The 113,967-nt window shown below is 34.8% G+C and overlaps 18 protein-coding genes, 1 long non-coding RNA gene and 2 other non-coding genes across 30 annotated transcripts in view; 17 read left to right on the forward strand and 4 right to left on the reverse strand.

The window, feature by feature from the left end:
- Positions 1-1,237: 1,237 nt before the first annotated feature.
- LOC133693551 (1,4-alpha-glucan-branching enzyme 1, chloroplastic/amyloplastic-like) lies at positions 1,238-7,556 on the forward strand. 2 transcript variants are annotated; one of them, XM_062114783.1, is made up of 14 exons: positions 1,241-1,503; positions 1,754-1,876; positions 2,197-2,404; positions 2,769-2,838; positions 2,927-3,196; positions 3,416-4,322; positions 4,483-4,599; positions 4,884-4,946; positions 5,319-5,426; positions 5,838-5,939; positions 6,118-6,185; positions 6,361-6,442; positions 6,741-6,857; positions 7,097-7,556. In XM_062114783.1, the coding sequence occupies exons 1-14, from the start codon at positions 1,432-1,434 to the stop codon at positions 7,328-7,330; spliced, it is 2,541 nt and encodes an 846-aa protein (XP_061970767.1). In that variant the 5' UTR covers positions 1,241-1,431; the 3' UTR covers positions 7,331-7,556. The 2 variants fall into 2 exon arrangements, with proteins under 2 accessions (XP_061970768.1, XP_061970767.1); XM_062114784.1 differs by lacking the exon at positions 1,754-1,876 and having other exon boundaries at positions 1,238-1,503.
- A 541-nt stretch (positions 7,557-8,097) lies between these two features.
- On the forward strand, positions 8,098-10,686 carry LOC133693215 (dolichol-phosphate mannosyltransferase subunit 1-like). The gene is made up of 8 exons (XM_062114389.1): positions 8,098-8,381; positions 8,509-8,608; positions 8,719-8,752; positions 8,830-8,906; positions 9,246-9,271; positions 9,374-9,538; positions 9,622-9,736; positions 10,329-10,686. The coding sequence occupies exons 1-8, from the start codon at positions 8,287-8,289 to the stop codon at positions 10,431-10,433; spliced, it is 717 nt and encodes a 238-aa protein (XP_061970373.1). The 5' UTR covers positions 8,098-8,286; the 3' UTR covers positions 10,434-10,686.
- Positions 10,687-11,018: 332 nt separating this feature from the next.
- LOC133693214 (uncharacterized) lies at positions 11,019-12,279 on the reverse strand. Its single transcript, XM_062114388.1, has 3 exons — positions 12,128-12,279; positions 11,904-12,038; positions 11,019-11,819 (listed from the first exon to the last, which is right to left on the reverse strand). Exons 1-3 carry the CDS (start codon positions 12,246-12,248, stop codon positions 11,302-11,304), a joined length of 774 nt encoding a protein of 257 aa, XP_061970372.1. The 5' UTR covers positions 12,249-12,279; the 3' UTR covers positions 11,019-11,301.
- Positions 12,145-13,650, forward strand: LOC133693216 (uncharacterized). The gene is made up of 3 exons (XR_009842098.1): positions 12,145-12,269; positions 12,434-12,559; positions 12,670-13,650. It is a non-coding gene; the product is annotated as an uncharacterized LOC133693216 (long non-coding RNA).
- A 1,163-nt stretch (positions 13,651-14,813) lies between these two features.
- Positions 14,814-17,511, forward strand: LOC133693635 (butanoate--CoA ligase AAE1-like). The gene is made up of 2 exons (XM_062114881.1): positions 14,814-15,158; positions 15,953-17,511. Exons 1-2 carry the CDS (start codon positions 14,961-14,963, stop codon positions 17,411-17,413), a joined length of 1,659 nt encoding a protein of 552 aa, XP_061970865.1. The 5' UTR covers positions 14,814-14,960; the 3' UTR covers positions 17,414-17,511.
- Positions 17,512-18,851: 1,340 nt separating this feature from the next.
- Positions 18,852-21,689, forward strand: LOC133694208 (probable flavin-containing monooxygenase 1). 3 transcript variants are annotated; one of them, XM_062115672.1, is made up of 5 exons: positions 18,852-19,058; positions 19,148-19,607; positions 19,929-20,166; positions 20,551-21,145; positions 21,231-21,689. In XM_062115672.1, the coding sequence occupies exons 2-5, from the start codon at positions 19,164-19,166 to the stop codon at positions 21,586-21,588; spliced, it is 1,635 nt and encodes a 544-aa protein (XP_061971656.1). In that variant the 5' UTR covers positions 18,852-19,058; positions 19,148-19,163; the 3' UTR covers positions 21,589-21,689. The 3 variants fall into 3 exon arrangements, with proteins under 3 accessions (XP_061971656.1, XP_061971655.1, XP_061971657.1); XM_062115673.1 differs by having other exon boundaries at positions 18,857-19,607; positions 20,551-20,717; positions 20,796-21,145; XM_062115671.1 differs by having other exon boundaries at positions 18,853-19,607.
- A 2,090-nt stretch (positions 21,690-23,779) lies between these two features.
- Positions 23,780-25,744, forward strand: LOC133694198 (BAHD acyltransferase At5g47980-like). Its single transcript, XM_062115658.1, has 5 exons — positions 23,780-24,155; positions 24,226-24,424; positions 24,539-24,637; positions 25,346-25,518; positions 25,641-25,744. Exons 1-5 carry the CDS (start codon positions 23,780-23,782, stop codon positions 25,742-25,744), a joined length of 951 nt encoding a protein of 316 aa, XP_061971642.1.
- A 1,921-nt stretch (positions 25,745-27,665) lies between these two features.
- LOC133693386 (metallocarboxypeptidase A-like protein ARB_03789) lies at positions 27,666-31,544 on the forward strand. 2 transcript variants are annotated; one of them, XM_062114590.1, is made up of 11 exons: positions 27,666-27,934; positions 28,014-28,071; positions 28,180-28,290; positions 28,494-28,631; positions 28,784-28,853; positions 28,929-28,984; positions 29,225-29,350; positions 29,478-29,617; positions 30,779-30,851; positions 30,941-31,015; positions 31,144-31,544. In XM_062114590.1, exons 1-11 carry the CDS (start codon positions 27,831-27,833, stop codon positions 31,459-31,461), a joined length of 1,269 nt encoding a protein of 422 aa, XP_061970574.1. In that variant the 5' UTR covers positions 27,666-27,830; the 3' UTR covers positions 31,462-31,544. The 2 variants fall into 2 exon arrangements, with proteins under 2 accessions (XP_061970574.1, XP_061970575.1); XM_062114591.1 differs by having other exon boundaries at positions 27,873-27,934; positions 28,014-28,090.
- Positions 31,545-31,764: 220 nt separating this feature from the next.
- LOC133693143 (pentatricopeptide repeat-containing protein At5g42310, chloroplastic-like) lies at positions 31,765-35,920 on the reverse strand. 3 transcript variants are annotated; one of them, XM_062114284.1, is made up of 5 exons: positions 34,093-35,920; positions 33,367-33,519; positions 33,213-33,284; positions 32,205-32,345; positions 31,765-32,094 (listed from the first exon to the last, which is right to left on the reverse strand). In XM_062114284.1, exons 1-4 carry the CDS (start codon positions 35,863-35,865, stop codon positions 32,310-32,312), a joined length of 2,034 nt encoding a protein of 677 aa, XP_061970268.1. In that variant the 5' UTR covers positions 35,866-35,920; the 3' UTR covers positions 31,765-32,094; positions 32,205-32,309. The 3 variants fall into 3 exon arrangements, with proteins under 3 accessions (XP_061970268.1, XP_061970266.1, XP_061970267.1); XM_062114282.1 differs by having other exon boundaries at positions 32,205-32,391; XM_062114283.1 differs by lacking the exon at positions 32,205-32,345.
- Positions 35,921-39,936: 4,016 nt separating this feature from the next.
- On the forward strand, positions 39,937-45,606 carry LOC133695312 (uncharacterized). The gene is made up of 21 exons (XM_062117234.1): positions 39,937-40,137; positions 40,233-40,309; positions 40,405-40,482; positions 40,589-40,720; positions 40,818-40,868; positions 40,962-41,108; positions 41,227-41,349; positions 41,460-41,537; positions 41,996-42,088; positions 42,187-42,309; positions 42,567-42,650; positions 42,893-42,991; positions 43,112-43,312; positions 43,392-43,467; positions 43,572-43,675; positions 43,758-44,017; positions 44,131-44,217; positions 44,309-44,539; positions 44,732-44,810; positions 44,925-44,988; positions 45,147-45,606. The coding sequence occupies exons 1-21, from the start codon at positions 40,047-40,049 to the stop codon at positions 45,263-45,265; spliced, it is 2,397 nt and encodes a 798-aa protein (XP_061973218.1). The 5' UTR covers positions 39,937-40,046; the 3' UTR covers positions 45,266-45,606.
- A 3,069-nt stretch (positions 45,607-48,675) lies between these two features.
- LOC133693468 (uncharacterized) lies at positions 48,676-51,455 on the reverse strand. 2 transcript variants are annotated; one of them, XM_062114685.1, is made up of 7 exons: positions 51,036-51,455; positions 50,841-50,933; positions 50,642-50,722; positions 50,395-50,529; positions 50,023-50,241; positions 49,670-49,762; positions 48,676-49,089 (listed from the first exon to the last, which is right to left on the reverse strand). In XM_062114685.1, exons 1-7 carry the CDS (start codon positions 51,282-51,284, stop codon positions 48,928-48,930), a joined length of 1,032 nt encoding a protein of 343 aa, XP_061970669.1. In that variant the 5' UTR covers positions 51,285-51,455; the 3' UTR covers positions 48,676-48,927. The 2 variants fall into 2 exon arrangements, with proteins under 2 accessions (XP_061970669.1, XP_061970670.1); XM_062114686.1 differs by having other exon boundaries at positions 50,841-50,930; positions 51,036-51,454.
- Positions 51,456-52,269: 814 nt separating this feature from the next.
- On the forward strand, positions 52,270-52,349 carry TRNAL-UAG (transfer RNA leucine (anticodon UAG)). The gene has a single exon. It is a non-coding gene; the product is annotated as a tRNA-Leu (tRNA).
- Positions 52,350-53,149: 800 nt separating this feature from the next.
- Positions 53,150-53,229, forward strand: TRNAL-UAG (transfer RNA leucine (anticodon UAG)). Its single transcript has one exon. It is a non-coding gene; the product is annotated as a tRNA-Leu (tRNA).
- A 2,268-nt stretch (positions 53,230-55,497) lies between these two features.
- Positions 55,498-61,164, forward strand: LOC133694736 (O-fucosyltransferase 16-like). The gene is made up of 10 exons (XM_062116416.1): positions 55,498-55,835; positions 55,944-56,012; positions 56,110-56,197; positions 56,473-56,549; positions 57,486-57,574; positions 57,688-57,871; positions 58,393-58,574; positions 59,281-59,383; positions 59,593-59,924; positions 60,012-61,164. Exons 1-10 carry the CDS (start codon positions 55,677-55,679, stop codon positions 60,451-60,453), a joined length of 1,725 nt encoding a protein of 574 aa, XP_061972400.1. The 5' UTR covers positions 55,498-55,676; the 3' UTR covers positions 60,454-61,164.
- A 758-nt stretch (positions 61,165-61,922) lies between these two features.
- LOC133693436 (WD repeat-containing protein DWA2-like) lies at positions 61,923-66,020 on the forward strand. The gene is made up of 13 exons (XM_062114659.1): positions 61,923-62,060; positions 62,150-62,233; positions 62,317-62,449; positions 62,623-62,734; positions 62,897-62,996; positions 63,244-63,371; positions 63,711-63,780; positions 64,140-64,228; positions 64,383-64,428; positions 64,899-64,972; positions 65,064-65,137; positions 65,213-65,271; positions 65,619-66,020. Exons 1-13 carry the CDS (start codon positions 62,016-62,018, stop codon positions 65,658-65,660), a joined length of 1,056 nt encoding a protein of 351 aa, XP_061970643.1. The 5' UTR covers positions 61,923-62,015; the 3' UTR covers positions 65,661-66,020.
- Positions 66,021-69,739: 3,719 nt separating this feature from the next.
- On the forward strand, positions 69,740-74,057 carry LOC133694980 (protein EARLY STARVATION 1, chloroplastic). Its single transcript, XM_062116698.1, has 11 exons — positions 69,740-70,297; positions 70,395-70,486; positions 70,575-70,768; positions 71,387-71,426; positions 71,539-71,620; positions 71,744-71,821; positions 71,901-72,026; positions 72,576-72,697; positions 73,226-73,265; positions 73,345-73,419; positions 73,498-74,057. The coding sequence occupies exons 1-11, from the start codon at positions 70,005-70,007 to the stop codon at positions 73,664-73,666; spliced, it is 1,311 nt and encodes a 436-aa protein (XP_061972682.1). The 5' UTR covers positions 69,740-70,004; the 3' UTR covers positions 73,667-74,057.
- A 3,498-nt stretch (positions 74,058-77,555) lies between these two features.
- On the forward strand, positions 77,556-80,698 carry LOC133695457 (uncharacterized). The gene is made up of 2 exons (XM_062117465.1): positions 77,556-78,429; positions 79,726-80,698. The coding sequence occupies exons 1-2, from the start codon at positions 77,860-77,862 to the stop codon at positions 80,500-80,502; spliced, it is 1,347 nt and encodes a 448-aa protein (XP_061973449.1). The 5' UTR covers positions 77,556-77,859; the 3' UTR covers positions 80,503-80,698.
- Positions 80,699-87,833: 7,135 nt separating this feature from the next.
- LOC133695210 (uncharacterized) lies at positions 87,834-89,039 on the forward strand. Its single transcript, XM_062117099.1, has one exon. It carries the CDS (start codon positions 87,964-87,966, stop codon positions 88,870-88,872), a length of 909 nt encoding a protein of 302 aa, XP_061973083.1. The 5' UTR covers positions 87,834-87,963; the 3' UTR covers positions 88,873-89,039.
- A 5,562-nt stretch (positions 89,040-94,601) lies between these two features.
- LOC133693799 (protein ALTERED PHOSPHATE STARVATION RESPONSE 1-like) lies at positions 94,602-98,146 on the forward strand. The gene is made up of 4 exons (XM_062115120.1): positions 94,602-95,659; positions 95,775-95,938; positions 96,389-96,612; positions 96,813-98,146. The coding sequence occupies exons 1-4, from the start codon at positions 94,810-94,812 to the stop codon at positions 97,525-97,527; spliced, it is 1,953 nt and encodes a 650-aa protein (XP_061971104.1). The 5' UTR covers positions 94,602-94,809; the 3' UTR covers positions 97,528-98,146.
- Positions 98,147-105,203: 7,057 nt separating this feature from the next.
- On the forward strand, positions 105,204-110,927 carry LOC133694574 (serine/threonine-protein kinase BSK1-like). 3 transcript variants are annotated; one of them, XM_062116135.1, is made up of 10 exons: positions 105,204-105,831; positions 105,921-106,056; positions 106,773-106,906; positions 107,091-107,196; positions 108,226-108,311; positions 109,036-109,224; positions 109,604-109,768; positions 109,853-109,966; positions 110,123-110,203; positions 110,364-110,503. In XM_062116135.1, the coding sequence occupies exons 1-9, from the start codon at positions 105,436-105,438 to the stop codon at positions 110,159-110,161; spliced, it is 1,365 nt and encodes a 454-aa protein (XP_061972119.1). In that variant the 5' UTR covers positions 105,204-105,435; the 3' UTR covers positions 110,162-110,203; positions 110,364-110,503. The 3 variants fall into 3 exon arrangements, with proteins under 3 accessions (XP_061972119.1, XP_061972118.1, XP_061972117.1); XM_062116134.1 differs by having other exon boundaries at positions 110,123-110,157; positions 110,364-110,501; XM_062116133.1 differs by lacking the exon at positions 110,123-110,203 and having other exon boundaries at positions 105,229-105,831; positions 110,364-110,927.
- Positions 110,928-111,093: 166 nt separating this feature from the next.
- LOC133694573 (ATP-dependent zinc metalloprotease FTSH, chloroplastic-like) overlaps positions 111,094-113,967 on the reverse strand; it is a 3,190-nt gene continuing 316 nt past the window's right edge. Inside the window, exons 1-5 of the mRNA XM_062116132.1 lie at positions 112,904-113,967; positions 112,231-112,477; positions 111,949-112,132; positions 111,565-111,736; positions 111,094-111,434 (exon numbers count right to left, since the gene is read on the reverse strand). The exon at positions 112,904-113,967 is cut by the window's right edge and continues 316 nt beyond it. Coding sequence (XP_061972116.1) covers positions 111,213-111,434; positions 111,565-111,736; positions 111,949-112,132; positions 112,231-112,477; positions 112,904-113,967 — 1,889 coding nt within the window. The 3' untranslated portion in view covers positions 111,094-111,212. The remainder of the gene's footprint in view (positions 111,435-111,564; positions 111,737-111,948; positions 112,133-112,230; positions 112,478-112,903) is intronic.

Here is a 113,967-nt window from a genome sequence, read left to right on the forward strand (position 1 = left end):
CATGTTTTACTACTTCTTCAAAATACATGGGGTCAGTACGTAGATGCAAAGAATACCAAATTAATCATATCATCTTCTTTAGACAAGCCTTCACCGCTCTTGTAATCATTCATCTAGACTGGTCTTCTAATCCTTTCTTCATATCCTTCTTCACTGGAGCTAGACGAGCTCTCTTCATTCACATTATTTGAAGAATCAGTCCTCGCTTCTTTAATATCACTTTCTCCTTTACTGTCTTCTTCGTTGACACAATTTAAAACAATATCCTCTTCATTGTCATCCCACTCAATATCAGCTACAACTAACTTCTTATAACTCTTATCCTAGTCCCAACTCTTATTTTTCTTCTTCAAATCTTACATCTCAACTCACGACAATCGTCTTTGAGACTAAATCATAAAGCTAGTAGGTTTTGGACTTTGCATTAACCCCCAACAATATACAGCTAAAGCTTTTATCTTCTAACTTGATTCTTTTGGCAAACAAAATAATGTTATTTTAAATGAAAATCTTAAAAAAATAAATATTTTTTTAATATGAAAACTAAAAAAATATCTTTAAAGTTGATTAGATAATTTTTTAGGTGCCTTATGTAAATGTGTAAATGTGATGTAAACCGCGTTTAATGAAAAATTAACTTTTTTTTGTTTTAATTTAATTATTTTTATGTTTTTATACTGTTTTGATGTGTTGATGTAAAAAAAAAATTAAAAATTAAAAAATATTATTTTAATGTATTTTTAAATGAAAAATACTTTGAAAAACAACCGTTATCACACTTTCTAGCACATCCTCTCGTCAGAATTTAAACTATATTTTTTAAATTTAATTTTTTATTATTTTAATATAAAAAATATTATTTTAATATATTTTTAAATAAAAATATTTTAAAAAACAATACCCCACTCACTTTTAAACATATCCCGATTATGAATTGATTTGTGGAGTTATTCGATTTTAATCAATCCATCATCTAAAATGGTTAAAAAAACCAGGCACAAACAAGATTTTGAATTGATAGGTGACCGACATGATGTGATAACTGTACTTTATAAATTATGATATAATCGACTGCCGTCCGATCGAACTTCTTTTGTGGCAACTCCTGATTCGTGATATTTTTCACGGCGAGTGAGCTTTCACGTGGGAGTATATGCTTTGCTCTCTGTTGTTCGTTTCTTTGTTAAAAAGCAAATTCAAAATCCAAATCATGGGATAAGGGGGTACACCATAGTTTATAATCAGCGTGGGTCCACCTAATCAACGGTTGGAAATCTTCCTAATCTGGGTCACCATGCATACGTGTCGGTGGAGATGCTATGATTACAATCGTTTGTTTTTCTCACTGAATTTAAAGCTCCTCTCTCTTTGTTTCCTTTGCTTGGAGGGAGAAAGAAGAAATGAAGCAGAGAAACTGAGTTTGGAGCAAAGATGTTAGGTTCTTCTTCAGGTCTATTGCCAGCACCTCCTTTGTTGCCTTCTGTGGCTAAGAATTCCAAATGGGTATGCGTTTCTTTTTGTATTCTGAGGTTTTTTTAGCATTTTTTACTTGTTTTTGTACGTGCGAGTGACTGGACTGCTGCTTGTTGGAATCTTTTATGGTGTCTTGATTGGTTTTTTTCTGGGTTTTTTGGAAATTGAACAGTATTTGATTTGAAAAATCATCCCTTTTTGTTATGTTTTCAAGCTGTGTAAAGATGGTGTTTTTTCTAGTGATTTATGCATAGTAATATATTTCCTGTTTCTTTGACAGGCTATAAGGTATAAAAGATGCACTGCAAAAGAGAAGCCAGTTAGACTGCCTTCTGGGGGGTCTAAGAAATTGCTTTGTCACAGCAGATTTTGTTTTCCATTAAGAATCTCAAATAATGATAGGGTATGTTTGGAAATTTGAGCATTGACATTGAATTGAATGCCTGTAAGCTTCTAATGTTTTCGTATGAGCTGGTTTCTGATAGGAACAAATCTATATAATTTTTGAAAATGTTCAGAAACGAAACAATTTTTTTGGAGAATTGGTGGCTCTTTCTCTTAATGAAAGAGTAGATAATATGGTACAAAAATCTTTCTTAGGCTGTAAAACAGGAGAATTTAGTTCGGCCACCACTTGTTTCCAAGATGGTTTCCTTTTAACTCTAATTTATGAGTGCAATATTCTTAAATGTCTTGACATAATGCATTTTTTTTCATTGAAAGGTTCGCCATGGTTTTGCTATATCAGCGGTTTTGACAGATGACCCAACCATGACAACCGTTGGGGATGGCATGGAAAATATCGGTCTTGTAAGCATTGATCCTGGGTTGGAATCATTTAAAGATCACTTCAGATATAGAATGAAAAGATATGTAGATCAGAAAAAGCTCATTGAAAGATACGAAGGAGGTCTTGAGGAATTTGCACTTGGTAATTTTCAGTATCATTCCTTCTGATTTCATTTTCAACATATACATAAACCTCTCTGAACTGTTGGACAATGTGTATTTGCACATCGTGCATGTGAGGTGCAGAACATTTAACTGATACCTGAAGTTTTCCTTTTAAATGTGACAATTTTGTGATCATTTTCATTAAATAACTTTTGCACGTGATTTTTACTTAGAAGTCAAGATCAAAATGTTGAATGGAAATTTGATAAACCTATTAATCTGTTGGTTGGATCCTAGATTTATGTTCTTTTGTCTTTCTATGTTTAGCAGATTTGTTATCTTTTTCCATTTGATTACTGGTCTCTTTATCAGTGCTGAACTCTTCTGATTGCATCATGTAGGATATCAGAAATTTGGATTTAATAGAGATGAAGGAGGCATTGTCTACCGTGAGTGGGCCCCTGCAGCTCAGTGAGTGTTTTTGTTCTTTTGTGAATTTGAACTACAACTTTGTTAGTCATTGTTTGTGTAATTGGAAGCTATCTTTTGCATGGTGCAGGGAAGCACAGATTATCGGGGACTTCAATGGATGGGATGGCTCCAACCACAGGATGGAAAAGAATGAATTTGGTGTTTGGAGTATTAAAATACCTGATTCTGGTGGAAATCCAGCAATTCCTCACAATTCAAGGGTCAAGTTCCGATTCATGCAAGGTAATGGAGTTTGGGTTGATCGAATACCTGCTTGGATTAAATATGCCACTGTGGACCCTGCAAGTTTTGGAGCACCATATGATGGTGTGTACTGGGACCCACCAACTTCAGAAAGGTACCAATTACTCAGTGTTTGGCATACCCTATTATAGTTGTATGCTTAATCTATTAGATGCTTTAATCCAAATTATGGTCTGTTAGATTTTCCAAGAATCATACAATTGTAGATCACCTTGATACCATCATTGAGGTCTAGACTTGTCAGAACAAGGAATCCTCTTGGTTACTCTCTTGAATTTTCCTTCATTGAGCTATTTCTTCTATGAACATGCAGGTATGAATTTAAGTTCCCGCAGCCTCCCAAACCCAATGCCCCACGCATATATGAGGCTCATGTTGGAATGAGTAGCTCAGAACCCCGTGTTAATTCCTACAGAGAATTTGCTGATAATGTTTTGCCTCGTATACGAGCAAATAACTACAACACAGTACAACTAATGGCAGTAATTGAGCATTCCTATTATGCATCATTTGGTTACCATGTTACAAACTTTTTTGCTGTTAGCAGCAGATCTGGAAATCCTGAAGACCTCAAGTATTTAATTGATAAAGCCCATAGCTTGGGTCTACGTGTCCTGATGGATGTTGTCCACAGTCATGCAAGTAACAATGTCACTGATGGTCTCAATGGTTTTGACATTGGCCAAGGTGCTCAAGAGTCCTATTTTCACACTGGAGATCGAGGCTACCATAATTTATGGGACAGTAGACTCTTTAATTATGCTAATTGGGAAGTTCTTCGCTTCCTGTTATCCAACTTGAGATGGTGGCTTGAGGAGTTCAAATTTGATGGGTTTCGATTTGATGGAGTAACTTCCATGTTGTACCATCACCATGGAATCAACATGGCATTCACGGGAGATTATAATGAGTACTTCAGTGAGGCAACGGATGTTGATGCTGTTGTTTACTTAATGCTGGCTAATTATCTGATACATAATATCTTGCCAGATGCAACAGTGATTGCTGAAGATGTTTCTGGTATGCCTGGACTTGGTTGTCCAGTCTCTGAGGGGGGAGTTGGATTTGACTACCGCCTGGCAATGGCCATCCCTGACAAATGGATTGATTACTTGAAAAACAAGAGTGATCTAGAGTGGTCAATGAATGAAATCTCCCGGAGCTTAACTAATAGGAGATATACTGAGAAATGTGTTGCTTATGCCGAGAGCCATGACCAGGTATGATGTCTTGAACTTTCCAGTTTGTCTTCTTCTGTAATTAGACTTATTGTAGTCAGATACTTTAAGTTATATTTGTTACCCTGCATGATATCTTTCTCATTCTTGTCCACTTTTACCTTCATGTCCTTCTCAAGAAAATGGTGTCTTCATTCTGCAGTCCATTGTAGGTGACAAGACTATTGCCTTCATCCTGATGGATAAAGAAATGTATTCTGGCATGTCTTGTTTGACAGAGGCTCCACCTGCTGTTGATCGAGGGATTGCTCTTCATAAGGTATGATAATATGTCAGATCACTCTCCTCAGTTCATGCTCCAACAGTAACTTCTCTTTCTTTCTCTAAATGTGCTTTTGTCTGCCCATCCCTGTGACCTTAAACTCATTTAGGCTCAGCTCTTTGATTATCCAAGTCAAAAACATTATATGGCTATGCTTGAGACGCTGTTTCTTGTTTTTGGCCCAGAAAACCACTGGTATAAAAATTTGTAAATTGGATCCAGCTCAATGATTAATATTATTATGTTTTCTTTGTTCTCATTATTGTAATTATATTTTGCAGATGATACATTTTATAACTATGGCACTAGGTGGCGAGGGATATCTTAATTTTATGGGAAATGAAGTAAGCACACAAGCTCATTCTGTATTCCTGGGGCTACTGAATTGCCAGACCTAGATATCTTCTTGTATAATAAACACGGATCATGTTATTAACATTTTAAATTCTTCAACAAACAGAGTCTTTTAGATTATGTAAGGTTGAGCTGTATGTTCCTTTGACATTGCTTTAAAGTGAATGTGATTAAAGGCTTTACCAACAAGAGCGCGTGCCCCAAATAAGATATACTAATTTGCTAACATTTTAAATTCCTATATCTTTTCTTCTCTTATCTAACAATGGATTGGAGAAACTCTTTCCTTCTCTTTTGCTTAAAAATCAGGTATTCTATTTGTGTCTAATCCTTGTGTTAATTGCTACCAATGCTTCTTATAGTTTGGGCATCCTGAGTGGATTGACTTCCCCAGAGAAGGCAATGGATGGAGTTACGAAATGTGTAGACGCCAATGGAATCTTGCGGACATGGAACACTTAAGATACAAGGTTTGAGATCTCATTTTCATCAATTTTACTACCTCTTTATTAAGGTGTCCCGAGTCTTCTAATTATGGCTTTCCAGATATCAAAAACAAAATGTTGACCTTGATACTTGAAATGTCTAAATACCTCTGGAACTTAATTTTTTTATTTATTTTTAAGTGTAAAAGTAATTCATAGACTGAGGAACATCCATATCTTTCTTGGACAAAAGCCACTACCGACAAACTTTTTCAAGAAGCATACGAGGTTACTAGATAACTGCATGAGATAAGAGAGGAGAAATGTGATAAGCTGGATGCACATAGCATGTCTCAGCTGATCTTATTATTGTCTGTCTCATTGGTTGTATGTAATCTTTTACTGTTTTCAATGTGTATTTACATCATTTTCTTTTGTGCCCCCACACTGGTTCAGTTCATGAATGCATTTGACAGAGCTATGAATTTGCTTGATGAAAAATATTCATTCCTAGCATCTACGAAGCAGATTGTGAGCAGTACAAATGAAGAAGATAAGGTACAGCTATCCTGTCTAATAGATCTGTTTTGTGTCTTATTTAAGAGGTGCATTAACCAAGTTGAATCAGGGAGATAAGAGTTCAAAGGTGTTGCAAGGATGGTTTTTTCCAAGTCTTTTATATATAACCTGTTTCATCATTTCATTCATGAAATTGATTACCTGTTACACATTACAGGTTATTGTCTTTGAGCGTGGAGATCTGGTTTTTGTGTTCAATTTTCATCCGGAGAAAACATATGATGGGTACGTGTTTCAATTAGCAGAAGAGTTGTTTTCACATGTGTAGACTGTGGGTGTAGTTCCGTACAGAATGATTGGCAGCAGACTGCATGTAATGCGAAGTTGAAAACAGTTCCAAGATTCTGATGGTAAATTATTCAGATGTTTTAACTCTCTGAGTTGTACTCTGTATGTACAGGTATAAGGTTGGGTGTGACTTGCCCGGGAAGTATAGAGTTGCACTGGACAGTGATGCCTTGGAATTTGGTGGACATGGAAGAGTAAGAAAACACGTGCATGATTATTTAGAATTGACAACCAAATGGGAAAAGTAGAAGTGAATACTCAAAACATCATTTTTCACTCTATCTTTAAAACATTGACTTATGGTTACACGACTGATCTTTGTATCCTGTTAGTAGTGGGAAAGACCATCCTTTTTTGAAGGGTGTAGACGAGGAAAAAATTGTAAAGATAGGGAAATTGGGTCTTTGTAGGAACTAGGAACGGACTTAACACGGTATCCTCTTCATTAGTTGATTTGATATCTTCGTGATGTTCTGTTAATTAATCTGTCAGGTGGGCCATGATGCAGACCATTTCACATCTCCTGAAGGGATACCAGGAGTACCTGAAACAAATTTCAACAATCGTCCCAACTCCTTCAAAGTACTCTCGCCAGCCCGCACATGTGTGGTGAGTTCTATTTCATTCTACTTTAGATTTACATATATGAGGTTATTATGTCTATCTGTGTTCCTTACTAGTCTCATCTGGAAAAGGGTACAAACTTGAGCAACTATAGTCATACAAGTGATCTACTTGAGCTTGACTCGAGTTGTTCTTGAACAAGTTGATACATTCTTCAGGGTTTTTGTGCTTAAAGATGAAATCTAAGAGCAGTTTTTTCTTGTTTAAACCACCCTCCTCTAAAGGTTTACTATAGAGTCGAAGAAAGTGAAGAGAGCCATGATGATGATGATGAGATGGGCTTGAATGAGATATTAGCTGCTGATGTTATACCAGAGCAAGAGGATGTTGAAGAAGCTGCCAGTCAGGCTAAGGTCGGAAAACCACACTTGGTGGATGGTGATGGTGATGGTAGTGGACTTAGCAAGACAGTAGACTTTGAAGTTGAAGATATGGGGGATGATGCATCGGATGATTAAGAATCTTCATCCAACATCGGATTACACCTCTTAATTTTCACCATAAGAATAACTAGGTTTATATGAGGCTTCCTCGATCATTCTGAAGAGATTTGTATGGCTCTTGTACAGTTGTACAAGTATGCTGCTGTAAATAAATAAGATTGCTCTTAACTACACTGGAGGCAATAAACCTGTGAAATATTCACATGTGTGTGTGTATACATCAAATAAATCATTGTAGTAATATCCCGAGTAAAATCGCATGATGTGATTGCTACAAGCACTCGTGCAATTGTTGCTTGTTATCACACCTCTAGTTAAAATCCGTAAAAAATTAACATATTTACTTTAAATCGTCTGACTCGGTTAAGGTCTTAAATCATAAATCATTGAATTAACCTGGTTAAGATCTTAAGTCATTGAATTATAAGTCATTGAATTATCATATTTACTCTAATAGTCCAGTGTTGTTTTAGATAAAAGAATTTTTTTTTAAAAAAAATGAAAACAATTTTGTTTTAGACAATTTTATTTTAAAAAAATTGATTAAATTTCACTTATGTTTCACTTGATCCATGTCACGTCACAAAATAACCTACGTCAAGTCATTTGGGTTGGGTTTAATTAAATCAATATTTAAATTAAAATAAAATAAAAACTTGGCATGACTTTGCCAAATAACTGAATAAGTTAATAGGTTATTAGGCTAATCTAGTATAATAATTATGTTTCTGAATTCCTGACAACCTTCTTTGATGGGTCTAGCCCACCGAAGATCGACCCACGACTATGCTCAAAAGTGCCTCTACTTCAGCCCAGCTTGAAGCAACCAGACCACGAACCCAGAGCTTTCCTCCGTCCCTCGATCATCACAAAGTTCACAACCTTGGACTCTTACCGGAAGACTCTTTCCCTCGTACTTTAATATTTCCTTCAAAATTTCTGAAAAATTAGGGTTCACGATCGAAACAAAAATGGAGAAGAACAACAGATACAGTATAATAGTCCCAACGTACAACGAGCGTCTCAACATTGCACTCATCGTTTATCTCATCTTTAAACATCTCCAGTAATTCCACTACCCAATCTCTCTCTCTCTCTGATTCATTGCTTTTATTCGCGAACTGTTTGCTTCGAATTTTAACCCTAGAAATGATTCAATTATTGTGTATATTGTGTTTTCATGATTGATTTAGGGATGTTGAGTTCGAAATTATCGTTGTGGATGATGGGAGTCCTGATGGTACTCAAGAAGTTGTAAAACAGTTACAGAAAGTATATGGCGAAGATCGCATTGTAAGTGTATCATAACAATAAAAAGTGTCCCTTTTAGACTTTTTCAATGCGGCATATTAATTCTCATTTTTGGGTTTAATTATCTCTCTTTGATTTTGATGATGATGCAGTTGTTAAGACCTAGAGCGAAGAAGCTTGGATTAGGTAAATAGCATTGTCTTTATGATTCATGATAGAAAGAAATGAAAATAATGGTTCTTGATGTCTGTTTATATTGTTAGGCACGGCTTACATTCATGGGTTGAAGCATGCGTCTGGGAATTTTGTTGTCATAATGGATGCTGATCTATCTCACCATGTAAGTATTACTTAACGGCTGTTACTTTTAGATGGGTGTTTACTATTTAATTCTGACTAGTAACTTTTGAGTAACTGAAGCTTCTTGGTGATAGTCTATGTTTACGGGCATCTCCTGTTAGATATTTTTTTTCAGGAACTTATGCATGTTTGTGTGTATCTTACTTGAAAACCCCCTCCCTCCGTAGAGGAATGGAATAAAAAAATTCAAACAAAAAAGATAATATTGGCCATACCAGCTTTAGCTGTTTGTTTAGATTTTTATGCATCATGGTTGGAATTGGAAGTGAGTATAGTAGCTTGTTCTGTTAACCTGATCCACGTGCTTTATATTTTGCAGCCAAAGTACTTGCCAAGCTTTATCAAGTAAGAAACCTTTTCCAACGTACACTTGTATGCTCTTGCATTAGACCTTGGGTGCTGATGTCCTAAAGTTTTCTGGCATTTCCTCCCTTGATATGCCATTAGGAAGCAGTTGGAAACTGGTGCGAGCATAGTTACTGGAACTCGGTATGTTAAAGGTGGAGGTGTACATGGGTGGAATCTGATGCGCAAGCTAACTAGTAGGGGAGCTAATGTTCTTGCTCAAACACTTCTGTGGCCTGGTGTATCTGATTTGACAGGATCTTTCAGGTATATGAATTTGTTTATGGTTTTCATTCATTCAGTGTGTGATACTTGGTGAATTTAGAACTGAGATTTCTTCATTGTTGAAGGCTTTATAAGAAATCAGTGCTTGAAGATATCATCAGTTCTGTGGTTAGCAAGGGATATGTCTTTCAAATGGAGATGATTGTTCGGGCGTCCAGAAAAGGCTACCATATTGAAGAGGTAGTGTTATATTTCACATTATTGTGGTTTATCATTAAAATCAACATACACTACCTGTAATCAACACGCGCACGCACATTTCAATTTATACAATATTGTGACTGCTCTCACCAGCTTGATTGTCTTGAGTTTCGAGATACACATTTCATGCGTGCATGGGAACACATCTTGATTTATGTTCTTGTCTTCTTGGTTGTGGCGTGAACAACTACATAGATCAGGAGATGCCGATGCTTACACTGTTCCATAAATGTTTCAATGCCCTGTTCATATAGCGTGTATATTCTCGTCATTATGCCTGTTGGACAATAGTATTTGTTGAACAGTAAAATTCCAATTGAATTCTGAATAGTTAGGACATGGCTAGATAAACTCTAGATATTGCTGAAAGTGGTAGGGTTAACAACCTCTTTTTATTGTATTGCATATTTGCTCTGTTAACTGTTTTCCCCCTTTATACTCATCATACATTGGTTCTATTTCATGTATCATTTTGCTGTTTGTTTTCTGTTTTGAAATTTTTAACTGCAGACTACTGAAATTGAGCAGTGATCCTCAGCCTTGGTTGATTTTGGTTATGAATTTGTCACAGGTTCCAATTACCTTCGTTGATAGAGTATTTGGGAGTTCGAAGCTAGGAGGTTCTGAAATTGTTGAATATTTGAAAGGCCTTGCATATCTTCTGGTTACAACATGAGAAGCAACGCTGTTTTTATCAACACGATCAGTTTTGTAACACCTTGCGCGTGCACACTTGCACACGATCCTTCTTAATTTTGCAAAGATTTGTTGGCTTGTTTCCTCATACAGAAATAGGTTTTGGATTCAAAGTAGAATTGTTATCACATTAGCTCTTGTTTTTTGGGAGTTGTTTGATTTAAATATACACACATATGCTAACTTTTTTGTCAATATTCAAGGGAAGAAATTGCCAGTATTTAACAGATTTATTGCAAGAATCTCCTTTTTTTCTTTTTCGATTTATGTATGTTCCTCCGTGGTTGCTAAAATCTCGACCAGCTACTGTATTTATTCCCAAAATCCATGTCATGGTCGTGGGTATTGAGGCTCATGCTACTGTGAATTGTGATAGGAAAAATGAATTGCAAAACAACCATGCACCTCAAGTTGTCACTATCTTATGGTACAACTTTCGGTAGATGCTTTACCCACTTTATTATTAGAGAATTTGCTTCTCCTACATCCACAAATTAATTAATCTTCTTCAAAATGGAAAAAAGTCTGTCTCTGTGATTCTCTTGGACCATTTTGAAAAGGAGAGTTGATGAAGTTTGTGATATTTGCATTATACCATTATTTGGTTAACAAGGACTGCAATTTCTAAACAAATTCATTCCCCCAACCAAGTTTCTGGAGAAAAATACTGCCAGCTGATAGTAATCCTATCATCTCATGCATCAGAATTATTTACCAGAAACAAACAAACATTTCCTTGAAACAATGATACTTCATAAATAAATGAAGATCCAGTTTCCCTTACAAAGAAAATCCCCAGAGAAAATTCAAAAATCAATAAAACCATCTTCAAAACCCAATTCTGACATTCAGATTTTCCTAACCTTGCGAGCAGCAACTTTCCTTTCACCTGCAAGCACAGATTTCTCAAAGCTGTAAACAGGCAAAGGAGGTTTCTTGTTCTCCTTATTCATGCTCCTCAACAGGTACCTTGGAGTCTCATTTCTCTCCACAAGGCAAGCATCAGATACAGATTTCCTTGCGCTCTCAAGCTTCCTTGTATACCTCCTTTTCGACGACTCAACAGTAACTCCAAGATTATAAGGAGTCTTCACATCATCTCCTGTGTCTCCTTTCTTTCTCTTCAGCCTGTCATTTCTCCTAGCAGAATACTCCTCATAAAACCTCCCCCTCTCAAACAAAGGACTAGAATTTGCACTCAAACTTTTACCGACCCCACCATTAGTTGACTCCCCATTTCCAAATTCCTCGCGAACCATCTTCGCTAGAGCACGCAATTCGCAGGATATTGAATGGTATTCGGGGCGGAGATCAGAATCTTCCGTGTCCAATTTTCGGTTTGGTTTCTGGGACTTAGTCAAAGAACCTGATACAACAAAAACGTTGGTTAAAAACCTTCTTTATCCAAGAAACAAAAACCATAAACAACAACAACGAATGATAAGCTCACCAGGAGGAGTTTGCAAAGTGGTGGATTCGGATCGAAGAACACGGCGAGGACGGATCCTGATGGGGGATTTAGCAAGTGGAGGCTTGCGATCGGCTCTCATCCTTGACATTTTGAGAAAGGTTTCTTCAAAGAAAACTGTGTATAAAGAAAGAGAGTTAAAGATGATGATGGTGTTCTTGTGATGACAGGAAATTAAAGACTGAAGAGAGATGGAGATGATTTGCCTTTTGATTTGAATTGTTTAAAGTAGAGGCTCCACTTTTTGTCTGATTCCTTCTCTCTGTGTTTGTAGGGTTCTGTGGACTCCGTGTTTGAATTCATATAGAGGAGCGGCTCAACGGTCATATTCTTGATCTGACGGTTAAGGTATGACAATGATTTCTTTCCTTAAAATGCTCGGATTTTACTTTTATTGCACCAGTTGCTGTCCCTGCATTGGATCATTATTTATTTTGATGTCACTCGTCAATTGGGTTTTGGGCCCACTATTTTGATATAATGAAATTGGGCTTCCTTATTTTATGGTCCAGACAGAGAGAAAAGGAAAAGGCTACGTCCTGGATCCATGGGCTTCCCATATGTTGGGGACACCATGCAGTTTCTTATTCCAAGCAAGTCACCAGGCATCCCAAATTTTATCAGGAGAGAATGAGAAAGTTAGCAGAAAAACAGTCCTCTTGTTTTTTTTACCCCCACGTTGACTAGTCTTAATTTCTACTCTGATGGTTGATTTTTGGCCTTCATTCTCTCTTTTTTGTGATTGCAGATATGGTTCCCTATTTCGAACCAGCCTGGTGGGTCGGCCAGTGATTGTATCATCAGATCCTGATTTCATCTATTTCCTTCTTCAACAAGAAGGAAAGTTGGTTGAGAGATGGTATATGGGTTCCTTTGCCAAGCTTCTTCTCATCAAGAAGCTGCATCAATCATTTCAAAACATGTCTCCATACACAAATAGCTCAGGAACTTAGTCTTGGCCTATTTTGGCCCTAGCCCCCCAAAGATAAGCTGCGGCCATAGTTAGAAACTGCTATAAGCCAAGCATTGCAGGATTGGTCGGATCGACCGACCATCGAAGTGAAAAGTGCCAGTTCAACTTTAAATCATTGGAGCTTAATGTATTATTACGTTTTGAATTACAAAGTTCTAATTCTAGATAGATGGAGTGAAGCATCATGGGCACGCGCTGTTTCGATGCCTCACTACAAGACTTGTAGTAATAAACATAAATTTAGCAGTACCATCTCTGTCTCACATCAACTTCTTGCAAGGACTCATGTCAATGACCTTGAATAGTCCTGGTAATGCAATTTCATAGATGTTTAAAAAGGTAATTATTTTAGAAAACGTTTGCTCATCTTACAGGCTTCATTCGAGTCACTTGCTGTTTATGATTATGTGCAGAACCAAGAGAGGGCAATAAAACTAATAACTGCCTTGCTAGAAGAGAGACTGCGTAATCCAGAGATTCGCAAAGGAGATTTTCTTGAAAAACTCCACGTGAAGGTATTGTAGCGGTATTCAAGAGCATTTGCAATTACGGCACCATGCATGCCTTCAAGTTTACACAAAAGACATCTAGAACATGGCTGGATGATGAAGAACCCAGACAATATGTATGGTAACATGACATCTAGATCATGACTATGGCCCAGTCACTGTCCTCTGGACTGGACTGTAAGGCCACCTCCTGAGCTCATTGGCTCCTGTAAAGATTTCCCAGCTGAATGAAATACTATCTGTTCAATTCGATGTTCAAAAACAAAAAAAAGCAGACAAGGTGTATGACCCCTCCATATCTTGTTCACTAATATTCTTTCTTCTACAAAACTGATTAAGAAATACAAAACTTGATACAATGTTCGTAGGCTCAGGTTGTAGGTTAATCCAAGCTTTAATTTCTTTCAAACAAAAAGAAAAAAAAATGAAATGATGACTACTTAGTGTAAGAAAGACTGTTTAAAGTAATAATCAACACGAACCCATTATACATCTAGTCCATCAAAACACGTGAGCAACACGTTACAAGTCATGTCTAGCATTAGATATTAGACCTGATTTCAGAGATCGAATGTATCTTGACTACTTCAGTCCAGCTCTGAAGATAGTAGAGACCAGCTACCTTGATCCCTTCCACTCATATTGTGACACGTCAAAAGCTACAATATGAATACGTATGCGATTACGTAGCCTACCCAATCTAATCACAATAGCAATTGCTACTTCGAAGCACACAATTTGGACACAACATGCAAGCAGACATACATGCCGATCGAGCGGTCCTACTCAAGAGAATGAGAAGCAAATAGACAGGCTAGGTTAATTAGAGAGATGGAGAAGCAAGAAAGAACTGGTGGTGGCCATCCTGCTCAAGGTCACTTGAACCCAATGATGCAACTCATTATCTAACGAAGAGCTTCCCTGACAGAAGTTCTGAAGGCTGATATTGGACACTCGAAAGATAAAACAATTGAATAGAACTCAACTTTTGAGTAAGAGCCCGTTAAACTTGATCCTCCACTAGCAAGTGAATTTCTTCTCTCTTTTTTTTTATTAATTATTTTTTTATGAATAAAAAAAATAATCCTTTCCACGCAATAGATGTGTTAAATAAATTAAATTAATGCACAAGAATGTGCAGTGGTGGTGCACGAAAATTTGACAAGAGATAGAAAAAAATAATAATGATACCTTATATTGTTAGTGAATGTTACTATCATGGTAGATTTTATGATTAACATTCAAGAAAATAAATTTTAAAAAATCTACAAATTATAATTTTTTAAAATAAAATTTTAGGAGATAATTTTTAATGAAACCCGTATAAAACTATATTATATGTTAATTAAGTAAATAAATTTAAAATTATAGCTATAACAAAATCTTCTTGTTTTTTTCCAGTGGCAACGTTGTTTGTGTCGAAGCAGCAGTAAAAGAAGTGCTAGTTAGTGCGTTGCCCGCCACGAGTTATAATTAAGGTGGAAAGGCTCGGTCTGATTCTGATAATAAAAGAAACACCAAAAACCAAGGGAGAAAGTGATAATTTTGGAGTAAGAAATGGAGGGCATGGTCAAGTGCTCAGCTAACTACGTCCCTTTGACTCCAATCAGCTTTCTTGAACGCTCAGCCATTGTTTACAGGGACAGAGTCTCTGTTGCCTATGGTGACATCAAGTACACGTGGAAGGAGACCCATGAGAGGTGCGTCAGACTCGCTTCTGCTCTTGCCCATCTCGGAATTTCCCCTGGTGATGTGGTAACTACTAGCTGCTCCTCTGTTTCTATCTTCTTTAATTTTTCTCTCGTTTTAAAGCGTTTTTGTTCTGATTTGCCGACAATTTTTGGATTTGTATCTCAAAATATTGGAAAATTTTTAATTTATTTCTTTTTGAAATGGAAATTCGAGGCATGAAATTGGCTTCTGGTTGAATTTTATGTTTAATTTAATCTGAATTAATTGTTAAACTTGATAGAATTTGTCTCTTTTGCCATTTGTGATTCACCATGATTTTTGTTTGGATGTATATATTTGGCCCAGAACTTGAATAAATCGCGGCTGCTTGTCAATGTCTACCACCTTACAGAATGCCAGAGATCATGATTGATAAGGGAAGAAAGGGATAATTTTTTTGTTTCAACATCTAATTCGGTGAATGCTAAATGAAGAATTTTAGACATGCATAGCTTACACTGCTCTTTAATGGACCACATAGGATTCCCTTTCTGGGTTCACTTTGATACAAGTTGCCATGATGTATCCAGGATTTGTTTCACCAGATGGTTGCTAGTGTTTGGTCTAAAACCCAATAGAACAATTCAACATTTGATACTTAAATTATGGGAATTTCAAGAGACTTGGGATATTGTCTTGAAATAAATATACCCTCTTCGATGGTAAAAAAGTGGTGCGTTTCTGCAAAAGAAATTACATTACTTGTTCTTGTATGTTTCTTCTTAATCTATTCAAGGTTATTAGTTTCTTTAATCTCTGCACATTAATGAAAATAATGTAAATATCTGCCAAACATTAATGTCTAGAAATCTGAGCAGGTTGCTGCATTGGCCCCAAATATTCCAGCAATGTATGAGCTACATTTCGGTGTTCCGATGTCTGGGGCAGTTTTGTGTACACTTAATGTGCGCCATGATTCTTCAATGTTGTCTGTCTTGCTGAAACACTCAGAGGCTAAACTTATTTTTGTAGACTACCAATGTCTCCCAATTGCTCAAGGAGCACTCGAGATTCTCTCAGAGAGAAAAACCAAGCTGCCACTTCTTGTCTTAATCCCAGAGTGTGGTCAGCCGGCTGCCATTTCCTCCCCTAGAATTTTGGAATATGAGAGTCTTTTGGAAAAGGGAAAATTGGACTTTGAAGTTAGACGGCCACGAGATGAATGGGATCCCATTTCGCTTAATTATACTTCAGGCACTACATCAAGTCCAAAAGGTGTTATTTATAGCCATAGAGGAGCTTATCTTAATTCTCTTGCTGCTGCTCTTCTAAATGACATGAGTGCAATGCCTGTATATCTATGGTGCGTCCCCATGTTTCATTGCAATGGTTGGTGTCTTACTTGGGCTGTGGCTGCACAGGGTGGTACGAATGTTTGCCAGAGATATGTCACTGCAAGAGACATATTTGAAAATATTGCTCAGCACAAGGTTACTCACATGAGTGGTGCACCAACAGTTCTGAACATGATAATAAATGCATCAGCTAGTGAAAAAAGGCCTCTTCCAGGAAAAGTGGCGGTCATGACAGGAGGTGCACCCCCACCATCTCATGTGCTATTCAAGATGGAAGAATTAGGATTTCATGTGACTCACTCATATGGTTTGACAGAAACCTATGGTCCTGGCACAGTTTGCACATGGAAACCTGAATGGGCTTCCCTAACTCCAGAAGCTCAAGCAAAGATCAAGTCCCGTCAAGGGGTGCAACATCTTGGGTTGGAGGAACTTGATATAAAAGATCCTGTTACCATGAAGAGTGTACCAGCAGATGCAAAAACCATGGGTGAGGTTATGTTTAGAGGCAATACTGTGATGAATGGATATTTGAAAAATTTGGAAGCAACAAAAGATGCATTCAGTGGTGGATGGTTTAGGAGTGGAGATTTAGGGGTGAAACATCCTGATGGTTATATAGAGCTAAAGGATCGATCAAAGGACATTATAATCTCCGGGGGCGAAAACATCAGCTCAATTGAGGTGGAGTCTGCACTTTTTAGTCACCCTGCAGTTCTGGAAGCAGCTATAGTAGGAAGACCTGATGATTACTGGGGAGAAACACCTTGTGCATTTGTGAAGTTGAAGGAAGGATGCAATGCCAACGCAGAAGAACTTATCAAATTTTGTAGAGATCACTTGCCCCACTACATGACACCTCGAACTGTTGTGTTTCAGGAATTGCCAAAGACTTCAACTGGGAAGGTGCAAAAATATGTCCTGAAGGAGAAGGCAAAGGCCATGGGAAGCATTTCAAAGGGAAACACTACTAGTAAACTGTAAATCAACATTGAATTGAAAGATAAAACCGATTCGTGTTCGTATATTTAAAAATATTGAATATGGTTGTCAATCTAAATAAAATTTCTCTGCTTCCAATACGAACAGTTAATGCAATATGTATTTTATTTTATTAATAACAGACCAGATGTGCAAGCACAGCAAGAACATGAAGGGAAAACTTTCCTCCCTGAGCATGATGCCTCGAGTGTAGTTTGGGCTTGTGGACCAATCCAGTGATAAGAGCTTGCTTGGAACAGGTAAATCGCTGAAGCCCATGATAGTACTGAGGTGCCATTGCTGGGACCATCAAAAAGAAAGAAGCAACGTGGACATGGAAGGCTGGCTTTGGTTGATAAGATGATAAATGGGTTTGCTTTACTGCTTTATCATGTGAGGTTTGGATGCAAAAGAAGATCGTGTGCCAGTGATGCGTGGAAGATGTTTTTATAAAAAGGTTTTACTTGGTTTTTAATGATTTTGTCATCATCTTATAAAATATCAAACGCTTCAACCATAATCTAAAAGCATTACAGATGAGGTCCGGATTTTTCCCCATGAGATTGTGGATGAAGGCTTATATAATAATTGGATAATCTTCGGTAATCTTATTAATTTTTCCTAGCCAAAATATTTGGTGTGTGAATCCCTAAAAAATATCTTATTTTATAATTTTAAGAAATTTTAAATACTTAAATAAGTATTGTTTGAGAAAATATACAGTTATATTTTAAAAAAGAATTCTAAGAATGAATATGCAACAAAAAGTTAAAAAAATTGGAACCCTTCTTAAAAAAATTTCATGATCACTTTTATAACCAAATGACTTGTCTCTTTTTGGAGGAAAATAATCAAAGTGTAATTAAAGTATCTTAACTTAAAGTAAATAAATTTTGACTCGTAAAATATTTTTAATTTATAGTCTAATAATGATGTTCAAGATTCTTAAAGTAAAAAAACCCATGAGCTCGACGTTTAACTGAAACTAGAAATATTAGGTTTGATTGTTTATCATATCTATGTATGTTTGAACTCAACACTTAATTAAGTTAGGCAATTTATCGGACTCATATATATATATATATATAGGAGACTAAATCAAAAAATAATAAGTCTGACAACTTGTTAAATTTATACATGCATGGTTTTAGTATTCAGCTAAACCCAAAAATATTTAATTATCTTTATATTTTTTATTATTTTTTAGAAAAATATTCGAGGTAAAAATAAAATAGGCGGATCTTTCACTTGTCAAACAAAGTAAAAAAAAAATCTCGTTAATATAACAATCCGAATATAGATGAATCTATGGTCGGAAATGTAAAAACCGGTATTGAATTTGAAATTATCGTAACTATTAAGAACCATGGAAAAAAGGTTGACAGATAGTTGTTTCCAGCAGCCTGTCTCGTGTCGCCTTTTCTCTTGTATTAAATCATCCACGAGGTTCTCTTTAATATCGTACATAAAAGGTTGCTGTTTCAAGGAGAAGAGGAAAAGGGAAAAGAAACTCCAAATTGCTGATCCATGATTACAAGAGTCGTGCTTTAATGATCAATTCAAGTTGAGTTAAATCAATAAATTTCAGGTGCTTAGCTCCTTCAATCAAGTCAAATTAAACAATTCACCAGAAAGGAAAAGAGGACAGGTGCTTACCACGTCATAGCATTTAGTTAGCAGTTTGCATGGGAAATGATGAATTTCAGGGTCCATTATAATAGTGATTCCTGCCTGCAGAAGTTGGGACCAAAAAATGGAGAAGAAGATTGCCATCATCGGTGCCGGAATCAGTGGCTTACTTGCATGCAAACACATACTGGAGAAGGGTTTTAGCCCTATTGTGTTTGAAGCAAGGAGTGGCATAGGTGGAGTCTGGTCTCAAACCATAGAGTCTACAAAGCTACAAATACCTAAAAAAATGTACCAGTTTTCAGATTTTGCTTGGCCACCTTCAGTTACAGAGACTTTCCCTGATGACGAACAAGTACTGGAGTACATTAAAGCCTATGCTGTTCACTTTAACATCCTTCCTAGGATCAGATTTAACTGCAAAGTGACTTGCATAGACTATGTAGTACCAGGTAATGAGGATTTCCCATCTTGGGATTTGTGGGGTGGCACTGGTTGGCCTTTTTCTCCTACTGGAAGATGGATTGTCACTGTACAGGATGCCAGGGAGCCCACTGCACCAGTTGAGGTAATCAAGATCTTTTTGCTTATTTCATTCTAAGCCACTGATTTACTGTTTATGATTTGCTCCCTTCAAGTGTTACTGTGTTATTTAGTACTCTTTATTTAGTTTCTTTTCATGTTTAATTAAGTCCAAGATTGGCATAATTTGGATCTGGATTATTCAGTTCAACAACTTAAGCACATCAGAGCACAAAGATGGAATCCAGAGTAAATCTTTACTGCAAATTTAGGGACAAGATTAAACCATTAGAGATCTTAAATTGGTGGAGAAAATTGTTGGGATGTCTGGACTAAGCAATCTTTTTGTATGATCTTCTTATTCCAGGTTTACCAACTGGATTTTGTGATCCTTTGCATTGGAAAGTACAGTGACCTGCCTAACATACCAGATTTTCCCTTGAACAGTGGGCCTGAAGTGTTTAACGGGAAGGTCTTACACTCTATGGATTATGCTGCAATGGCTAATGATTGTGCTGCTGAGTTGGTTACAAACAAACGGGTTACTATTATCGGCTTTCAGAAATCAGCAGTGGACATAGCAACAGAAGTTGCAGACAGAAATGGTAAGTGGCATTTCCTATCTCGGGAAACTTTTGATGGATTGAGACATGTTTTGAGACTTTTCCGTCTCTGCCGAAAATTTCTTATTATCAGTCAAGGTTTGTGAAGTCTTCAATTAATAGGTATGGCAATTGATGAGCATGGTATAATGTATATAGCAACGGATTGTCAAGTTGTACTATATTAGGCTGTTGGTTAGGTTTTTTGAAAAATGACAGCAAATAGATTACAAGGGAAATAAGTGATCTCTTTTCTTTCTTCTTCTTGATCATGACTGAATCGAAATCTTAACCCCTTTCTTCATTCAGATGCTGTCACTGACTCGGTTCAAGTGTTTCACATCATGAGATTCTTACTGAATTGTATATTTTGTTCTGATTTATTAGGTGTAGATCACCCATGCACACTGATATTCAGAACTGTCCATTGGATAGTTCCTGACTACTTTATCGCACTCACCTTCAAAAGCTTAAATCGCTTCACGGAGTTTATGGTTCACAAGCCTGATCAAGGATTTTTCATTTGGCTCTTAGTCATTTTGCTTTCACCTCTGGTAACCACTCATAGTGCCTCCTGTGATAGTTACATGCAGCCTGTCATCCAATTGACGCCCTATAATGTGTGGTTTCAGCTGTGGATATTTTCAAAATTAGTGGAGGCCTATCTCAAGAGGAAGCAACCATTGAAGAAATACAATATGGTCCCTGAACATGGCTTCCTCAAACAGATATCTTCATGCATGTTCACAGTGTTGCCGGCCAATTTTTATGACAAGGTCGAAGAAGGAAGCCTCGTCCTGAAGAAGTCGCGGAGTTTCAACTTCTGCAAAAATGGTTTGGTTATAGATAGCGAGGAGACCCCTATAGCAACAGATATTGTTATCTTTGCAACCGGATACAAAAGTGATGAAAAGCTCAAGAACATTTTCAAATCAAGCTACTTTCAGAAATGCATCACTGAGTCACTAGCTCCCTTCTACAGGTACTGGTGATCCACTTGCTCTTTTGGTGTTTGCAAAGTCCTCAATCCTACTGATTTATGACATTGATTTTTTTTAATCTTTCAGGGAATGCATACATCCCCAGATCCCACAACTGGCAATACTTGGATACGCGGATAGTCCTGCATTCTTGTATGCAACAGAGATGAAAAGCAAGTGGCTAGCCCATTTTCTTGCTGGAAAATTTAAGTTACCAACCATAGGAGAGATGGAAGCTGATATGAAAAAATGGGAAAAATGCATGAAGTATTATGCGAATGAGAGCTACAAAAGATCATGCATTAGCGTGTTGCTGCAAATCTATTGCAATGATCAGATCTGTAAGGACATGGGGTTTAATCCAAGAAGGAAAAAGTGGCTTCTAGCTGAGCTATTTGCTCCTTATTGTCCTGATGATTACAAATACCTATGTTGGCAGATGTAGATTATTGAAACATCAAAGTTAGTGTACTTTTGACAGACTGAAACAACAAAGAGGGTTTAAAACCTGAGAAATTATAAGAACTCTTCAATGTTTTCCCTGAATTCAATCCAAGTTTCCTTGTTAGCAAACAGCCAAGGTTACTCAAACTGAACTTATTATCCACCCCTTATGAAAACGAAACAATATTGTCAAATCCAATAATTGAAAAGCTTTCTTGTCCTTGTAATTTTGTTACTTAACAATCTAGAACGCTGCAATGGCATCTTTATGAATTCAAACAAGAGTATCAGATGCTTTTGTTCTCAACAGGTTATTAAAAATTAGAAACAGAGTTTTCGAGTGATCTAAGAATACATGTCAAAAGTTTAAGGCAGTGCTTATTCTGAGGTGAACCTCGTATTGTAAACTAATCAACCAGAATATTTGCTTACTTGATCTTTGGACAAGAAAGGCTGCATTTGTCATAAAACCTTGTAAAAGACCAAAAGCAAAAGCTTAATAGTTTGAAGGTGACAGTCTCAGAATATTAAATAGTAAAAAAGCTTTCAAGAGTCTTGGAGCAGTGGTGGTTCGGAAAGGATAGATTGTTAAACAACCATCTTAACTCAATAATTTAAATTGTTAGATAAGGTCACAGGATGTAATTTATATTGAAACTTGCACAGGCTTACAATATCACGTGCTTAATTTTTATCAAATAAATAAAGATGGTAAGATTCGAATTCGTGACCGCTTGGTCATCAAGGTTTTGATACCATGTTAAAAAACCATCTCAATCCAATAACTTAAACTGTTAAGTAAAGTTCCAAGATATAATTTATATTATTCACATTGTAATCCACGCTTCATTAATTAAAGAAAAATATGGTGTTGAGTTTTAAACAGTAAGCTCCATCATGCTTGTAAATTTTTTATCAGCAATAGATTAAAAACCTTCAAGTGGTAAGATTTATAGGGATCAGATTTTTAAGTATGCTTATGCCGTTAATAGTTTGTAGCTATTTTTTTTGTCATATCTGCTTACAAAATTTGACTTGCAGGCATTGTAAGGGTTGGAAAGAGTCAATGGCATGAGAAGTATCTTAGACATATCAACTCTTTGTGATGTAGCGGATTCGAAGAGTCATAGTAGTTCTGGATGGATCTTTTACCCGCGGATCGTGAAGAAAACCTAATAGACTCATGGATTAGTAAGATAAAGTTATGGGAAAAAAAAAGCATGAACTTTACATAAAAAAGCTATAATTTTTTATTTAATTGTTGAATTATACTCAAATTTTGCTAGATAATTCTACAGGTTGTGTTCCATAGAAGGTTTGATTGGCTGTAACCACTGAGTACTAGAAGACCTTCAAATTAGGCTTGAAAGGTGTTGTTTGACCAATTTTGAATTTTTCCTTCTTTTTTCAAATTTTCAATTAATTTCGAATTGTCTGTTGTGTTTTCGTTTTGATTTAGGATTTTGATTTTTTTCCCTTGTAAAGGTCTGTCGATTTCTGGCTGTTTTAAACCTCTTAGAGAAAGATAATTATTGAGTGCGAATCAGGTCCTTGTGTAAAAACCTTTTTTGACAACAATTTTGTCTTTCTTTGCTGGTTGTGTTCTTACATTTTGTTTTCCGCCTACATCACTTTGCCACTTCTTTTCGTGTTTTGTTTGGATTTATGTATACTCTCTGAGGTATAAAAACATGTTGATGCTACGCTAGATCCCTCAGCCAAGTTGAAAGGAAGCTAAAAACAAGGAAAATGGAAGTTCAAATCATCTCCAAACAAAATGTAAAGCCATCTTCTCCAACACCTTCACCCCTAAGAAATTTCAAGCTGTTCCTTTTGGACCAGCTTGTTACTGCTCCATATGCACCAATTCTCTTGTTCTATCCTATGAATAAAGCTATCTTGATGTCCCCAAAAGACTAGAGTTGTTAAAAAATCTCTATCAGAGACCTTAACTCACTTCTATCCACTTGCTGGAAAGATCAAAGATGAGCTTTCCATTGATTGCAACGATGAAGGACCTATTATGTGGAGACACAAGTAAACTGTCATCTCAGTGAATTCCTTAGGCAGCCTGACCTCCTGTTAGCTATCAGTTCTTTCCCTGTGAGCTCCTTCCGACGGAATCAACAGCAGTCACATACGTTGCTAATTTTCAAGTAAATGTCTTCGAATGTGGTGGTATTGTTATTGGCATGTGCATATCTCATCGGGTCGTAGATGGTGCTGCATTGAGCACCTTTCTCAAGGCATGGTCTGCCACAGCCAAAGGTAGCAAGGAAGCAATTATATATCCTGAATTCATTGCCAGTTCTCTCTTCCCTGCAAATGATCTGTGGCTTAGAGACTCGGCGATTGTTATGTTTGGTTCATTGCTCAAAAAGGGCCAGTGCATGACCAAGAGATTTGTGTTTGACGCCTCAGCAATTTCCAACCTCAAGGCCCAAGCAGCAAGCTTAGGAGTGAAATGCCCCACTCGCGTCGAGGTGGTCTCTTCTTTCCTATGGAAGTGCCTTATGGCTGCCTCAGAAGAATGGCGAGGATCCCAAAGGCCTTCTTTACTAACACACTGTGAATCTACGAAGAAAAATAGAACCGAAGTTGTCGGATAATTCCATGGGAAATTTTCTGTGGTTAGCAGCTGCAAAATACACGAACAAGTCCAAGCCTGGATTAAAAGACTTGGTTGGTGAGGTGAGGAAAGCAATATCAAAAATTGATTCTGATTTTGTTGAGCATATTAAAGGTGATAAAGGCAATGCTCTAATGGATGAAACACTCAAAGGTATAGGTGCATTTGTCTCCGGGGATGGAGTAGACTACCTTGGTTTTTCCAGTTGGTGTAAATTTTGATTCTATGACATTGATTTTGGATGGGGCAAGCCTGTTTGGGTCAGCAGTTTCGGTTTGTCGTGTTCACCTACCATGAACCTTGTCTTTTTGGTTGACACAAGGTGTGATGGCATAGAAGCTTTTGTGACCTTGGATGAAAAGGACATGACTATTTTAGAAGGCAATCCAGAGCTCCTCAAATCTGCATCTTTGAACCCAAAGTCCTTTGGACATCGATAAATCAGTGCCGTGTACTTGAGAGTTGAGTTACTGGCACTGATGCAGGCAACAATTTTTCCTAAGCAGTGACACAGTTGTTGCTAGCATTCTTACTGCAGTTTGATACGCGACATGATTGCTCAGAAATAAATCATCTTAAGCTGTGTTCAAGGCCCTTATGTCCTCTATCACTGCAGGTTTTGAAATGTAAACTCGTAGAAGAAGGCTCTTGTAATTTCTCCACCACTTTTTTCCTGCTTTCCTGGCTTCTGTTAGCATTACTTCTGCATCATGAGCCAATTTATGACAATAATTATTCGAGTTTGATACGCGACATTTCTCAACCATCTCTGTTTTTTCTGTTTCAAGATAGGAATCAAATGTTACATTAAAGTTGGTAGGGTTGCTTCAGCAAGGATAGATTAAAGAAATCGCTTGACGTTGATGTTTCAACAGAAATCACCGTAGTATGTTTGTCCACTTTTTTCCCTGCCGGATTAAAGAAACTTCTTGGAGCTAAGATTATAGGAATCAACTTGTATAGAATATTAAATTAACACGAGCTATCAATTTTCTTTCCTTCCAGTTTTGATAGATTAATTTTCATCTCCCCTTCTTTATTAGTCGAATAACTAGATGGATTATAGGCATGCACTTGCAGATCTATTTTTATATTGCTTAGAATTAGAAGTCATAAGTTTCAAACACAGGAGGCGCAGGGAGGTCACTTTCATGGACGGCCGTGAGGCCATGCGAGCCGGAGTTATAATATTTTATCGGCTGAACTATCAACGACGAATAAGGCTATGCTTTCTTGGGAAATTTCGTTTAGACCATGTTAGCATCATAGCGACCAAATTTACACCAACTGGAAAGACTCAAGGTAGTTTGCTCCATCCTTGAACCCAAATGAAGCTATTTCCTTTGAGGGACTTGGACATCACAGAATCGCCTTCATCGCCTTTTAGCTGTTTAACAAAGTCAGCATCAATTTTTGAAATTCAGGCTTGGACTTGGCCACATATTGTGCAGCTGCTGCCCAGAAGATGCTTCCCATGCAATTCTCTGACAAGGGTGGTGTCCTTTGTTTCAGCAAATTCACTACATGAGAATTGAAGGCCTTTGTGATCCACGTAATTCTTCAGAGCTAGCCATTTTACACCTCCACAGGAAAGCTGAAACTACCTAACGCCAGTGGGGTAATTCACTCCTGAGCAGGCTACTTGGACCTTAAGGTTGGCAATATATTGCTGAGGCATCAAACACAAATCTTGTGGTGATATTGCACCGGTCCCTTTTGTACATATAACCCCACATATGGTTGCTTCGTTTCTGCCAGCTCGGGCCGTTGCAGTCAGAAAAGAGCTCAGTACAGCATCTCAAGTAGAGCGTGTCTCTATTCTCAATCCCAAGCACAAGTTTTTAAGCCTTTCTGGTTGCTAGATCCTTGGTTGTCCACTTGGTTTCAGAGACGTATTGAAAAAAAGTTTGGTTTACTGGGTTGTTGAATTAACCCGTGCATTATCAAATTAATCCGTGAAACATCAGATCAACTTGAATTAATAGTTTTTATTAAAATAATTTTTTAAAAAAATATTCTTAGTGTTAATCTAATTGAATTTGATAAATCAAGTAATTCACTATAAGCTTAACCTTATTTTTTAATGGGCTTGTGATTCCTTCAGGGAAACATGAGGTGATTAGGGTGAATTTTGTTTTTTAAAGTATTTTTTAATTAAAAATATATTAAAATAATTTTATTTTTATTTTAAAAAATTATTTTTCATATCAATGCATTAAAACAATTCAAAAATAACTAAAAACATTAAAAAAAATATTCGCAAACACTCATAAGATGCCATCAGCCCAGATGTTTTATATATTTAAAGGGTATTTGGGATTATGGTGTAAAATATTTTTTAAAATAGATTTTCATTTGAAAATACAACAAAATAAGTTTTTCTTATATTTGTTTTTTTTTTATTTTTAACATCAACACTTCAAAACTATCATAAAACATTAAAAAAAAAGCATTAATTTAGGTTCCATTTGGCATTATGCTTCAACCATGCTTTTGGAAATTTTTTTTTCTTTTTATTCAGATTATTTTTTTATGTGTGTTTTTTATCGTTTTAATGTGCTGATATCAAAAATAAATATTATTTTGATATATTTTTAAGTAAAAATTACTTTGAAAAATAACATATATGACAACTCTTAAACAAGACTTAATGTTCTTTCAAATCAAAAATGCTTTTGAAAATCAACTAAACGCATAAGGTTAAGACCTTTAATTTTTATTTTTTTTAATCCCTTACTATTTTTTGTTTGATTTATTCTCTATTAATAAATAAGTATTTGAGAGTATAGTAATTTTTGTTTTTGTAATATTTTTAAAAGTACTTTCATTTTTAAAAAAATATTAAATTTATATTTTTAGTGTTTTTTAATAATTTTAGTGTACTAATATAAAAAAAATAAAAAAATCTAACAAACAATTACTTTGATATATTTTTAAACAAAAAATATTTTAAAAAATATTATACATCATAATAACAAACACACGGAACCTTTTATAACTAAATTCATGTCATTATTTGCTATAAAATTACACTATCAAATATTTTTTTAATTGAATTTAACGATGAAGCTTTTCTTTTTAAAATTAAAATGGACATGAAAAAGGTGATTGCCTTCATAATCACTATAAAGGTCATTTGTTTTGATCTTATAACATTGACGTCAAGGATAAAACATAAGTTATCTTAACAAGTAAAATTAATTAAAGGGTAGATGACATTCGAACCCAAATTGATGAACGAATCTCTCTCTCTCTCTTCGAAGTACTTTTCGAGAGCACAAATAACAATTTTTTATACAATTAACAGATTATGAGAATCGTATTTTGCCATTTTGGAGATGATATTTAAGATAAAAATAATAAAGCACCAAACTAAGCAAATTTGAGAAAATAGGGACCAAATTCATCATTTACATGGTGTGAATGCGGCCGTTGAACGTGGAAATCTAGATTAGACACTGACAAAGTCTCACACACCCTGTCTCTCTCCCTCTCTCTCCATCACCATCATCATCTCTCTCTCTCTCTCGGCCTGCAAGCAAGAAGAGAAATGAAATGAAACACGAAGCAACACATAAATCAAGAGGAAACAAAGACTCCTCTCTCTGCAACTCATGGCTTCTCTCCTCCCCTTCTTCATTTTCGCTTCTCTTTCACTCGTTAATGCTAAATCTAATTCCACTTTCACTCCCATCAATCGCGATCTCTACCACTCTAGGTAATTAATAATAAATCAAAATTATCTCTCTGTTGAACGAAATAGTGCCTGATTTCTATTTTCATTGTTTTTGTTACAGCGCTGATTTGTTGGAGCAAATAAAGGCATTGGTACACCGTCACCCAGACAAACTTACCGTACGTTTTCCTTTTTATGGTAATAAAAAGTTTGTGTTTTTTTGTGTTTTTTTAATGTTGTTTTTAAGGTTGTGATGATGGGTTGCTATTCTTTTTTTAATTTAATAGGTGGAGACAATTAAAACAGGAAACAGGGGTTATAAAGCGGAGATTAGTGTAGTTACTTATTGCAGAAGTAGAAAAGAAGCTGATGACAGGACGAAGTTTCGGATTCTTCTTGTAAGTTTTCGCCTTTTTTTCCGAATTGTTTATGTATTGCTGGAAGAACCCATCAAGTAGTTTGATTTAAGGAATTGTTGGTTTTTTGGATTAGGTTTAAGGAATTCGATTTGGTGTGTAGCGGATTAGTTTATTGAAGATTGGTATTTTGGTGTGATTGGTAATTGCTGGTTTTGTTGACAGATGATTCCCTTGTCTTCCAGAGTTTCGGGCAACATGGGAGGGAGCTAATTACAACAGAACTTGCATTCCGGATCTTGTCGATTTTAAGTGAGGAACAGTTTCTACCCGATGTAGATGCTGCTTCTTTGAATAATATCCTAGACAAGCTCGTCATAAAGGTAGTTTAAATATGTCGCGGCTACTAATTTTCCTTATAGCTGAATCGTGTCTCTATCGAGGATAATTACAACCTTAGAAGCCAGAGATATATGTTCATTTGTGGTATCTACGAGCTGATGTTTCGGAATGCTAATTTTCAATGGCATGGCAGGTGGTGCCAATGGAAAATGTGAATGGACGGAAACTTGTTGAAGGAGGAGATCTTTGTGAGAGGAGGAATGGTAATGCTGTTGATTTTTAAGGTTTAAAATGACTGTTCGGAGAGTTAGAAGTGATTAAGTTTATTTTTTTGGCAGGTAGAGGAGTTGATCTCAACCGGAATTGGAGTGTTGATTGGGGCAAAAAGGAGAAGGTGTGTTCTGCATATTAAATTTAATACCATCTGAATACTGCTTTACAAAACAACATCATGAGCACATCAAGTGAATTGAAATCTTTGTACAGTGGACTATAAATGGGCCTTTAGAATAACCAGTAAAGTTCTTCCCTTGTATGTATAACTGAAGGATTTGATTGTCATAATTCAGTTCGATAGTGTGCTACAATGTGATGTGGTTTCCTTGCCTCATATTTAGTGCTTCTCCAATTACAGGACTATGATCCATATGAAGAAAATCCTGGGACTGGTCCTTTTAGTGAGCCTGAAACTCAAATAATGCGGAAACTCGCCTTAACATTCGATCCTCACATATGGGTTAATGTGCATTCGGGAATGGAGGTGAGTGGTCCAAAGAAACACTTTTTTTTTTCCATTCCTTTTCATTGCCTACTTTGGTTCGTTATAACGTGCTTCTATTCCTTTTCACTTAGGGTTGCATGATTTCTTATTTGTTTTTGTTTTTCAGGCATTATTCATGCCTTACGACCACAGGAATACAACCCCTGATGGTGCACCATCAGAACAGATGAGGTCATTGCTTAGTAAACTGAACAATGTTCATTGCCACAAGCGTTGTATGATTGGTTCAGGAGGAGGCTCTGTTGGGTTTGTATTACTTAAAACTGAGAACCTGTCCATTCAAAATCTCTTACTTTCCATTTTTTCTAGAGAGACAACCACTATTGTAGTGTCTTAATAGTGGTTACTGATGAGTGTCCATTAGCTTACAATACAATTAGTTCCTATTTTTGCAAAGCATGCTGTCATACGGACCTTACCACTTAATCACAGTGCATTGCTGCATGCAAGTGACACACATGGACATAGTGATGGCTTTGTGATATTTCCCCTCTTGGTGGCTTTGTGATATGGCCATTTTTTTTTCCCTATAGGCCTTCTGTTGGGACATCATGTGACTTTAGTAAATATGGCCATGCCTGCATTGTCCAAACTTCTGATTTGTAGCTGGTTCATATGTATCGTTCTAGACTTCTGGACACAGCGTATAGCAAGGATAAAAGCTAGGGTTCCTCAATCCCTAAAGTCTTAATGCCCTAAACTATAGAGAAAAAAGCTGGGGTTCTCAGTAGAGAAAATTGTAGAGAAAACTCAAGGTTTGTTTCATTAATCTTCGATAAAAATGATTATATGCTAGTAAAAAATCCTCAACAAAAATGGAAAAATAATAAAAAAGTTCTAATCCAACTAGAAAAAAAAAATCTTAAATCAACTATAAAAATATAAATCTCAAACAGTAACTTCTAGGTCTTATTTGAAGACCTTCCTAACATCTAATGATAATGAGATTTTAACCCTAGACCTTTAAATTTTTCTACTAAAATTTCAGCTCAATCTGGTTATGGTTGTTTTTATCAAGCTGCATGTTTGACGTGTTCGGGCTTCTTTGTAGGCTTGGCTGTATTTATCTGGTCTATAAATATATTCGCAACATGTTCCACGTCACTTCAGTCTAAAACATCTGGATACTTCGGCTGTTATAGCCTAGTGTCTTCACGGCCTGCAGGGCCTTTGGAGTTGCCTTGCAGCTCTTGCGAGCATGCAATTCCTTTTGCATAGTTCCAAGGATTTCCATGCCCTGGTTCCACTTATTATCATCTTGAAGGAAATATGATTTGCCATACAATTTTAAAAATTAGATGGTCGCGTGCCACTTTGCAATTTTACAAATTTGACATGTTTTTGTTTAATGCTTTAATATAGGTATTTTACAAATTTGACATGTTTTTGTTTAATGCTTTAATATAGGTATCTTGCACATGGGACAGCAACAGATTTCATGTACGAAGTTGTAAAAGTGCCTATGGCCTTCACCTTTGAGGTTTGTGAAATATGAACTCCTTCCATAAAAATGCTTAAAAATTAGAAGCCAGTCTCTCTTTAACTTTTGTTTCATGCTATAACTGGCAGATTTACGGAGATACCGCAGCTTCATCAAAGGACTGCTTTAAAATGTTCAATCCTGTTGATTTTACTACCTTCCATGTAAGCTGGATTGCTATTCTTTATTTTCTTTTTAGTCTCATGTTTCATCAATGTTTAACCAAAGTAGCATCTGTTTGGTGATGGAAAGAATCTAAACTTAACTATCAAAATTTTCTTTTTGTGTACAGAGAGTTCTCAATGACTGGTCCTCTTCTTTCTTCACAATTTTTAAGCTGGGACCGCACCAGCTAGATGGAAACAGTTCAAAGGAGATGGCATCCAGTTTGGACAAGTTTGTATCGATTGATGAGTATCTTGACGGGTACTTGGTGGAGAGGAGAAATAGATATGGTAAAAAGATGGAGGTGCTAGATGTTGGGATGCAGGAGATAAGGACGTATTTTAGGCTTTTCTTATTATCATCAGTTTTGTTATTGTTCATGTTCTGTTCTAGAATTGCAAGGAGCAAGTCCAGTAGACCTATTGTTTCAGCCTTACCCGCCTGACATTGTATTGTGTACTCTACATTCTTTAGAAAAAGATGTATTAAGTATTTCCTATAATCTAAAATTAGTGTAATTAAGCTTCATCTAGAACTTTTTTTCTTCTTCCATGATCTAATATTGGTTTCTCTCAATGAATTGCCTATTATCTGCTCTCTAATGCCACCATTGAACTTGAATCTGATGAAGATTATAAGCTTTGCACAAACCAACAAGCAAAGGGAAGGCTAATAAAGAAAACTGTTATCATATGAGAAAATAACAAATGCTTATTACCATAATTCATCGGGAAGGAAATTTCAGAGCTTTTGTTTGGTTGAAATTTCCCGTCACAGACAGGAGGGTGGTATTTAATCATTGAATCATGAACAGTATTTTTATTTCTGTTGGGATACAAGAACGATATATGCAGTTATAGAAAATAACCCTGGCAACAATTACGTATCTCATTACCATGGCGTGCGGTGAGAAAAATATTAACAGTTAAACAAATGGGAGGAGGGAGGGAGGAGGTTTCCTCAAATCCTGTGTTTTTTATCTCAACTATATGACACTTTATGGATGCAGACAGCCATTAGCTCCTGAAGCAGAACCCCTTTGCAAGTCTTGTGAGGATGTGCATGTATGAAGTATTTCCTGCAAAACCGTAATAGTCCAGAGAATGAGAATGACTTCATGCTATGGAGGATAAGATATATGCTAATTATCGTATAATGACAACAGTGTAAGGGAATGCAGGCACAAACCTCAAACAAGAAAATCAAATTTGAATATAATAATGATCTCATATTTCGGTATGGGTGGATAGCTTGGGCTTCTCATCTACAATTCTAGTGTTTGCTTCATGTATTTCAGAGCAGAGCGTAACATTGCTCTAGCTTTCCTATCTGGAGTGCAACCAGACAAAATCATTTCTTCATACACAAATGGAACCTGAAACACAGAGGATTGTAGACGTGGAAACCAATTATCTAAGCACAAAGTTATAGAACAAGGGTGATTGATAGGCATGTATTCAGACATTGTAACTATATAGCTAGGGCATTTAAGATATTTGTTAGACATGAACAACAATCTCATCTAGCACATACCCAAATTTGATCTTTATGTGACTTCCTATAATGCAAGTCCAAAATTAGTGGATGCACTATAAAGTTAAAGTGAACCACAATTCTAGTTGCTAATCCAAGTCCAAAGGCTCTGAAGTCTGAACTTCCAGCTCAGATACAGATATGCAGTATAAGCAAAAAACAAGCAGACAAAGCTGCAGGGTGACACACACCATACAATGTTTATGCAGTTTAAGGTTAAAAGGTAGTTATAAACTATACATCAGTTATTTGATATAATGTTTCATTTCTAGGTAGAAGTGATGAGAAATTATGCATCCATTTGATTAGATTATTTTAAGGCAGGTAACTCAATGATTGATAGTAACAACTGAAACATCTAAATTTTGATACATGGATCACTGCAAACAATTTATCAGCCCATGATATATGCAGCGTTCAGCTTTATCATGTCAGCAATACCTTAAGAAAAGGATATGAAGAAAAGGAGATCGACAGTACGCGGTGGATGTACAATGGGCACAAAATGCAAAGGTTGCAGTATCAATGTCCAAACACATCACAAGAAAGAAAGAAAGAAAGGCAGCGCATCAAAATTTCCAAACACGTGCATATGAAAAGGAGACACGGGTATCTGGGATTATGGGCATGACTTGTCTGCGAGCAATATAACAAATATTATACCTTATCGAACTTCTCAACACGAATCAGAGCTTTCATAAGTGTTGTATAAGTAACCACATCTGGCTTCAAGTCCTGCAGTTATTGAACCATGGACATTTATAAAAGGGCAAGACAACCAATGGATATTCACGGACAATTACCAACTAATGCTTACATTTTCCTTCATGTACTGCAGCACTGTAAAGGCTTCAGCATCCCTCCTATCCTCACCAAATGCATTGATCAACGAATTGAGAGCTAGGAGACTAGGCTTTAGACCATCAACCCTCATTGCCCTAAATGCACTTACAGCTTGCTCAGACAAACCCTGTAGGAAAATGAAATGCTAGATCATTAAAAGGTCAGACTAGTGGACCCTATGTATATTACAGAGTTCCAATTTGCACAAAAAGGGTAGAGAATGCATTCATTTCTGATTTGCACATACCAAGATCTGAGCTTGTACTTCTGAGGATTAAAAGTTCCCCCAGAGAACCAAAAAGGTGCATTTATTAAACACATGACAGTGTCATCTTATTACACATCAAAATGACAAGCATCAGTGATCTCAATTGCATAGCAAATGTGATGATAGAGGTTTAATGGTAATTATCTAAAATATTAGTCATGTTCTCCTATGTCCCACCTACACGGAAAGCACGAATGATAGGTCAGACATTTAAGCACATGATCATGGATATGTAGTTTCTTGCAAGATAATATTTTCATGCAAAAGTTTATTTTTATACCCACAATGAAAATAGTCCAGGTGGCCAAGACTACGCCTATGATCCACTATAATCTGATTATCAGTAACCATATGAATAAAGCGTTTAGCAAGATCACACAATAAAGCAATCATATAAAGGAGTTGGTGGTAGTGACAAGGCTGTTAACATACCCTTTGTGCATAGGCATTTATCAACGCGTTGTACATAGTAGAGGAAGGTTTTAATCCTGCAGCCTTCATGTCATCCAAGCACTCAATTGCATCATTAAACCTCCCTGATTTCCCATAAATATCAATGAGGGTAGTATACGTCACAGAATTGGGCACTAAACCCTGACTTCGCATATGTGCCAACAAATTCTTCACATCATCCCATCTCTCCTGGTCCCCAAATGAATTAATCATAATGTTAAATGTAGTATTACAAGGTGAGTACCCTCCTTCCATCATTTCCTCAAACAACTCCTCCGCTCTATCATGCTTCCCTGCCCTGCAATGACAATCTATTAGGGTATTCCATGTAACTGTATCAGGTTCTATCCCCTCTGATAACATCCTATCAAAGGTAGCCATAGCATGATCAAGACAATTAAACTTGCCAAAGGTATCAATCATAACATTATAAAATACCCTATCAGGGCGCACCCCACTGTTCTCCATTTCCCTCAAAACTTGAAAAGATTTCTGCCACTCCCCTTTATCCCGGTAACTTGATAAAATCCGACTAAAAACATATGCATTAGGCTGCACATTACTTGCTTCCATTTCCTTCAACACGATCCTCGCACTCTCCCATCTCCCCGCATTCCCATATGCGTCAATCAAAAAACTATAAGTCTGTTCATTCGGCGAAACACCACTCCTCTCCATCTCCGAAACAACAAACTCCGCATCTTTCAACAAACCTGCTTTCACATACCCTCTAAGAAGTGCATTATACGCCCTAGTCCTCGGTTTCAATCCATTATCTCTCATTTCCTCGAAAATCGCCTCCGCTTCCACTGTCCTACCACAATTCCCTAAAGCCCAAATAACAGCCACGAGCGTTGCAGTTTTCACACTCAATCCACTACCTTGAACCACACCTAAGAACTCCAACGCTTTACTCAAATCACCAGCTTTCGCAAACCCAACAATTATATCATTTGATAACTGCACATCAAGTTCAAGCTTATCACACTCAATTTCCCTATAAAGCTTTTGCAAAATCGCAGAATCAACTCTATTTTTCCTCATTAACGACCTAATTATCAAACTATAATTAACAAAATCCGACGGATAACCATCCTGCCTCATTCTAGTTATCAAATTAAGCGCCTTTTCAAGATCATTATTCCGTGCACAGGCGCTAATCAAGGCATTATAAGTTAATGGGGTCAAATTTTGCCTCTGGGAGAGCAAAAACGCCTCGTATAGTTTCTCTGACTGACCAAGCGCGTGAATCAAGATAGAGTACAGCAACTCGTAAGAGAAACAGAGGTTATGCTTTTGTAGCCATAAAACGACAGCGTAAGCGAGACCAATAGAGGAAGAGGAAGTACAGAGAGATTTTAATAGAGAGTGCCAGAGTGGACCAGGGACTACTCGGTATGACTCGGCCAGTTGGAACTCGGTGAGGTCCAGTGAAGTGGGAGAGGATGAGGCTGAGTCAGAGTCAGTGGAAGTGGTGATTTTTTTGGAGAGGTAGTCGAGGAGAGGAGTGAAGTCATAACGGCGGCTTTGGAGAGGGAGAACGTCGTCGTCACTAGAGCCTTCGATATCGTTTTGTGAAGCATAGTGTAGTCGTTTTGAGTAAGAGAGAGAGGAGTCGGTGAAATTTGTGGTGGTCGAAGTGGCGGAGAGTGGTGGTTGGAAGATAAGGTGGTGGTGGTGGTGGTGGACGATTGGAGAAGTTATATAAACTGAAGGGAATCGATTTGGGAGAGGTGGAGGAAACAAAAGCATCTTACTTGGAGATAGATGGAAACTGGGAGAGAGCGAGGGAGGGGTGAAGAGTAGAGGTGGCCTAACGGGAAGCAAGAAATGTTTTATCGGGTATAGATTTTTTAAAGAGTACATTAATGTATGGTCCCTCAAAGTTTGTAAATGTATTGAATCAACCCCTGTGTTTTAATTTTGGATATGCAACCCTCGTGCTTTCGGATTTTATACTTTTTAAATTCGATATTATAATATAATTACTTATGGAATAATTTACTTACATTTTTCAACCTCATACCAAACATCACATCCCACGTAATTGGATAAAGGGACCATAAGGTTGAGCTACAGGGATTGATTTGAAAAACAAATTAAAATTAAGGGATCACGATAAATTTGTGCTGAATTAATGGGATGTAGATTTGGTCACGGTCGTATTTTATGTTTTATGAGTTTAGCGCGTGCTAATAAGGCAACAACATATTTACTACAGTGGCCATTGATTACTATGTTCAAAATAAAAAATAAAGACATTAAAAATAAAGGGGAAAATATATAAAAAGAAATGGATATTGAATTATGTTTGGTAGTGGTACATTTTATAAAACAATGATTATTTTTGTAATTTATTTAGTTATGATGGATAAAATATGGTAAAATATATAAAAAAAAAATATTTTATCTTTAATATGTATTATTGTCAAGGTTGCATGTTTTTTAAAAAATAATTGGATATATTTTTTTTTACTCCAGGTTGTATTGGGTGTTGAAATTAATAATGTTATAGTAATTATAGTTATAAAATTAAGACTGACTTGATGGACTGCTCCTTCCAACCCGTTTCCCAAACCTTGTACCGCGTAAGCTTCTTGATCGAGTTTTAAAACCATGATAATAATAATTTTTATTTATACCTTGACTCACGTTGGCTCGTGCTTACCCAACTTGTGATACAGGCCTTGTTTCGGTTAACCCTCGGGTTGAATTCTAAAACTATAATAATAATAATTTTTATCTTTATATTGACTTTGGTCAACCCAGGTTGACTCTCGTAACCCGAGACTTGGATATTGCCCGGGTTGACCCTCTAATCAAAATTTTAAACTATGATAATAACTACTTTTATTTGTCTTAACCCTCCTTGCACGTGATCATAGTCTCACCCCGGGTTAACCACTGAGTTGATTTTTAAAACTACAATAATAATCATTTTTGTTATTACTTTGACGTGGGTCAATGATCAACTCCACTCGTGATCTAAGCTTTGCCCCGATTGACTCTTTAATCAAATTTTTAAACTATGATGATAACCACTTAAATTCCCGCACATATTTAAGTTAAACTAAGTCAACTCGACTTGTGACTCGAGTTTTGCCTTAAATCGACCCTCGAGTTCGATTTTAAAACTGTTAAAATACTTATTTTTATCATTACATTTCTTGGTTGAACAATTTTAAAATTAAAAGTTTTTTATGATTATAATTTAAGAATAAAAAATAAAAAATATTATATATAAAAACATGGTTTTTTTGTATCTCGTGTCTTGAAAGTACATAAATTTACTTTAAAATTATTCTAGAAAAATATTTATTTTTAGGTACTTGTTTCTATCTTTTCAACTAAGTTTATTTTTATTTTTATTGAACCTATCCTTTCTATCCAAAATAATAATCAAATACGACATAAAGTTTATGTGATGTGTTTTATTTAAGAGATGTATCGTAAAATATATATTTTTCACGAGGCGGGGTGCTTCTGTAAACGAACAAAGCTTAAGAGTTTAATTGATATAGTGTTTATGATTGTTTTTTATTTAAAAAATATTTTTTATATTTTTAAATTTATTACTACATCAACACATTAAAATGATTAAAAAAATTAAAATAAAAGATTATTTACAAAAAAAAACACTTTTAAAATAAAAAACAAACAATATCTAAGTAAACATGTGCAGCCATTGAATTTATAGATTCATTGGTAAAAATTGCTTGACGTGTGCTGCATGTACACTTGATACTTTTTTATTTAATTTACCATGCAAGTCCAGCCCGGCTCCTATCTGATATATATAACGAGATTTAAATTTAATATCAAGATTTGAAACATATTCTAAGTTTTAGTTTTGGGACTTCTACTAAAAAATAACCTAAAAGGAATTAATAATTTTATTTTAAAAAATCTTACCAATATGGATCCTTTTCTTGATTGTGTTTGGGGTATATTTGCAATGGAATCCTTTATTCTAGTATAAAAGGGCATGCAAAGCTCGTCTATGAAGAAATATTCAGACTACAAGGAAAATATTATTATTGTATTAAGAATAAAATAAGCAAACATAAAAAATTAAGAAGTTTGTGCTTTTATACATAGTCATGAACAGTAATAAAAAAAAAGATGGGAGATAAAATAATTCCTTCAATTTATTTAGCTTGTTAAAAAACAAATAAAGATCTCAATACTTATCCTAGTTACAAACTTTTTATGTTTTAAAAATATTTTTAAAAAAATTTAAATTTTATTTATTTATTTAAAATTAATATTTTTTAGTATTTTTATATTATTTTGATGCGTTGATATTAAAAATATTTTTTTAAAAAAAATATTTATTTAAAAAAAATATTTTAATGCATTTATAAATAAAAAATATTTTGAAAAACTATTACTACCCTGCCATCATCTTTTTCTTTTTAATTACAGTAATAGTTGGATAAAAAAATCAGGTAGGGATAACTAATAAAAAAATTAAAATAATAAATATTAAATTAATTTAAACTTACAGGCAAACATTAAGAATTACAACAACTGTATTGACCTGTATAATTGTTAAATGAGTTCACCTTATTTTTAATATTATTTTTGTTGCAAGGGTTTACGCTTAGGAATTAAACTTTCACTAATTAACATTAAAGTGAAAGGTCAAATCACTGCTGTAACTTCCATAAAATATTATTAATTTTTTTTAATTTTACTTTTCAACAACCCAACCTTTTTTATTTTATCTAGTTTTTCTTTTTAATTTTATCACTCATTCATAATTCTTTTCATTCCAATTTTATAAATTATTTTTTTTATTTTAATATTTAATATTAAATACATTGAAAGTAAAATTTTATAATTTTTCTTAATATTTTTTTTACAGAACTATCCCATTCTCATAATCTAAATAAACTAGAGTAGTTTTTTTATAAATAATATATTTTGTTAATTTTATCATTTAAGATTTAATTATTTAAAAATTAATATTTATAATTTATTTTAATTTATTTTTTTTAAAATTGTTATGGTCTCATGATCTTGATAATATATTTGTCTTGATAATATATTTGATAATATATTTGACAAGCTAATCTAAATTGATTTAATATATAACTTTTTAATATTTGAAAAAAATTATCATATAATATATTACAGTATTAATATTTTTTAAAAATATCATCCAATATACATTATATTTTAAATTTACTATTAAAAATAATTATTAAAAAATATATTTGGAACACTTAATTTTTGTTTTTACATTAATTTTTTTTTACCTGAATATGCCACTGGTCCAGTAATTAATATATTTTTTGTAAGATTTTATCCTCGTACACCCTATATATACCCCGTTACAGTAAAATAATCAAGATAAATCTCCAAAAAGTCTAAGCAAAAAAAGTAAAATCTCCTAAGATTTTAGAAAAATTATCAAAATACTCTACATTTAATATACGCACGGCACATCATCAAACCTTTACAACACACATTTTTTCTCAAAAACATCCATGGACCCACCTATAAGAAAAATAAAATCCTCCAACTACATAGATTATCTTAATTCTACCTTCAAAAAAGTTATAACATTAATTTGGTCCTTTAGGTTTCAAAAAATATTCAATTATATATTTTATTTATATTTGATTAAAAATTTCATCTAAATTATACTTTTTTCTCAAGGAAAAACAGCTCAACATTTTACGTGAAGAAATTATACCAAAAGTCTCCAATTCAGGAATAAAGGATAAAATTGATAAACAAATTCCATCCATCTTATTTATTTATTTTTTCTTAAAAAAGAACCGCACACACGGCACCGTTTTCCCCAACTTCAACGAAACAAAAGAGCACCTCCCTGATTCTGCAAAACCCTAGAGCCAGAGACTGAAATAGCGGCAAGGGGTTTTTCTTCTCCTCTCTCGCAAAAAGTTCAAATCTTCTCAGTAGCCATGGGAGGATCCAGAGCTCAGCTAAACAAACCTCACAAGTCTCGCTTCTCCACTAAATCTTCCCGTAACCTTCACAAAACTTCCCTTAAAGGTTCTTCGCTCTCAATCTCTCTTACCTTTCTCTGTGATCTTTACTGTTTTTGTCGGATTCTAAAACGATCTCGTTTTGTGTTTTTGGTGTGTTAGACAAGAGTAGAATCGCAAAATCGGAGCGCAATGTCGCCAAGGGAGCACGAGCTGCTCGGCTTCAGCGTAACAAGATGGTAATTATATATATATATATATATATTAAAATCCCTTTAATTTATGAAAATTATTATTATTATTATTATTTGTTAATTTAATTTTGTGTTTGCAGTTGCGAGAGCAGAAAAAGGCGGCACTTTTGAAAGAAAAAAGAGCTTCGAGTTCTTCCACGAGCGCTCCCCTTGTAATTGTGAGTATCTTCTTCAGTGAGCTTCTTGGTTCGATTTTAATTATGTTTCTTGGGTTTATGGATGATAAGAAATTCTGGGTTTCTTTTTATTTTTCGATCTGGCCAGCTTCTTTTTGGCCTTTCTGCATCTGTAAATGTAGAGTCGCTTGCTGAAGATCTTTTGAGAGTGCTATCCAATGATGGTGCTGGAGATGTTTCTTCAACAGTTGCTTCCTCTGAATACAAAATGAGGATCACAGTAGGTTCCAATGAGACATTCAATTTTCCTTGTGAACTAAGTTTAATGATACTCTTTTCACATTCTGAGATAAATGGTTGATGTTTTCTGCTTATAGGTATTGAAAGCGCCTCATGGGAATTTGTTGTCCTGTATGGAAATGGCCAAGGTATGAATATTTCGGCAACTATGTGTTTTTTCTCCACAGGTTTTGTAGGTTTGCGATTTTTTTTTAATTGGTTGGAAACTGTCTGAATTGTAGGTTGCTGATCTAATTGCTTTTGTGGCTTCCACTAACTCATTATATGAAGAAAATGCCTCTGATTTCGGATATATTGATTCATTTGGAAGTCAATGCTTGTCTGTGTTCAGGCAACTTGGCCTGCCTAACACTGTTGTATTCCTTCGTGTAAGATCTTAGTTTACATGTTTTTCTTTCTGTGTGTATGACAACATTATTAAGGAACGATTAGGCTGGACTGTTGCTTAATCTGAAGTGGAATTTTCTTTTCTTTTCTTCGTCTTAGGATCTACCTAGTGATCTGAAAGGGAAAAATGAACTAAAGAAGATGTCTATTTCTAACCTTGCTGGTGAGTTTCCTGAAGATTGTAAGTTCTATCCAGCAGATACAAAAGATGAGTTGCACAAGGTAATAGATGAGTACTATTAACTCTTGTCACACTGTACTCTACACGTGGTTTTGATTATTTCTGGAAAGGTAACAGTGTTTCATATGCCTTCATTTTATGTTGATTGCAGTTTCTTTGGCTATTTAAGGAGCAAAGGCTCACAGTTCCTCACTGGAGAAACCAAAGGCCTTACCTGATGTCTCAAAAGGTGCCTTTTCTATTTCCTCTCTCTGTGTGATTAGTTTCTAGGAAATTTCTAGATAGCAATGCCACCAAAGGGAAACAGTAGGACCTAGCAAATCATTTTACCAACCAGTCGGGATTGGTACCTGAATCCTTTCCTCCATCCCACTCTATCTAAGCCTTGTTCTCTACCACAAGGGGAAAAAATAAGGAAAGATTACAAGAACATTTTGCTATGTCCATTGTGGAGCTTTAATCTTAAGAAAAAATAAAGAAATAGAGAATACGAAGGAATATATGAGGAAATGATCATTTTCTTTTCTTTTTTCTGATTCTTAAGACTTGAACAAGCACTTGAATGGCTGGTAGCTAGTTCCCTTTACACCCCCGCATTCTATTTCCACACGAGTCTCCACTTTACTGCCTTTTATGCTACACCTTGTTACTGGTTGTTTTCATACTTCATTTACGGATGCATTATAGGTGGATGTGGTAGCAGATGATTTGAACTCAGGAAAATGCACCCTTCTTCTTACTGGTTATCTACATGCTCACAGCCTCTCAGTTAACCAGCTGGTAAGAAATTCAGCCTTTTACCTGCTTCTGGAGAATTGTTGTTGGCTTTCCTTCTCGTAGGCTGATCTGATGGTTTATCTTATTTTCTTCAACATCAGGTTCATGTTTCTGGTGCGGGGGATTTCCAGCTACAGAAAATTGAAATTCTGAAGGATCCAAATCCGTTGAAGTTAAGGAAAGAATCGGATGCAATGGATTCAGATGATGTGATTGATGTGGAGGTATTGGCTTTTACATTCAAATGGAGGATAAATAATGAAATTGACCAAGACTTAGCTTAATTCCATTCTTCTATCTCTTCACCCTCTCCTCCTGGAAATCACTGTGCATTGGAGGCATCACTATTTAGAATAGATGTATTTGAGAAATGACACAATTTTTATATTCGCAACCTGTGTTTTATGCTCCCTAACATATCTATTTTGACCGCTTTGCCTATGCAATTAAGTTTTCCATCTGTTTTTCTTTATCATTCCAGGTAGTTCGTTCATTGGATCCTGATTCCATGACACAGGAGCCATTGGTTGTTGAAAATGTTCTGGATCCTCTTGCAGGTGAACAGGTAACTAGAACAAGCATCATAATATTTTTCTGTTAACCATTTATTACAAATTTTAGCGAGAATTGGTTTGAAAATGGTTAGTGTATAATTGTGGAACTATGATTTCACATCTGGCCTGTTATTGTTTGTGTTTGAAGTTTTATCAACATTCTATAGCACACCATTTTTAATACCGCAGGATTCTGAGGAAATAATTGTTTTTCTGTAAAAGACTTGCTATTTATGATGATCTTCCCTTTCAGACCTGGCCAACAGAAGCTGAAATGGATGAGGCTGATAGAAATCAGAAACAAAAGAGGTTAAAGAAGAGGATTCTTCCTCGAGGTACTTCAGAATACCAGGTCTGTGCACGTCTTTATCGATTTCCAAAACCCCTCTGCTCACTGTATCTTGTTCTGTAGAAATTGAGTTGAGGTTTCGGTCCTTGTTTGATAGTATCAAATTCCCTGAATTGCTTGCAGGCTGCTTGGATCTTGGATGAAACAGATGATGAGGGTTCAGCTAGTGGCAGTGATACTGATGATGGGATGGTATTGGATGAAACTGAAGGTTATTTTCATGGTCCCAAGGAAACAAATAACTCAGATGTTGATGATGATGATCAAGCTTCTCTGGATGATAGGGACGCCGATGAAGAAACTGACACAGATTCAGTGATGATGGTGATTCTCAAACTGTGACAGATAGTTTGATTAGTTACTTATATGTAATCAGAGATTAAACTCTTTTCTTGTCATGCAGGAAGATGATAACTTGACTAAGGAACAGATAGAGGAAGAGATTAAAAAAATCAAAGCAGCGCATGCAGAAGATGAGGGTACCTCCCATTTCCCTGACCCTACAATGATGAGCATTTTTTTTTCAAGTACTGAAAAGATTTGTTTCATTGCTGATGTTTTTTTTTCCCCTTTTGTGTTTCAGAATATCCAGATGAAGTGGATACTCCATTGGACAATCCTGCTAGAAAACGTTTCACCAAATATAGAGGTCTCAAGTCATTCAGGACCTCTTCATGGGACCCAAAGGTAATATGATCATGAAATTGTGATTGCATATTGGTTGTCTCAGACTTTGGGAACACCACTGAAGTAATTTTCTAAATTTCAGGAGTCTCTACCTCCAGAATATGCCAGAATTTTTGCATTTGATAAATTTGCAAAAACACAAAAACATGTCTTTGCAAAATTCTTAGATATGGAGCAAGAGAACAGGTATGACTGTGTACCAGCGGGCCAATATGCAAGGCTACATATTAAGGAAGTACCTACTCCTGTTGCTTCCAAGTTATGTTTGCTTGCAAAGACAGTGCCAATAATAGCATCTGGCCTTTTTCAGCATGAATCCAAGATGTCTGTTCTTCATTTTAGGTATGTTCAATGAAGCATTTTGCTGTTTTGTTGCTGTTTACAGTTTTCAGTTCATCAGTAATCATCTACATTACTTTAATCTCTCACAATATGACCTATTCAATGTTTTTCAGTATCAAGAAGCATGATACCTATGATGCTCCTATCAAAGCCAAAGAAGAACTAGTATTTCATGTTGGTTTTCGGCAATTTGTTGCTAGGTAATGTTATTAGCCACAAGTGTTGCAATTTTACGATCTGTGTGTCTAGATGCATGCCTTATGCAATTTGACCCTGTTCTTTACTTCTCAGGCCTATATTTTCCACTGATGATATGAATTCTGACAAGCACAAGATGGAGAGGTTCCTTCATGCAGGGCGTTTTTCTGTCGCATCAATTTATGCTCCTATTTCATTTCCTCCTCTTCCATTGATAGTCTTGAAGAGTGCAGAAGGAAGTGCTGCCCCCGCTATTGCAGCTGTTGGTTCTTTGAGAAGCATTGACCCAGATAGGATAATCCTGAAGAAGATTGTATTAACTGGGTATGAATTTATTGAGCTTGAGCTTGAGTCTGCGATGATCGTTAGAAACATCTTCCATCTCCCTGTTCTCATCCTTGCTTTTGTTACTCTTAAGTGCAGAATGAATAATGGCTAATGTTTTGTGTGAACCTTTCCCCATCACCCAAATAGATATTCTCTGCTTATTGAAATTCCTTTACATTCTTGATGCAGTTACCCTCAACGAGTATCGAAGTTGAAAGCCTCTGTAAGATACATGTTCCATAGCCCAGAAGATGTAAGATGGTTTAAGGTGAGAGAATATCTATAGCAGATACTTTTCTTCTTATTATTACTTTTGGATGGTTGAATTGTGAAAGATTTGTTCTCCATTAACCATAATAAAAAATCATGCTGGTGTTTGCAGCCTGTGGAAGTGTATACGAAATGCGGTCGCCATGGTCGAATTAAGGAACCTGTTGGCACACATGGTAATTTTTTTTTTTGTCTATCTACCTAAACTTTTAAGGGATTGGATTCCATTATCATCCCATGCAGGATTCCATTATGGTGCATCAGATGATTTAAATGATGTGTGTATGTGGTATCTTTTTGTTGTTTGGTGGTAACTATTGTAATTTATGCTCAGGGGCTATGAAATGCACTTTTAATGGAGTCCTTCAGCAGCACGACACTGTTTGCATGAGCTTGTACAAACGTGCATATCCCAAGTGGCCAGAACACAGGTTCCCGATTCTTGATACTTGATCATGCAGTGGCCTATGCATTGTTTCTACAAGAAACAATGACAGCCATGGTTGTTTGTGGGAATGAAGCTCTGGTTCAGATTGTCGATTCATTTTCTTGATTTCTGGGAAGCTACAAGCAGTTGAGTCCTCATGGATTCACTGCACCTTCCCCTTTGTATTTGCCAAAACCTTGATCTATTATTGTATTTTTTTTTTCAAGTGACAGTGGAAAGCACATTTTTGCCCATATATAGGTGCTAGGTAGCCAGGATGAAAAGAAGTTAGGGAGGAGAATATAGGAAAAACAAGCTTGTCTTCACTTAATTTATTAATTTATGCAAGAGTTCACCATTTCAGTCATTTGAGCATGTGATCATGTTTATTACAGAAGGATGCTTGAGGCACGGAGACAAAACGTAAAACAAATTATTTTACTAGTATATTGGCACGCCCTTGTAGCTGGTGAGTAATATTTTTTATAAAAAAAATATTAAAAGTATTAAAAATATTTTAAATCTTTTGAGTCCAATAATAAATATTTCGATATAGTGGCATGCTTGCAATGCAAAATCTAAATTTATTGGGTTTGAATCCAAAACTCTTGGTTCTCGCTATCATGATAGATGTACACCTAGATTTGACAACCTTGACAGACTCGTGTCTGATAGCCATGTCAAGTTTAAATGACACAAATTTAATAGTTATATCTAATTATTTTTTATTATTTATAAAAAAATATTTATACCATCTTTAAACTATTCTAAATAAAAATTTTAATTATTTTTTTATTTTTTATAAAAAAATATTTATACCATCTTTAAACTATTCTAAATAAAAATTTTAATTATTTTTTATAAAAAAACATTTAAATTATTCTTGAATTGCCCTAAATAGAAATTCAAGTTTACAAATTATTTATAAATAATAAAAATATAGCCTAATGTTTTAGATCTAAAAATTCAAATTATATCTTTCTATTGAAATAATTTATTTTTTATGTTTATAAATTTGTTATTGTTTCAATAGGAATTATATCTTCTCCTTTTTTTTCCTTTTTTTTTATGAATTTATATTTTTTATATTTTTTAACCAAACTCATTGCAAAAAAAAATGTTTGTTTAATGGGTGGTTGTTCGTGATTTTATATATATTTTTAACAATACTAGACTATGTGTTTAGTTTCATTATATAGTTTATGTAATTTAAAAAAAAAAACTTTTTCTCATGTTTGTATGAACCCTTCATGTAGATTTATGTTGCACATAAAGTTTTTATAAAGATAAGATCCAAGTAGCTTATGCCTGGCAACCTGCCAGACCAAAGATTTTTGGGTATGATATGATCGTCAAACTCAAGGCTTTTGGGTCTAGCATGATTGTTAGTTCCAAACGTTTAGGTCATATAAGGCCTAGGCATTAACTTAAAAAAATATAGTTAAAGAAAAAGAAAGAGAAAAAGAAAAGATAGAATTTCTATTGGAGGAATAACAAACTCATAAACATTAAAAAAAAAATTATTTCAATGGGAAGATATGATTTGAATTTTTAGATCTAAAATGTTAAATTAGATTTTTATAATGATTTATTGTTTAAAAATTATTTATCGTTTATAAATAATTTTTATACTCGCATTATTTGGGTTTGACAAACATGTTTAACCCAAATTTACTTGAATAATCATAATAATAACAATAACAATAATGAACAACAACAACAACACCACCACCACTAATAATAATAATAATCATACTGAACCATCTAGGTGGTGGCCTAGTGGTAAGAGCTTGGGACTAAGGGGTTTATTCCCTCTTAAGTCTCAGGTTCAAACCCTGTGGCTGCTCATATGATGGCCACTGAAGGCTTACATGGTCGTTAACTTCAGGGCTCGTGGGATTAGTCGAGGTGCGCGCAAGCTGGCCCGGACACCCACGATAATAAAAAAAAATAAAAATAAAAATAAAATAATAATCATACTAGCACCAGGGCTTGTAGCCCAGCGGCAGAGGCAAGGTTTCCTTGCCTCTGTCACTTGGGTTCGAGCCCTAGCGTGCACGCCTGTCACCCCCGTGGTGTCTTACATGCCTACTGGGCTTACAGGGTGTTCAGTGGGTCCGGGGATTAGTTGTGGTGCATGTAAGCTGGTCCGGACACCCCGGGTTACCAAAATAATAATAATAATCATACTAATAATAATAATAATAATAATAATAATAATAATAATACAAATAACAACAACAACAACAATAATAAGAACAACAACCATGTCAAACCTAAGTGTCTTGGGTTTAACAACTATGCCTGATCCAAGTTTAGTTGGGTCTGCCAACATACCAAACCCACAGTAGTTAGGCCTGGTAGACCTAGGTGCCTTGGGTTTGGTAGCTATACCACATCCACGCGCCTGAGTCTGGCATCAAACATGGTTGTCAGATTAAAGGTGTTTGAGTCTGGTAACTCATGCCAGACCCAATCAAACAACAAACAAAGAAAGGACAACGATGCACTTTAGTTGTTATGAGAGAGAAAAGAAAGAAAAAATGCAAACAATTGATCACTAGCGGCAATCTAACCATTATATGTTTATACACGCCGCTCAATATGGAAAAGGGCATGGCTGCGCATTTAGTGATACGCTGGTTGGTCAGATTTGGTCACTGGTAAATATCTCATACGTCTTTTTAATGACTCAAGCACCGCCTACTCGCTGGGATGTGTGGAACACATTCAGGCAACTTTTTGATTAAAATATACTACGTGAAAAATACCAAAACACCTCCATAGTCCTCTTAATTACATAAAATACCATGGAAAAATACCAAAATAGCCCTAAAGGCAAAGTTTCTTTTTTTTCTTTTTGTCTTTTTTAAGGCTAAAACCATTATTTGCTTGTATTTGAAAATTTAAAAAACCAGAATATCCTTGTAAAAAAAACAAAAAAAACATTTATTCACTCATAAAAAAATAAAAAATAAAAAATAAAACTATTATTAAAATTCACAATGAAAAGTTAATTTTTCCATTCCTTTCCTTTTAGCTTTTGTTATAATTACCGGACATCTCTATCCTTTAATGTCAACTATTGAGATTGTCTTTTTTATACTCAGTATTTATGTCTATTTTATTTTAATGTCAACTATTGAGAGAGATTTTTAAGATTTAATATTATAGATTATTTTTTAAATTATTTTTTATTTAAAATATATCAAAATAATATATTTATTTATTTTTTTAAATTTTATTTTTAATATTAACATATGAAAAAAAATAATTAAAAACAAAAAAAAATATTTCAAAATTTTGTGAAACAGTAGCTGATTCACCGCCCAAACACGCCCTTATAGTGATTTTGAAAATATGGAGAATGATCTTATTTAACTTGCTTAAAAATGACTGCTTCTAAAAAGCGTCTTTGTGACTGTAAACCCAACTATTTTAATCATAAATCAGGACACATTTAACTCAAAATCTGTTTGGTAACAAGTATTTGATCAGAAGATCGTCAATAAGTTCAGAATGCCATGGGAAACAGTCGTGTTGTTGCAAAAATTCAGTGTTGCATTGAGAGCTTGCTTCAAGATATCAACTCAACCGCAATATCTGCCACATGGGCAATCAAGTATGAAGATCAACCACTATCCTCCTGCCTGGTTAATACAGGTCATTAGCACACCCAGGCAACTGATTAAACATTTTCTCCAGGAGGTAACTCTGCAAGCTTTGGAGGTACCCCGAGTACTCGCTCCATGTCAAAACGGACTTCAATGTTACGAACGCTATACCCAACCACCATTAGCCAATAAAGCAGCTTGGCAAGCTCTGGTGCACTAGTCTCTGTTACAGATGTCTGCAACCAGAATTGAAGTAAGAAAAATTGCTACAGAAAATCCAACTGATTATTGAAGAAATTCAATAACACTGCATAATTGTTTACTATTATCAGCATCTTGAAAGGTTCAATACACCACTCTTGCTGAAAAGATATACAACTATGGTTGTGGATTCAAAAATGGTATGTTCAATTCTTGATGTCAAAGAAAACAAGAACCAGGGGAAAAAAAGCAACTATCACAGATTCAATGGGGTAAGATCTCTAAAAAGAATGGCTTTCTTGGTTCACAGAAATGAAAATAAGGTTATCCCTTTTCTTCATGGAAAACGGGAAATGTTGCAGATTGACAAGTTTTCCAATAAAAACTATTGGATGCAACTTATTAATCTCACATTAACCATTTATTTTCTGCAGGTTGAAGGAATGCTTAACTGTTCATTCCAAATTGACAAGTTCATCATGATTCATTGGATAGAATCTCGATCCACTCTACTTACCTAAACAATCTTTTTTTGAAAACCAAGTATGTTTTTTACTAATGTGAATTAGATCCAAGGCAGTAAGTCAAGAAATCTGGTTTGGTTCTTAGGCAAACCTTCATCTGGTCGGGACCTGAAACAGCCAGAAGGCGCTTGATGAACGTGTTCATTGCAAGAACAACATCCTCTCCAGCACTACTTGTCAAATCCTGCAAAATCATAAACATCCAATTTGAAGTTAAAATCTGGAACTAGAGTCAACATTACATACAGCATAGCAATCTGAAAGTGGGAAACAAGGAGGTTGCTGGAGTATGTTTGCTATACACATCAATTCTTTGTCATTCAGATTTAAGAAGAAAATAAAATTCCAAATGAACATAGCAGAAACCTCACAGTAACTGTTAACTGCATTAATCAACAGAGGCACCCCCAGCCAAGATACAGAAAAGAGCAAGAACTGAAATACCTTCAGATTTTGGGGCTCAAGAGACTTGAGATATTCCAATAATTCATTTTGTCCATTTGCAGTTTTTCTACCAACTTGACTATTTAGTTCCTCTATTTCCGCTTCAAGTAACTCGATGTATTTTTTAGCATCAATTCTTTCAGCACCAGAAACATTATTCCACCTAATAACTTCACCAGACACATTCTTCTGTGTACCAGGTGCATAATCTGGCTCATCCTGAACAGTCACAACATCCACTTATATACTGTAAAAATAATGATAAAACAAAGATAAAGTTAAATATGCTTTAAGATGAAGATAATATCAAAGTTTAGACCCATTAAACCTCTTGCCACTAGTTACATCTTTAGAATTGAACAAACCATTTACCTTCTTTTCTTCTTGTGCATCAGGAAGTGCAACCTGCTCCAAACTTTGTTGCAACTCCAGCCGGTGTTGTGCATTCTTGAACATATAGCCCGTCATCATAACACTATACATGAGCTGCGCAAGATTTTCAGCTACCTGAAACCAAAAAACCCAAACTAATCTTTCTCGACAACAAATTGCCTACAGTTTTCAATACTAAACCATGCATTTACAAATGAGCAAATCCACTCAAACTCAGTATACTTACAGTTGTAATTGTTACAGCGAAAAACTGTGGAGGTAGCGTCCCAATCATATTAGTCACTGTCTGTCGCATCGCATCAACTACCTAAACGAAAAAATGAGAAGCGCGCTTCAGTTCATATCCATATTTCCTCCAAGTATAATGCTAGACAGAGTGAAGCAATGCAGAAATTATGGCAGAATTAACTAAAAGAAAGCAAAACCTGCGGTGGTGCTCGCTTTACAAAAAGCTCCATAAACTCAGGCTGCACATTTTTGACATATTCCAATAGAATTTCCCTCCTGTTCTTTGGCTGCTGATTTCAAAAAAGAAAACCCAAAATCCCAATTCAATCAATCTATACTATAAACTAAAAGAAATCACAAGAAAATTCAGTGGAAAGAGATGAAAATATTACCACACTGCCATTAGGGGGCTTGGCATCACCAGATTTATTATTAGAAGAAGAGTCGTCCTTGGAAGAATCGTAAGCTTTAACTCTAAAGCCTAACCTCCCTTTATTACAGTACTTCTCCTTGTTTCTTCGAAAACTAACTGAAGAACATAGTCGAGGTCGAGTCGAGACAAGAACTGTTGAACTGTTAGAAGAAGAAGAGGAAGACAATTTAGATACAAAGAAAGAGCCCTTTGCTGTCAAAGAATCCATGGCCAGCTCGGTCACTGAAACTCGGTAGCTTGTTTGCTTAAATGGGCTGCGCCTAACGTGTTTTTCACAGCTTTGACATTGACGGAGGGGGTGTGTAAAAGAGTGGACGAGGACGGTTTTCTTTCTGGTGCGGGAACTCTCAGAGATGAGGGTTTGTTTTGTGGGGAGAAGGGAAGAGAGGTTGCACTCTGGAAATATAGGATGGTTTGTAGGGGATTTGGGTGGTGGAGGATCGGATGGTTAATGTTGTTTCGAGTGTTTTGTCTGTTCTGTTTTGAGCCGTTGATTCGAGTACGTTGTGACTCGAAAAGGTTGCGCGAGCAGGTGGATCAACAGATCTGGGCCCTTGTTGTGGACTAGTTAATAAAACCGAAAGCCCATAATCCCATGTTTGTTTATTTATTTCTGAGAAAACCAATGTTTATCTAATTACATTTTTTTAAAGATAAATTACTTATTTAAGAGAGATTTTTTTTGTAATAAATAGTGATTTAGCCTAGCCACAAGATCCAATTTGATAGATTAATCTAGTAACATGCTAGTTTAGGAATTAATTTAAATTTGATAATTGAAAATATCTATTTTTTAAAAACCAAAAAAATGTGTTATTTTCTTATTTAAAAAACTTAGAATCACACCATTTCATGAATTTTAAAGAAATAAAAATATTGACATGATGTAGTTCTTAAACTCAATAATCACAGCTCAAATTTTATATTCATGATTCAGAGAGTATAGTTATTTTTACTTTAAATTAAAAAAATGTATTAAATTGTTATAAAAATATTATATTTATACTAGCAGTTTGTGTCTTCCGTCTAGCCCAATAAAATGTAACTTCGATAGTTACTTTGATTTATATATAGACACCCAAAGCAATCTGTTTTTATACATGAGACTTTGCCTTTATACGAGTTTATTTCCTGCAAGCAAATGACTTGAAAAACATGTATTATAGTAATTTAGCACATAACCAACAGTTCAAGACAGTTTGGCCGAGTGGTCTAAGGCGCCAGATTTAGGCTCTGGTCCGAAAGGGCGTGGGTTCAAATCCCACAGCTGTCAGTTTTCTTTTTTCATTTTTTTAGCTTAATCTGCGCTGCATATCTCATTAAGCGTGACAAGTTTCAGTTTGGGCCTTTCGATTCATTAAGCAAATAAGTTCTTAGCATCTTTGACAGTCCAAAAAACTTAATGATCAAAGAATATATAAAGATGAAACTAATACAAAAATCGCAAAGGGATGTATGCATTTTGTTTTTTTTTGGTTACTGTAAAGGGAATACATTGAAAACACATGTAGAGTAGAGTAACGAAATATACTTAACCCTTTATTTATTTCTTCCTAGCCTTTGCATGATGCTGGAGATCCCTTGCTTTTGTCCCTTTGGCTGTTTGGGAATTCATTTGAAATCACGTTTATTTATGTTTTTATTAAAAATTAAACAAAAAATACTTTAAACCACAACCATTAACACAATTTTAAATAGACTCTCAAATGCAAGCCACAACATTCCCATGTAGAAAATTCCTTCTCTTTGTTTTTTTCTTTGCCATGTTGTAAAAATAATCTTTTTTAAAAGCATATAAGTACAACATACTAATAGAATTAGTAATCAATCTTATACCATATCATTAAAAAAAAATAGTTTATTTTTTTATTATTAAAATAACATTATTTTAAGATTTATAAAAAAATTTAGTTTAGGTTGATTTGTGAGTTAATCCACTTGACCGGGCTGGGCTTGGACTGACTATGGTTTGAGTTTAATAACCATATTTTCAAGTGTTCTGCGATCGGATGTAATGGCTACAAACTAATAATAACTAATATCATAATAATTTAACAAACGCTTAACAATCGAGACAGTTTGGCCGAGTGGTCTAAGGCGCCAGATTTAGGCTCTGGTCCGAAAGGGCGTGGGTTCAAATCCCACAGCTGTCAGTTTTCTTTTTATTTTTGGGCCTTGTGGGTTGTCAATAGTAAGACCTTTGGAGCCTTGGGGCAGTCCAGGCCTAGGGGCAAATGTACGTACGGGTGTTGGACCAGGAAAGCTGAGGTGGCAAGCATTGCCGGTTTTCCACCCTTGTACCGGCTGTATACAAAATATCTCCACGAGTTTTTTTGTTTCTTTTTTCAAGTACCACAGTAAATAAAGAAGAAGAAAGTAACATGATTCAAAACTTATTTAGGAATTTAACATAATTTGACGAGTGGCATATCATATTTTAAACCCGCAAGTTACATTCATTCAACATTTGCAAAAAAGCAATGAAAAGAAAAGGAGGAGGTGGCATCACGATGATGAAAGAAAGAACAAGTGTAGCGGCGCGGGCAACAATAGTGAAAGGAAAGAAAAAATAAGAAAAGAAAAAGAAAAATGGAGGGCAAGGTTTTAATTCAATTAAAGTCTCAAAATATTATGAAACTGTTTAGGAACCATAAATCGCATTCTTACAAAATTTAAATTTTTTTTTATTAAAATTTAATATGATTTGTATGTTTTGGATCATTTTGATGTGTTAATGTCAAACATAATTTTTTAAAAATAAAAAAACATCATTAGCATGTATTTCAGCATAAAAGGTTATTTGAAAAGCAACCGCTACCCCACCGCCAAACATATTTTATATATAACTTGTTAAATTTGTATTATTTTTCTAAATAGTTTTAATTTTCATGCTGTGTTTTTTATTAATGTGCTAATTAAATAAAAAAAACCCATATATTCAAGTGTTACATCTCAAGTGTTAAGGGTCCCATCTCTGGCACTACATTTTTATCCTTGAATAAAGCAAACAACCCTGAACCAGCACGAGGTAGATCCAGCCAAAACTTACCATACACGGACAGGATCTGGCTTAAAGTGAAGGGTAAAATAAGGATTTTAAAAATATTTTATTATGAATATCCAATAAATAAAGTCTGTCCTAGACAATTTTTACTTCGTAATTGAAGCATTTAAATAAAAACAATCTACATTTTATAGAATATCTGATTTTATTTTTTAAGCCGGTAAAGATCTTGATTCGTTGTCAAAGTAATCATTGGCTTGGGCCAGCTCAGACATGTACAGTAATCCAATAAAATCCTCAACAGGTCTCGTGCAAGAGACCTGTCGTCGTCCATCTAATTCTAGTTCTACACCAGCAACTGTGCAGACAGGCAGGAACCACATTCTTGTTCTTGCCAACTGGACACGAACAACAAAAACTCCACTCTGGCATCAACGTGGATCACACTCATCACGAGATCCAGAAACTAATTAGCCCTTGCCCAGTTACGTTATTACCTCAAAATACTCCCCAGCCCATTCAGTCTTTAACATATTTTTAGTCTCATTCAATACAACTATTATATATTCATATAAAACTTACATAATTTCTCCTTTTCCATCAAAAATAAATAAATTGACGAATTAATCATAATCCACGTTATAGAAGAGGTTATATATATATAAAAAACTAAACATCTTATGTTTATTTCTTTTTTTCATAAAAAAATCATGAATTTATTAAAAATCATTGAGTCATAACTCATGTAATTCAAGAGATTATATATATAAAAAATAAACACCCTATGCTTTTCATGTAAATTTTTTGGTTTATCACATGATGCAAAGTGAATATCTTGAAAAATTTAATAATTTTTATATTAAAAAAATCATATAACTTTTTGAATAATTATGTCCACTCAAGCTATACAAGGAATACAATTTAGGGCTCTGATCAAGAAAAACAAAAGATAAAGACCTCAAAATTTTATAAGATTTGCCCCGAAATATCTCTTTCTCCTTCGCTTAATATCTTTTATATAACATTTGATTATTATGTTGTGATATAAAAAAAATAAAAACAATTGCCATATACATTTTCTAATTCTCTCTGTATTTTAATTCGTGCTTTGTAAGGTTCAAAATTTATTATAAAATGGTTTATTAAGTAAATTTATTTTTATTTTTTTATTTCTCACATTACATTTAGCTAATATCAAGGGAGAAAGACATGAAGATTACAACAGTAAAAATATATTTAGTTGAAAAGATAAAAATAAAAAAAATGAAATAAATTTATCAATAATTAGTTTCAAAACCAATTTATATACCCTCAAATAATATATATATTTTATCTTTTATATCTCAAAACACCATCAAACGCAACCTTAGACGATGCTGCTCTTCCATCAAATTCGTTCTCTCCTGAAACCGAACGACACATCATGCAAAGCACTCAATCCTCCCTGTCCCTATCCAATAAAAAACTAATTTCCTGTTATAAACTCTTTCAGGAAATGCTGGAGTCTTGGCTAACAGATCCACTTTTGCCTTTCCTTTCCTTTTCTCTCTCTACACGCCATTTTCTCAGAGAGGGAAAAAAATCACCACCGTCAAAATGGCATTTCACCGGCGGCGCAACCACTACTACAAACGTTTCCGGTCTGTTCTGCCTCTAATATCCGCTGTTTCCGGAGTTCTTCTCATTCTCTTTGGTCTTCTCACATTTCTCGCTCCTGCACCGATTGATACTAATAATCCCCATCATAAGAACTTGGTATTGTATCGTACCGTACACTGCATTCCTCTCTACGTATACCTACACGTATTAATATACGATTCTGAACTTTTCTCACTTGTTTCTCTGTTTTTCTTCTGTACTCAGATGTACACTGCAAATGATGTTGTTGAAGATACGATTGGAAAGCCTGGAGAACCTGTTCTTCACATACCGGTTAGGGTTTTATATATATATATATAAATGGATTTTAATTATTTGATTTTAATTGGAATTTTCTTTTTGCTTAATTTGATTTTGTTTTGAGTATTAGATAAAAGGGAGGAAGGATCGTGATGTTTGGAGCTCGAGAAACTCGAAATATTTCTATGGATGCAGTAATGCTAGCAACAAGTTTCCGAGTAAGCTTATCTTCTCAAGTTTCTAGACTTTTTTGGTCGTTTCTTAAGCAGAGAAAGTTCTTTCCCGGTCCCTTTAAATATTTGTGCTTGTAGTCATAAAAAGCAGTTTAAGTTACTAGAATTGGATGAGTTGTTGCTTCATTTGAGGGTTTTGTGATCGGTGTTTTTTTTTTTTTTTTTTTTTGGTTATTGAAATTTGTAAAACGTGGCTTCTTTTAAGAGTTTTGTTTTTGTTTTTAATTTTTTCAATATGAGTTTTTTGGATCATGTTGTAGATGCTGATGCGATTACACATCCCAATCGGTACTTGCTGATTGCTACCAGTGGAGGCTTAAATCAGCAAAGGACTGGGGTGAGTTGATTATTTTGAGATTTTTGTTCCTCTGTTCCAAGGGTTCAGTTTATAGTTTGATCATGTAACTGAGCTTGCTTGAATGTTTGCAGCCTTTTGCTTACCGGGTATATGATGCCATAATCCCCACTAGTTTTAACGTTATGCCTTCCACCATTTTATTTGAGGCGCATGCTGGTTTATTTCATTGATTTAGTACTTGTTGGACCTCTTGAGAAAAAAGAGAAGCAAAATGGTGGCCTCATAGAGGGGAGAGTCTTTCAATTATACAAACAAATCCCAACACAAGATAGGAGTACATGTGCTTTAAAACCTACAAACTTAGAGCATTCTGTCACTCATGGGTATACTAGACTAACAATGCACTCCTCTTAATATTTTTGCGTACTAATCATGTACCAAAGACAAGCTCCTTTTTGTCCACACCTTAATCACTCATGAGTGCACTACACTAAACGTACATTCACTTCGAGGCTGTGTTTTGCACCAAGTATGCTAGATCCTCTTATAGCTGTTGTCTTTGAGTTACCAACTTCGAATGCGTAGGGTGTTTTTAGAAGGTTAGCAATAGATGGAACCAAAAAATGTGGCAGAAGACGGTAAAATCCCAGAGGAAAAAAGACTTGAGGGATGTGAGAAATTGGGAGAGTTGTAGAGGGAGATCAGTGAACTTTAAACAGTGGCTATTACTAGATTGACATTCCTTGAAAGGCCTTTTTACAAATATGTTTGTGTATGTTCGTGTATTAATATAGCATTAGGGAAACAGTCTGAGTTGCTTAGTCTCTGTAAGGCATTTATTTTCATTTACGCTAACTGCAATATCAGGATTGAGTGATACTCTTACGTGGATGTTTGTTTTCTCAACTGACTTGCAGGTCATATTTTGATTAATATTTGCTGTTAGCATTGATGTTTCACCAAACACGTTTGCAGATTACAGATGCTGTTGTTGCTGCTCGTATTTTGAATGCTACTCTTGTTGTTCCGAAGCTAGATCAGAAGTCTTTTTGGAAAGATTCAAGGTTTGTTATTGAATGAGCATAACTGAAACCTTTAATTGGGATCTTCTTGCAATTATCAGTTGGGACTTGTGTTGTGATATAAGATAACTGTTATTTTACTTTCTCTAATGCAGTGATTTTTCAGAGATTTTTGATGTTGATTGGTATATTTCTTCTCTGGCAAATGATGTCAAAATCATTAAATCTCTCCCAAGAAGGAGAGGGAAAACTTGGATTCCGCGTAATATGCGTGTTCCAAGGAAGTGTAGTGAGAGATGTTATCAAAATCGTGTATTACCTGTTCTTTTAAAAAGGCATGTAAGTTCTCTCGTTTCTCTGCAACCTTCTGATTGATTGCTTTTTGTATAGTACGATTTCTAGCCATGCAAAATTAAGTTGCAAGAGTTCTGTTTGTTTCCTTATATCTCTGGCCTTGCAACCATACTGATAGTTTGCGAAATTAGTCATGTTTAATCAGTAATAACATCCTAATTGCTGGCCTTTAGATCCGTTAGGTTCAGGATAAAAATTGTCTGTTAGGTCATATGAATCATTATCCAAGTTAAGGGGACATGCTCATGTGGTGACTTTAATTGTGTGGACATTGTAGAGGAAATTCAATAGCACAACATCTGACAAACTTTTCCTTGATCAAACTGTAAAGGCAATAATTTTGTTTGTTTTAAGTAGTATACTTGTGAGACTCCTTATGGATCTATAATATTTTTGGTGCTATGTTGATTAGGATATGTACCTTTATTTAATGCACTTTCTTTCTGTGGTGAATTTTCTGCTCATTTTAAGAATGACTTGACTTCCTGGACTTAATTTTGTGTCAGGCAATTCAGCTCACAAAGTTTGATTATAGACTCGCAAATAAGTTGGATACACAATTGCAAAAGTTGAGATGTAGAGTCAATTACCATGCTTTAAAGTTTACGGATCCTATTCTTCGAATGGGTGAGAAATTGGTCCATCGAATGCGGATGAAAAGCAAGCATTTCATTGCCTTGCACCTGAGGTAGTCTAATTCATTTTCTGATAAAACTGGCTATTTTTCTTATTAGAAAAATACTAAACCTGGTATTTGAAGTGTTTCCCCTATTGCCCTGATCAGTGGAGCCAATGGACCCTCGTATAAGATCCATGTGGGCCCCACTAATCTGATCAATGGTGATGGCTGGGAAACTATCTTAATTGTACAGTTTAGCATCAGTCTTCTGGTTGTCACTATATTATTTAATTGAAGCATGCATATCCATTTAACACGATAATATGAACTTGTTTCTTTAGTTTTCCTGGATTTATGGATTAAACCTGTAGCATGCATATTTTGAGCTCATGGTTGAAGCTATTCAGCTTAAGCTCTTAATCAAGTCATTCACACTGTCACACCCTTGCTTGATAGGGCGTACAGATTGCTTTGTGAGACTTAAATACATAAAATCATGTCTAACTTGTTTACTCTTGTTAAATAGTAAATAAGAACATGACTGTTTCAGGGCATTGATTAAATTTTAATGATTGGGCGAGTGGCCTAAGGTCAAGTGTGTTGCTGACCATGCCATGGAAATTCAATTTCTGGATTGGAGGTTATGCATGCATAATGGGAAGCCTATTTTCATTGGATTTTCAATTTCCAATCGATGACTTCTAAATGCAGGAATTATAATTTAAGGACAAGCATAGTAAGTTTTTCTGAAGCAGCCAAATGTTTCTTGCTATAGGTTTGAACCTGATATGCTGGCATTCTCTGGATGCTATTATGGTGGAGGTGACAAGGAAAGGAAGGAACTTGGTGCAATAAGGAAGAGGTGGAAAACTTTACATGTAGGGCTCAAGTGATGTACTCTTCTGTGATTGAAGTTATTTATTTCTGAAGCATTTGGAAGTCCTTCTAAGACTGTCACTATAATGAGCACAAAATTTGATTTAGTGCTGAATCTAAGTGATTTTCACTTCCCTGTGAATTCGTTTGGTTTTATCATGCATGTTTGTACTCCAGATCTGGAGCATCTAATGTGTTTATACATTTGCAGGCAAGTAACCCTGATAAGGAAAGGAGGCATGGAAAATGCCCGCTAACTCCAAAAGAAGTTGGCCTTATGTTGAGGGCACTGGGTTATGGAAGTGATGTTCATATTTACGTGGCATCTGGAGAAGTGTATGATGGGGAAGATACATTGGCACCCTTAAAAGCACTCTTCCCAAACTTCTATACAAAAGAGACTTTAGCCAGCAAGGAGGAGCTGGAACCATTTTCTTCATTTTCTTCAAGAATGGCTGCACTTGACTTCATTGTTTGTGATGAAAGTGATGTGTTTGTTACCAACAACAATGGTAATATGGCTAAAATATTAGCTGGACGAAGGTAGTTAACCTTTCCTTCTCTTTTCTCTATTCTTTTTTGACCTTTTCTCTGTCATTGGGGACTAATTTAGATGTTCTCAAATTGCAGGAGATATTTTGGACACAAACCTACCATTCGTCCAAATGCTAAAAAACTGTATAGATTGTTCTTGAATCAAACTACCATGTCATGGGAAGCATTTGCCTCTAAAATGCGTACTTTCCAGAGGGGCTTCATGGGGGAGCCAAAAGAAGTCAGGCCAGGCAGGGGAGAGTTCCATGAGAACCCACACACCTGCATTTGTGAAGATTCTGAAGCCAGGGCAAAGAAAAACTCAGGACCTAGAAAATATGGGAAGGGGTATGACGCACTGGGAGATGATATACCAAGTGACTATCAGAATGTTGATGATGAGCCAGAATTGCCTGATCCTGATGATGATGGAGACCAAGATGGTCCTCAAGAGAAAGGTCAGTTCAATGAAACCGGTATGGATTATGATGAATTGACCAATGAAGAACCCGAGTTGGAAGAAATTCTTTCAGACTAGACAGAGTTACCTTGGGTTCTCTACCATGCTTAACAATTCTTCTGTTGAATGTTTAAAAGATGATGCTGCCTATACCCGACCTGCTGTATATAAAACTTCCAGGATAGAGCCCCCCCACAGTGCCCCCTCTGAAAACAATGCCCCGATATCAAGATACAAGATACGACGCAGCTTTTTTATTGAGTTATTTACGACTGAGGTGTTGTGAGCATCATATCCAGAAGTTGTGATCCTTGAGTTGCACATTGGATCTTTCATGAGTCTTTAGAGTTCAGCCTCAACGCAGTGAAATTCAGGAAATGGGTCTGAAGACAGAGTCGGAGTTGAGTCTTTTAAATCTGAAGTTCTGCTATATTGATGGTTAACGCCCCACTGATTGTTCAACAGTTGATGAGAGATTGTAAAATAGTCCTCTTCCTGAGGGGGAAACAAAAAAAAAATAAAAAAGGAAAAAAAAAATAGTTTGTCACAGACGAAGAACTGTATTCTTTCTCTTTCTGCCCCTTTGGTAATTTTTCTTCAAGGCCGGCCATTTTAGTGTTCTACAAGTGAGATCACTGAACGCAAAGCTGATAGGTCACGCCCATGTACATTGCTTTGGGTTTTTTTTAATCTTTTGCGTAACATATTTTCTTTGGACTTCAGTCATTGCTGGTGGTTGGAGAGTGTTGTAAAAACTAGAAATATTGAAGATTTTGGTAGTTAAGTTAATTGATGAAATTGCCATCTGGGAAAGCAGTCCCACTAGAAATATACAAAGGCACGCATGTACACAACTCTGTTCTTGGATACTGATTCTTCACAGGTCATCGAATGCATGGCCAAGACGTCTTCAGTTACAATATCATCGAATGCGTTCTTCCTCTTCCAAATATTCTCTGACTTGTCTCTTTCGTTTGAAGGGGATACAAAGATCCTTAACCAAAGCCGTAGTTGATAGTTTCCACGTCTGGAGAGGGGAGATTGGATTATATTTTCCTGGAGTTTTAATCTCTCTTTCACAAATCATAAAAACATTTGTCAATCCAAAACTAGGTTTTGATTGGGTTGTACTTTAAATTAATATTTTTTATTAAAAATACTTTGTTTTTTATATTTTCTTTTAAAAAAATCATAGTACGATGAATTGATCCCGTTGATTTAAAAGGTAATTTTAAATTAGATTAAAGTAGAAAATAGTAATTTAAGGAGCATGAAATTTGAACAATTCCTTTTATTACTCTCTCGTTCACATAAATAAAAAATAAATAAAGTATGACATACATGTTTATCATACCTAGTTTTACTTTTATATGATTTGTTTTCAACTTCTAATATGAATTGAAGAGCAAGGATACCTTGTGATTTGGAGCGAGCAGGCTAGCCTTTATCACCTTCATTTGGGCTTTTCCAATCGAAACATCACAAATGGGCCTTGAATTATCAAGATACCAATATTTTCTTCTTAATGGGCCAGCATTAACATTGAGAGAAAAATAGAAGAAAAACTAACAGATTCCACACAATACCTTTGCTTCGATCTTGGCTTCATCATCTTCAAGTAAAGCGAGAAGGAAAAAAAAATGCAAGGAGGATCATCAGGCATTGGCTATGGACTCAAATATCAGGTCAAAATTAGAAACCCTAATTCCTTCTCTTCCACAAAATCTCTTCAATTTTAACCCTAATTTCGCTCCATAAATTCAATGTCCTCCAGGCAAGGTGCATATCAGATGTAAAAGCAGACACGGATCACACCAGCTTCATCACTGGAACTCTCAGTCTCAGAGAAGAAAACGAGGTCTAATCTCTTGTGCGCTACATTTTGATTGTTTTGTTGACTATTTTATTGGATCTAATGAGTGACATTTTAATGTGGAATAGGTGCATTTGCTGAGGTTATCTTCAGGTGGAACTGAATTGATATGTGAAGGGTTGTTTTCGCATCCTAATGAGATCTGGGATCTCTCTTCTTGTCCTTTTGATCAACGCATTTTCTCCACTGTTTTCTCTACTGGTAAATCACTCGCTGCGATCTGCTTGCATTTGTTTGATTATGGAATTCTTAATGAGTTATTTGTTTATCATGAGGTAACAATCCGGCACCGGGCGCCTTAAATTTTGCAATTAGAGAATTAGTATGTGAGCTGAGTTAGTGTGATTGATGGGATTCTGTCTGTGTGATTGAAGGTGAGTCATTTGGAGCCGCGGTGTGGCAGATTCCTGAATTATATGGCCAGTTAAATTCTCCGCAACTGGAAAGGATTGCGTCTCTTGATGGACATGTTGGGAAGGTTAATTGGTGAGTTTGTAGTGTTAATTTATCTATCTCTTGTTTGTTTGATTTTGTGTGTGTGTGTGTATTTTATGGTGTCGATTTTTTGTGTTTTGTTCTTGAATTTTGGATATTTGGATCCTTACATGGTTGCCTTTGTCTTACTTGCCATATGTGGGTACCCAACAGCATTCTCTGGTGGCCATCTGGAAGAAATGATAAGTTGATAAGCATTGATGAGGAAAATCTTTTCTTATGGAGTTTAGATTGTTCGAGAAAAGCAGCCCAGGTAGAAGTTGTACTGGATATCTAGCATAGTTATGTTTCTGGTGTTTGTGTTTATGATGAGATATACATAGTCACACAATTATTTCCATGTAAAAATGATGGAAATTGGTGTTTTGGAAGATACGATTTTGTTGTTGTATGGTGACTGTGGATAAGATAAACTAGTGAAGTGGAAATGTGCAAATCTGTTACAATTCACGCTTGATTTCTTGTACTGATACTTATTCATATATTACTGAAAAATCCAGGTGCAATCGAAGGAGTCAGCAGGTATGCTTCATTACTTATCTGGTGGAGCCTGGGATCCACATGATGTGAATGCTGTTGCAGCAACTTGTGAATCCTCTGTCCAGTTTTGGGATTTACGGACAATGAAGTATGATAGTTCTGCACATCTTTTCCTATTTCTTTTAAAAATCTATTCATTATAACTAGCATTCCAAGTCTTGAACTGGAGAGTTTACCTCGTTAACTTTTATTAGACTTTAACACAGATGAATGAGTTTTAAGATTTTGTTTTATTTATTTGAATAATAGGTTGTTGCCTTCTAGTTTAGCTTTATGCACAGATCTCTACATCGGTTGTTGAGAATCTGACTTCTTTTTTTTTTTACAAAATTTTAATTGTTTTTTCTGGAACCGTGAATTGCCTGGTGTCTTGCCATTAGACGATGCATTTCGATCATGGTTAACAATATGATTTATGTGTTTACAGGAAAACAAGTTCTATTGAGTGTGGCCATGTGCGCAATGTCGACTATGACACCAGGAAGATGCATATACTGGTAAGTGTTACCCTGTAACTCTGTTTACCTCTAGAAGTGCATCACTGCTTCAATATCTAATCATGTGTCTGTAGTAATGAGGAAATGCTTTTTGGAGCGGTTGAGGGTGTCAAAAGTGTAAACACTATTGCATTGTCCTTTTGAGATTCGTTTAAATATGGAGAAAACTACCAAGGAGGGCATCAGGGAAAGGACCTGATTGAAATTGGCTTCAAATGCAAAGAATAATGTTCTGTTTCAAATTGACACTCCATGAACTTCAATTTCTGTCAAAATGTTCTTGTTAAATAATGCTGTTCTTTGGCAATGATACTGCTGACTATTGAGATCTATCGGCATTAATGAATTAATCATTACAGGTTACTGCAGAGGATGAATCTGGGATACGCATATGGGATCTTAGAATGCCAAAGGTTCCTATAAATGAGCTCCGTGGACATTCACATTGGTAATCCATTTCTTCCATGTCACAGTTCTGATGAACTATTCTGGTCATCTTATTGCATGTGCATCATATGTTCTTATTTAATCAAGTTTGATGTTTTGTATTTGCTCCTCCTCCAGTGTAATAATATTCTCTCACTGTTTCCAAATTTTGGCAGGACATGGGCTGTCACGTGTAACCCTGAATATGATGGACTGATTCTGGTCTCTCTCTCTCTCTCTCTCAATCACTCTCTCTCTCATCCCCCCTGCCTTCCACACACGCGCGCGCACACTTGCACCACCCTTTTTTTCCATAATGTCTTCTGCCATAGAGTTAATCACTAGAGAGCACCCTTTGTCTAAAAATGTCACAATACAATTGAGTTCATAGGTGGAAAGTTAAGCAACCTTTTCTGAGTGCAATGTTTTTATTTCTGGGAAGAATGTGCTTTCTCAAAGGGACATTGCTTATGGCATATGGCGAGTATAAAGCACTGGTCACAATTATCACTGTTTCTTGGCTGTTATGTATCATCTGTTATATGCCTTATGAATAAGGCAGTGGGAGAAATATCCTTCCATTTGAAGTCATTCATTGTCTGGATGACTGTTATTTTTAACAAAACAAATTACCATTTCTTCTATCCATGTTATTTATTAGCATTTTCCTGATCAGAGGTAAGTTCTTGCAGAGTGGTGGTACAGACTCGACTGTCAATTTGTGGTTCGCTTCTACAACAACCAGTGATGAGTTGACATCTGGGAGGTCATTTTCTTATTTGTTTACCAGATGTGTTACTTGACTTTTTCACTCTTCTTGGTCCTGATAATCTCATCAATGTGGTTGTATTTAGCAGTGTGGTTGCGTCACCAACTCAGAAACTTGATCCGCTGCTGTACTCATTCAATGACTATGAAGACAGTGTCTATGGTAACAAATGAAGCCATATGCTATCTTTAAACTGTAAATTTTAAACTCGAACTGACCAGTAACTTGTGATAATAGGGCTTGCTTGGAGTTCTCGGGAACCTTGGATTTTTGCATCTTTATCCTATGATGGGAGGGTAAGGTCACTAATTATTTACCATGGCAAGAAACATTAGGAAGTGTCACTCATTTTATTCGGAGAAAATAATTTTAGCACTGATGCATAGCCTCGAATTGCAAAAGCCATACACCTTCCTGGCCAAGGCTGCCAAGTTAATTATTGGTTTGAGTACTACACAACGTTACTTGCATTACTATTAGAAGCTTCAATTTGAATTGCATTTGCAGAGTCCATGTTCTCTTGCTAAGGGTGTAATAAACCAAACCCACTAATACAACACTTTTCAAGTTAGATGGCATGGAGAAACTCATTCAGACATTTGTTCACAGTCTAATTATTAAAATTGCCTGTCATGTCTTGCAGGTGGTTGTAGAATCAGTAAAGCCTTATCTCCCCAGAAAATGAATTCATCACGGATTTCCCCACGTTAAACCATCTTGTGGCGGTTTCCACTAACACCACATGCCGGCTAGAACTACATTGAAAAAACAGTTATGCTATGCGAATTCTAATGGGTGGCTGTCAAGAATCTGTTCTAGCGCAACATTGAAGTCTTATCATCGTGTCGATGCTAGTTTCATTGATGCTAGTTGTGCTGTTGATGCGGAAGAGCTTCATTTGACGCTATATCTTACCATGCATGTATGTATACAAACTCTGCAAAAGGAACAAATTTATTTTCAACAATGGAATCCACGAGGACACGATTTGCCAACTTTCAACTGTATGGTCATCTGAAATCTATAAATTTATCATTTGAGATCAGGAGTTCTTCAATGGATTAGAAGAATAAATCTAACACTCCGATAATCTTTTTCATAATGATTTTTTTGGTAAGAATCATAGCCGTTGAATTCGAGGAACCAGTCTTTAGGGTCCAAGATTTATGGAAAGGTATTCTGGATATAGCTGCTTCATAGTGGGGTTTCTTCCTCCTCCGCCTCCTTACCAAGATGGGTCATCTCGTTGAGTTTTCCACATTGGACGGAGATGGGGCCTCTTTCTGAGTAGGGGTGAGTTGGCTGTGGTCCTTTTTGTGCTGACGAATGTAAACCTGAAAAAAGGAGACGAAAACGAACATACGGTTGTCATTGATCCTCTGTTCTCTCTCCCGCGACTATCGCAAATAGACTTCTCTTTACTGCCTCAGAGACCTTTCTGAACATGTTGTCCTCTGAAGTGACATGAAGCTTATCCAGAACACAATTGGTACGAGTCAGCATTAAAAACGTTTGGTTTCCTCGTCCAACGGCAAAGCTCCAAGTTTTCCACACCATGTCATGTCATGTCATGTTGACAAGTGGCGGTCTAAATCACCATAAGCATCTCCTGCCACTTATTTCATGACACGCAAGGTGCCTAGCTTTCAGCCCTTATCCACTATCAAAATTTCACGGCGAGCCATGTCACCATGCCAATGTGTGGTGAGAATGCAAGAAAATGTCGAAGAAAACCGGGAAAAAAAAAGTGTTTGCTTTATGAAGTGGCAATTCTAATTTTATTTGGATAAGATGTGTCGTAGTTCATTTTTTTTATTTTTTTTATTTTTGTACATATCTTAAAAAGAATACAAAAAAAAAATAGAAAAGTAGGTCTTTTCAATAAATTTAGTTATTTAGTTGTTTTCGTTACTTTTATTTATTTTTATGTATGTTGAAAAACAAAGAAAATCATTAGAAATACAAAAGTACTGAAAAAATAAAAAAATACAAGAATAAAAAATGTAACTAGGGTTGAAATTGGACTAGTAATTAAGTATTGCATGCAAAAATAAATTTTGAGAATTTTCTTATCATAATTGAGGTTTGGATGGAAGAGAAAACCGAAAAAAATAGCTTAATTTGATTTAATTTAGCTAAACTTGAAAGAAATATGAATTTCAATGATGAGTTTGAAATAAATAGTCAAGTTATAAATCTAAATTTATTTATTTAATTATGGACGTAGTTTTTTTTTAAAAAAAAAAAGATTTGGAGGCAAGTTGACTTTAAATTGCATGAATTTAAAAACCAATGACTAAATTGAAAGAGGTTGTGTTGGAAAGATCAACTAAAAAATTAAGTTAAAAAAATTCAAGATTGAAAACCCTGATTGAATGAAATTAAAAACAAAAGGAGTTAAATACTAAAATAAAAATGAAAGAATATTCCAAGGGCCAGTTAACTTTTTATATAACTTTGTTTTTGTCCTTTTTGTTTCATTAAAATCAACTTAGTCCAATCCAATTAAGTCCAAATGAGTTAAATTAATTTGACTCAACCCATTTAGTTAATATTTTCAGTCCAATTGTTTTCAATTGATTCAATTTAGTTCCATTTTAATCCAATGATTTTTTCCAATTTAGTCCAAAATCCATTCAAATCAAGCAATCCATCAATTAATTTTAGATCTTTCAATCAAGCAATGTCAAATTAATTTCATGAAAGTCCGTTAAAAAAGAACGATGGTTTTTGAGCATGTTCTAGAAAATTAATTACATTAAACGGGCCAAAGCTCATTCTCACTTTTACCATTCCCATGGGTCTCGTGCCCATTTTAGAAGTGGCTTAAATGACAAGTGTCGTTTTTTTTTTTTTTTTTTTTGTTAATAACCAAAATAACAAGTTTCCTTTTAAAATGGACTAGTGTTACAATTTGTTCTTTTACGAATAACCAAAACATCAAGACTCCTGTTTTCAGGTATCAATGTTAAATTTCTCTAAAACAAATTCAGAAATAAATTGAAAATTATTTAAAAATAATTAGAATAATTAATGATAATAAAAAAATCTATATTTAGAAGAAAATACATAGTAAATATAACATTTCATGAGAAAAAATACTGTATAAGTGATGTCATTTTTTATTTAGATATAACTAACCTAATACCTGAATCTCTGAAATTATATTCAATTTATAGAATTCATAGTTACTTCTAATTATTTGATGACGACTTCTAATTTTTCTCAACTCATTTTCCTGGTAGGATGCTTAGAGCCAAAGTTTTTTTTTTTTAAATAGCAATATTGCAACATAATTTTTTTATATATATATAATGATATAACACAATTTGATAGATATGATACATGACATCTTTAAGTTGTCGCCAATAAAAACACGATATTTTAAATAAATTATTAAATAAACTAACACAAATCACGATAAAAAAAATATCAGATGAACATCGAAGCTTATAAAATCATCTATATTATTGAAAATATCAGAAATCAACAAAAAAACAGACGCGTCTCTAGATTTTTTTTTAATTTTTTCCTCTCCCCTCAAAACAAAAAAAATCTTCTAACAGTGTACGGTACAATCTTCACCGCGGAGAAGATTGAGGCAAAAATGATTGAAAAGAACACTCCAAGACTCCAAGTAGAGGTGTCTTTCTTATCTCGTCACAGAATCAAAAGTAGTAATGAAATAGGGTGGATTGCTTTTAGAAAACAGTTCCCAAATATTTTGAAAATACAATTCTCAATTTCTTTCTGTCTCTGTTCATCCATTGATGATAAAGATTTGAACGATGGAGTTTATCAAGTAAGCTTTTGTCTCTGTGTTTACACTGTCTTGTATCCATCCTCTCCAGGTTAGTCAAATCTCAATCAAAATCCTCGGAGTAGGCTTTGCCGTTTCTCAATATAATGATATGTATTATTGAATTTTTCCTTTTGTTTTCTTTTTCTTCGAGATTTATGAGTTCTGGTTTGTCCCTTAGGCATACCACCTAACATTTATATCCACATGTTCCAAATATAGGCTGTGGTGAAGAGCTTTATAGTAACATATTTTATTAGTTATTCTTTTAAATAAATAAATAAAATAATAAGATAAAAAATAAAATTCATAACTCATATAAAATGATAAATATATTTTTCCTTAGTTATTTCTGAAACGCTTTAAAATTTGTTTATTTAAATATAATACAGAGAATAAATAACAAGATATTACTAGTTATTCTTGAAACACCATCACATTTCCTTACCGTGGCCTCGAGTTAAAAAGTTAATTTAAGTTATAATTTTAAAAAAACTGAAAATATATTGATTCGGTAAAAAAAATTATTTTAAAAAAAAATATGTTATTCTAAGAACTCGTTTGAAAATAAACTGATTTTTTAAGTATTTTTTAAAAGTATTTTTATCTTGAAAGATCATTAAATCAAATTAATGTTTTTTTATAATTTTAAAATAATAATGTAAAAATTTTTAAATAAATTATTTTAATATATTTTAAAATAAAAAATACTGATATCATCATCCACCACATTAATAATGGATCACTGAATCAACCAATTATTGAGTTAATTTAAAACTATAATTTGTACAGGCTCAAGAAAAAAAACAAAGAAATAAGGAATGAGTGAGGGGGCTGAAGAAGAGACAGGTGTAAAAAGGAGATAGGAAGAAGGGATCAGAAAGCACAAAGGTGGGACCTGTCTAGTCACGTGTATGATTAAATCCCGGGATTCGCAGCCATTGCCGATCTGATCTCTCTCTCTCTCTCTCTCTCTCTCTCTCTCTCTCACACCCAGCACCCACCGCTCCCATCTCTCCTCCTCTCTTCCTCTCTCTCTCTAGAAATCCTTCGTCAAGCAAACGTCTCACCCACAATTTTTTTTTTTATATTTAAATCCCCCGAAATTCTCTCCTTTGCCTCTTCCTGTTCTAATTTTATTTTATTTATTAGAATTCGAAGCTTCCACTCTCTCCTTCTATCACTTCAAAAACCACTCTTGCTGTCTCTTGGATGGCATTTTCGTAATTAATGGCGGCGAGTTCTAGTGGTTTTACGGCTCACCTCGGTTTCAAGCTCAGCCGATTCAGCAGTTCTCCGTTCCACGCTTATAGCCATGGGTTGGAGTCGAGGAAGAAGAAGCGGAGGGGGAGGTTGTTCCTCGACGGTAACGGAGTTCGGGTGAGTCGAATTAGTTGCTGCTGCTCTGACTCAGTGGTTCGGAGAGCGTCCGGGTCGGGTAATAGTGTTGAGAAACCTGAGGAGAAACGCTCTCATAGAAGTCGATTCCAAGCCATTCCTGCATTGCCTTTTCCTTCTCACCAGTATGACGCTGCATTCAACTGTGATTTTACTTTCCATTTCACTTAATTTTTATAATGAGTTTTTAATTTTAATTGTTTTTTGAAATTAATGCTGTAGGTCTCGGTTTGGTACGAAACAAGAGAAGTTTTATCCGAGATGTACGCCGAGAAACACCGGTCCACAGTCGCGAGATACGCCGCCGAAGCGAGGTAATTTCACGCTGCTTGGATTGGGTTTTGCGTTGAGTTCAAAGTGAAATGTTTTTTGAACAATTTGCTGAATGATTGGCTTGTGTAGATACTGGCATTGCAAATGAGAAAGATATGGGCATCAACTTGTTAAAGGAAAATGTTAGTGAGACTGGGACTAATGAAGATGGAAGTACTTGGTTTCGAGAAAGTGGAGAGGATCTTGGCGCAAATGGGTATAGATGTAGATGGACGAAGATGGGTGGTCGATCACATGATGATTCCACCCAATGGGAAGAAACGGTATAATCTCTTCTTTTGTTTCCTAATCACATGATGTTTTGATTTGTTTGAGCATTTGATTTGATATGGGAGTGAATCGAAATCGGTACCGGAATCAATTTTTTTAACAATTCATTAGTAAAATGGTTATCAGGATGTTACTTTTTTTTTTTTTTTTACGGGTGATGGCAATGAAATTGTTCTGATTTTGAATCCAGATTCTAGGTGGTAACCAGTTTTACATCCATTTTTGTACTATCCGATGTGATTATAGTCCCAGTATCCAAAATTCATTAAGCTAGGACTTGATCGTCCTCAAGGTTTTGATTTTATAACTAATCACCCCCTTTAAGTTGAATTACACCGTAGTAAAGGTTGTTGATGATGCCCACGCAATTTCTTATGAAAGGTTGCATCTTGTCTTTGCTCCCTTCTTTTCTTTTCCAGTATCTGGTAGGAATGGTGATAAAGGTTATGGACGCGAGCTTTCTGAAATGTTCAGCTCGATGTTACTAGTCAATTGTCATGATTTGTTTTTTTTTTTTTTCAATTTATTCAACTTTGTCATTGATTTTATAACCCCACTAAGTATCATCCCAGGTGGATGCATTTAATTGGATTTATTGATCTCCTTGACAGTGGTGGGAGAAAAGTGACTGGACAGGATACAAAGAGCTAGGTATATTGCTTGTCTTATCATTGACATGACAGGATGATTATTTTCAATTTTAGTGGGTTGGAGGTTTAATCATATTGAAGTGTTCACCCTCAATCGAGTTCATATTTCTTAGGTGTGGAGAAATCTGGAAGAAATGCTGAAGGGGATTCGTGGTGGGAAACATGGCAAGAGATGCTCCATCAAGATGAATGGAGGTATAGTTTCTACCATGCTGCCTATGCAAATAAAATTGAGCTTAAGTCATGAAAAAAGTGTCTTCTGTTTATCATGGTTTGAACTTTTCATTAATAAATCACTTTCTTATTTCGTTACTGCAGTAATCTTGCAAGAATAGAGAGGAGTGCACAGAAACAAGCAAAATCGGGCACTGAAAATGCTGGATGGTATGAGAAATGGTAAGCTAATATTCCAATGCAGAGTGATTATGATGATTATAAGTTGTTTTGGTTAAGTATGCTTTAATTTTGGACTCAGGTGGGAGAAATATGATGCTAAAGGCTGGACTGAGAAAGGGGCAAATAAGTATGGAAGATTGAATGAGCAGTCATGGTGGGAGAAGTGGGGAGAGCATTACGATGGAAGAGGCTCTGTTACAAAATGGTTCGCCCATTCACCATCTTATCGTCCCTTTGGACTTCAATCTGCTTTTAGCTTGCTTTTAATTTTGGACATTTGTATACTCATTATCTGTCATCATCCATGTCAAATTACTAATCTATTGATGTCTTAAGAAAAGAGGCTTTGAGATCAGTTATCAACAGTTGAAAGGTCTCAAGTACTCACAGCCTGACTATTAGTATAGAAATTTTCAGGATTTCAGATGCTGAAGGTGCAGTAGATGTTGGAGGAAAAGTTATCATGAAATATGTGTTGAAACCAAATATATGAATAATTGTTTCTGTCCTTGGAAACTTTTAGAAAACGGTCATTATTTTGAACAATGATACAATAAAAATATCTCAGAAAATATGTGAAACTTAAGTGGTCTCAATTTTTCAATAGCACTTCTTTTCTTTGTACCTATCACTCTGCTTTGGGAATAATGGAAAGATTGCACCAAGTTTTACTCCTCTTCATGTGTCTCAATTAACTTCATAATTGGAAGAGCTTGAAAATAGTTTCACTAAGCGTTCTTGTTTCACTCCTCAGGACAGATAAATGGGCCGAGACTGAATTGGGAACCAAATGGGGAGACAAGTGGGAAGAAAAGTTCTTTGCTGGCATAGGTTCACGCCATGGAGAGACATGGCATGTTTCTCCAATTGGTGGACGTATGTGTTTACTCTTGTTATATGTGCCTCTGACCTAATCTCCTTTAATTATTTATGTTGATTTACTTTAGACCACTGCCTTTGTTTATTAGAAACTTATTCAAGTACATCCTTCATAGGATACTTTCATTACCCATACATTGATTTGGAAACTCACTTTTACAGTAACCTGCCAACATTCACAATCCAGGAAGATTAACTTCTCTCACATATTTGAACTCTTAACTTGCTAGGTTTGTTGTAACCAGGTCTAATTTAGTTTCTACCACAGCTTCAAACTCCTTTCTTCTTGTTGCTTTAACTGTGGAGATTAAGTAATCCAGTGCATCACTGATGTGCACTTGTAGAATACAAATGGACTCGATAAGACATTCTACCATGTATTTAGGAGGGGAACAGGAACTAACATGGCCCATGAGTTGTTCTTGTCAACATGACTGGATTGAGTTGTCTGATTGAAATGTCCATGTTTGACTATATTTACATAGTTTCTGGAGTCTGTTGAAACTTATTGTGCTTCATGTTCAGGTTGGTCAAGGACGTGGGGAGAGGAACATTTTGGAAACGGGTATGCAACTCTGTTTATATGTTAGTTTGTTCTCCATGCTGTATTTGGAACCATCATCTAATGTTTCTTTATCCTACAGGAAAGTTCACAAATACGGAAAAAGCACGACAAGTGAAAGCTGGGATATCGTTGTGGACGAAGAAACCTATTATGAGTAAGAATGTGCTTTTCTTAGTACTTGCACTAAAGATACAATTGGATTAACTTAAAAATTTCATGTTTTTGAAAAAAGGGCTGAACCTCATTATGGATGGGCTGATGTCGTGGGTGATTCAAGCCAGTTATTATCAATCGAACCCCGGGAAAGGCCACCAGGTGTCTACCCAAATCTCGACTTCGGGCCATCTCCTCCACCTCCAGTCGATGACTTGCCAGGCTCGCCTCTCCCTCCCTCACAATGAAGACCTGATTTTCAGGTTCCTTATTTTGTTCTAGGTGTTTTCATATTTATCTCATCTGAATCCAATCAATCATATTTGTTTAAAACGTCCCACGAAAGAGTATTGTGAATTAGTGCTTTTCATTTATTCATTCTTTGGATGACAAATGCATCCTGGGTTTTGGGCACTCTCTATTTGTCTAAATATTGGATGTTATATCATTTTCCTAGAATAGGGTGGGAAATTTTAGGGAGTGATTAGTAGTATTTTATTTCTATTCTCTTTGTATCTATTTTTTGTTTTTTAGAGTATGATGTCATCATTGGTTACTCTCTCGACTATGGATGCAAGATGTTATTCAGTCCCTGGTTTCTTTAGATTTTATAAGTTAATCCTTGTTTTTTAGATGTTATTTGACTGTTGATCTTGTTTTGTAAGTGTCCAAATTGCCTATGCTTTGAGTTTTGTTTGTAATAGGTAAAATTTGATATTTCAATAGAAATGAAGGATATTTTAGTAAAATAATAATTAAATTATCATGGAAAACCAATGGAAGAACCCAGTTATAAGAAAAGATCCAAACTGAAAGATTCTATTTCTTAAACTATAGGGATTGACCGGTTATTTTACTAAAAACTCATGGATTAAATAATATTTACATGAAAAATAACAAGTGAGGAGACTGCACCCCTTCGTCTTCATCGTTGTCACCATAACACCCACCAACAATAAAGGAATTTCCGTCCCTCGCTCTCTCTTCTGCCATCATTAAGCCATCAGCTCTCCACCTCCATGGTGGTCAAGACACAATAGTAGCTTCCTCTTCCTCTAGGTTTCCACCATCTTCTTCAACAGTCCATCACCAGCCTCCTCTCAGCTGATCTCAACCAAGACCTCTGCAACAGTCACCGCAGTTAGCTTTCTTCATGGCCTGTAGCTCCTTTCTTTAATATCCACGCCGTTCACTCCTTCACCTCCACAGTCACCACCAGTGATTAGAACCAGCAACTTAAACTGACCCATAACAGTCTCTACTCATTCTTCCTCCACTGTTAACAGTCCCAACATCAACAGACACGACGGCATCTAAAAAGGAAGAAACAAAATCGGCCCAACCGTGGTGAAGAAGTGACAAGGAAAAGGAGAGCCGCCCGATCCAGCCAACCGTCATCTTCTCTAGCTGCTAGAGCATCGATTCACTCGCCACCAGCCGCCAATACTGTTTCAATAGTCTCACTAAGCTTATCTTGATCCTTCAGAATCTTTCCAGAAGGTGTTATCTGAATTTTGGATAATTTTGTGTTTGTTATTGTGCAAGTTGTATATGGATAATTGTAAGTGTGTGAGTGAATTAGTGAAAATGATGGTGTATTGAAAAATTTGCATTATGGCCATGGGAAAAAAAAAAGCCTAAAAATGTCTGCATAATTTATTTATTTATTTTTAAATTATGTCTAGCATAAAAAAAATCATTTTGTGTTTTAACATAAAAAAATATATATTTGTGTTTTTGGCATTGTTTTTATATATATATTTTTTATTTGCATGCATTTTATGATTGATAACAAGTTTATTAAATTCATTAAAAATATAATACAAATAAGATGACTCACTAAAGCATTAAAGCTCTTTGTATATAAAAGAACTTTTTAAAATAAATATTGATAAGATATTAGAATAAAAAGCCAAAGCCTTCTTTTGTGGGTTCAATGTTTATTTTTGCTATTCTTGAGTTTAATGTCTATTTTAGAACTTAACCCAATATTGTTTTGTTTTATGTAATTGGAATGATGATGAATATTGACTTTTGATATTTACTAACATCAGGGTTAGAAATATCAATCCCGATATTTACTGATATTAGAGTAAAAAATATTAATCCTGATATTTACATTTGTGTTCGGCTAAATAAATCAAGTCATAAATCAACTTGTTGAGTTATTCAAGTTTAATTAGATTAATGTCTAAATGATTTAAGTGAAATCCAACTTTGTTTAGGTTTTCAATTCATCCGCTAAACTGGATTGAATTTAATATCTATTATAAGATTGGTTTTCTAATTAAAGAGCCCGTACGGATTGATTCAGTGATGTAAATTACATGCTATTCATTCGTAGAATAATACAAGCTCTCAAAAATTAAAAAATAAAGTGCTTGGTCTCAATTTTGCATCCTCTTTTTTTTTTTTTCGTTCAAGAATATTGGGCGGGCGCGAAAGGTAGCAGAGGCACCGTGAAAGGCGAAATATCACACATCTTGGACAGCTGTACGGTACATGTCTAGATGCCTGCGAGCACGAGTCTTGACCGGACAAAAATAAAATAAAATAAAATAAAATGCCATATTATTTTTTCCTAAGCAGTGGTTTATTCACGCATCGTAACGAGTGAACGAGAGAACCATGCTGGAACCGCTGGATTACATGAATATAAATTTATTTCTATGCTCAACATCGGATGCTCACGCATAATTATTCAGATTTAAACATTTAAAATGATAGATAAGTTATTCTATAAATTATAAATGAATTAAGGATGATTTTGTAAGTTATTAAGTCCAGCATGAATACACGTGTCAGACGTGCAACCAAGTTAGGTACAAACCCCATGTTCCGTGTCCTAGCAATCTCTCATAACGCTAGTCATTTAGGTTTAAAATTCATAGCTATAAAACCCAGATTCACACGTCATCTGATTCAAGGCTTTGATTATGTATTGGATGGGTCAGCATGGTCTAAATCGGTCCTATTTAAAATAATAATATTTTAAGTTTTTTATTAAAATTAAAAAGATTTTGTTTTATTTTTTTTAAAATATCAAACAATGTCTCGCTCAGATCTTGATGAGGTTGGCAGAGTTTAATTAAATCAACTTTTATCCTAGTTTAATATAAAACTTAACTTAAATTAAATCTGAATTAATTAGAGACCTAATTAACCCACAAACCAATACAAGTTCTGTAACTATATCAAAACCTACCATTTTTTCTTTTATAGCATGTAAGTTCAATATAATACCCGTTTTCTTTTTTTATACGAATCCTCAAAGTAGCTTCTAGTATGGTGATCAAACTTTTTTTTGGAGACTTTTATTCATGATTTTTTTTAAAAAAACTTTCATTAGACTCCAGCAATAATTTCACATGTCAATTCTGTCGATTGCTCTGCAATCCTATTTCACTCTATACAAAAAAAAAAAAAAAAACATTAATCAATAGCTTTCAAACTCTATATTTACTTTCTAAAAATTTATATAATTGTTAATTTTATGATTCGTAAAATTAATTAAGATACAAGTAAATTGACCTAAACATTCATATTATTAATAATAATAAAAAAAAACATTAGGTGTGTCTCACCCCTTAAATGTTGATACCAAATTTGGTGAAGAAGGTATTTTTTTTTTAATTTTTTTTATATTTCATCTTGTTTCTTTTACTTGTTCAAGCTATCTATGAAATAACTAAATTAACTAGATAATATTAGAATAATTTATACAATATTTAATTTTAAATTCAAACTAAAAAAATAATATTTTCAAGATATTTTAAAATTAATATATATTGAATAATAATATCAAATAATTTTCTACCATGTAATATTTTTTATTAAATCTAAAAGAAATTTGATAGTAACCCCAGCAAACTCCCATAAACCAGTAACTACTAAGCTGTTAAAGACATAATAATTACGGATGAACAATTAAATTATCAGTTTTCGTATCTCCTTGTTTTTTTTTATTATTATTATTATAATAAAGGCTGTCATGAATTGGGTTGGTGGTGTTCCTAACAGCGAAAAATATTGTACATCTGGTAATGAATCCACTCACCACCCCAACCAGAACCTCAGGCATCCATCGTTACCAAACTATATTACAATTTAATTTAATTTAATTTAATTAATTATGGCATAATTATGGCCACAAACTTGAAATTTAAGCTAGAAACAACTCAATTAAGCATGGTCCAATTTCACATGATCAAGCAAAAAAAAAAAAAATTCTAAATTCCCGACACCAAAAAATCCCATGTATCATCATCATCTTCTTCCTTTCCACCAAACCAAAAAGGCCACAGCCACACCATAACCAAACCAGAGCAAAAAGCCCTCACTTTCCTTCAAGATTTTCAGCAATTTCCCTCTTCATGGGTGCAGCCAAAACCAAGATCCAACACTTATTCTTCTTCTTCTTCTTCTTCTTCACCTACATGACATGCTGAACCAATCCCCCAAAAAAATGACCTTACCTCCCATAATCTCAAGATGGTTCTCTGATCTAGATTGGAAACCTCTCCTCTTGATCATCCCTCCTCTCTCTCTCCTCCTTTTCTTCTCTATCTCCTTAACACCCATCACCCCTTTTTCCACCCTTTCCCCTCTCGCTTCCCGTTTCTTCAACAAAACCACCCTGATTACACTCCCCTCCACCTCCCCAACAACAAATCTTTCATCAACTGCTCACCCTAGTTCGCCGCCTGTGAATCCGAGTGACTCGACTCAGTGGAAAGATGAGCTGGATCGGTCGAGAATGGCCGTGTGTTTAGTTGGTGGGGCCAGGAGGTTTGAACTGACTGGACCCTCGATTGTGAAGAATATTTTACAAGTGTATCCAAATTCAGACCTTTTTTTACACAGCAATTTTGACAACAATGCTTTCAAATTCTCTATCTTGAAAACTGTGCCAAGGCTCGCCGCTGTCCGGATTATCATTCCTCAACCTCTGCCGGAGACCTTGCCTCAGCTCCGTGTCCTTACAGCTGCTAATTCTCCTAATGGCATCCAGGTTTGTTCCCCTTTTTTTGCCTTCACAACAATGTTTTTCTTAAGGTTTAATAATTTTTGTTTCAGCAATTGGATATTTACCTGATTTAATCTAATCTTAATGATTTTTTTATGGTAAATTACGATTTGATAACTTTTTAGAGAATAATGTGGTCTCCTCTTTTGTTTTCTCCTAAAGAAAAGATGCGCCATGAGGGTTCAAATTTCTGATAAAGCTGTGAGAATTTTCATGGATTCACTCATCACTACCAGTAGGCATTTCCTTAAATAAATAAAACAGTGCTCCTATTATTCTCTTCTTTTTATTTTTGTTACACCTTTTTATAATAATTATTCGTGCCTTTTAAGATAACCTTTGGGCTGTTGTTTTTGCTGGAATTTGAAGCAAAGACACAAATTTACAAGGACGTCCTGCTGAGATTGACAAAAACCTTTTAAATATTATATGGTATTTTCATGACTGCTGTGAGTTGGAAAACATTGGGGATTTTTGATATTTCGAATTCAATTTGCTGATTAGTGTTTTGAATTTGTTGTTGTATCATCAAGGGTCTTGTTTTTGCGGTGACGTTTTGCTTTTTTTTAAAAAAATATCTTCTTTTTATATTTTATTTAAAAATAATTTTTTTAAAAAATAAAATACCAAACACTATTTAAGTGCTGTCACCAGCTTTTGCCCTCTTTTTTATAGCTTTTTTCATCCAAAAGCAAAATTCTTAAGTGTTTGGAAGTGCTCAAAAAAGCTAATATTAGAGTCCATTTCGCGCATGACTTGTAATTATTTTCAGGAGCTACAAATTTGTGGTTTTTGAGAAGCCATGGCCATACTAAAAGCCACAACTTTCCCAAACGAATCTTGAAATCGACGATTATGTTCTAAAGAAGCATTAGGTTATGTGATAGTCCAAGTTCAGATAAAAAATGGAATGGAATGGATGCGCAGCTCTGTTTGATTTTTGGATAATTAGCTTTACAATGGCTATGCAAACCAAATTTCAAGTATCGAAACACACACATGTTTAGATAGTATAAACCTCGATCCCATCACGTCCATAATTAATTCTACGCGCAGCCACCTTTACTTTTTTATCTTACTGAAAATTTACCATTAACTTTTTTTATTTTATGGGACCACACTCAAGCATTGAAAATGTCGTGTTCGGAAGTGCCATCACGCTCCATTGATTCCGGTTGACCCCACTTCCACCTGATAAGCACTACTTGTCGTCTTGGTATTGATAATGAGCAAGACGATGAAGTGAATTCATGTGTGTGTTGTTGCTTTTAATTCTTTCAGGGCCTACTCCAGTACTTCAACTTAGTGGAAGGATGTCTGACAATGATCCAGGAATATCAGAACCTGAAGGGGTTCAAGTATGATTGGATAGTTCGTACGCGTGTTGACGGGTACTGGAATGCCCCGTTGGGTCCCGAAAATTTCATCCCAGGTCACTACCTGGTTCCACCAGGGTCCTCTTATGGTGGCCTTAATGACCGGCTTGGCATTGGTGATCTCAACACTTCAGCGGTGGCCCTTTCCCGTCTTTCTTTAGTTCCCCAACTCGACGCGGCTGGATTTCGTCAACTCAACTCGGAAACTGCTTTCAAGGCTCAGCTTACCACACAAGGTGTGCCTTTTGATACTAGAAGATTACCCTTTTGCATTGTTTCGGATCGGAAATATGACTTTCCTCCGAGCCGGTTTGGTGTGCCGGTGGCTGCATTGTCAAGTCCAGGCCCGCTAAGTGGTGCGAAATGCAGGCCATGTAAGCCAGTTTGTGAAGGGACTTGTGTCGGTGATATCATGACATGGCTTTATAAAGATTGGAGCTGGACTAACTGGGAAAATGGGACGCTTAAGTTATGTGATGCCCATGGTGATTTGGAGGCAGGGTGGGAAAAGATTTTCGATAGAGATGCAGGGAAGGAGTTTGCTTCTGAAAGGAAGAGGATTCGGGGTCTGAACACGAAGCAATGTGCTGTTGATTTTAATGAAATGAAGAAAAGGGCTTCCATGTGGGATACTCCTCCAGTGGAGGAGATATGTAGATTAGGACTTCTTGGAGAGAATTAGAGTCATATTCTTGATTTTGATTTTTTTTTTGGAGGTTAATTTCTTGTAAAAAGAAAGGAAATAGGAGGGTGTTTGGGGGATTCTAGGTGGAGGGAATTTTCTTTTAATTCGAGTATATTGGATCATAATCCTGTAGTGATTGTTTATTGTTCATCAAGGTTCTAGTCACAGGACCGCAGGAATAGTTTTGTCATTATATGGTGTGGTGTTATTGAGTTTTCCGGTGGTCGTGGGTGTTGTGCTTCGAGTTTTCCGGCGAGAACAGTTCACCAATCCAAACTAATAAAGGTAATTAAAGGTGATGACTGGTCTAGTGCTACCTCCCTTAGTGCTCCGGGCGCAGCCCTGCGTTTTCAAAACTAAATTCATTAAAATAAAACACGATAATGTAAAAAAATATACTATAGTAACACATCAAAATTATCGTAATATACTATAAGCTTAATATTTTTTAAGCTAATTTTTTTTTTTAAAAAAAAACAGAAACAATGTTAAACATCACGTAATCAAGGTTAGACTGGTCGAAGTTAATTTCTAAAGCAGCATCATCATCATAACTCAAAATGCCGAAAATTAATTTACATAAAGCACCCATTAAGTAGATTAATTATGACTAAGGGGCAAAGAAAAAGGTGATAATGATGATCTACTTTTCTGTAGAGACCATAGCTAATGGTTTCAGAGTGATTCTAGAATTGCACTATGCATTGGATATTTGAAGGAAAGGTAGGTGAGCAATCGCACGCGCACAAAGCCATTTTGGATTAATTTTTATATATTAATTATGGGGTGATTTAAAAAAATAATTTTTTTAATTTTAAATTAATTTTTAGATTGTTTTGATGTGATTATATTAAAAATAAAATTAAAAAAATTAAAAAAATTATTATTTTAATATATTTTTAAAGTAAAAAACACTTTGAAAATCAATAATTAGTAAGACAATATCTACATTTATTATATGATTTTTAAACAACAAAATCTACCAAATCTAATACTTAATATTTTCCAGTTAACAATGTAATAGCCTTGTGTTCATAGTTTTATAATTTGGAGAGTCAATTACCCATTAATTAGATATAATTTATAACTCTATACGCAAAATTCCAAAAAACTAGGATTTCTCAAATTCTAAATTACAAAAACCCTAATCGTATAAATCTTAAATGTATAGTATCAAGTATGTTTTGTAAATAAGTTAAAAAATTATTTAAGTAATAGTTAAACTAGTCTAAGCTAGAAAGAAAGAAAAATATCAAAACAATTAGGAATATAAAGAAAGAAATCTGAAAATTCATCTCTCAAATTTACTATTGAACCAGATTAATTATGGTTTATGTAAGTATGAAATAGCCCATAAATTTTAAATAAGTTTACAAGCAAACTCTCAAAGAAATATAAAATTCAATCTTGAGGGGTGTAGGTTTCAGATTTATTCTTTAAAGATTATTAGTTTGAGTCCTACAAATATCTGGATCATTGGGGACTTACATGGTCATTAATTTCAGGACTCATGAGATTAGTCAAGATGTACACAAACTGGTCCAGACACCCACGTTAATATATATATATATATATATATATATATATATATATATATATATAGAGAGAGAGAGAGAGAGAGAGAGAGAGAGAGAGAGAGAGAGGTCTCTTTGGATATATAGTAAGTGGTCGTAGCATATACTGGGTGATAGCCTTGCTGAAATCCTGACATTGGTTGATGATAATAAGCTCGGAGATGATACTAGTAGCCATTTTGATGATTTCCAGTCTAAACCCAACAGATATCTGCATGTTTTCCTTTCTTTGGTAACTTTCTAAGTAACTTGTTCAGATCCACTCTATCGTTGATTAATGCCATTCCCTGTTCAGCATTTATGGAGTAACTGACCCCTGAAATAGACATGATGGTAAATTGATATACAATCAATCCGATGATGAATTACTTGATTAATCACCTTTGATTCTTTGCAATACTTTGGTCAATGTCTTCTGCCAATCCCTCTGGTGTTGATTTTCAAACCACAAGACTGAAAAGGAACATGGATCATATATATATATGGGTGGAGTAAGAAAAAAAATCAAGGGGCCAAATTAAAGGACTTATTTTAAAAGGGGTTAAAATTTCAAGAGAGGGGCTGTAAAAAATTTTCCTTGCAAGGGCCGGGCTCTTGCTGGGGCTCTCTACCTCCGCCACTATATATATATATATATATATATATATAAAAGAAGCAAAACAAGATTGATAATAGATAGAAATGAAAAGTATGAACAAGTAAACTGTAGTCTGACCATGTTTGAGTTGAGATTTGAAGCCATTGAGAATGGAACAAAGGGTATTGCTGCAAGATGTGCTAGGGTTTTGGATCACATAGGTATTTATAGATCTTTGAACCGACTGAAAATAAAGATTTTTTTGTCAAGCAAAGATAAAATCTTCATGGGGTATGTTTAGATTAGGATAGAAGGATCAGTAAAATACAAATAGCATTAATCACTTTCCATTGAAGGAGGTGATTTAGAATCAAAAGAATATTTACTTTCTCTTCCAAGAATGATCATAATACGAAGGTGTCGATATTTCCCAAATATCGACAAATAGACCAGAAAGTTAATGTGTAGAGCTTGTGAAAATTAGGCGAGAAAATTGGCTAGCGAATGTTTCGAACAATTAGCACGGCGAAGCCCTCGCTTGCAAATTAATGGCCTACGGCAAGGGAGTCCAATTACAGGCAGTAAATTAAGATTTTTTTTTTTAAAAAAAAACCAAGTTCTAGTAAATTAAATCTACTTATCAAAGAATCATTAATAAAATAATAATAAAATACATCAATATTTTTTCACGCTAATTAATTATTCATATTACACTGTAAAATCAACCTTCGCGTGAAAAAAATATTGAACTGGTGCAATCTCGTGATTTTTTTTTGTATGCTATTAATTAGATGACAAGCGCAAGAATTATAGAAAATTAATAATGCACTCGTCTAATTAAAAAATTATTAAAATAATTTTTTTAATTTTTTAAAATTTATTTTTAACACATTAAAAAAATCTAAATATATAAAAAAAAATTTAAAATGAATTTTTACAAACCCGATATATCAACTCATTATTTATTAATCCGGCCAAAAACTCTTATAAGATTCAATTTGTTATAATTTTTTTTTAAAAAATCATTATTTCAACTTTTTTTTAATAAAAAATCTTACAATAATATTGTTTTGAATTAATTAAAATTATAACTTGATTCTGGGATAAATCATAAACCGGACTGGATTTTATAACCGTCGTTTTGTTGTATAAAAGGATGCAAAAAATAGAGAATAAACTTGGGAGATGTTGGGGCAGGCTGCAAACTTGTCATCTGTCTATAGGGTTTTATTAAATGGGCTTTTTTTTTCGTAGGGTTAGGTGGAGCAGATAAGGCATCACCTCCCCACCCCACAAATCTAATTAAGCATGTCCTTTATTAAGCACCATTTATTTACAAATTTTCATTTCATCAAATAAAGTACTGTGCTGAAGAATTCAAGCAAGGACGAGCCTTCTTCCTTTTCTTCTTCTTCTTCTTCTTTTTTTAAAAAATTAAGTGGTAATTTTAGAATATTTTTACATATTAAAATTATTTTTTTCCCAAACCGGTAGTAAACAAATTAATTACGCATTAGAATACAAGAAATTTTTCATTTTTGATAACTTGAAGAAAGGTTGTTGGTTGAGGAGTGCATCTTCGTGATAGAATTTAGTTAGTTTAAGTAATAAAATTTTTATATATAAAAGGATAGAAATTGATGATGTTATCAATTTTATATCGATTAGAAGATAATATTTTAGTTATTTATAAATATAAAAAATATATATTTTCCTAAAATATATTTTTAAAATGACAAAATCAATATGTGGTTCTAGTGATGTAATATATCTTATGAGACTTACCATGTATAAGTGTAGATATACATCATTATTGAAGCTATTTGTGGGAACATCAACCACATGCAACTACCAAAACTCTTTTTTTTGGGAGCTATGATACCAATTTCATATCAGTTAAGAAACTAGAGTTTTGGTCGCTTATAAGTACAAAAAATATATTTCTTTTTAGAAGGAGCATTTAAAAAAAAAAAAACTTACCATGTGGTTCTGTAAAGCAATATTTTTTGAAGAGCTACCATATACGGGTGTGAACACACATCATTATTAATATTTAACTTAAAATCATACCTAAAAGCCTACCAAGAGTCCTCTCATGTTAAAAAAAAAATTAGTTAAAGGGATAAAGATAAAAATATAAAAATAAATCTTTTGTTTAATTTTAGAATGAATTTATGGTTATTTTTTTTAAAAAAAAAAGGACAATAAAATAATATTCGGTTATTATGATATAATAAAAAACAAAAAACAAGATGTCTATAAAGATGTTCTTTTTTATACCTTTTATTTTAAAAGTACATCATAAAAATATTTATTTTTATGTTTTTATTTTCATTGTCTTTTATCTCTTATTTATCCTAACAATAACTAAATGGTATCTAACTACGAATGTATGTGTATATATATATATATATATATATATATATATATATATATATATATATATAAGAAGGCTAAATGATTAAAACGTGGAACCTTGTCTCTTTTTTTGTCCCTTCAAGTTTTCAGTGAAGATGCCTTCTAATCATCTCCACATGTGGGATGACTTGACACTAAAGTAAGACTATATTATACACCCATCATTGGCAAAAATATGTACGAACTCCTAATTAACACTCTCTTTTTTATGAAAAAAAAACCCCTTGGGCCGCTAAGCTTCATACATACTACCACCGTTTTGCAAACGAATCTCGTGAGTTATAATTAAAATCTTATATCCTAGCATAACCCAGGACGTAAGAGGCAGAAGGGTTCGAGGATAAGTTCTTCCAAGCTTATCTGTCATGTCTGGTCTAAGTTCTCTCAGTGTCTCGTAAGTCCAACAATGGTGGATTCTAGTTAATTGATCGAATATTTTGGTTTTAATAAGAGAGTGACCCTCTGATCAGAACACAACGTGGTCAGGTTGGAGCCTTGGATGTTCAGTTCTAACGTTTGTTAAACTAATAATTAACATGATTGACATTAGAGGACTCTAGCTAGAGTACTTTTAGGTATAATTTTTTGCAAGTGAGCTTTCAACTTCCATAGGTTTAGGTGGCAGTCCAATCCTCCAAATGCAATGACTAGCTATAATTTCTGGAATCAATGCACGCATATGGATCATATTAATCAACGTTTACTCAGTCTTTTTGGTCGTATAATTAATACAAGCTCTCTGTGTGCCACGAAGAAGAATGGTCAATTGCTGGCCAGAAGTAGGCATGCCATGATCCCATCTCTTAATCCATGCTGTATAAGCCAATTACTTGGTGCCAGCCAAGGCTTTTGTCTGGTGTAGAGAGAGGGGGAGCTGATGGTTCTAAACCAGTCATAAATCCACAACTCTTGGGAGTTGGCAAACAGCTCCAGGCAGTAGTTGTATTGGATAGGACATGCATTCCTTGGATTTATATTTAATTCTTACCAACATTAAACAATTACGATCAACACATTTTCTGTCTAGCCATCATTTTTCTAGATTTTTCATTCAAACCACCTTTTTAAGCTTCCATGATTTCATGTTGACTACTATATCGAGTCACGCCGATTTTTAGAAATACATATTCTCATATTTTCTTTATTTAAAAAAAAACTACAAAAAACTTGAATATAAGATTTCTTTTATGTCGATCTTAAACCAAGTTCTCACCACTTGTATATGTGTTGCATATTATTTGTGAGTTAATGAGTACATTTGCATAATTAAACAAATTGCATGACCTACAATGAGAGAAAATGAGGGAAATTCGAGCATATCTCGTAAGAAAAAAGGTATGAACTAGAAGATTAATAAAACAAATCGAACCAATATTTATTGTCATAACAACGAGCTTGCACGAAATAATCCTTTTTTTTTTCTTTTTCCGTATGAAATACTGCATCACCAAAAAAAGAGAATGTGGAACGATATGAACTGTCAAAAAATGTACCTTTTCCAAGCCTTTAAAGGTGGCTAATTGACTATTATTGGATCCGAAAGATGCATCAATCTGACTTTTTTTCAATATGTAAATATACATGTTCTATCTTTCGATCCATCGAGGTCAAATTTTAAATTAATTTATAATGTTTGTTTAAGATTTATTTAATTTTCATGGAAGTAGATTGAGTGTGTTGACCCGAATTTCATATATATATATATATATCTATATGAGAATTTAATTCTTGAAATTGATTATTTATCTTAAAAGTTAATTAAGAAACTAATAAATGACAGTAAAATTAGAAGAAATCTTTTTATTATCGAGAGTTGGTATAGTGCTGGTCCTATTTACAAGTGGCAGCAAAAACTTTCCTGTGTGTTGTTTGATTAGTTAGGTGGAGAAACAAGGGACTTGATGGCCTGAGCAGGACTACTTCTAATTGTTTCATATATATCATCAAAACCCATATGTTTTTTCCTCTAATCCCCACATGGTGATATTCCAGCCTAATTCCATGACTGCTGTTGCCTTTAAGCTCTGTAATTCACCCTCTGCCATAATTTCATGTAAAGTTTCATCATTAGTTTTAATTTTACAGTCTTATCATCATTAGATTAATCCTAGCTAGGTTCTAGAGTAAATTAATTAAGGTGGTTTAAAGGTAAAATTAATTAAAACACATCTTATATGATATTTTATATATCTTTTTAATTCATATATACGAGAGTTACTAAGAGCAGGTAATTTGTTTTCAGGTGGTGCACCATGCAATGCACTGCAAAAACCAAACAAACCCTAGGTGATGAAAAATCATTCAACCTCATAGAGTCAGTCAGTGCATGAATTATAAAAACAAATAATAATTTTTTTGATTTTTTTTAATATGTTGATTTTAAAAATAATTTTTTTAAAATAAAAAATATTATTTAAATACATTCCCAAACAGTAAAAAACACTTTAAAAAATAACTGCTATAATATTACCAAATCGTATAATTAATTTATTAGCACCATGTGACTAATTTCTTAAGAATTCTAATGATTAACCTCGTAATAAATCCTTCCCATATGGGAAAGAAAGACCTGGATCAAAGTTGGGCTACAATCCAAAGAAAGACAGCATGTCAAAACCGCTTGTGTCTCCTCTCCAGTTGAAATGGAAACCACCACCTCGTTTTGCAAACCCACTTGGTTAAAACTAAAACTAAATGAACAGCTGGATTTATTCGCGGATCCAGTTCCCCTTCATCCTTAACCCCCTCGTGCACCTTAGTTGTCCATGTCTTCCCTTTATATACTCCTCTTCTCCTTCCTTTCCTTCTCACAACAGAAAAACATTGCAACTCCAAAATCGAGAAGCATAAAAGCATCACCAAAATATATCCACTACCACCTCGATCAAGATGGCGCCCGGCGTATTCAAGCGCTCTCTTTCATTTCCTAACAAAATTCCTAGCCGCACTCCATCAAAACCACCCATCTCTTACCACAATAGATCCATCAGTCTTCCATGCAGATCACACCCCTTGATTTCCCAGCTCAAAAATGAGATCGACGAGCTCAAAACTTGGTCATCGAAGCTCGAAAGCCGAACTTCTGCTTGGCTTTGTGATGGCTTAAGTCGTCTTAAGGACGTTCAAGATTGTTTAGACGATATCCTTCAGCTACCCCAAACACAAGAATCTCTTCGTCGACAGCCTACATGGGCTGAGAAGATTCTTGAAGACTTTCTTCGCTTCGTCGATGTTTATGGAATCTTCCAAACATTAGTTTTGTCAGTTAAAGACGATCAACGTGCCGCCCAGGTGGCTATAAGGAAGAAAGATGACTCAAAGATTGCTTTATGCATCAAGTCTCGCAAGAAAATGGCTAAAGAAATGGATAAACTCGTTTCCACAGTTCGATGCATCGCACGATGCCAATTTCCGGGATTGGATTCAGGCCTCTCTGTTGCAGATGCTGAGTTGGTTGGTGTTGTTATAGATGTTATCGAAGTCAGCATGTTGGTTTCGGTTGCGCTTTTTAATGGAATCTCATTGTCATTTAAGTCAAGAAAATCGTCCTGGATTGGACTGAGGTTGCCGAACAAGGAAAAGAAGATTAAGATTGGAGAAGGAATCCAAGAATTTCAAGAAATTGGTGTTGAGAGGTTGTGGGGATTGAGAAAGAAGGGATATGAAGAGGTGAGGATGGTTTTGAAAAGGATGCAAGACTTGGAGGAGTGTATTGGTGATATTGAAACTAGTGGCCGAAGAGTGTTTAGGAGTTTGATTAACACTAGGGTTTCATTACTCAATAGTCTCACGCAATAGAGAGAGGAACAAAATACATCATGCAATTTAGTTTTTACTTTATTTTCTCTTTTCTCCTGTTTCTTCAGTGAAAGCAAATGAAAATTGTCAAAATTAGTGTCAGGATTTGAATAGAAATGGAATAGTACTGTACAGTCTTTAATATCACATCCTGCTTTGTTCTTAGAGATTTGATTCTTATTAATTTTTTCTTTAAGCAAATAAAATAAGAAGAACCTCTGCCAGCAGAAATGATGCATGGCGCGCGGTAAAGAATTTGTGGTTATTTTGAATCAATTATTGGAGGGATATATATAATTACGTGAAAAAAAAATTAAAAGTAGTATTTGTTTGCTGTTTAAGATAAAATTAAGAAACAAACATTAAAAAAATGTATTTTTTATCTTAAAAACATAAAAATTCACTTTAAAAATATTTTCAAAACATATTTATTTTGTTTCTTCATTAATTTCCACTCTTTAATATCAAAACACTTTTTTACTTTATTGTATCTATCTTTTATATCTTCAAATAGCATTAACCAAACACAATCTCTCTCTCTCTCTCTCTCTCTCTCTATATATATATATATATATATTGTAATCAAGAAACCATATACATGCATGTGAAGTTTAGCTGTATTGCAGCAATGTCACGTTATTAATTCGTTAGGCTAGCTTGCACCTCTGCGTGTCCAAATATTGAAAATGATTTGGTGAATATAAATGCACCATGTATTACATTTGACAACCATATGTAGTATGGAAAATTTAAATACAGATTGTGTGTATATGCTATTGATTTAATCACTTCATTTTTCGTCGGCTTTAATTTAACTAGGAGATCATTTTATTTATTTATTTATTTTTATTAACGTAAATATTCAGGTTAGTTTGTGTGTATCTAACTAATCCCATATGCCTTGAAATTAACGACCATGTAAGTCTCCAGTGACTCTGAAATTTGTGGGACTCAAATTGATAATCTCTATAAAGCAAACTCAGGATTTGATTAGTTAAGTTATGCCCTTTATAGTTTTAACTGGCAGATCATTAGACTTTGCATGGAGTGATGGTGATTTAATCTCTTAAATTTTAATTATTTTGAGAAATTAATTCCTCAATTTCTAGGTCATAATATTGGCATTCAGACTTTTTTTTTAATCAATTTGACCAAAATCTCTAGCTTAAGCATGCTTGAAGCCCAAAAACAAAACAAAAAATGTTATAATTGTTGTAGACATGCCCTAAAACATGACATAGAGATAGACAAGAATAACTTTGTTGTTACGCAAATAATAAATTGAAGACATGGAGATTAAACATGTTACGTGCATAGGCTTGCACGTTGATATTGGATCCATTTACAAATTGAAGCAAAGCATCACATGGCTATATATGTCAACATAATTTCATTATACATAGCTGGTGATTTTATTAGTTTTAATAATTATTGTTTAGCTGGAAAGCTCGTTTACTCTTCAATGCAATCATTCCTTCATCATGACTTTCGTTCCGAGTTAATAGAAAATCATGCATTATTATGCTTCCTATTCGTTGGCATTGCTTCCCTTTGCTAGCTTGTTCTCGAGATTCAATGGCCTCCACCGGCATTGACAGCTGAATTTAGCTCAGAACTTAAATTGTTTTGACATCCCAACTAAAAGAAGAGAGAAAAAGGAGCCATGGGTGTGGTCCCTTGATCTTTAGTGTGCTAGGTTTATCTATGCCCCGTGAGGGGGAGAAAGATGAACAAAAAGGTCTCTATAATGCATGCACGAACACTTGTGAGGTCCATGATTATGAGTTTTGCAATCCTCAAATAATTGAACTTCATTAATTGCTCATGACCTCTTATAAATTATTGGGATCCACTGCTTTTTCCCTCCCTTGTAGCCAGCTAGATCTCATTTTTTCCAAGAGATTTTAGATATATCTTGGCACTTGTAATTTAGTTAATGAGATTGGTTTAGATGTATTATTCATTCGGATGGTTACTTCCAATTATACACATATATAACATGGTATTTAGATCGAAAAAACCAATATTAAATTGATATATTTTTAGTTTATTTTTTATATATAATTTTTTTATAAAAATATAGTTATTTTCCTTAATTCACATTTACTTTTTTTTTAAAAAAAATATCCACACAATAATATAATATAATAAGAATGTGTTTATTTTGATTAATTTTAAACTACTCTATTACAAAATTAAAATGTGATGGGCCTTCTCTCCAATTACCCATACTAACATCAGCCCAAGCTCAATCAATGGGTCCATCTAGATTAAGCCCAAAGAAAATTCCTTGTTCAAATCCCGTTGCAAATGCAAAAGCAGTACTTGGGTCGGGAAAGGCCCATAAGTTACCTAATCCTCCTCCTCTTGTTCTCCCTTTTCTCCCGCCTAACCCATCATTTCACCAATTAATGCGTATCAGAAATTATCAATTTTTCAAGTCAATTAATTTTCCAACTCGGGTATAACAACTATGTTCAAGAACACAATCAATTCCTAAAATAATTAAATTGAAGAAACTTCAAGGTGGGCATCCCAAGTGCGCTAATTGTTTGGCTCTAATTAGATGCACCGTTCATCTGCCAAATCCCCTTTCAAAACAAGAGTATAGGGAGAAAATTTGCTACATTGCTAGCTTATACATGTATAAATATATATATGTGTGTCTATATTATTAGAAAGTAATATACAAGAACTTATTTAGTAGTTTAAATTTTTGAATTGAATTAATTTTTTAATATAATATCAAAGTCTTGATGATCAAACACTCATAAATTCAATTCTTGTTATTTTTATTCTAATTAATAAAAATTAAATATATAATGGTCTGAGTTTATATAAATTTTAAATTTAAATAATTTTTAATTAAAAAAATATATTGGAGAATAATATATAATTATTTTTAAGATAGTTAAGAAATTTCTCCAAGATATATATATATATATATATATATATATATATATATATATATATATATATATATATATATATATGAACTCCATGATCAGATACCCAAGCAACTGGACCCATTTCATATTAGACCGTTGCAACATTATCCTGCATGAAGGCTTATCACCATTGTCTTGTTTGTGCAAGAAGCTCGTGACCTTTTCTTTTTCCTCCATCATCTTTCGTAACTTTTATTAAATGAGCACGTATTTTCGTTTTTAGCATAGATCGAAGACGTTGGAGGGACTACTTGTCTCGACTTCGAAAGGGAAACTGCCCATCAAAATGGGCCACTGGATGTTGTTCTTGATAAGCTCCGGCCAGGTGAACAGCATCTGCCGACAGTACTTACTCCTTACATTTCACTCATCCATTACTGTAACAATTCCAGCTGGTTTTTATCCATTGTTAATTTTCAATCTGGTAACGTAGTATGGGAGGGGACCTTGCCCTCTAGCCGAAGCCAAACCTAGAATCATGTGGGGGGGGGGGGGGGGGGGGGACTTATTTTCTAACCAGAACCTACGTTCGTATTTTATTAGGCATTATCAAAGGCCAAAAGTTGTAGCCTTTCCTAGGAATTAGGATAGGGTAGAATGCTGATAATGAGGAGTACCATGCTTCCATGCCTACTCTTCCTTGGTTCATGGCATCTCACGCATTAAAAAACAAGGGAAAAGGAGAGACAATAGAGACAAGTTTTATCGAGTTGGATTTCCACTCCAACCTCCTTTTTAAGATCACACAGTCAGATTCAAAATCCCCATCATGAACGTGACTCTTTTCCTTTGCCTGTCTTCCCGAATCTAAAACGCTCAAAAGGAGAACGCACAGCATTCTTCATTTGGAAAGCATTATTCCCCTTCCCTTTGTTAACTTTTCTGACGCTTTGCATGGCAATTTGTAGAATCAATTGCCAGACCACTCAGACAGAATCACCCAATTCACTTCAAATGTATTCCCTCCAGTGAACCACCTTACACTAAACCTTGTCTCATCTTGGCATTTATAGACCTCCACGCTCACTTTTTGCCAAAACAAAAATATAGAAAGAGAGCCACCCACGTTAGTTTCAATCAATTAAAGGGTTGAAATATTGTTCCTGTCCATTTAATTTCTTCACAAAGACACAACATTACCCAATTATGACTACTATTATGGCTTGATTTGAAAATAAGATCATCTTTTTTGGCTTTTCAAATCCTCTATGATGGATTGTACGTAGCCTTGATAGCAGGAGCTATGTGGAGAGGTGAAGCGTATAATTGCTCTATCATGTGCATGGTATAGTCATCTGATAATTCTCAATATATATATTGGTATTGATGTCAAAGATGTACGGAATGAAGATCCATTGACCTCTATCCTCATGGGACCAGTACTGCCGTCCCTTTACTGATAAAGAAATGATTGTTCGTAATTATTCTATACACTCAGCATAAGCATATTTGCACTTTCAATTCTTGTATAATATCGGGATTCAATGTATAAAAACGAAGTAGAGTTCCAAGTGTATCAATAATTTTTTTTTTCTCTACAATGTTTCCAAGTGTATAAATTACTATATATTATATACATGTACATGTATACAGATGAAACTTTACTATATTCTAGATCTCTGATGAGAATTATTCATTGATCCCATTTCTTTGAAATAAAGGTGTGCAATAATTTTTCATCTGCACAATACCTTTTTCCCAAATGGTTTGTTATCTTTGTTTTTTTATCTTTATTCTTTCTTGAAACTATTTAAAACATAGTTTTGTTGTGAAAACTACAATAATAATGATGAATATTGCAAAAAAAAAAATACAGATTTAATGTATTTCAGCAATATATCTACATTCATATGAGCAAAAAGCTATATTTCACTATATGTTAAATTAGGGTTGCATGATGTGTATTTAAAGTAAATTGTAGCTGTACAACAAGTATTAGTAGTTTTCAATAAAACAATAATTTACATCCTAATTAAAAAGATAGACGTTCGCTGCTCCACTTCATTTTGGCATCTATCTATGAACCACATACTATAACACATTAATAATTTCTACTCAATCCGATAAATCAATTTGATAACCTACTTACTCAAAACCAAATTCGAGTCAAGTTCTTTTTAAATAGTTTAGAGATTGATCCTGTTAAATTCAGGTGAGACCTAATCAGGGCAACTTAAAATATTTTTTTTTATTATTGTCGAAAATAAAATTATTTCATTAAAAAAATGAAATCATTTTGGAATTGACCCAACAAATCTATGTTTCAGGCCAGATTTGATTGCCATGGTTTAACAAGTAGCTCTAAAATTATGCCTTAAAAATACCAAAAACATTGTGGTATGATTAGACCGATAGTTACAAGACTCCGTTTAGATTAGCTAGATTAACCCTTGAATTAACTAGTGTACCTGGATTTGTTTACTTTTTTAATATTAATTTTATTCAAAATAAGATTACTTTCAATAAAAAAAAAATAACATTATTTTTTTAAAAAAATTATTAATTAGGTTCCCTAAATATTACTGGGTAAACTTTAGAGATGATTTGATTTCAAACCCGGCTTAGATAAGGTACTATGACAACGAAATAACTAAAGATGTAAAGAAATAAATTAAGGAACACTCATGGACACTAATGTAAATACTGGGAATGTAAAGAAATGAATTAAGGCACCCTCATGGACACCAATGTAAATATTGGGAATCAAAAAGCTAAGGACCATAAATGCAAAAACCTCAAAAATACCAAAGAGACGTTATGCCAATCCCGCCAGCCAGCCAGCCACACCCTCTCCTCTACCATGCCATTAAAGCTCATTCAGTGCCACTTTCTTTCTTTCTTTCTTTCTCTCCCTAATAGATGCAGCTTTAAATGCGCACACACCCCTTAAAACAAATTTAAACTTCCTATAACGTTCCTCAAACATCCACTTCCCCTCTTCAGATCGGACCAGACTTCTCTCTTCTTGTCTGGTTCAACTCTTCACTTCATGGGCTGCTCCCCTTCAAGAATTGACCAGCTCCCTGCAGTATCTCTATGCCATGACCGCTGTAAGTTCCTTGAAGAAGCTCTCTACCAAAGCTATGCCCTCGCTGATGCCCATGTTGCTTATATGCACTCCCTCAAGTCCCTTGGCCCTACCCTTCGCCGTTTCTTTGATCAAACCCTCATCAATGATCAGTCAGATTCTCAATCTAACGGCGATCCTGAAACTGTTGCTAAACTCAGTAAACCCTCTTCACCTGATAATTGTCCCTCAAGCTCAACAAACTCGGAGACTTCTCACATTGATTTTCCTTCTGATTTAGAAGATGAAGAATTTAGAGACAACAAAGATTTTGATTCACTTCATACAATCCAACAAAATCAGTTTAACTCATATTCTTATGATCATCATGACTATAATGGGTACGATTACCCAGCATGGAAAACTCCTCCACCTCCGGCTTCAAGTAGTTCAGCCTGGGATTTCTTGAATTTCTTTGAAACATACGAGAGATATGAATTACCAGCCAAAGATAAGGAATTTGTGAGAGAAATTCGTAGAGAAGATAAAAGTGGTAAAAGTCGAGAAGAAGATAAAAGGGGTGTGAGATTGAAAGCAGAGAAAGGTAATGGTGTGAAACGGAACAAGGTTGATGTGGTAGAAGAAAAGAAGGTTGAATCTGTGAAAGAGGAGAGTAAAGATTTGGGTCAGCAGGCTAAAAATCAAAGTGTCTTGGAGATCATTAAGGAAGTAGAGGTCTTGTTTGACAGAGCTGCAGAGTCAGGAAATGAAGTTTTAAAGATACTTGATGCAGGGAAATTCAGATATTATTCCAAGAATTCTATCTACAAAGGTATCTTTGTTACATTCTTTTTTGACATAGCTTAATTTCTTGTTTAATAATTAGTCTATTAGCATTAAATATTGCCAAGATTACGTAATTTGCTTGTTTTTTTTTGTCTTTAAAGGAGTTTCTTCCAAGACATTGCAAACTGTTAGTCCATCTTTTTTGGAGAAGAATGGTTCTGTTCATGGGGGTTTTGGTGAGGATTTGGGTATATTTTCAGTGAATCTGTCTTCAACTCTTAGGAAGCTGTGCTTGTGGGAGAAGAAACTCTATGATGAAGTCAAGGTATGCTTTACTCTTTTCCAAGAAGAATTTGATCCTACTTAATCTCTTTTTATGCTTGCTTTGTTCTTTTTCTTTCGCTTTCTTTTTGGAATGCTTCCTGGTCTACTGGGCAAGAAGGGCAACTGCTTGGCAAATATGAGGTTGAAAATTGAAACACAACCCATCTCTTTCTTACTAAAGGAATTGGTAATTCCTTTTTAATCATTAATATGTTAAATTTCATGGGTTTAAATTTAATTTTCATATTAATTTGAACTATAGTTGACAGTTGACACAGTGCATAGCGAAGAAACCGCAGAAGAAACTTTGTCCCACGTCGGTAGTTTCTGAGTAGAAATTTGTACTCAAGCATGAGTACATTGGATTGGCTGCCTTGATTAGCTCTGCATTTTGTCTGATAATTCTTTAGACTTGTAAAGGAGTAAATGCTTAGAAGGGATTTTATTGTAGGCTGAGGAAAAATTGCGGATCATTCATGCGAAGAACTGTAGGCAGATGAACAATTTGGACGAGAAAGGTGCTGACGCCAATAAAGTTAACTCCACTCGATCTTTACTCCGGATGCTGTCTACTAAAATCAAAGTTGCCATTCAAGTAATTGACAAGATATCAACTACTATCAATAAATTGAGGGACGAAGAGCTGTGGCCACTGATCAGTAACTTGATTGAAAAGTATGTTGTTGTTTAATTTGTAGTTGATGCCACTGAGTTTTTAATTTCACTTCGTTTTGATGTTTTCTTGTAGATACCTTGTTGCTTCTTTACTAGGAATTGCTGGTCTGCAGCAACTTTTAAGATGTAGCTTAGCCTTGTTGCTTGTCTCTCTTGTATTTTTCCCTGTGCCGGCTAACATCGATTCGTTTAAAGCACAGGTTACTCGGTATGTGGAAAGTTATGCTAGAATGCCACAGATGTCAGTCCCGGGCAGTTGTGGAAGCCAGGAGTTTGGATGCCATTGCATCCGATGTGAAGTTCAGTGATGCTTGTCTCGAAGCAGCGATACAACTCAAGATTGAGCTGCAAAATTGGAATCTGTGCTTTTCCAATTGGATCAGTGCCCAAAGAGGCTATGTCAAAGCATTGAATGGTTGGCTTCTGAGATGTCTTCCATCTGAACCTGAAGAAATGCCAGATGATGTGTCACCAGTCTCCCCTGGTAGGATAGGAGCACCTCCAGTGTTTGCGTTCTGTAACCAGTGGTCACTTGCCATTGATAGGGTCTCAGAGATGGAAGTAATTTATGCAATGAATGGGTTTTTCGCTAGTGTAAATCAATACGGGGAACGGCATTGTGTCTACGTACAGCAAAGACTGACTACAGACAAGGACATGGAGAGAAAAATGAAGATCTTGGAGAGGGAGGGGCAGAGGTTGCAAAAGATGATGCAAGCTCGAGGGAAGGTGTTTCAAGCCAGTACGGCTATGCATCACACCAAAATGACCAATAAAAGCAGTCTTCAGTTGGGTCTGAAACAAATTTTTGTAGCCATAGAGCGGTTTTCTGCTGATACCATGCATGGTTACGAGGAGCTTCATGTGCACATTGAACATAGTAGACTCAGTCAAGAGAATCCAGCAGCTCCTTAATTCTTCACCGGTAACTAGGCATCACATTTGAATTAATTTTGTGCTGAAGCTGTTTTTGTATTCGGTTCACCTGCATGAAAGTTCAAGAATTATGCAGTGCATTCCCTTCATAAAGTCCACAAGGCTGATTTGTGGATTCATTCTTGCCATCCTTTGTTCATTTCACCTCCTCAACTATGGATAGCTCTGATACCAAGTGCAGTAACAAGTAGGGCATCCTGGCTGCAGTATTTGAGCTACAAATGTTATATTTAGCGGTTCAGTTCAGCCTCCCATGAGGCATGAATCCAGTGTTTGATCGGATGCAAGTAATATTGCTAGGATTTCTTGACATCTACTAGGGTATGCTTGATTGTCTTCTGTTTTTTCTCTTCCTTGTGGGACATTTACCCTACCGTGTTTGAAACGTTGCAGCTTTATCTCTTTTATCATCACCTGCAGCTTAAATTGTAAGGGTATCATTCTCTGCTTTCTCACTGCTGTAAATTTGTTTCAGACTTTAAAGTTTTTATCTCTCAAGTACTAGAAATTGTTCCTTTTAGCAGTACAGGCTACAGGGGAATCATTGTTGTATACCTGTTTTGTGGTGAATAAAACATTTTTCTGATTCAAATAAGAATTTGCAGCAGAATGGATTAGCATCGGCAGTGAGTTATTTTAATTAATCAACCTATCTTTGCCCAAATGTCATTAGTTCCTGTTGATAAATTGAGCACATACCAAGAAAGCAAATGGAATCCTCAATTCCTGTTTACATGTTTTTTTGGGTTTAGCTCCGCACGAGCTCTCACGCAATTGACTTTTTTTTATCTTTTACCTTTTGCATTATTATTAGCTTGGCACAGCACGGCTGATCGATCTAGAACTCAACATGATTGTGTGTAAAAAAAATTTATGTTTATTTTTATATTTTAAGAATATATTTTAATATATTTTAAAAAATAAAAAATATTATTTTAATATATTTCAAAATAAAAAATATTGTAAAAAATAATCGTCATCATGTAAAAAAAACTAGTTTTGGATAATGTTTGACAAATCTGTTCAGCGTAGGAAAGAAATCGAATCCAATCAAACAAGCATAATTAATTTGTATAATTTTGTCAATGAACTTGTAGAAGAAAATTGGATTCTTTTGCCATCGATGTTTGCATAACATATTTGTCAAGCTCGAGACAATGACTCTTAACGCGTGAGGAAACTCTTTGTTGTACTCAAGAAGTGTACACATGCAGCTGAAGTTAGATAAATGGCTTGGGGTTTGAGATGAGGAAAGTTGACAAAAATGGATATTGATTGCAGTTGAAATAAGATTTGGACACATTTTGCGGTTCAGTGGCTCTGGAACAGCTTGTCCCTTTCCGAGGAATTGGAGAAAATATGTTGATTGGCTAATATATTCGAAATGCAAGAAAGGCTTGTAATAGATATATTAACATATGATAGAAAAAAGAACTCTTGGTTGCTTTGATCTTAATCCATGGCGGCTGGCGGCTCTGCAGAATTCCTCTGCATCTTCCAACCCTGTACTGGGTACAGAACAACAATGGTAAAACGCCTGGACACAGCCGGATCCAAGATACAGAAATAAAAACAAAAGAAAGGCAGGATTTTCTGAAGGAGGGATTACACACAAAAATTTAATACGCAGTTTTATTATGGAGTAATTATCAGTACTCTAAAAACAGGGATTTGGCATCTAAGTTCATGACCCAGGGATCCTGGTATGGAACTTTTTATGTCTTTGTATTTTAAGTTTGAATTTTTGTGTGCATGTTTGTTATCTTCATGGTATTTTATTTATCTACTAAATTTATAAAATGTTTAGTATATTTGGAAGTATATTTGGAAATTAATGATTGTATGTTGGCCTGAACATCTCGGATTATAAAAAAATAAAAACAAAAAACAGGGATTTCAACCTCCTCCTAAACTGATATTAAACCGAACCCTTACATGGTAAAAACAATGAGGATTCTAATTCAAATAAGAAAAACAAGCTAAGAACATGGAATTAAAAAATAACAAAACAGACAAAACAACATTTTTTTATCCTAATTTGGAGGGGTTTTTTAGATTCAGCTCGTTACAACTAGCTAATCCATTTAAAATTTAAACCTGATTGAATCTAAAATTATGAACTTTTTCTGTTAGCCAGGTTGTATGGCGTGATCATGACTTTTCTTGGATTTGATGGCTATTCACCTAACCCGAAGACAACAAATCCGTGTTGAATTGATTGGATCTCCTGCATCGTGTACATGGTTAAGGAATTACCCGTTCTCGAACTAAGATTAAAGTGTAATTGTGGTCACTTCAAAGGAAGAAAAAACTCGAAAAATATTGTCGAGCTTGACGTTTTCCGGTTGCATTTTTCTTTTCTTTCAGGCTGCAGGGGGATGCAGAGGAGGGGATGGCTGGGAGTGTATAATGGTTATTTTTTAATGCGTTTTTTTATTTAAAAATTAATTAAAAAAATTATTTTTCGTATCAAAACAATATAAATTATAAAAAATAATTTAAAATTTAATTTATTTTTTAAAAAATACAAAAACAAACCAATCTTAAAACTATATTCTTTCCACTACCTGTAGTTTTAAAAATCACTTGGCTTCGCAGCCTCCTCCTCCTTCTTGATTCTTCTTCTTGTTTTTTTTTTTTTTTGCCCTTTATAGCATTTAGGGTAAATTAACCATACAATTAAATGAGTGACGGTAGATTTAATTAATTGTTAGTAATGATGGTTGCATTGAACTTTAAAACTAGAAAAAAGATAAATACCACGAAATCATGAATAGACACGAGAAATAAAAACCCTTAAAGTCGAACATAATTATATATTATAACCATTAATTTTATTTTATTTTTCATCTTCATATTGAATATTTCGTTACATATAGCATAACTCTAAGAAACTATGGTAATGTGCCAGGATTTTATTCTGAATTTCTTACAGCAATTTCGATTGAGAATCTTGGAAAAATAAATCTTTAAATAGCGGATTGAGCATATGGTCTTTGAATTAGTTGTTCAAATATTGCTGACACTTTTTTTATATCAGTTTAATTCACCTAGTTTAATGCAATGAAAAATTATTTATTAATTAAATTACTATTTAGTTAAGATATCATTTACATTTTATATTGAAATTGAACAAAAATATTATTTAATTAAGATTATTAATTTACTGAAAACATACGGTAGTGTAATGGGTTAAGCATGGCTTATAGTTGTGTTTTAAAAATAAATTTAACTTGAAAATATATTTAATAATTTTTTAAATACTTGCAATGATTTTAATATCCTAGTATTAAAAATAAAGGAATATTTTAATTAAGTTTTAAATAAAAATATCTTTAAAAAACGCCGGTCAACACGACATCCAACACGCGATAAAATCTAGCCTGGCTATCGTGTCGGAAAAGGTAAGCATGATGTCACACTGCCAGGCAAGCTTGCATTAGGCTTGCGTGCAAGATTTCTGTTCGGGCCAGAGTACACGTCATGGTGCGAGACGAGGCCTCAGCAGTGAAAAAAGAAAAGCCCAAAAACTCACGAAACTATATAACCACGTTTTCTCGCTTATACTCGCACCGCGAGGTCTGTTTCACGCGGGGTATTTTTATTGGGAGCCAATCATATATTTGATCCATCAATGATTAGCTATGTTCAATGTTATTAATCCCAGTTTAGTACGCTAAGTAAATCTGATTACTCATTAACTCGTTTTTCTTTCTTAGTTTTTATTGAATTTTAAATTAAATTAAATTAAATAAAAGTTGTTGTAATATGATATAGTTGATACGCTCAGTTTAATTTTTAAATAAAAAAGTATTATTTTATTTTTTTAAAAATAAAACATTATTTCAGTGGATTTTTTTTGTTTTTACTTAGATATCCTCATATTTTTTTAAAAAAATAAAACTAGTCTTATTCGATGTACATAAATATCCTTCCAAACAAATATATTTTTTGGAAATCAAATATAACAGTGTCAACCAACATTTTATTAGTATTTTAAAGAATATTTGAGAAAGTAATAAACAACATTTTTTATTTAAAATATATTAAAATAATATTTTTTTTTAAAAATCATCTTTAATATTATTATATCAAAATATTTTAAAAAATTAAATAAAAAAGCAAAAGTTCAACAGAGCGTATGGTAATCAAAACCTGCAACGAATTTTTTTTTTTTTTAAAAAAAATAGAATACAGACCATATTTAATGAGAAAAATTGTCTTATGACTTAATTGCTTATATTAAAAATGTACGAGGATACAGTAAAATAGTAATTAAAATACAAAAAAAATATCTTGGTTCCATCAAATTACCAATCTCGAGCGAGCACACGTTGTTAATTGATGGCGTTTTGGTCGAGGGCAGTCATGTCTCCGTCAAAAACAGTGTGTTACGCCCAAAAAATAAAAAAAAGGCAGAGAGAGTATTTTAGTTTCCTTCTTGTTGCTTTTCGAACTTCGAAGAACTGCATGGTTTGGTAATAGTAAAATGAGAAAAATATATAATTTAATTGGTGAGTTTTGAAATTTGTTGTTTAGGTTTTATTTGTTTTTGTGTTTTTAAAGTATTTTTAAAAAAATTTAAAATTTTTTTGTTTTTATTTTCTTCAAGTTAATATTTTTTTTGTTTTCAGATTATTTTAATATGCTGATGTCAAAAATAATTTTTTAAAATAAAAAAATTATTATTTTAATGTATTTTCGAGTGAAAAATATTTTGAAAAATAATCGCAACCACACTCTCAAACACGCTTATAAATTTGAGTTTTCTTAATGCCACTAAAAACTTACATGGTTATTTACTTAAGAATTATTAAAATTAATTAAAATATATATAAATTAATCCAGACACCACATTAATTATTAAAAAAAATATCCTGTGGTTATTCTTTCAACTCTTAGTTGTGTGGAAAATTTGACTTTATTTTTTTACTATATTCACCCTTTTACTTCAATTTTTGAAACTTTATAGCCCTTCCTTTCAATTCCTACCATGGAAGTCTATTAGTTCGATTAATGTTGTTATCAGTCAGTGTCTATTCTGAAATGAGATTCTCGTGTATTGATATAAAAACTCTTTAATTTTTTTTGTTTCGTTTAAATAAACCATAAAAAATAAAATTTATTAAGTCAGGCTGACCTAATAATTTTCATACTAAGTTAATGTAACATAGATACTTAATAATAGCCAATCCTTTCGCTTTATACTTTATTTTTTTAGTTAAGTTCGATTTATTGTGAAAGAGTTAATTCATGTTAAATAAAAGAGTTATCATTGTCAAAATGAAGCAGAGAGTTTAAAATGCATTAAAATTATATTTTTTTTATTTTAAGGATTTGAAAGTATGATTACAGTTGCTTTTTAAAGTGTTTTTTGTGCCGAAATATATTAAAATTATATATTTTTTTTATTTTTAAAAAATTATTTTTAAAACTAACACATCAAAACAATTCAAAATATATAAAAAAAATAATTTTTAACAAAAAAAAAATTTTAATTTTTTAAAAAGAAAGCACACGAGCATGACCCCCCCCCCCCCCCCCCCCCCCCAAGTGATTGGTTTTATTTTGCATGAAAATTAAATGACTTTGGCCCTATCCAGCAGGTAGGGCTGTATGGATTTTTTTTTGTTTTTATTATTTTAATAGGTTAATATTAAAAATGAATTTTAAAAAATTAAAAAAAATATTTTAATAAATTATTTTAATAAATTTCATCAATCTTCAAATTGGTGATACGGCCACAGGTGAGGCATCAAATCAATCTCTATAGAGAAGAAATGCATTGGGAGATCTGGAGATGGTTTTGAAGTCTTCAAACTTTAAAGATGCTCATCTCGAAAGGGTTGTCTTGGGAATTTTGATAACTTCTTGTGCTAAGAGGATGTTATAATTTATTTACAATAATCACGATTTAAAAATAAAATAAATTGCGAAGGTCGTTTGTGAGATGTCCTGTAAAAAAGCAAGAATATTTTTATTCGTTCAAGAGAATAATTTTTCCGTCAATAATAAATAAATCATATATTAGGAAAATATATAGAAGTAAATAAAGAATCAAACAAGGAATGATTCTATCCATTTAATAAAATATAATGTTTCCCAATACACGCTAAAATATTCATTCACAGTCCATTATTGCCATTACTTTTTTTAAAAAAGTATACATTATTTAAATCTAAGTCATATTGTGCGGGCTGCGTTATTATTAGGGATGAACAAAAAAACCGATTAAATCAAAAAAAAAATTGAAAAAATCAAACCGTGAAAAAAAACCCGATTAAATTGATTAAAATTTTAAAAAAACAGACCAGTTTGGCTTCAATTTTATAAGCCTGAGATTGAAAAAACAAACCGAATTGAACCAAAACCGGAAAAAAAACCAAGCGAACCCTAGAAAAACTGAGCCAAGCCAAGCTAAAATTTCGGTTTGATTACTTTTTTTTTTTATAAAAACTGAACCAAACTGAAAATAATTATCCATAGTTATTATTTAAGAAACCACTTCAAATAATACATGAATCAATGATATGCGAAGATAAGTAGCATTTCTAACCGCGTTTTTTTAATTCAACTGGATAATATATTGATTTAATGAAATTTATATGACTCAAATAATTTTTTAATAATTTAGCTATTCTGATCAAATATCATCCAAATAATTGGGTTGATATCAAGAAAAAATAATGTTATTTTAATAAAAATAATTGACATAATTTAGTTTACTAACTCATGGGTTTATCAAATAAAATATAAAAAACCCTATATTTTTGAATTAGTTTGGATTAATATTCTTTAGGTTTGAGTTAAAAAACCATTTCTAAATTTGTTTAAGTTTTAAATTGAATTGAACAGAAAATTAGCTTAATAAAACTTGGATTAATTTAAATCAAATTTTAATTATATGACTATCTTAAATAAACCCGACCAAAATAATATTATTTCAATAATAATAATAATATTATTTTAACACCGGTGATCATTTTTATCAATAATTCACAATTCAATGATCCAATAATGGATATTTTTATTTGAATTAATTCTTGAATTGAATAAAAAAAAAGTAGCAATGGACTTAATTGTTATTGAAGATTCATTCAAGAAAGATGGACTTCAATACAAGATAATACTGTAGATAGACTTAATAATAGTGATTATACATATAAATAACTCACAATAAATATTTGGTACCATGATAAAAAATGATTTTTAAAAATATTTTTAATTATAAATATATTAAAATATTAATTTTTTATTTTTATTTTTAATATTAGTACAACAAATTATAAAAAATAATTTTAAAATATTAATTTAATATATTTTAGACAAATGTTTTTTTTGAAAGCATTTAAAAAAGAAGAGTTGAAACTAAAAAAACAACTGTAGTATAAACATTGAAGAAAGAACAGAAGGATAACGAAAGATCAAAATATCGCGACAAATTACGAGTGATGCTGTTTTGTTTTCTTACAAAGACAAAAGTACCCTTTCATCACGTAAAAGGACACCTCAATAATAGAAAGCGCAGGCAGAGAGAGAAGTTTTTTTTTTTAAAAATCAATGAGAATTAAATGAAGGCTCTGTTTCTGTGTTTAGATGCTCCATGAAGTTTTTAATATATCAATACTTAATATAAAAATATTTAAAAAAATTATTTAATATATTTTCAAATAAAAATCTATTTTAAAAAACACATTAATCACATTACCAAAAAGCCCCTCAAGCTGGTGCTGCTGCATCTGCTCTTCTTCTTCACTGAGTTTCTCTCTCCCTCTCTCCCCCTCTCCCTCTCTGTCACTCACCACACGAGTGCATAGCCAGCCAGTCGCTGTTTCCATTCTTTTCCTGTTCTTTTTATGGTACCGAGTTAACTGGGGCTGAGCTATTATGGGTTGTTGCCAATCTTCTTTTTTAAAACTACCGTTCTCCGATGATAATAAAAACAATCGACGAGAGCAAGAACAACGTCGGGAAAATCAACAGCAGCAGCAGCATGTCCGAACTAAACATTCTTCACAGCCAACAAACGGAACGGAAAAAAGCAGTGGTCCTGGTGGAGGTGGAGGTGCTGGCGTGCCGTCTTTCACGGAGTTCTCATTTGCTGACCTAAAAGCTGCAACAAACAACTTTAGTCCCGAGTTTATCGTGTCTGAAAGCGGTGAAAAAGCGTCCAATGTTGTTTATAAAGGACGGTTACAAAATCAGAATAACAGCAATAACAGAAGTTGGATCGCTGTCAAGAAGTTTACCAAACTGGCCTGGCCTGATCCTAAACAGTTCGCTGTACGTAAAGAAATTCCCTTTTCTTAGTTTTATTTCTAAATTCATTCTGGGGTTTTGATTTTATTGATGGATTTTTTGTTTTCTTGAAGGACGAGGCGTGGGGTGTTGGGAAATTGAGGCACAAAAGGTTAGCGAATTTGATTGGTTATTGTTGTGATGGAGATGAGAGGCTGTTGGTGGCTGAATACATGCCAAATGATACCCTTTCAAAGCATCTGTTTCACTGTATGTACCTTCCTGCATTATATGCAATTTTTTTTACATTTTTATTCACCTTTCATTTCCGTGGCTCTTTAGTTTATTAGTTCATTGAATTTGTTTGAAATTCTAATGTAATTTTTTTGAAGTGAGTTGGATAATGTGGTAAGAAACTTGAATACCTTAAGATTAGGCTGCAATTTGCTGTAATAATAATGCGAATTTGTTCTCGGTGTAGCTAATGTGCTTGAGCTTTGTTTTTGTGTTATTGATGAGTATGTTGCGTTTTTATCACCCGTATGGATATGTGGAATATGGAACCTAATGGAAAATCATGATTGATGGCAGGGGATGGTTTTCCTTTTTCTTCTGTAGGAATATATTAAGGAATTGTTTGTGTTTGAGGCAATGATGCAGCTAATGGCATTTTGATCATGCAAGATGATTCCTGCATGGATACCTCAAATTAATTGTGAGGTGAAAGGAATTTAGATTAGAAACAAGGAAAAAATAAGCTGGAATTAGTTCTTACTCATAAACTACTGTGACTTGAAGGTATGAGCTGGGAGGGTTGTCAAATTTAATATCAGTCTGTAACAACGTCTCTTGCTATTGTTTATTTGAAGCATTGGTATCTTGTAAACTGAATTGGAAAATTATTCAGAAGTCACTGGCAAATTTGTCTACCAGAATATTGCTATTTTTCTGTCCATGAATATGATTTTACTTTACTTTCTTGACAGGGGAAAATCAAACTATTGAGTGGGCCATGCGTTTGAGAGTTGCACTTTATATTACTGAAGCTTTAGATTATTGTAGTTCTGAAGGTCGTCCACTGTATCATGACTTGAACGCTTACAGGGTTCTTTTTGATGAGGTATTGTAAGTTATCTCTTTTGTGAGCTTGATGGTCTATCATAATTTACTCTGTCAGTCCAAGATTGGCAAATATTTTTTATTTGATTAGTTTAACATCTTTGGATGTTGTAAGATATTGCCCTCTGGAGGATCTATTGGGATTTATAAGAGGAGAGTGGTAATCTAGTGGATGGTTTTGGCAGAATGGAGATCCCCGGCTTTCATGTTTTGGATTGATGAAGAATAGTATGGATGGAAAGAGTTACAGCACAAATCTTGCTTATACACCTCCTGAGTACCTAAGAAATGGTAAATGCTTTTACTTGTTATAAATCTACTTAGACAGTTGTAGATGTTGGTTTTTGCGACTTATGTAGTTCAGTAGTCAGTTTTTCATTCACTTCTGTGCTTACAATGTGTTATTTATGTCTTCTTTGGTGTTGGAAATCCTTGAAAACAATGGTTTGAAATGCATGATGGCAATATTTTGGTTGAAAGTCATATCCTACTAGCTACACCTTGAAAAATAAAAAAAACTTCAAGTATCATGGGGACAGCCTCGTTATGAGTTTTACAGAACCTGCAGCGTTTATCAGACAGAGGAGAAAAATCAAAGGGAATGCATGTACCGAATGTAAGAAGAGAACCATGTCTTTTCAAAATTGAATTTAGTTTATTCCCAAATAAGATACAGTATCATCTTTTGTACAACCCTACAAAGCATCAAATTAGGGAATATACATTTTGAGCAAATTTATCTCCATTTTTCACGTGTGAAATTGAATTGATAACCTATAAAGGTACTGAAGGTTTACATCAAATTGAAATGGAGATATTATGCCTTAGCATTTCCCAGTATCATGAGTAATTGAGATGAGGACATACTCAGACAATGCTCCTATTCTCATTAATCATTTTTTGTTTCTGCCAAGCATGTAGGAGATGCCTCCCATCTTTTTTTTTTCTCCCATTTTTAGTAGTCTACAACAATATGATTCCATGAGTTCAAGTACATAAAGCATAGCGTTTTGTGTTGATGAAAACTTCATCTCTTGAATGTGAAAAATTTAACTAGTTAGCAGTAACCTCTGGAATATATTGTAGTTAAAGTTGGCATGAAATAAAATTGTCCAAGACTTGGAAATATATCAGCCCAGTATAATGACCCATGCCTGGCACATACTGTTCACAATCGTGCATTTTCTTTTCCAAAGAAATGCCTTGCTGAATTTCTTTGTAATGCACAACAGCTCTCAATTTTTCTGCAATGCGATTCATTTTTGCTTGTATTAGTGAATGCTATCTAACTACATGCAAATAACTAAATCGAATGTCCAGGAAGGGTCACCCCAGAAAGTGTCATCTTCAGCTTTGGGACTGTCCTTTTGGATCTTCTTAGTGGAAAGCACATCCCTCCTAGTCATGTAAGTGATTCATATGGTCATTCCGCAGTGAATATCAGAATGCATAGTTTCCATATAGCGGTTCAGCAAAATGATCTTATTATCTTATTTTTATGGGACTCCAACATGGCGGTTCTAAATGAGATGCCATTATTGTGATTACTCTCAAGTTTACATATTATTGGTTGAGTAGCAGCTGCCAGCTGGAGTCAAAATTGTTGCTCAACTTGTCCAGATAATTTTGACTGAACTCTAGTCCGAGCCTTGGACTTGCTGTCTATTGTCAAAATCTTTAAATCAAGGGATAAATTCATGTCTTCAATGCTCAACTGCTTTCCCCCACCTAGGAAAGAAACGAGTGTGAGATTGAGTTGCATAAGGATGTATCAGTCATATTGTTTTATTTAAGATGGCTGGGGTGGGGGTACCTCTAGCCCATGCCAATACTCCATTGTTTGAACTTCGAACGTGTTTCTGTTAGTATTGCGCCCAAGCTCTCTGACCATGATAACACCTTGGTATTGCTATGCTGTAACTAAATGGTTGAAGAGATAAAATGTAATTGACAGGAAATAGTGCTTTTTTAAATACAAGTAAATCTTGTAAATTTTTCTTTTGAAAATATTTTAAAGATTTATGTTGTCAAATATCTTTAACAGTGGCCTGCATGGCAGACTAAGCTGTAGTTGCTGAATGTTAGATTTGTTGTTTTTGTTGGAAAGTTTGACTTATGTGCTCTTTGCAGGCTCTTGATATGATTCGAGGGAAGAACATTCTTCTCCTTATGGATTCTCATTTGGAGGGAAACTTCTCAACTGAAGAGGCGACTGTGGTTTTTGATCTTGCCTCACGATGCTTGCAATACGAACCAGGGGAGCGACCAAATACCAAGGATCTTGTTACGACACTTGCACCACTGCAAAATAAACCTGATGTAAGCTGCCTACTTTGCCTCATTCCTTCAGTTTCATACATTTATCTTGTTGTGCAGTAATCTGATAATACTTGGGATCAAAATATAGTTGCTAGTGAAAATCTTGAATGACTAGATTGCTTGCCATAATAGAGCCCTGCTTATCTATTGATATCTAGGCATTAATAAAATATTTTTTGTCCTAGCTGTTATCTTTCTCAATAAATTCCCCCCCCCCCCCCACCCAAGGAGGGGGTTGTCTTTTCTGTTGCTATTCAGAAGTTTGCTGTTCTTCCCAGACAATGCATCTAAGGCAGCTTTTGAGTTGTTTTGAAATGTAGATGGGTTGTATTCGGTGTAAGACATGTACAATTTTGGAATCATAAATCTTTGTTTCCAGGTTCTGTCCTATGTGATGCTGGGAATTCCAAAGCATGAAGAAGCACCACCTACCCCACAGCACCCCCTGTCTCCAATGGGTGACGCTTGTTCACGGATGGATCTCACAGCTATCCACCAGATATTGGTAATGACACACTACAAGGATGATGAAGGAACCAACGAGGTAATTAAACTGTACAAAAATTACTTCTCATGATGTCCATTTCTAATTCTGATGAAATTTTCCATTTTACACGCATGTGCTCAGTTATCTTTCCAAGAGTGGACACAACAAATGAGAGATATGTTGGAGGCCAGAAAGCGTGGAGATGTAGCATTTCGTGACAAAGATTTTAAAACTGCTGTAGAATGCTATTCTCAGGTGTGTTCTCTTTATCTGTAGATGAGAAAATGGCTTTCCTTTTATTTGTTTTAATGTTCAGGATGTAATAGTCTTTTAGCTGTTGATAATAAATTAACAGAGTACTAGTTACTGGGATACTTTGGCTCAATGCGTCCTGGTATTTACAAATGGCAGGTTGTGATGCTTTGGCTTAGGGTGGTAAAGCCTGGGTGAGTTGATGTAACAGACTAATAATTTGCTGGCAACATAGTGCCTGTACGTTATCAACTACAAACTGTGGGATATGCTTGGATTAGTTTGATTACACGAGTCTCTGTTTTTACAGACTTCATTGTCCATGCCTTCCTACCACCTCATCTTTGAAAGTGTACGTGCTTCTGTATGTTGCTCACTTACATCATGCTTGCTTGTGCAGTTCATAGATGTGGGAACAATGGTATCTCCAACTGTTTATGCACGGCGTAGTCTTTGCCATCTCCTATGTGATCAACCAGATGCTGCTCTCCGAGATGCAATGCAAGCACAATGTGTCTACCCTGACTGGTCTACAGCATTTTACATGCAAGCCGTTGCCCTTGCCAAGCTTGACATGCACAAGGATGCTGCTGACATGTTGAATGAGGCTGCTACCCTAGAAGAAAAAAAGCAACGGAGTGGAAGATGATCTCGAGAAACACGACTCTGTATTATTCTTCTGTAATCTGATAAGTTATTGTGGTTGTTGTATCAAATAGTGGGTTTGATGTAGAATTGGGAATCAGAAATGTTTTCGCCCAAGGTGTACCATAGTGGCGGGGTTGGGGCGGAGAAAGGATGGGGTTGGGAGTGGAGAAGAATACTACTGCACTGGCCATTGCACAATTTTTTTTCCTGAAATGTGATAATTAATTGTTTATTATTGTTTTTGTATATAAAGACAGATATCTACCATAAACTAATTATGCAATTAGGCCACACATAGCCCCCTAGTTTCCCGTCAGATTTCATTTGTAAGTTTCTCTTTTCAGAAAGAGGTTTCAATTGTTCATCACAATAGGATATAGCCAGATATAATTGAAAAACACTATTGGCAGCATGATAATCCTCAGCTTCAATGTCTCAGTTTGACGAGAAAAGTGATAATTTGAAAAATTTACAGCTGAATCTTGACTCTACAAGTTCTTAGCCTTGTTATTCCAAAATTCACAGAACAAAAATATTGATCTTCCTGTATGTGTGTTTTAAACTTGTACAATACAACATGGTTTGATGCTCAGAATTGCAATCAGGCAATATATAGTTCAGCTTTTCCATCAATGAAGAGACTCATGAACTCTTCTCCGTCGACAGTTTCTTTTTCTATGAGGAGCTGCGCGAGCTTGTGGAGGATGTCAATGTGAGTTGTCATGATTTGCTTGGCTCTTGAATAAGCAGTCTCCACTAACTCTCTTACTTCTGTGTCCACCACATCAGCAGTCGCCATGGAGTAGTCTTTCTGGGATGACATCTGCGATTAAAACAAAAGAGGGGCTAATCCAATATTTTTGTTGCAGAAGAGCTGGAAATGGTGAATAAGAGAACAACCAGCTAGTGAATAGAAAAGGCAGATTTGAAAAGATCCAAAGTTCAAAACTTACCTGTTGTCCCAAGAAAGGATTTCCACCAGGTCCGCCGATGGCAACCTGTCCAATCTTTTTGCTGAACCCAAATCTCTCTACCATCTGCCTAGCCACACGTGAAACTTGCATGAAATCACTGGATGCTCCTGTAGTGACATTGTCCTGACCAAATATTACTTCCTCGGCAACCCTGCATTTTAGATGAGGGAGAAATCGTCATATAAAATGAGACAGTAGTAAAACATCCAAGGTAGGGTAAATCCCTTGGAATTCCCTTATTTGCATCAAGTCTCATTAGCTCAAAAACTGAAGTCCAAATAGAGGGGAATTTGTTGCCCTTGCTCACTCTTGAAGAGCACCAAAGATACTCAAATGCCTAAAAAGATTTTCCTAGGTACTAACCTTCCACCAAGTGCAACAGCCATCTGATTCTCCAGGTAGCTTCTACTGTACAATCCAGACTCGAGCCTTTCCTCACTTGGAGCAAAAAATGTTAGACCACCAGCTTGACCACGGGGAATGATGGATATCTTGGCTACAGGATCATACTCAGGCATAAGTGCACCAACCAAGGCATGCCCAGCCTCTGCAAACGGAGAGTAACACACATAATTAGCGTCACAAAATTAAGTCCTGGGATACAGCAAAAACGTACAGGAAAGCCGCGGGTTATCATGCATCTACCGTGATAGGCAACTAGCCTTTTCTTTTCATCCGAGACAACAGCATTTTTCTTTTCCGGTCCTGCAATTATCCTCTCCAGAGCATCAGAAATCTCATCCTTGCTTATTTCCTTAAGGTCACGCCTAGCTGCAACAATGGCTGCTTCATTCATCAGGTTCTGCAAATCAGCTCCAGTAAATCCTGGGGTCCTCCGTGCAATCTTTTCAAAGTCCACGTCCTTTGCAAGTGCCTTTCCTCTAGAATGCACCTATCATTTATAAAAGTAAAATTGTTCACTATGCTAAGATCAAGCAAGAGCAGAATTCTCTAACACTATACAGGCTTACGAAACAACCTGACTCTAGGATGCATTATCAGACAAATCTATCTAGTATCCATAATCAGACCAATTTGGAACGGTCCATTTTTCTCAAGAAACATACACATCAAATATGGGAAGTTTTCCAGTATGCATTATCAGACAATCAATAACTAGACCGGAAAAACTGTCAGTTCACAGAGAGTTTCTCTTATGTTACCAGTATTAGTATTCAGAGTTTAGCTGTCTTAAACTTCCTCTTATAAACATGACACAACACACACAAAAACACATTCTGTTTCCTTATCCTAATTTGCACATTCTATACATTCTATATGAGGAATATAACAACTTGGTTAACATTATTGAACTTACCTGAAGAATCTTGACTCTACCAGCAATATCAGGCCTATCGACTGTAACCTGTCTATCAAACCTTCCCGGTCGCAACAAAGCTGAATCAAGAACATCAGGTCTATTCGTAGCAGCCAATACAATAACACCTGAATTGCCTGAAAATCCATCCATTTCGGTCAACAACTGATTAATAGTCTGCTCTCTCTCGTCATTCCCACCTCCAAGTCCAGCCCCTCTCTGCCTCCCAACTGCATCAATCTCATCAATAAACACAATGCAGGGTGCTTTCGACTTGGCTTTCTCAAACAAATCTCTCACTCTCGACGCTCCAACTCCAACAAACATCTCAACAAACTCCGAGGCTGCGCATGAAAAGAACGGCACCCCTGCCTCTCCTGCCACAGCTCTAGCCAACAATGTCTTTCCAGTCCCTGGCGACCCAACTAGTAAACATCCTTTAGGAATTTTAGCTCCTAAAGCTGTATACTTATCAGGATTTTTCAAGAAATCAACAACCTCTTGCAACTCCAATTTAGCTTGATCAGCTCCGGCCACATCAGCAAACGACACACCGGTTTCCGGCACTTCCTGAAACTTCGATTTCGACCTGCCAAAATCCATCGGTCCACCTAACCCACCGGGCCCACCCGGCCCACCTTGAACCCGTCGGAACAAGAGAAATAATCCAGCAACAGCAAGAATCGGGAAAAAAAGACTTCCAATCACATTAAAAAACCCATTCCCTGAGTCTCCCTCGGAAACTGAAATATCAACACCGCTCCTTGCTAAAATGTCAATCAAGTCAGGGTCATTAAGGACAACAACGCTGGCACGACGGCCATCTACGGCGCTGAGTTGGAGGGTAGAACCATCTTTGCTGAAACGAACTCTTTCCACTTTCCCTTTCTTGACTGCATTTAGAAATTCGCTGTATCGCCATTGACTACCTTCAGGAAGGTCAGAGGTTGACTCAGACTGGGGTTTAGGGGCTGTAACGAGAAGATTTTGAGCGAAAGGAGAAGATGGTTTGGTGGGAAGGGCTTCAATAACCGGAGGAGGAGTAGGTGGTGGTGCTGGGTTGT

The sequence above is a fragment of the Populus nigra genome, chromosome 5, assembly GCF_951802175.1.
Source record: "Populus nigra chromosome 5, ddPopNigr1.1, whole genome shotgun sequence".
NCBI lineage: Eukaryota > Viridiplantae > Streptophyta > Magnoliopsida > Malpighiales > Salicaceae > Populus > Populus nigra.

Bases quoted from the DNA above. Each gene is read 5' to 3' on its own strand.
- LOC133693551 (XM_062114783.1), top strand. From the start codon at position 1,432: ATGTTAGGTTCTTCTTCAGGTCTATTGCCAGCACCTCCTTTGTTGCCT. The intron at 4,323-4,482 runs GTATGATGTCTT...TTCATTCTGCAG, and splicing joins ATGCCGAGAGCCATGACCAG to TCCATTGTAGGTGACAAGAC. The intron at 4,600-4,883 runs GTATGATAATAT...TATATTTTGCAG, and splicing joins GAGGGATTGCTCTTCATAAG to ATGATACATTTTATAACTAT.
- LOC133693215 (XM_062114389.1), top strand. From the start codon at position 8,287: ATGGAGAAGAACAACAGATACAGTATAATAGTCCCAACGTACAACGAG. The intron at 8,907-9,245 runs GTAAGTATTACT...TATATTTTGCAG, and splicing joins ATGCTGATCTATCTCACCAT to CCAAAGTACTTGCCAAGCTT. The intron at 9,539-9,621 runs GTATATGAATTT...TCATTGTTGAAG, and splicing joins GATTTGACAGGATCTTTCAG to GCTTTATAAGAAATCAGTGC.
- LOC133693214 (XM_062114388.1), bottom strand. From the start codon at position 12,248: ATGACCGTTGAGCCGCTCCTCTATATGAATTCAAACACGGAGTCCACA. The intron at 12,039-12,127 runs GCAAATCATCTC...CTTTATACACAG, and splicing joins TAAACAATTCAAATCAAAAG to TTTTCTTTGAAGAAACCTTT. The intron at 11,820-11,903 runs GTGAGCTTATCA...TTGTTGTATCAG, and splicing joins CACTTTGCAAACTCCTCCTG to GTTCTTTGACTAAGTCCCAG.
- LOC133693635 (XM_062114881.1), top strand. From the start codon at position 14,961: ATGGAGGGCATGGTCAAGTGCTCAGCTAACTACGTCCCTTTGACTCCA. The intron at 15,159-15,952 runs GTAACTACTAGC...AAATCTGAGCAG, and splicing joins GAATTTCCCCTGGTGATGTG to GTTGCTGCATTGGCCCCAAA.
- LOC133694208 (XM_062115672.1), top strand. From the start codon at position 19,164: ATGGAGAAGAAGATTGCCATCATCGGTGCCGGAATCAGTGGCTTACTT. The intron at 19,608-19,928 runs GTAATCAAGATC...TTCTTATTCCAG, and splicing joins AGCCCACTGCACCAGTTGAG to GTTTACCAACTGGATTTTGT. The intron at 21,146-21,230 runs GTACTGGTGATC...TTAATCTTTCAG, and splicing joins TCACTAGCTCCCTTCTACAG to GGAATGCATACATCCCCAGA.
- LOC133694198 (XM_062115658.1), top strand. From the start codon at position 23,780: ATGTGCATATCTCATCGGGTCGTAGATGGTGCTGCATTGAGCACCTTT. The intron at 24,638-25,345 runs GTCCTTTGGACA...TTTCAAACACAG, and splicing joins TCTGCATCTTTGAACCCAAA to GAGGCGCAGGGAGGTCACTT. The intron at 25,519-25,640 runs GTAGTTTGCTCC...TTTGAAATTCAG, and splicing joins ACCAACTGGAAAGACTCAAG to GCTTGGACTTGGCCACATAT.
- LOC133693386 (XM_062114590.1), top strand. From the start codon at position 27,831: ATGGCTTCTCTCCTCCCCTTCTTCATTTTCGCTTCTCTTTCACTCGTT. The intron at 28,291-28,493 runs GTAAGTTTTCGC...CTTGTCTTCCAG, and splicing joins CGAAGTTTCGGATTCTTCTT to AGTTTCGGGCAACATGGGAG. The intron at 29,351-29,477 runs GTGAGTGGTCCA...TTTGTTTTTCAG, and splicing joins ATGTGCATTCGGGAATGGAG to GCATTATTCATGCCTTACGA.
- LOC133693143 (XM_062114282.1), bottom strand. From the start codon at position 35,865: ATGCTTTTGTTTCCTCCACCTCTCCCAAATCGATTCCCTTCAGTTTAT. The intron at 33,520-34,092 runs GTATGTTAACAG...ATTTTCCTACAG, and splicing joins TAAATGCCTATGCACAAAGG to GGTTTGTCTGAGCAAGCTGT. The intron at 32,392-33,212 runs GTATAATATTTG...TCTGTGTTTCAG, and splicing joins GTGTTGAGAAGTTCGATAAG to GTTCCATTTGTGTATGAAGA.
- LOC133695312 (XM_062117234.1), top strand. From the start codon at position 40,047: ATGGGAGGATCCAGAGCTCAGCTAAACAAACCTCACAAGTCTCGCTTC. The intron at 40,869-40,961 runs GTATGAATATTT...TCTGAATTGTAG, and splicing joins CCTGTATGGAAATGGCCAAG to GTTGCTGATCTAATTGCTTT. The intron at 42,992-43,111 runs GTCTGTGCACGT...AATTGCTTGCAG, and splicing joins GAGGTACTTCAGAATACCAG to GCTGCTTGGATCTTGGATGA.
- LOC133693468 (XM_062114685.1), bottom strand. From the start codon at position 51,284: ATGGATTCTTTGACAGCAAAGGGCTCTTTCTTTGTATCTAAATTGTCT. The intron at 50,242-50,394 runs GTAAATGGTTTG...GTGACTGTTCAG, and splicing joins ATGCACAAGAAGAAAAGAAG to GATGAGCCAGATTATGCACC. The intron at 49,090-49,669 runs GTTTGCCTAAGA...TTCTGGTTGCAG, and splicing joins CAGGTCCCGACCAGATGAAG to ACATCTGTAACAGAGACTAG.
- LOC133694736 (XM_062116416.1), top strand. From the start codon at position 55,677: ATGGCATTTCACCGGCGGCGCAACCACTACTACAAACGTTTCCGGTCT. The intron at 56,550-57,485 runs GTGAGTTGATTA...ACACGTTTGCAG, and splicing joins TAAATCAGCAAAGGACTGGG to ATTACAGATGCTGTTGTTGC. The intron at 59,384-59,592 runs GTAGGGCTCAAG...ATACATTTGCAG, and splicing joins AGAGGTGGAAAACTTTACAT to GCAAGTAACCCTGATAAGGA.
- LOC133693436 (XM_062114659.1), top strand. From the start codon at position 62,016: ATGCAAGGAGGATCATCAGGCATTGGCTATGGACTCAAATATCAG. The intron at 62,234-62,316 runs GTCTAATCTCTT...AATGTGGAATAG, and splicing joins GTCTCAGAGAAGAAAACGAG to GTGCATTTGCTGAGGTTATC. The intron at 64,973-65,063 runs GTCATTTTCTTA...TGTATTTAGCAG, and splicing joins GATGAGTTGACATCTGGGAG to TGTGGTTGCGTCACCAACTC.
- LOC133694980 (XM_062116698.1), top strand. From the start codon at position 70,005: ATGGCGGCGAGTTCTAGTGGTTTTACGGCTCACCTCGGTTTCAAGCTC. The intron at 70,298-70,394 runs GTATGACGCTGC...TTAATGCTGTAG, and splicing joins TTGCCTTTTCCTTCTCACCA to GTCTCGGTTTGGTACGAAAC. The intron at 71,427-71,538 runs GTATATTGCTTG...CATATTTCTTAG, and splicing joins GACAGGATACAAAGAGCTAG to GTGTGGAGAAATCTGGAAGA.
- LOC133695457 (XM_062117465.1), top strand. From the start codon at position 77,860: ATGCTGAACCAATCCCCCAAAAAAATGACCTTACCTCCCATAATCTCA. The intron at 78,430-79,725 runs GTTTGTTCCCCT...TAATTCTTTCAG, and splicing joins ATTCTCCTAATGGCATCCAG to GGCCTACTCCAGTACTTCAA.
- LOC133695210 (XM_062117099.1), top strand. From the start codon at position 87,964: ATGGCGCCCGGCGTATTCAAGCGCTCTCTTTCATTTCCTAACAAAATT.
- LOC133693799 (XM_062115120.1), top strand. From the start codon at position 94,810: ATGGGCTGCTCCCCTTCAAGAATTGACCAGCTCCCTGCAGTATCTCTA. The intron at 95,660-95,774 runs GTATCTTTGTTA...TTGTCTTTAAAG, and splicing joins CAAGAATTCTATCTACAAAG to GAGTTTCTTCCAAGACATTG. The intron at 95,939-96,388 runs GTATGCTTTACT...ATTTTATTGTAG, and splicing joins AACTCTATGATGAAGTCAAG to GCTGAGGAAAAATTGCGGAT.
- LOC133694574 (XM_062116133.1), top strand. From the start codon at position 105,436: ATGGGTTGTTGCCAATCTTCTTTTTTAAAACTACCGTTCTCCGATGAT. The intron at 105,832-105,920 runs GTACGTAAAGAA...GTTTTCTTGAAG, and splicing joins CTGATCCTAAACAGTTCGCT to GACGAGGCGTGGGGTGTTGG. The intron at 109,225-109,603 runs GTAAGCTGCCTA...CTTTGTTTCCAG, and splicing joins CACTGCAAAATAAACCTGAT to GTTCTGTCCTATGTGATGCT.